The 144,179-nt window shown below is 43.2% G+C and overlaps 3 protein-coding genes across 4 annotated transcripts; all 3 read left to right on the top strand.

Annotated features, from left to right (window-relative positions):
* Window positions 1-51,652: 51,652 nt before the first annotated feature.
* LOC118964497 (disks large-associated protein 2) lies at window positions 51,653-73,688 on the top strand. Its single transcript, XM_036976477.1, has 5 exons — window positions 51,653-52,846; window positions 60,802-61,028; window positions 66,975-67,152; window positions 68,918-69,137; window positions 72,892-73,688. Exons 1-5 carry the CDS (start codon window positions 51,722-51,724, stop codon window positions 73,686-73,688), a joined length of 2,547 nt encoding a protein of 848 aa, XP_036832372.1. The 5' UTR covers window positions 51,653-51,721.
* A 10,274-nt stretch (window positions 73,689-83,962) lies between these two features.
* Window positions 83,963-107,496, top strand: LOC110521082 (disks large-associated protein 2-like). Its single transcript, XM_021598503.2, has 7 exons — window positions 83,963-84,093; window positions 99,829-100,202; window positions 101,615-101,700; window positions 101,999-102,417; window positions 102,744-102,835; window positions 104,153-104,317; window positions 104,552-107,496. The coding sequence occupies exons 2-7, from the start codon at window positions 99,840-99,842 to the stop codon at window positions 104,765-104,767; spliced, it is 1,341 nt and encodes a 446-aa protein (XP_021454178.2). The 5' UTR covers window positions 83,963-84,093; window positions 99,829-99,839; the 3' UTR covers window positions 104,768-107,496.
* Window positions 107,497-137,118: 29,622 nt separating this feature from the next.
* Window positions 137,119-143,033, top strand: LOC110522509 (kelch repeat and BTB domain-containing protein 11). 2 transcript variants are annotated; one of them, XR_002473335.2, is made up of 2 exons: window positions 137,119-138,048; window positions 142,974-143,033. XR_002473335.2 is itself a non-coding variant. In XM_021600951.2 (2 exons), exons 1-2 carry the CDS (start codon window positions 138,033-138,035, stop codon window positions 139,315-139,317), a joined length of 1,164 nt encoding a protein of 387 aa, XP_021456626.1. In that variant the 5' UTR covers window positions 137,294-138,032; the 3' UTR covers window positions 139,318-141,817. The 2 variants fall into 2 exon arrangements, 1 of the variants encoding a protein (XP_021456626.1); XM_021600951.2 differs by lacking the exon at window positions 142,974-143,033 and adding an exon at window positions 138,170-141,817 and having other exon boundaries at window positions 137,294-138,048.
* Window positions 143,034-144,179: the final 1,146 nt, after the last annotated feature.

Genomic DNA, 144,179 nt, shown 5'->3' with positions numbered 1-144,179 from the left:
AGATAAGGCGGGGTTTTACCTAGCAAAGACTTATAGATGACCTGGAGCCAGTGGGTTTGGCGACGAATATGAAGCGAGGGCCAGCCAACGACAGCATACAGGTCGCAGTGGTGGGTAGTATATAGTGCTTTGGTGACAAAACGGATGGCACTGTGATAGACTGCATCCATTTTGTTGAGTAAAGTGTTGGAGGCCTTTTTGTAAATGATATCGCCGAAATTAAGGATCGGTAGGATAGTCCGTTTTACGAGGGAATGTTTGGCAGCATGAGTGAAGGACGCTTTGTTGTGAAATAGGAGGCTGATTCTGGATTTAATTTTGGATTGGAGATGCTTAATGTGAGTCTGTGTCATGCCCTGGTCTTAGTATTTTGTGTTTTCTTTATTATTTTGGTTAGGGCAGGGTGTGACATGGGTTTATTATGTGGTGTGTTTTGTCTTGGGGTTTGTGTAGGTATTGGGATTGTGGTATAGTGGGGTTATCTAGAAAAGTCTATGGCTGTCTGGAGTGGCAGGTGTTTATCGTTGTCTCTGATTGGGAACCATATTTAGGCAGCCATATTCTTTGAGTGTTTCGTGGGTGATTGTTCCTGTCTCTTCGCTAGTTTGCACCAGTATAGGCTGTTTAGGTTTTCACGTTACGTTTATTGTTTGTATTGTTCGTGTTTATCTTTTTATTAAACATGAATCGAAAAAACCACGCTGCATTTTGGTCCTCCTCTCCTTCACCGCAAGAAAACCGTAACAGAATCACCCACCAGATTTCTGGACATGGGAGGAGATATTGGATGGTAAAGGACCCTGGGCTCAGCCTGGAGAATATCGGCGCCCCAAAGAAGAACTGGAGGCGGCGAAAGCGGAGAGGCGCTGGTATGAGGAGGCAGCACGGCGACGCGGATGGAAGCCCGAGAGTCAGCCCCAAAAATGTCTTGGGGGGGGGGGGGGGGGGGGGGGGGGGGGGGGCTCACAGGGAGTATGGCGACGCCAGGTAGGAGACCTGCGCCAACTTCCTGTGCTTACCGGGGGGCTAGAGAGACCGGGCAGGCACCGTGTTATACTGTGGTGCGCACGGTGTCTCCAGTGCGGGTGCATACCCCGGTGCGGTACATACCAGCTCCGCGTATCGGCCGGGCTAGAGTAAGCATCGAGCCAAGTGTCATGAAGCCGGCTCTACGCATCTGGTCTCCAGTGCGTCTCCTTGGGCCGGCTTACATGGCACCAGCCTTGCGCTCGGTGTCCCCGGTTCGCCTGCATAGCCCAGTGCGGGCTATTCCACCTCGCCGCACTGGCAGGGCGACCGGGAGCATTCAACCAGGTAAGGTTGGGCAGGCTCGGTGCTCAAGAGCTCCAGTGCGCCTGCACGGTCCGGTCTATCCAGTACCACCTCCACGCACCAGTCCTCCGCTGGCAGCTCCCCGCACCAGGCTTCCTGTGCGTGTCCTCGGCCCAGTACCACCAGTGCCAGCACCATGCATCAGGCCTACAGTGCGCCTCGCCTGTCCAGCGCTGCCAGAGCCTTCCTCCTCTACAGCGCTGCCGGAGTCTCCCGCCTGTTCTGCGCTGCCGGAGTCTCCCACCTGTTTAGCGCTGCCAGAGCCTTCCTCCTCTACTGCGCTGCCGGAATCTCCCGCCTGTTCAGTGCTGCCAGAGCTGCCAGTCTGCAAGGAGCAGCCAGAGCTGCCAGTCTGCAAGGAGCAGCCAGAGCTGCCAGTCTGCAAGGAGCAGCCAGAGCTGCCAGTCTGCAAGGAGCAGCCAGTCTGCAAGGAGCTACCAGTCTGCAAGGAGCTGCCAGTCTGCAAGGAGCTGCCAGTCTGCAAGGAGCTGCCAGAGCTGCCAGTCTGCAAGGAGCCACCAGAGCTGCCAGTCTGCAAGGAGCCGCCAGAGCTGCCAGTCTGCAAGGAGCCACCAGAGCTGCCAGTCTGCAAGAATCCGCCAGAGCTGCCAGTCTGCAAGAAGCCGCCAGAGCCGACAGTCATCATGGGGCCAAAGTGTCCAAAGAAGTACCAGAAGTATACAGAATGGTGTCGTCTGCGTAGAGGTGGATCAAAAAATCACCAGTAACAAGAGCGACATCATTGATGTATACAGAGAAGAGAGTCAGCCCGAGAATTGAACCCTGTGGCACTCCCATAGAAACTGCCAGAGGTCCAGACAACACGCCCACCGATTTGACCCACTGAACTATGTCTGAGAAGTAGTTGGTGAACCAGGTGAGGCAGTCATTTGAGAAACCAAGGCTGTTGAGTCTGCCGATAAGAATGTGGTGATTGAAAGAATTGAAAGCCTTGGTCAGGTCGATGAATATGGCTGCACAGTATTGTCTTTTATCGATGGTGGTTAGGTTATCGTTTAGGACCTTGAGCGTGGCTGAGGTGCACCCATGACCAGCTCGGAAACCAGATTGTATAGCAGAGAAGGTACGGTGGGATTTCAAATGGTCGGTGATCTGTTTGTTAATTTGGATTTCAAAGAACTTGGAAAGGCAGGGTAGGATAGATATAGGTCTGTAACAGTTTAGGTCTAGAGTGTCTCCCCCCACTATGTAGGCAAACATAGCTGCAGCTCATTCTGTTTGCTCGAAAATGGATGAATGGTAAAAAAAAAAGTAAGGCCCACAACCATAGCGATGCATACCAGCAGTGCTGCACCTGTCGACGACACAAGTTGTTCTGCTTCCACAAGCACATCCAATGCTAGCATCAGTATTTCTACATTTGTTGTTAGCCTAGCTAGCATGGACACTGACAGTTGTGAATCTGATGCAGCCGAAGAGCTACTGCCCCCTTACCTGGGAAAGCACTGAACTACAGACAGAGACGTTGGACCATCGAAGAGGTGCAAATATCATGAGAACTACATTGATTTGGGGTTCACTTATATTGGGAGTAGTGTCTTTCCTCAGCCACAGTGTGTTATCTGTGCAAAGTACTATCTCACAACTCAATGAAACCTTCACTCTTGCGCAGACATTTAGAAACAAAACATGCCAATTTGAAAAATAAGCAACAGGAGTTTTTTGAGCGAGAATTAAGATGAATTTCGAGTAGTAAGATGTGTAAAAGCAACAGATACCATTAATTAATAAGAAGGGGCTAGAAGAGTCTTATATGGTGAGCTACCGAGTGGCTAGGACAGGCAAGCCCCATATTATTGTAGAGGACTAAATACTTCCTGATACCGCTGATATGGCTTGGACAATGCTGGGGGGAAAGGACAAAAACACTATACAGACAATCCTTCATTAAACAACACTGTTTCACGACACATCAGATGGCAGGAGATGTTGTGAAACAATTACAGCTTTGCATACAAGCCAGTGAATTATATGCGTTACAGCTGGATGAGTCAACAGACGTGGTGGGCCTGGCACAGCGCCTGGTATATGTCCGTTACGTTTATGAGGGGTCAATTAAGGAAGACATCCTCTTCTGCAAACCACTGGAAACCAGGTCAACAATAGAGGATATTTTTTAAGTACTGGACAGCTTTGTGACATCAAATGGACTCTGGTGGTCAATATGTGTTGATATCTGTACTGATGGCGCAAAAATCAAATCAAATCAAAATCAAATTTTATTTGTCACATACACATGGTTAGCAGATGTTAATGCGAGTGTAGCGAAATGCTTGTGCTTCAGTTCCGACAATGCAGTAATAACCAACAAGTAATCTAGCTAACAATTCCAAAACTACTACCTTATAGACACAAGTGTAAGGGGATAAAGAATATGTACATAAAGATATATGAATGAGTGATGGTACAGAGCGGCATAGGCAAGATACAGTAGATGGTATTGAGTGCAGTATATACATATGAGATGAGTATGTAAACAAAGTGGCATAGTTAAAGTGGCTAGTGATACATGTATTACATAAAGATGCAGTAGATGATATAGAGTACAGTATATACGTATACATATGAGATGAATAATGTAGGGTATGTAAACATTGTATTAGGTAGCATTGTTTAAAGTGGCTAGTGATATATTTTACATAATTTCCCATCAATTCCCATTTTTAACAAGAGTCCTCCAAAAGCCATGATAGTGGAGTGGTATCTTCTTGTGCAAGCAGTTGCTCCCGACGCCACTTGGGTACACTGCAGCATCCACCGAGGCTCCTGCTGCCAAAGGAATATCTGACAGCTTGAAAGACATTTGGGACACTACAGTGAAAATGGTTAACTTTGTCTAGGAATAGGCATCCCGCTAGCGGGACAACATCCGGTGAAATTGGAGGGTGCGCAATTCAAATAAATAATCGTAATGTTAAACATTCATGAACATACAGAATCTTATACCATTTAAATGCTTATATTCTTGTTAATCTAACTGCGTTGTCCGATTTACAATAGGCTTTACGGTGAAAGCATACCATGCGATTGTCTGAGGACGGCACCCCACATCAACATATTTTTCAACCAGCACAGGCTTCATAAAATCACAAATAGCAATTAAATAAATCACTTACTTTTGAAGATCTTCCTCTGTTTGCAATCCCAAGAGTCCCACCTATAACATGAATGGTCGTTTTGTTAGATAAAGTCATTCTTTATATCCAAAAAAGTCTGTTTTAATTGGCACCATCGATTTCAGTAATCCACTCGTTCAGACAAAGGAGTCCAAAAAGCTACCGCTAAACTTCGTCCAAACAAGTCAAACAATGTTTCTATTTAATCCTCAGGTACTCTAAAATGTAAATAAACTATAATATTTCATACATAAAGTAGTATGTTCAATAGGAAAGGATAATAAGTAAGCGCGACCTCTCCTTCGCGCGCCGAAAGACTGATATTGTTCCGGTGCCCTTCCCACCAAAACTCCAAATTCTTGCTTGTTTTTCAAAAAACAAGTCTGAAACCTTGAATAAAGACTGTTGACATCTAGTGGACACCATAGGAATTGCAATCTGGGAGATGGATTTACATAGGAACAAAAGGTTTTTGTAATAATAGCCTAGGACCTCAAAGAAAAACATTTCCGGTTGGATTTTCTTCAGATTTTTGCCTGCCATATCAATTCTGTTATAGTCTCAGACATTGCTTAACAGTTTTAGAAACTTCAAAGTGTTTTCTATCCAATGCTATCAATTATATGCATATCCTGGCTTCTGGGCCTGAGTAACAGGCAGTTTACTTTGGGCATGTCAGTCAGGCGGAAATTCAGGAAACTAGACCCTATCCTTAAGAAGTTTTAAAGCAAGGCCTCTGAACTCATGTATTTTTGACACTGCAGTGATATGGGCAGCGACATGTAACGCTTTTACAACATGCAGACATGCGCTGGTTATCAAGGTGGCAAAGTGTTGACACCATTTTTTTAGTTGAGAGACGAGCTTAAAGTTTTCTTTAATGTCTGACCGTTTGCATAATGATGAGTTTCTCACACGACTGGCTTATCTGGGTGATGTTTGCTCTCGCCTGAATGATCTGAATCTAGTATTACAGGGATTCTCCGAAACTATGTTCAATGTGCGGGACAAAATTGAGGCTATGATTAACTTCTTGGTGACAGGGGAGCAATATTGAGTAGCTTGGATGAATAAGGTGCCCAGAGTAAACTGCCTGCTACTCTCTCCCAGATGCTATATATATGCATATTATTAGTAGTATTGGATAGAAAACACTCTGAAGTTTCTAAAACTGTTTGAATGATGTCTGTGAGTATAACAGAACTCATATGGCAGGCGAAAACCTGAGAAAAATCCAACCAGGAAGTGGGAAATCTGAGGTTTGTAGTTTTTCAACTCTTTGCCATTCCAATATACAGTGTAAATGGGGTTATATTGCACTTCCTAAGGCTTGCACTAGATGTCAACAGTCTTTAGAACTTTAAAAATGATAAAAACATCCTAAAGATTGATTCTATACTTAGATGACAAGTTTCTACGACCTGTAATATAACTTTTTAAACTTTTCGTCCGACGTTCGGCTGGACCTGAACGTGCATTTGGATTTGTTTACCAAACACCCTAACAAAAGAAGCTATTTGGACATAAATTATGAACTTTATCGAACAAATCAAACATTTATTGTGGAACTGGGATTCCTGGGAGTGCATTCTGATGAAGATCATCAAAGATAAGTTAATATTTATAATGCTATTTCGGACTAATGTTGACTACACATTATGGCAGATATCTTTTTGGCTGCTTTGTTGTCTGAACTATGTACTCAGATTATTGCACGGTTTGCTTTTTCCGTAATTTAAAAAAAAAATCTGACACAGCGGTTGCATTAAGGAGAGGTATATCTCTAATTCCACGTATAACACTTGTATTTTCATCAACATTTATGATGAGTATTTCTGTAAATTGATGTGGCTCTCTGCACAATCACCGCATGTTTCAGAACTACTGAACGTAACGCGCCAATGTAATTTAAAAAAATATATAAATATGCACTTTAGCGAACAAAACATACATGTATTGTGTAACATGAAGTCCTATGAGTGTCATCTGAGGAATCAAAGGTTAGTGATTAATTTTATCTCTATTTGTGCTTCTTGTGACTCCTCTCTTTGGCTGGAAAAATGGCTGGGTTTTTCTGTGACTTGGTGGTGACCTAACATAATCGTTTGTGGTGCTTTCGCTGTAAAGCCTTTTTGAAATCAGACACTGTGGCTGGATTAACGAGAATCTTATCTTTAAAATTGTGTAAAATACCTGTGTGCTTGAGGAATTCTAAGATTTTTGTTGTTTTGAATTTGACGCCCTGCACTTTCACTGGCTGTTGGCGAGGTGGGACGCTACCGTATATATCCCAGAGAGGTTAAGAAGTTGGAGCTCTTCTCTGTCTGCATTAACAAGGACAACACACAGGTCTTTCCATCATCGTATGATTTTTTTTGTGCAAATTAATTCAAGCTTACAGACAATGTCAAAGGTGATATAGCGAAGCACTTGAGTGAGTTTGCACAAATACACAGGTACTTTCCCGAAACAGATGACACAAACAACTGGATTCGTTATCCCTTTCATGCCCTGCCTCCAGTCCACTTACCAATGTCTAAACAAGAGAGCCTCATCGAAATTGCAACAAGCGGTTCGGTGAAAATTTAATTGTATCAGAAGCTACTGCCAGATTTATGGATAGGGCTGTGCTCAGAGTTTCTTGCCTTGGCAAATCGCGTTGTTAAGACACTGATGCCCTTTGCAACCACGTACCTATATGAGAGTGGATTCTTGGCCCTCACTTGCGTGAAAACTAAATACAGGCACAGACTGTGTGTGGAAAATGATTTAAGATGGAGACTCTCTCCAATACATCCCAACATTAAAGAGTTTAGATTTGTTTAATTTATTAATTTGACTATTTTAAAAAACAAGCACACACAATACTTAAAAAAGCCATACATGCACACTTTGTGAGTATGGGTGAATCGGCTCTGAAGAGCCACGTCAGGTAGAAGAAAAAACCAGCAGGCTCTGGACCTCGTATGGTAAGAGTTGAGGACACTTGGTCTAGAATGTCATTGTATGCTGTAGCATTAAGATTTCCCTTCACTGGAACTAAGGGGCCTAGTTCGAACCATGAAAAACAGACCTATGACCATGACCTAACAAACCTAACAGACTATTATTCCTCCTCCACTAAACTTTACAATTGGCAATATGCATTGGCGCAGGTAGCGGTCTCCTGGCATCCACCAAACCCAGATTTGTCCATCAGACTGCCAGATGCTGAAACGTGATTCATCAGTCCAGAGAATGCGTTTCCACTGCTCCAGAGTTCAATGGCGGCAAGCTTTACACCACTCCAGCCAATGTTTAGCATTGCGCATGGTGATTTTAGGCTTGTGTGCGGTTGCTCGGCCATGGATACCCATTTCATGAAGCTCCCTACAAACAGTTAAGGTGCTGACGTTGCTTCCAGAAGCAGTTTGGAACTCGGGAGTGAGTGTTGCAACCGAGGACAGATGATTTTTACAGGCAATCTGTGAGCTTGTGTGGAAATTAGTTACTTCCGGTTTGTTCAGCCATTCCAATGGGGAAAGAATAGGATTTTAGGATAAATGCTGAAAATAAGGTCCGAGGTTAACACAGGCTTAGGAGATCTGATACGTTTTGTTCTATGAGATAATATCAGTCCATTAACATGAATTGTGAAGTCTGTGCTTTATTACGTAAATGCTTCAAAATTCACAAAAAGTTAATTTGTAACACAAAATGTAACCATCCTATTTCAGTCAAACTTAAAGGGCCATTGCAGTCAAAAATGTGATTGCAAAGGACTGGCGGCCATCAAGGGCGGCCATCAAGGGCGCTAACACTGAGGAGAAGTGCAAGCACATCAAGAGCCTGATCGAGAAGATCCCCACGGGCAAGACGGAGTTGTTCTCTTACCCGCTGGACTGGTCTGCCGTGGACTCGGTAAAGATCAAAGAGATTGGGATGAGGGATAGGATGTAGCGATACCCCGGTTTCCAGGCTTGCTGCTCTCTTGCCAACTGATTCCATAAGGTGTTGGCAAGAGAGCCGAAATAGACAGCAAACCAGGCTAGAGTGGTGGGGCGACCAGGCTAGAGTGGTGGGGCAACCAGAGAGGAAAAATGGCACTGGTTGGTTTGATAAGTCCAAGGGAATTGCTGATATTTCCTTTTTTCTACTTTGACAAACCATGAACATTTTGTGAGAGACAAAGCTGCATCTTGCGCAGGCGCCAGCTCAGACTTTTTCTCTGCAACAACCTCCAAAGCTTTTTTTTGCCAATCGCCATATTCACAGGACGCCCGCGATATTCCGCTTTATCAAGCCGTTCTGGTGGCTTTTCACCTGTCTTTTTCTCCACACAGACCACCCGCCCACCCGACCCTAAAGCTGCGAGTCGGAAGCAAGACGCTTTTTCGTAGCCTTTAAGTAGTAGATTCCCCAAAACACAGTCATTAAGCTGGAACTGTATAGTAATGCGAATAGGAAATGTGTGTTTACCAGTAGGCATGTCCCAAAACTCTGCTCATCACTACTTAAATGTAAAGTCCCCATATTTGGGGACCCTATTTTTTTGTTTGAATTCAATTCAGTCTGGTATGAGAACGGTGGCCCCTATCTACAAAAGCAGGGTGTCTGTGGAAATCTGAGTATCTTGGCCATTGATCGGTGCCTTCAAATCTTTGGAATGACTTACTTCCATATATGGGCATACACATTTATAAGGGCAGGCCGAGCCGATTACCTAATTTCGAGATGGCTGCTACCTACATTCCGGTTAGCGTTGTAAAGCATAAACAAAATAAAATGGAATAAGTTGATACACACTGAAATCCGGGACGCCACAGATCATGAAGATATCTTATTTGTCATTGATCATCAGCCCCGAGAGTCAAAATGTTTATTTTACACAATGTTTCCACCAAACAGCAAACATCTTATAAGGTAAGATTCAATTTGGTCTATGTTTGAGCTATAGTTACATGTGGAGTGTCAAATTAATCCTTCGTTTGGTAGGAGCAAATCTAGCCTTTTGACTTAATGACAACATCGAATGTCCACCGAGTGACTATCTTTGTGCATCAAAAATATGATGTTGCCTGCTTACGTGCTGTAGACATCCATATCCCCTGTATGTCCCCTGACACCACCACAATGTTTGAGAGAGGTGGTATTATAGAAATGTTGTTTTTATATTGAACAATAACTTTTGTGCACATCCAGTGTGCAAAACCAGTGCAATTGCCACAATCGGACACTTTGGAGAGGTTGAAAAGACACCTGAATGTACCCTGGATACCCCATAATACCACCACAATGTGGGAGTGAGGTTGATATGGTAAAGTGAAGTGGATATTGTTTTTTCATACTGAACAAATAACATTTAGGGATTGCAAATACGTTATAGCACTGGAATTATCTAATTTTACAGACATATGCCACAGGTTTATGGACACTTGGAAACGTCTTGTGACCACAACTGACATCCCCTACTAAAACATCTACCCATTTCTAGTTGTTAGGTCTATCAACCCAATATTTTTTTTAAATATTGTTTGCATGTTGTGGAAACCATCTGATGTATTTCCAGCTCTAGTCATCATTAATTCACTTATATCTTATCAATGAAAGACTTTCAACATTTAATAAAATCAAAACGGTTATTTTGTGTGTGCTTGATCTTGTGTATTCTGAACTATGTAACTTCTATCTAAATATCTTCTGATCATTCCCTCATAATCTCCCAGATGTCTTATTTACAAATATACCACGTTTTTGCATGTCAAAATCATGTAATTACTCATGAATAGCAGTTACTTTTGGGTATGGCTATTTAGTTGGAAATCTACATTTTGCCATTACATTATCATCAGTACTGACTTACCACACATGTATGTTGTAAATAAGTAGTGAAACAATGTATTATTGAGTATAACTCGTAAGGTAAGAATGAATACTAGTCAAATGCAAGGACTTACAAGTACTTTTTCAAGACCTAAAATGTATTTGCAAGGACTATCAATTTGTAACAGTTCATATTATGCCATTGTTTCTAGTCGCCACCAGATGGAAGTATATCGCCACAACATCATAAAAAAAATACGAACTTATGTACCTGTCTGTACGAACCCTGATTAAAATTATGTAATTTTAGTTTCTGTAAATCATTGTCATGTAGTTAATCAGAAAAGTCTGAATTAAAACTAAAAAAGTAAAAATTCAACTTTGTTTAAAATTTATTTTACCTTTATTTAAGGTCAGGACAAATTCTTATTTTCAATAACGGCCTAGGAACGAACAGTGGGTTAACTGCCTTGTTCAGGGGCAGAACCACAGAATTTTACCTTGTCAGCTCTGGGATTTGATCTTGCAACCTTTTGGTTACTAGTCCAATGCTCTAACCACTTGGCTACCTGCTGACCCAACTAATTTGAGAGCACCAGCCTCTTCTATATGGACACATTGATACATTGTGATCCATTGGCGGCTAAATCAATAGACAATATACTGATGAAAATTCAGGTTCTTTCAATTGCATTCATCTTTCTACTCTGCCTGTCTTGACTTCAGCTATTGCTAGTGAAGTGCAACATAGTATCAAATCAATCAACTGGGTCCGAACCGAAGCTATCGCTAGCGAACTTGCAACATTGTATCAACTAGCCTATTCTGGGCCCTCAGAATTTCCCGCGCCAGTGAGCTCGGGACAGACACAAGAGACAAGTTTTACCCTGTCTGTTTTATGACGCTTCCACTAAATATATACATAGACGGGTGGGTTGTTTAGCAACTCTGGGGCAAAACAGTCAGGGTTGGCTTAGATTGTTAACATGTAAACTGTATTTTGTCTCCAATGTTTATTCAAAACATAAACAAAGTTGCACAACGAGCACTTGTCTCTCAAATGCATCGTTACAGTTGTTGGTTAGCTAGGTAGCATATTTTTGCCATATTAGCATAGATGTGACAGTCAAAACACCTCAAAACAAGACATGGTATCAAGAATAAGATCAAACGAGCTGAAACAAGCCACTTACAATTCACCACATGGCAGTTTCCTGTCATTGTTGCTAGATTTCTGGCCATCCAGAACCATAACAACACCTGGCCTTCTGCCCCTTTGAAGCGTGTGCATTGTTTTTGTGATGTTGTCAGCTAACCCATCTATGGGACCATTAGATCATGATATTTTGCTATTTCACACAGAAGCTTGGTTATTATTGAGGCCGGGAGAGTGTTGGAAAGATTTGAGGAAATATTAGCATTCACAATGTATGTTCAAAAAACAGACTTGGTGTCACGTTCTGACCTTTATTTCCTTTGTTTTGTCATTATTTAGTATGGTCAGGGCGTGAGTTGGGGTGGGCAGTCTATGTTTGTTTTTCTATGATTTGGGGATTTCTATGTTTCGTCCTAGTGTGGTTCTCAATCAGAGGCAGGTGTCATTAGTTGTCTCTGATTGAGAATCATACTTAGGTAGCCTGGGTTTCACTGTGTGTTTGTGGGTGTTTGTTTCCGTGTCTCTGTTTTTCACCACACGGTACTGTTTTGGGTTTTTGTTCATTCCACATTTATTGTTTTTTGTATTCAGTTGTTCATGTGTACTATTTCTTATTAAAAGAACCATGGACACTTACCACGCTGCATATTGGTCCGCCGATCCTTTTCGCCTCTCCTCTTCGGAAGAAGAGGAGGAAATCCCTTACACTTGGTTTACTTACTATGTGAGGTGATAACTGAGAAACTCAGCTTATTGGTGGTGGATGTTGTGAGTTAAGATAATCAGAAATCATTATGCCCAAACGGACAAATTACCTTCACACATTTTAGATGCTTTTCACTGACAGCTCCAACTCAATAATCATCTAGGCCTATTGCCACATGCGCTGCTCAACTTTAATTAGCATAGGCCTACACCCTTGTGATTTGAAACCATCCACAGAAGCTAATGATCCCCTCTGTCTAAGTCATGCTCTTTCTGGTGAAGTATTTTGAAGGATTTTATTTAGATGAGAGTAATTGTATAATTTTGGCAAAACATCAATGCACTTTAGGAGAAGCCAGCATCGGAACAGTGCACTGTACACCCGCCAACTTTCCTTTCCAATTCGCAAGTGGCTGAAACCAGAGATCTTGTATATAATGATGAGTTGCTCATGTCTCCGCCCTAACAATGGGAGTCGTTGTCCCAAAGGCGGATAGACAGGAAATAAGCTTAGGTCTTTACTATGCCTATAGAAAAGCGTTAGGCTTACTCTGGACAGTTTTTTGCAAGAGTGAGCTCCGCCTCTTCCTCTCTGCTGAAACTACACTTAGTATACAAAACAAAAAGGACATCTGCTCTTTGCATGACATGGACTGACCAGGTGAATCTGGGTGAAAGCTATGATCCCTTATTGATGTCACTTGTTAAATCCACTTCAAGCAGTATAGATGAAGAGGAGGAGACAGGTTAAAGAAGGAATTTTAAGCATTCAGGCAATTGAGACATGGACTTGTATGTGTGCCATTCAGAGGGTGCATGGGCAAGACAACACATTTAAGTGCCTTTGAACGGGGTATGGTAGTAGGTACCATGTGCACCACTTTGTGTCAAGAACTGCAACGCTTTTGGGTTTTCACACTCAACAGTTTAACATTTTATCAAATTGTATTTGTCACATGAGCAGAATACAACCTTACCGTGAAATGCTACTTACAAGCCCTTAACCAACAATGCAGTTTTAAGAAAAATAAGAGTTAAGAAAAAATATTTACTAAATAAACTAAAGCAAAAAAAAAAAAAAATAGCAACAATAAATTAACAATAACGAGGATATATACATGGGCTAACGGTACCGAGTCAATGTGCAGGGGTACAGGTTAATTGAGGTAATATGTACATGTAGGTAAGGGAACGTGACCATGCATAGATAATAGATAATAAACAGCCAGTAGCATCAGTGTAAAAAGAGGGTGTGAGGTCAATGCAAATACTCTCGGAAGCCATTTGATTAGCTGTTAAGCAATTTTATGGCTTGGGGGTAGAAGATGTTCAGAAGCCTTTTGGACCTGGACTCCGCTTGCCGTGCGGTAGCAGAGAGAACCCTCTATGACTAGGGTGGCTGGAGTCTCTGACACCGCCTGGTTTATAGGTCCTGGATGGCAGGAAGCTTGGCCCCAGTGATGTACTGGGCCGTTCGCACTACCCTCTGTAGCGCCTTGCAATCGAAGGCTGAGCAGTTGCCATACCAGGCAGTGATGCAACCAGGATGCTCTCGAAGGTGCAGCTGTAGAACTTTTTGAGAATCTGAGGACCCATGCCAAATCTTTTCAGAGACCTGAGGGGGAATAGGTATTGTCATGCCTTCTTCACAATTGTCTTGGTTTGTTTGGAGCATGATAGTTTGTTGCTGATGTGGACACCAAGGAACTTGAAGCTCTCAACCTGCTCCACTACAGTCCCGTCGATGAAAAAATAAAATAATAATAATTGTAAAAATTATAATAATAAAAAGATTGGGGACAGGCTTGGCCCTCCTTTTCCTGTAGTCCACAATCATCTAATTTGTCTTGATCACGTTGAGGAAGAGGTTGTTGTCCTGACACCACACTTCCAGGTCTCTAACCTTCTCCTTATAGGCTGTCTCATCATTGTCGGTGATCAGGCCTACCACCGTTGTGTCGTCGGCAAACTTAATGATGGTGTTGGAGTCGTGCTTGGCCATGCAGTCATGGGTGAACAGGAGGGGATTAAGCACGCAGCCCTGAGGGTCCCCCAGGATGAAGGTCAGCATGGCAGATGTATTGTTGCCTAATCTTACCACCTGGGGGCGGCCCTACAGGAAGTCCAGGATCCACGTGCAGAGGGAGCTGTTTAGTCAATGAACAGCATTCTCACATAGCTGTTCCTTTTGTCCAGGTGGGAAAGGGCAGTGTTGAGTGCAATAGAGATTGCGTCATCTGTGGATCTGTTGGGGTGGTATGAAAATTGTGGGTCTAGGGTTTCTGGGATGATGGTGTTGATGTGAGCCATGACCAGCCTTTCAAAGCATTTCATGGCTACAAAATTGCCAGAGACTCCAGCCACCCTAGTCATAGAAGTAATTTAGCTCATCTGGTAGGCTTGTGTCCCTGGGCAGCTCGCGGCTGGGCTTTGTCATCCGTAATCATTTGCAAGCCCTGCCACCTCCCGACATGCGTCGGAGCCGGTGTAGTAGGATTCAATCTTAGTCCATTATTTATGCTTTGCTGGTTGATGGTTCGTCTGAGGCCATAGCAGGACTTATAAGCGTCCAGGTTAGAGTCCCGCTCCTTGAAAGCAGAAGCTCTACCTTTTAGATCAGTGTGGATGTTGCCTGTAATCTATGGCTTCTGGTTAGGGTATGTATGTACGGTCACCGTGGGAACAATGTCATCAATGCACTTATTGATGAAGCCGGTGACTGATGTGGTGTATTCCTCAATGCCGTCAGATGAGTCCTAGAACATTTTCCAGTCTGTGTTGGCAAAATAGTCCTGTAACTTAGCATCTGCATCATCTGACCACTTCCGTATTGAGTGAGTCACTGGTACTTCCTGCTTTGTTTTTTGCTTGGATGCAGAAATCAGGAGGATAGAATTATGGTCAGATTTGCCAAATGGAGGGCGAGGGAGAGCTTTGTACGCATCTCTGTGTGTGGAGTGAAGGTGGTCTAGAGTTTTTTTTCCTCTTCTTGCACATGTAACATGCTGGTAGAAATGATGTTAAATGCATTTCCCTGCATTACCGCCACTAGGACCGCTGCCTCTGGATGAGCATTTTCTTGTTTGCTTATGGCTTTATACAGCTCGTTGAGTTTGATCTTAGAGCCAGCATCGGTTTGTTGCTGTAAATAGACAGCTACGGAGAATATAGATGAAAACTTTCTAGGTAAATAGTGTAGTCTACAGCTTATCAAGAGATACTCTACCTCAGGCGAGCAAAACCTCGAAAAACCCTTAATATGAATTTTGTTATTAACAAATAGACACTGACCACCACCCCTTGTCTTACCGGAGGCAGCTGTTCTCTCTTGCCGAAGCACGGAAAAACCAGCAAACTGCGTATTATCCATGTTGTTGTTCAGCCACGACTTGGTGAAACATGAGATATTATAGGTTTTAATATCCGTTGGTAGAATGGTCTTGAACAGAGCTCATCCAGTTTATTCTCCAATGATTGCACATTGGCCAATAAGACAGATGGTAGAGGCGGGTTACCCGCTCGCAGACAAATTCTTACAAGGCACCAGGACTTGCCTCCCGTGTATCTGTGTCTTTTCTTCATGCGAAGGATGGGGATTTGTGCCTGGTAAGGTATCTGCAGTAAATCATTTTCCCCCGACTTGTTAAAGAAAAAATCTTTGTCCAGTTCGTGGTGAGTAATCACTGTTCTGATTTCCAGAAGCTCTTTTCAGTCATAATAGACGGTGGCAGAAACATTGTGTACAAAATAAGTTACAAATAAAGTGAAAAAACACACAAAATTGCACAATCGGTTAGGAGCCTGTAAAACGGAAGCCATCTCCTCTGGCTCCATTATATCATAATGTGTATGAAGACTGGTCTACCACCCAAAGCACATCCAGCCAACCCGACACAACTATGGGAAACTTTGGAGTCAGCATGGGCCAGCATCCCTGTGGAACGCTTTCATCTCCTTGTACATGGCTTTATAAATACATTTGATTGAATTTGATTGAAAATAGTTATCCTAAGGGGACAGCCAAATAACCCTTTTGGAACCCTTTTTTTCTAAGAGTGTATGAAGTCCATGTTTCTGATGCTGGCTGACAAAAGAAGAGGATGACACTCCATAATTATTTTGCCAGACAGCGTCAGATACATGGTCTACACATACTGAGACAGAGGGGCGCTGTTTCACTCGCTCCAATGCTTTATCTGAGATTGATGTGGGGTTTTTTGTCTTTGCATCTTGTTCAAATAAATTATCAAGATTTCAATATTTTATTTGGACAGGCAAGGAGGTACGGTACGGCGGGCCAGGCTATATTTAGTGAGTATGAGATTAAATAAGGAGAACAATTCATCTCACACGTGTGTGAACTCTTTCCCTGGGAGTTTCTTTCACCAATTCTGCCTTTCAAGGTATCCTTCTCTGTCAGGGTGATATTTTTCACCATGTCAGACCTTTTTGGTCCTGAGTTAAGGTTCTAGATATAACTGCTTTATTGTGTCCCTTTCTGGAAATGTCTTATTCAACAACACAGCATCAACACATACAGTGCATAAATATCTAAATACTCTACACACAATGTAAATTAAGAAGAATTGACACAACAAAAACAACACATGTGGATACAATACATGGGATAGGCAGTTATTTGTTTAATTGAGGTAGCCACAGCAACTTCCCTCTATCCTACATTCTCTCCATTCTTTCTGTTGGACTTTGAACCTGTACTGACTGTCTATTGGACTGACAGTGTACTAGACTCTGAACCTGTCCTTCTATTAGACTGACAGTGTCCTAGACTCTGAACCTGTCCTTCTATTAGACTGATAGTGTCCTAGACTCTGAACCTGTCCTTCTATTAGACTGATAGTGTCCTAGACTCTGAACCTGTCCTTCTATTAGACTGATAGTGTCCTGGACTCTGAACCTGTCCTTCTATTAGACTGACAGTGTCCTGGACTCTGAACCTGTCCTTCTATTAGACTGATAGAAGGACAGGTTCAGAGTCCAGGACACTATCAGTCTAATAGAAGGACAGGTTCAGAGTCTAGGACACTGTCAGTCTAATAGAAGGACAGGTTCAGAGTCCAGGACACTATTAGACTGACAGTGTCCTAGACTCTGAACCTGTCCTTCTATTAGACTGATAGTGTCCTGGACTCTGAATCTGTGCAGACTCTGACTTGAGTGACAGACAGCATCTCTCCTTGTTCATAGACTCAGACAGGGGTAGGGAAGGACTCTCCCCTCACTCCACACACACAAACTACATTGGAGCTCTGTGTTTGAATGTAATATGATAAAACATGTTTATTTGATCTGCCCAAACCTCCTCAGGGAGGGCTGTTTTCAGTGGAACATTTGGAGGTTACTGTAACAGCATTAAGTCTAATTCATATTCTCCCGGTGCCTTTGGAAGCGGTGAAAACATTTATATCTCCCATCATGCATGGATTTTTTATTTGGGTAGCTCACTTTTCATTGTCATATGGCTAAACGGACATTGTAGAGAAAGACGTCCCGTTGTTTGGGTCCACTGCATGCCAAGCATCAGAGTCTTTTTATAGCCTGTTAGAAGATGGCCCTGGATTGGATTATCTCTGTTTCTGCACCTGGGCTTGACTCACTTCCTGCACTAGCTAGCAATCTGTTCTCTCTATCTGAGTTCGGTTTGGAATTTGGTTAACCGTCATCAAAGTACCGGTTCCTAACAGGTTGCTGTGATCTTCAATGCACTCTATTTGCACAGGTGTTGTTTTAAAAAGTGCTACCTCTCTCTTTCTATGTGTGCTGTGGCTGAACAGATGGAATGGTACATGACAGAACAGCCTCATTAAGTGTAGAGAAGCACCTCGGAAATCCCTGACGTGGAATTTCCATTCCAGAACCATCGCAAAACATTGAACTAGGTAACAGCCGTGATGTCTCTTAGGCTAGTCACCCCAATCTGCATCAGCCATCACCAGTGTCCTCAAAGCGCCCAGCATCCATAATTGCCTCTGGAAGCCTCCTGCTAAAGTGAATGAAACAAATAGGCCATTAAAACCCTGGGTACTTTTCACGGTACGTCACCCCCGGACATATGGGAGACAAACAAAATGAAATCATATCAGTTCTTCTCTCAAGGTCGCTGAACATATTGAAGGCAATGCAGAGAAAGAATGCAGATATGAATCAGAAGTGGCAAATTGCCCGAGCCATTGTACTGGTGTATTCAGCAAAGTTGCAACTCTCCCGTCATTGGAAATATAGCCCCCTTAGGTTCTCAGCACTGACAGAAGGTAGATTGCTTTAGACAGCTTGAGGAATGACCCTTCCCCATGCTAATGGTGCTATTACCTTAAGCACACGAGAGAATTGTGTAAATACGTCTGGAGCGCTGCTCAATATGGCCTGAACTTGGCATAATTTACCTGTCTGCTTGTGACTCCATCGTTTACCTGTCATCTTGTGACTCCATCATTTACTGGTCTGCTTGTGACACCATCATTTACCTGTCTGCTTGTGACTCCATCATTTACCTGCCTTTTGTGACTCCATCATTTACCTGTCAGCTTGTGACTCCATCATTTGCCTGTCTGCTTGTGACTCCATCATTTACCTGTCAGCTTGTGACTCCATCATTTGCCTGTCTGCTTGTGACTCCATCATTTACCTGTCTGCTTGTGACACCATCATTTACCTGTCTGCTTGTGACACCATCATTTACCTGTCTGCTTGTGACACCATCATTTACCTGTCTGCTTGTGACACCATAATTTACCTGTCTGCTTGTGACTCCATCATTTGCCTGTCTGCTTGTGACTCCATCATTTGCCTGTCTGCTTGTGACTCCATCATTTACCTGTCTGCTTGTGACTCCATCGTTTACCTGTCTGCTTGTGACTCCATCGTTTACCTGTCTGCTTGTGACTCCATCGTTTACCTGTCTGCTTGTGACTCCATCGTTTACCTGTCTGCTTGTGACTCCATCATTTACCTGTCTGCTTGTGACTCCATCATTTACCTGTCTGATTGTGACTCCATCATTTACCTGTCTGCTTGTGACTCCATCGTTTACCTGTCTGCTTGTGACTCCATCTTTTACCTGTCTGCTTGTGACTCCATCATTTACCTGTCTGTTTGTGACGCCATCATTTGCCTGTCTGCTTCTGACTCTAAGTATGACTTTGCCATAGAGTTCTACTTTGAATACTTTTGGCTCTCAACGAATCATCTGAGCGTGAATCGTCGACCAGCCATCATTATCGTAGAGCACTCAATCGATTCACTTTATATGCGTGCGTTGTATGACCTGCGCCCTTATTAATAAGTGATTAAATATTTAGTGTAAGTATAACTCTGACTTGTGTGATAAGTTTGTCTCTCCTCATTTGATAAAGAAATTAACCACAACACAAATGTCATAGTTATTTCTGACTCAGCTAATTTCCTATTTTCTTCGTTATAAACAGACATAAAAAACGTTGCCATATTAAACATGCTTTTAAAACCCAAGGTATGGTTGCTTGGCAATCAGGAGTTTCCATAGAAACATAATACAAGTGCAGCATGGCTCTCTTCTTATTGTATGATGGCCTATCTATGGGTTTGAATAATCTCTCGTGGGCAGATTCTTCGTGTAAACTGAGATAGTCTGTCAGGGCTGTAATAGAATGGCTGAGATAACAAGCAGCAGTTAGTTCCTGTGTTTGGGTTTTGACGAATCAGGATTGGGCGAAGACGGTGCTTAAATAAAAAAAAACTGGGGGCGAGGATTTCAAGCCTGTGTGCACAGTAGTTAATTGGAGGGGCTTTGTCTGAGAGTTTATTTCTAGGTGACCGAGATTCTGTTCTAAACGACTTTGCCATAACGTGGGATGAATAAAAGTTAACCAGTGATGATATGCACTTCACAATGAGGGTCTCCGTATAGCTATCTTCCATCGTCATTAGCCTATTCTTTACAATAATGTATGATCGTTGCTTAACCTTTAATGGCTTTCTTCAGCATCATTATCTTAGCACAGTCCCCCTAGCAATTCGAGTTTTACCAAGGAGCTTCAGCCCCTCACCATTTGAGTGACAGCTAGCAAGGCACGTCATACACACACAGCAGAGACAGATCTCAATGACGTGGTGCACATATCTGCACATATGTGACGTAGGATGCCATTTTTGGGGAACACTTTTGGCTCGTGCTACTTTCAGTTCTACTGGTTAAAGTACTGGAGAATCTCTTTAATCAGAGGTTATTTTCATGGGTTGCATGTTTCGTCACAATATTGTTTTGAACTTTTGTTTTGGACTGATGGCCAACTGTGCATTCTACTCGATGCATTGTCAATGAGCGCTGATGAAGATGTAATGAAAAGTGCATTACAGTGGCATGGAAAAGCAATGCCATTCGAAAGAAAGCAAATATTTATAAGGAAAACCTTTTTATGTCACCAGATTGACTTTAGATGTAGTATAACGTTGATAACGTTAACTTTGAAGATTGAGGGGATATAATTGCTAGCTATTTTTTACGAACAATGCTAGCTGATGACAATCTTGCCATCTCTCTAAAGTAAATTTGACGACATCATAACGCTGGCAAAGTTGTTCCTATTAAACATTTGACTACTTTAGCAATGTCATTGTATTTCCAAATCAAATTTTATTTGTCGCATGCACATATTTAGCAGCTGTTATACTAGTAGCGTAATACTTGTGATCCTAGCACCAACAGTGCAGTAATATCTAACGATACACAACGATACACATACATCTAAAAGTAAAAGATATATTAGGACAAGCAATGTCAGTCCGGAATATAAATATATACATGATGGGATGTTTAGACATTATTATTTAAAAAAATGTAATTTAGCAGACACTCTTATCCAGAGCGACTTACAGAACTGAGTGCTTACTTTTTTTTATTTTTATAATCGTACCGTGGGAATCAAATCCACAACCCTAGTGTTGCAAGCACTATACTCTACCAACTGAGCTACACGGGACCAGACAGTGTTATGGATAGTATGGGGATAGAATATGTAGCATGTCTGTAGAATACATAGGATAGAATAGCATACAGTATGTACAACAATAGTTGAATAGGATGGCCTTGACTAGAATACATTATTATACTGTACATGTGAAATTTGTAAAACAGTATATTAACATTATTAAAGTGACCAGTGTTCCATGCCTATGTACATAGGGCAGCAGCCTCTTAAGGTGCAGGGTTGAGTAACCGGGTGGTAGCTGACTAGTGACCGTGACTGGGTGGAGGCCAGTGATGGCTATTTAACAGTCTGATGGCCTTGAGATAGAAGCTGTTTTTCAGTCTCGGTCCCAGCTTTGATGCACCTGTACTGACCACGTCTTCTGGATGATAGCGGGGTGATCAGGCCATGGCTCACGTAGGCTGAGGTCTTTAATGATCTTTTAGGCCTTCATGTGACATTGGGGGCTATAGATGTCCTGGAGGGCAGGCAGTGTGCCCCTGCTGTTGGGCAGACCGCACCACCCTCTGGAGAGTTGCCGTGCCAGGTACTGATACAGCCCGACAGGATGCTCTCAATGGTGCGTCTGTAAAAGTTTGTGAGGGTCTTAGGGGCCAAGCCAAATTTCTTTAGCCTCCTGAGGTTGAGGAGGAGCTGTTGTGCTTTCTTCACCACACTGTCTATGTGGGTGGACCATTTCAGATTGTCAGTGGCGTGTACGCTGAGGAACTTGGCACTATAGTGCAATTTAGACTAAACAGTCGTTAGCCTTCAATGACTGGGCTTATCACGACTTTAGGGTACCAATCTTGCGCCGCCGGATTGGAGAACAGTCATAAATCAAATCAAATCACCTGTTATTTGTCACATACACATGGTTAGCATATGTTAATGTGAGTGTAGCGAAATGCTTGTGCTTCTAGTTCCGACCATGCAGTAATATCTAACAAGTAATCTAACAATTTCACAACAACTACCTTATACACACAAGTGTAAAGGAATGAATAAGAGTATGTACATAAAAATATATGGTTGAGCGGTGGCCGAACAGCATAGGCAAGATGCAGTAGAAGGTATAGAGTACAGTATATACATATGAGATGAGTAATGTAGGGTATGTAAACATTATATAAAGTGGAATTGTATAAAGTGGCTCGTGATACATTTATTACATCCATTTTTTTATTATTAAAGTGGCTAGAGATTTGAGTCCGTATGTTGGCAGCAGCCACTCAATGTTAGTGATGGCTGTTTAACAGTCTGATGGCCTTGAGAGAGAAGCTGTTTTTCAGTCTCTCGGTCGCAGCTATGATGCACCTGTACTGACCTCGCCTTCTGGATGATAGCGGGGTGAACAGACAGTGACTCGGGTGGTTGTTGTCCTTGATTATGTTTTTGGCCTTTGTTACGGATACAGGTATCCTGTGTGTGTATCCTGTGTGTGTATTTTCTTTCCTTCTGCCCTGGTCACAGGTGTCACTCATCAGTCGCTAATCAGAAGACACACCTGCTCCTTTTCCTTTACCCAATCACATCCCCTTTCCCTTGGTTTAAAAACCCAGTCAGTTGTTTTCCCAAACTCTCTCTCTGTCTCTCCCTCTCTCTTTGGGTTGAGTTCTCTCTTTTGTTTTTGCACCTACATGTCACCTTTGTCCATTATTATGTGTATGGTGTATGACTGTTTGTTTGTTGGTGGGAAAAGGGGGTAAAAAGCCAAGTCGTCCATGGGCATACATTACCCGTGGGAAAACTTTGTTTAAGTACCCCAGTTAGGACTGGGCAGACCACCCACTGTATTTTATTGGTTAGTTAGCTAGCGGTTATTGACGCAGGCTTAGGGTTTTTTGGATGTTTATTTCTTTCTGTGGCTCCAGCTCAGCCCCCCCCCCCCCACCGTGTGTTTAACAAATAAACCACAAGTGTTTGACGATAGATTTGGAGAGCCTTACGGTTGCGGTCGGAGCAGTTGCCGTACCAGGCGGTGATACAGCCCGACAGGATGCTCTCGATTGTGCATCTGTAAAAGTTTGAGTGTTTTTGGTGACAAGACAAATTTTTTCAGCCTACTGAGGTTCAAGAGGCGCTGCTGCGCCTTCTTCACCACGCTGTCTGTGTGGGTGGACCATTTCAGTTTGTCCGTGATGTGTACGCCGAGGAGCTTAAAACTTCTCCACTACTGTCTCGTCGATGTGGACAGGGGGCTGCTCCCTCTGCTGTTTCCTGAAGTCCACAATCATCTATTTTGTTTTGTTGACGTTGAGTGTGAGGTTATTTTCCTGACACCACACTCCGAGGGCCCTCACCTACTCCCTGTAGGCTGTCTCGTCGTTGTTGGTAATCAAGCCTACCACTGTAGTGTCGTCTGCAAACTTGATGATTGAGTTGGAGGCGTGCGTGGCCATGCAGTCATGGGTGAACAGGGAGTACATGAGAGGGCTGAGAACGCACCCTTGTGGGGCCCCAGTTTTGAGGATCAGTGAGGTGGAGATGTTGTTTCCTACCCTCACCACCTGGGGGCAGCCCGTCAGGATGTCCAGGACCCAGTTGCATAGGGAGGGGTCGAGACCCAGGGTCTAATGACGAGTTTGGAGGGTACTTTGGTGTTAAATGCTGAGCTGTAGTCGATGAACAGCATTCTTAAATAGGTATTCCTCTTGTCCAGATAGGTTAGGGCAGTGTGATTGCGTCGTCTGTGGACCTATTGGGGCGGTAAGCAAATAGGAGCGGGTCTAGGGAGTCAGGTAGGATGATGGTGATATGGTCCTTGACTTCATGATGACGGAAGTGAGTGCTACGGGGCGATAGTCATTTAGCTCAGTTACCTTCGCTTTCTTGGGAACAGGAACAATGGTGGCCCTCTTGAAGCATGTGGGAACAGCAGACTGGGATAAGGATTGATTGAGTATGTCCGTAAACACACCAGCCACCTGGGCTGCGCATTGAGGACGCGGCTAGGGATGCCGTCTGGGCCGGCAGCCTAGCGAGGGTTAACACATTTAAATGTTTTACTCACGTTGGCTGCAGTGAAGAGCCCGCAGGTTTTGGTAGTGGGCCGTGTTGGTGGCACTGTATTGTCCTCAAAGCGAGCAAAGAATTGTTTAGTTTGTCTGGGGGCAAGACATCGTGGTCCACAACGGGGCTGGTTTTCTTTTTGTAGTCCGTGATTGACCGTAGACCCTGCCACATACCTCTCGTGTTGAATTACAACTCTACTTTGTCTCTATACTGACGCTTAGCTTGTTTGATTCCCTTGCAGAAGGAATAGCTACACTATTTTTATTCGGTCATGTTTCCGGTCACCTTGCCCTGATTAAAAGCAGTGTTTCGCATTACAAAGGCATGATGCCCCCAGTGACGGAGGTGCAACCTATGAATAAGAATTATTTATTTGTCGTTTTTGTTTATACCAAGGCGTGGAGAGTTTTAAAAATATAGAATAGGACACAAGGTGGCAGTGATATCGCCACAACCTGTCAGCTGTGTCAAGGTGATTTGCTGTCGGAATTGCTTGTTGAATTTTTCACTTCTAGTTTGTGATATTCTTCTTGAGTCTGCTATAATTTCTGTAGATTGTGTCCCAAAGAGCCTAGTGACAAATTACATTCTGAACCTCAATCATAGTATTCTCATATCTCATATCTTTATATGTATTGTACAGTTGGATAGAGAAGAGACCGTAATGGCACCGCCATAGGCGAGGGAACTATTTGGATGAATCTCAAAAGTCTTTCCTCGTTCCTTGTGTCCCCTATCCTCCACCCTCTCCCTGCTTCCTTTTCAAAATGTCAGAGCGACGCGAGTTCTTCTCAGTCCTCTCCTCTCTTCCCTCAGACATTTTAAAACTGTGGTAGGAAAAGGATAAAGGATGTGAGAAAGCAAGGATTTGGTTATGGTGATCTGAACTCTTATCATGGCTCAATACCAAAGTACCTTTTGCATAGAAAAAAGGTTCCCCTCTTGAAATGTGATCACATGAGAGAAAGTGAAACTGATTTAAACACAAATAATGACATGGTCCAAGCCACTTTCCAAAAACATTCAAGTCTCTCTCCATCAGTTTCTGAGCAGTTTCCATGGAGATGTGTCAATGTATTCTGAGTTGTGAGGCAAGTTGGGGAGCTCTCAACTTGAGACGCCTACGCTTTTTTTTATTTCTGTCTCTACATGAAAGTTCTGATATCCATTGATATAATCAGTATTTTTTTATTTAAAAAAATATGGATACTGGTTAAGATGAAAACCCCATAGTAGTCTTTTCCCATGCACTGTGTGATAGCTTTAAGTGTCTCTGTAGCTTAGGTGGTTGGCTTGATGTGTCATATCTCGTCAGCACTTGAAGTGCTTCTCAGAGACAGACGGAAGAAGATGGCCAGATCATTTAATCTTGCCTCATGAGAATATTTCACACAAATGCACAAACACACAGCCAGCATATGTTTAGGGTATCCACCCACTCTGGGCAGATGCACTTTGGTGATGACATTTCATTTCCTTATGTTATAAAATACATTTTACCATGACAAATTATTTTTCATGTGCTGAATCATTCAGTGGGATCTTTCTCTATCATATCATTAACATTATATATAAAAAAAATTGTATTTAGTGACCTAATACCTTCGATAATAAGCATTGAGCTCAGAGCGGTGCAGCTTTATCATCAAAACTTGAGGATTTTATATTGTGTGGTCGTCGTTTTCAAAGTTGTTTCAGCTGGTCGCAAATAGTAACATTTGCGTAACGCAAGCTGAATTAAATTAACATATTACTTTCCCCAGAACTGTGCCTTGACTAAATCTTGTCTCAGAGCTCTACAGACAACTCCTGCGACCACATGGCTTGGTTTTTTCTCTGACCTGCACTGTCAAGTGTGGGAACTTATATAGACAGGTGTGTGCCTTTCAAAATCATGTCCAATCAATTGAATTTACCACAGGTGGACTCCAATCAAGTTGAAGAAACATCTCAAGGATGATCAATGGAAACAGGATGCACCTGAGCTCAATTTTGAGTCTCATTGCAAAGGGTCTGAATACTTATGTAAATAAGGTATCTGTTCTTTATTTGTAATACATTTGAAAATAATTTTTAAATCTATTTTTGCTTTGGTGTTATGTGTAGATTGCTGAGGGAAAAAATATTTAGGATGAGGCTGTAACGTAACAAAATGTGGAAAAAGTCAAGGGGTCTGAATACTTTCAGAAGGCACTGTACATAATTTCAATAGCAGGACACTAAGGTTCATTATCCCTCTGAAGAGTATGAATTTGGCTTTTTGAGAAGGTTTGAATTCTAAGCAACCTGCTTACACGTAGTTTGAAGTACAATACCAACATAGCTACTGTTGTAGACCAAATCTGTGTGCTGGATAACCTTTGTAGAGCATGGTTGGAATGGGCATTTCTGCTCATGTGAATTTCCTTTATTTTTGGGGGGGAAGAGAAAAACCAGACAACCCATTTAAGCCAATATGGAGTAAACTGGAACATTTTCCCCTCATATCTCTAAAGACAATAAAGCAAGGTCCTGGAAAATACACAAATAATCAACATGTACCCTTTTAACTATTGTGGTAGCAATTCTATAGGAAGCGAGAAACTGCAGATTCTTTTAAACAACACTTTATTGTAAGATTTGCAAAAAATGGAGAAACAACCATCCATTCAACAGTGCATAGTTGAAAAGCTCAACAAACTGTCGGTTCTCAGCTTTTATAGAGAAGCACATCCTTTTTGTATATGTGGCAGTCTGCAGATAGTGTGTAAAAGGCAGTCGTCGGTGCAGATTTAAGATAGCATGAGGTTGATAGCCCGAGGGCTCAACCGTCTAACTGCATTCACAACAGCAAATACTATAATGTGCACCTTTCTGCAAGTTTCCATCGCAGCCAAGCGGATCTTCGCTATACGCCCAGTCTTATGACTAAGTCCCACAAAGACAAGTTTGTATCAGGTTAGAAAAAACACTAGCATATAACGAGTCAATTCTTTAAACAGTAAAACATGGGAAAGCATGACTAATTGTCATTTTCGACAATACTATTTACATAAAAATGTACCTTAAAGTTGACTCAAACACAAGGTGAGTTATCACTAAATATAACATTTACAACCATGAGATATATTTTGTAAAAACAATTCAGGGATGAACACAATTTCTTTTGACAAGCTACAGGTTTATGCAGGCTTTTTTGTTCAAGCCCAGTTCTTCCGCACCTGATACCTCCTGATACAAACACTGTAACAAATGACAACCTGCTGAGAAGCAGCTGCAAAGTACAAAGCCATTAGACAAGTACAAAACTCTAAAGAGAAATGATAGACATATTTACAAATCTGAAATTGGATAAGTGTTTGAAACCCTTGAATACAACATTTCAGCTACAATTGTTATTATTAATGCTGTACACAGCTGTCCAACTCCAGTAAAAGAGCACACTTGTCCTCATTTTATAAATGGCAGTATAAATATGGAAACAGGTGGGAGAACTCACAGATTTGAAACAGAACATAGATTTTAAGTATTGATAGTGTGTGAAGTACCATGTTCACTGCGTGCATTTGAATTGGTATAAGTCCTTTGCTTTTCTCTATGACAGGTTCCCACAATCCGCCTCTGCCATGAAGCACTGTGTCCCTAGTAGGTCTGACCCCATTTAGTCGACTGGTTGATTCTTTGGTCGATAGGCTGTTGGTCGACCGAGATTTCTTTAGTCGAACAGTTGCAATTATTATAATGTTTTCGTAGTGCACAAGACACTGTTTCAGTGGACTGCCATGGGGATGGCACAGTCCATCACTCTAAGACGTGATACTGAAATTGTAAATGGTTATATTATGTAAAAAATAAATGGTGCAAATCAATCCCAGAACAACAGCAAATGACCTTGTGAAGATGCTGGAGGAAACAGGTACAAACGTATCTACAGTGGGGCAAAAAAGTATTTAGTCAGCCACCAACTGTGCAAGTTCTCCCACTTAAAAAGATGAGAGAGGCCTGTAATTTTCATCATAGGTACACTTCAACTATGACAGACAAAATGAGAAAAAAAATCCAGAAAATCACATTGTAGGATTTTTAATGAATTTATTTGCAAATTATGGTGGAAAATAAGTATTTGGTCAATAACAAAAGTTTATCTCAATACTTTGTTATATACCCTTTGTTGGCAATGACAGAGGTCAAACGTTTTCTGTAAGTGCCATCCCCATGGCATCTCAACCCCTGAACAAAGGGGGGGTCAAAATCAAAAGTAACAGTCAGAATCTGGTTTGGCCCCCAGCTGCATTAAGTACTGCAGTGCATCTCCTCCTCATGGACTGCACCAGATTTGCCCGTTCTTGCTGTGAGACGTTACCCCACTCTTCCACCAAGGCACCTGCAAGTTCCCGGACATTTCTAGGGGGAATGGCCCTAGCCCTCACCCTCCGATCCAACAGGTCCCAGACATGTCTGGGGGGAATGGCCCTAGCCCTCACCCTCCAATCCAACAGGTCCCAGACATTTCAGGGGGGAATGGCCCTAGTCCTCACCCTCTGATCGAACAGGTCCCAGACGTGCTCAATGGGATGGAGATTCGGGCACTTCGCTGGCCATGGCAGAACACTGACATTCCTGTTTTGCAGGAAGTCACACACAGAACGAGCAGTGTGGCTAGTTGCATTGTCATGCTGGAGGGTCATGACAGGATGAGCCTGCAGGAAAGGTACCACATGAGGGAGGAGGATGTCTTCCCTGTAACGCACAGAGTTTAGATTGCCAACAAGCTCAGTCCGAGGATGCTGTGACACAACGCGCCAGACCATGACGGACACTCCACCTCCATATCGATCCCGCTCCAGCGTACAGGCCTCGGTGTAAAGCTCATTACTTCGACGATAAACGCGAATCCGACCATCACCCCTGGTGAGACAAAACCATGACTCATCAGTGAAGAGCACTTTTTGCCAGTCCTGTCTGGTCCAGCGATGGTGGATTTGTGCCCATAGGTGACGCTGTTGCCAGTGATGTCTGGTGAGGACCTGCCTTACAACAAGCCTCTCTCAGCCTATTGCGGACAGTCTGAGCACTGATGGAGGGATTGTGTGTTCCTGGTCTAACTCGGGCTGTTGTTGCCATCCTGTACCTGTCCCGCATGTGTGATGTTCAGATGTACCAATCATGTGCATGTGTTGTTACACTTGGTCTGCCACTGCGAGGACGATCAGCTGTCCGTCCTGTCTCCCTGTAGCGCTGACTTAGGTGTCTCACAGTACGGACATTGCAATTTATTGCCCTGGCCACATCTGCAGTCCTCATGCCTCCTTGCAGCATGCCTAAGGCATGTTCATGCAGATGAGCAGGGACCCTGGGCATCTTTCTTTCAGTGTTTTTCAGAGTCAGTAGAAAATCCCTTTAATTGCCTACCGTCTGTAAGCTGTTAGTGTCTTAACGGCCGTTCCACAGGTGCATGTTCATTAATTGTTTATGGTTCATTAAACAATCATGGGAAACAGTGTTTAAACCCTTTACAATGAAGATCTGTGAAGTTATTTTGATTTTTACGAATTATCTTTGAAAGACAGGGTCCTGAAAAAGGGACATTTATTTTCTTGCTGAGTTTATATACACACATACATACTGTACAAACATATTGTAACAAGTACTACATGATTCCAAATGTGTTAATTCATAGTTTTGATGTCTTCACTATTATTCTACAATGTAGAAAATAGTAAAAAAAATAAAGAAAAACCCTTGAATGAGTAGGTGTGTCCAAACCCTGGCACTGTGTGTAGTGTATACACACACACACACATACACACACACATACATACATACATACATACATACATACATACATACATACATACATACTACGGACTCCGACATTGCTCATCCTAATATTTCCATATTTCTTAATTCCATTATTTTCCTTTTTGATTTTGATTTTATATTATCAGCAGTTTACACAACTTCAGCCTTATTTGAAAAACCTTACTGGGCAAAATATAGCTAGCTATATTTCCTTGTTTGTTGGTTAGCTACCTATCCAATGTTTGCTCTCATCTGACTGGTATAACACTGTATTAGCTAATTAGTTATCTAACTAGCTACCTAGCTCAAAACAAAAGGAAATGTATTGTCTAGCTACCTTTATTTGCCAGTTCGTTAGCTAGCTAGCTATCAGCTGACTGGTGTTAGCTAGCTACAGAGGCTACCTGCTGGACTTTGTACAAGCAATCTAATGTTAGCTTGGCAACATTGGCTAGTTAGCAACCTGGCTAATCAAAATATCTGCTTGCATTTATTGACTAACCTCAGCTTGAATCCCACCATATAGCTAGCTATACATAGCAGCCTAGGTTTGTGTTGTTGCCAAGCAACTGACCCGTGTTAGAACTCTGAGATTTGTCTGAAAAGATGTTAGCATTGTCATAAATGCTACAAAAAGTTAGCACATCGTTGGTTCTTAGCGACAAAAATGAGTACTTGAGGGTGATAAATTCTAAAATGTAATCAAAACTATTGTACCTACAACCTTATTTAGTCCAAAAGGTGGCAAGTCTAATGGTCACTTTATGGATTGTGTAGTCTCTTTCTTCTCCGACACCTAGATATTGAGCTAGTTCTTTGCAAATACTTGTCTGACAACTCTAATGCTAACAACCCTGTTAAAAATCTGGTATGTGGGCCTCCCGGGTGGCGCAGTGGTTAAGGGCGCTGTACTGCAGCGCCAGCTGTGCCACCAGAGACTCTGGATTCGCGCCCAGGCTCTGTCGTAACCGGCCGCAACCGGGAGGTCTGTGGGGCGACGCACAATTGGCCTAGCGTCGTCCGGGTTAGGGAGGGTTTGGCCGGTAGGGATATCCTTGACTCATTGTGCACAGTGCACGCTAACCAAGGTTGTCAGAGTGCAGCTGGCTTTCGTGTTGGATGCGCGCTGTGTTAATTAAGAAGCAGTGCGGCTTGGTTTGGTTGTGTATCGGAGGACGCATGACTTTCAACCTTCGTCTCTCCCGAGCCCGGAGTTGTAGCGATGAGACAAGATAGTAGCTACTAACAATTGGATACCACGAAATTGGGGAGAAAAAGGGGTAAAATTCAAAACATAAGACAAAAAAACAAAAATCTGGTATGTGGTTCTCAGTAACGGATGGACGGCTCATGACGGGAGTCGGGAGTGTGTTGTGTACCTCCAATGAAGTTCATTTGATTTGTGCCATATTAGCTTAGATATGATGGTAGGGAGATTTGAATTTAACACTGAGCCTATAATGCCAATAGTCTGACTACAGAATATACAAGGTTTGGCACTTTATGTTTTTTGTTATCTTCTTGATTTCTGAGTTTAATACATCGTTTTGGAAGATTGTTGGTTAAAAATGGCTGATATTGGCACTGAAAAGCATCTAAATTGGATACAGTGGCTGTACAATAACATGCTATAAATGACATTAGAGCTCAGGCTCTGAGCTTCACAGTGCTGTTCAGACTGACAGACATTCTGAACTTGAGCATCGCATGTGACAAGAAGTGGCCCCCATCCCTCCTGCTAATTCTGTAAAAAAAAATTGTTGTCAGAGGGAAACGCTGTAAATTAAGAGGACTCTGATATTTTGAAAGATGAGACATTGAGGATTTATCAGGTTTCAGGTAAGACCCAAATGCAGACTGTGTTGAATTAACAATGTTTATTACAGCAACAGGGACAGGCAAACGATAGGTCAAGGCAGGCAGAGGTTGATAATCCAGAGTAGAGGCAAAGGTACAGGATGGCAGGCAGGCTCAGGGTCTGGGGCAGGCAGAGTGGTCTGGCAGGCGGGCTCAGAGTCAATACCAGGTACTGTACTCGATACCATCTACTGCATCTTGCCTATGCCGTTCTGTACCATCACTCATTCATATATCTTTATGTACATATTCTTTATCCCTTTACACTTGTGTGTATAAGGTAGTAGTTTTGGAATTGTTAAGTTAGATTACTCGTTGGTTATTACTGCATTGTCGGAACTAGAAGCACAAGCATTTAGCTACACTCACATTAACATCTGCTAACCATGTGTATGTGACATTTGATTTGATTTGATTTGAGAGTCAGGACATGCAAGGGTCAAAACCAGGAGGGCGAGAAAGAGAGACTGGAGAAAACAGGCGCTGAGACAAAACGTTGGGTGACTTGACGAATTGGCACAGACAAACAGAGAACACAGGTATAAGTACCCAGGGGATAATGGGGAAGATGGGCAACACCTGAAAGGGGGTGAAGATGAGCAGAAGGACAGGTGAAACAAATCAGGGCGTGACAGGATTATAATAAATGCCACTTTGATGTCATACAGTCTAAATATGCACTTCACATACAATTCATGTCATATACAGTGTCAACGTTTATGATCACTATGTTTCATGTACAGTTACAAGATGACATGGCGTCATGTCCTGGGTCCTGTGTTTGTCTATTGTGAAGAAAATTTGCCACGGAACACGCACCTGAATGCACACGATTCCTCAAACAAAACAACTACAAATGTGCATACTCTAGTTCCTCAACAGCACAGCTAGGAAAGCTAAACAAAAAGCTCCTTATAGTTGAATATTATTCTTAGAATCAGAAAAGTGCATTGAAATGACTTAGGATCTGTGCACACTTTGGAGAGGTGTGTGGTCACTTGGAGACACTAGTTAGCACTCACACTCAAAGGCTTGTAATTTAGTTTTGTGTTATGTTGCACCTACTCCACTTTTTCCAGGAATAGTCTTATGTTACTGAATAGTCTTATGTTACTGTAAATGCGGCGAAAAGTACAGTAAATATAAAATGCACATAAAATCAACAGTGTAATATTTGGATTCAATCTTGTGTCAGGTGAACTGTTGTGTCCTCACCTTTGGTCTAATAATCTTCCCATTATCTCCAAACGGTTCATTTTCAATTGCTACCATGTTTGCAAATGCCTTTCATATTTCTTCTGTAATAAACATTTTCGATTTAGCCCTATCCATGTAGGCCACAAGTGTAAAGTTTTAATCAACTACCATTACATCATTGAGGCTAGAAATATTGTGGGAGGTTTTGGAGAATGTTCTCAGTAAGCGGTGAAAGACTATAGCCTAGCTCCCTATTGCTTTCCGATGGGGGCGTATAGATAAACTGGGGCCAGTGGAGAAGAGAAGATGACATCACAAGGACATGAACCAGTGTCTGCAGAATGCGAGCAGTAGGAGTAAGTGGGAGAGAAAATCAAAGGTGAATGCGGAATCTGACGCTAAGCTTGTCTAATTTCAATAGTTTTATGGATCAGGGTCTATATCTATCGCTCTGCTTGCATAACATTTAATGTACTTTTCAGCACAGATGTGAACACAAACTGACTGCTGTAAAAGAGGGGTCTCCTGATTTATTTGTGCTTAATGTTTGGAGACGGCTTCCAGGAAGAAAATATGTGTTTGATTGACAAAAGAGGGGGAGGTTTGTTCAGTCTCCTTTGAACATGTTTCCCTTCAAAGAAAAGCAGCAACAGTATTGAGTGACAAGGCTCTTTGTAAAGAAGTGCATGTTGCTTTTAGAATCACTAGAGAACCTTGACGTTCATACAGCACAAACATCAGCAAGCATAGAGTGGCGTCAATCACCTCTTCTATGATTGGGGTTAAAGCACGGTTCCCAGGTCGGGAGTTAGAAAATTGTTGAAGCGGCTAAAAGCATCGATTCCAGAAAGGACTCAATTGATCTCGTTGTTGGTCGATGAAAATGTTTGGGGGGTGTTATTTTTAACCTTGTGATTCTACAGTATCGTTTGACCGCCTGTTGCTCTCTTTTTCTTTCATTCTTTTAGTCGGTCTATCACATAGTCATTACGTCGGTCACCTGTACACTAGGAAGCACACTAGGCCTACATTCTGTAAGCCACTCTGTTTAGTGTGTGTCATGCATGTGTATGTGCTGTTATTGTAAGTCATTTGTATTTGATAATACTTTTGGCCAGAGGGAATGGGGCGGTTTGGAATCTCCTGAATTTCCCACAGATTCAGTCAGTGACCGATAGATCTGTCAACCTCTTGTTTCTTATACTAAGGCAGTTACTCCTGAGTGTGACTAATGGCGTTAAAAAAAAACGAATCAAGAGCAGGGATCCCCAGTAAAAATCTGTTTTTTTTCACTACATATCCAGCCCTCATATTTAGTATCCCAATAAGTATTTACCATTTTCTTCTCAGTACAACCAGGGCTACAAGTAAAACAAATAATTGTACTTAAAAAGTTGCATTCATGAGGATTATTGACTAATGTCAAGAAAGAAATGAGGTCCGCCAAACAATAACCTAATAGAAAAATATCCTACAGAAATTGTTATCTTAGTGGGATATGAATATGTAAATGAAATACCAATAACGAGGCTATATAAAGGGTGTAGCAGTAACGAGTCAATGTGCGGGGGTACAGGTTAGTCGAGGTCATTTGTACATGTAGGTAGAGGTAAAGTAACTTTGCATAGAAAATAAATAGTGAGTAGCAGCAGTGTAAAAACAAAGGAGGGGGTCAATGTAATAGTCCAGTGGCCATTTGATTAATTGTTCAGCAGTCTTATGGCTTGGGGGTAGAAGCTGTTAAGGAGCCTTTTGGACCTAGACTTGACGCTCCGGTACCGCTTGCCATGCGGTGGCAGAAAGAAAAGTAATGAATTAAAAAAAAGCTGGGCAGGGCACGCCCAGAGCTTGTGACTGAGCAGTCCCAGAGTGGCTCCACTCTGCTCACATCCTTTGGCGAATGCAGAAGAAATACACAAATTCAATGAAAAACTGCAGTCTGTAGCTCAGACAGACAATGTTCGAAAGGGGTTGGAAGCAGTGATGCCACAGGACTCATCCCTAATTAATACACAGCAATATCTATTCCTCATGTCTATATCTTCTAATTTCCCCTATTACTGCAGAAGACTAATCCAGTTCGCCTTGGAGCCAGACCTGTTTTGTGCTAACATTCAACTCCTTATGACTCTGTGTCATATGCCAAAGAAAACAGGTCTCAATTCCAGGACATAATCAAGTTGCTTCACACAATTGGTTGGAGACGTGTTGAAGAAATTAAGAAATTCAAGCATACAGTGCCTTGCGAAAGTATTCGGCCCCCTTGAACTTTGCGACCATTCCCAGTGTTTATTGCCAGTGGTTTTTAATGTTTGTCTTGAGGTTGTCGAAACAGCCAAACATTTTAGGCAATCCGGACCCTATGGAGGCTGGTGTTGGAAACTGCTAATCTGTTAGATAATGATCTTAGGATTTAAACCAGCTGGTCAACAGCTGGTCGACTGGTTGATCTTCAAGGCATTCCTAGTGTATCACCAAAAATGTCTGTAAAAAAGCCAATGATAAAGCCTTGCACTTTTTTATCAGTCTTGTGCTGTTGACATTAGGTGCACTTGATTCAGAAGCCTTGCTCTCCTGATAAGCAAAGTGTTCCCATTTTAGACCATCTCATTTGTCTGACAGGACTAACTCCACCTACCTGGCGGACCATGAGAGCTAAATCAAGTGTGCCTACTGCGCTGGCCAATCGGATAGCTCAAATCACGTTGCCTACAGCTTCCACAACCCCACAGCAAAGATTGATACTAGCCTAGCTGAGATGTCATAACTTTTAAAGCCATGACCAGAGAAAGACTGTCAAAGAATACAGCAAAGAGCTGCTCTTTTTATAAGTGAGTTCATGTTTAAGTTTTTATTCAACACTGTCAACACAATTTTTATTCAACACTTTTACAAAACATAAAATGTGCTTCTCCTTACTTCCACTCATGCTTCAGCTGCAGTGAATGAGTAGCCATGTATCAGTGGCGACTGTATCCCAGTGGCGTGTATTTATGCGTGCCAAGGGAAGCCAGGCTTCCCCCCCGAAAATTAACAATAAAAAAAAAACACAACATAAATTATATTTGTCTCTCTGTGTTTCATCATTTTCATTAAATTCCAAGAGGCTGAATGTGTCTCACCGGAAAAAAGCATCCAAGCGAGTGAAACAGCCCCCCTCTGTCTCTGTAGCCCATCCATCTGATGCTGTCTGGTCAAAAAGAGAATGACATTGTTGTCGCCCGTAGCATTGAATGCAAGGGAAGCCAGCGAGCATTTGGAATCCCTTGATTAAAAAATGATAAAATAATAGCCATTAAACTAAACTGAGTGAACACAACTGTGAATAGTGTTGGCGCACCAAAAAAAAGTGTCAACGGAAATCAGTTTGAATTGTGCTTCACTCCAATTACATCGAGAGCAATACGTCATTGACAGAAACAACTTAAATTGTTGCATCTCATTGTGGTGTTGTCCTCCACTAGCTAGCTAGCTAAAATTGTCCCTTTCTTAAAATAGTCAAATCAAATCAAAATCAAATCAAATCAAATTTTATTTGTCACATACACATGGTTAGCAGATGTTAATGCGAGTGTAGCGAAATGCTTGTGCTTCTAGTTCCGACAATGCAGTAATAACCAACAAGTAATCTAGCTAACAATTCCAAAACTACTACTACTATAGACACAAGTGTAAGGGGATAAAGAATATGTACATAAAGATATATGAATGAGTGATGGTACAGAGCGGCATAGGCAAGATACAGTAGATGGTATTGAGTGCAGTATATACATATGAAATGAGTATGTAAACAAAGTGGCATAGTTAAAGTGGCTAGTGATACATGTATTACATAAAGATACCAGGCGGTGATACAGCCCGACAGGATGCTCTCGATTGTGCATCTGTAGAAGTTTGTGAGTGCTTTTGGTGACAAGCCAAATTTCTTCAGCCTCCTGAGGTTGAAGAGGCGCTGCTGCGCCTTCTTCACAATGCTGTCTGTGTGGTTGGACCAATTCAGTTTGTCTGTGATGTGTACGCCGAGGAACTTAAAACTTACTACCCTCTCCACTACTGTTCCATCGATGTGGATAGGGGGGTGTTCCCTCTGCTGTTTCCTGAAGTCCACAATCATCTCCTTAGTTTTTTTGACGTTGAGTGTGAGGTTATTTTCCTGACACCACACTCCGAGGGCCCTCACCTCCTCCCTGTAGGCCGTCTCGTCGTTGTTGGTAATCAAGCCTACCACTGTTGTGTCGTCCGCAAACTTGATGATTGAGTTGGAGGCGTGCGTGGCCACGTAGTCGTGGGTGAACAGGGAGTACAGGAGAGGGCTCAGAACGCACCCTTGTGGGGCCCCAGTGTTGAGGATCAGCGGGGTGGAGATGTTGTTGCCTACCCTCACCACCTGGGGGCGGCCCGTCAGGAAGTCCAGTACCCAGTTGCACAGGGCGGGGTCGAGACCCAGGGTCTCGAGCTTGATGACGAGCTTGGAGGGTACTATGGTGTTAAATGCCGAGCTGTAGTCGATGAACAGCATTCTCACATAGGTATTCCTCTTGTCCAGATGGGTTAGGGCAGTGTGCAGTGTGGTTGAGATTGCATCGTCTGTGGATCTATTTGGGCGGTAAGCAAATTGGAGTGGGTCTAGGGTGTCAGGTAGGGTGGAGGTGATATGGTCCTTGACTAGTCTCTCAAAGCACTTCATGATGACGGAAGTGAGTGCTACGGGGCGGTAGTCGTTTAGCTCAGTTACCTTAGCTTTCTTGGGAACAGGAACAATGGTGGCCCTCTTGAAGCATGTGGGAACAACAGGCTGGGATAGGGATTGATTGAATATGTCCGTAAACACACAAGCCAGCTTGTCTGCGCATGCTCTGAGGGCGCGGCTGGGGATGCCGTCCGGGCCTGCAGCCTTGCGAGGGTTGACACGTTTAAATGTTTTCCTCACGTCGGCTGCAGTGAAGGAGAGTCTGCATGTTTTGGTTGCGGGCCGTGTCAGTGGCACTGTATTGTCCTCAAAGCGTGCAAAAAAGTTATTTAGTCTGCCTGGGAGCAAGACATCCTGGTCCGTGACGGGGCTGGTTTTCTTTTTGTAATCCGTGATTGACTGTAGACCCTGCCACATACCTCTTGTGTCTGAGCCGTTGAATTGAGATTCTACTTTGTCTCTATACTGACGCTTAGCTTGTTTGATTGCCTTGCGGAGGGAATAGTTACACTGTTTGTATTCTGTCATGTTTCCGGTCACCTTGTCCTGATTAAAAGCAGTGGTTCGCGCTTTCAGTTTCACGCGAATGCTGCCATCAATCCACGGTTTCTGGTTTGGGAATGTTTTAATCGTTGCTATGGGAACGACATCTTCAACGCACGTTCTAATGAACTCGCTCACCGAATCAGCGTATTCGTCAATGTTGTTGTCTGACGCAATACGAAACATATCCCAGTCCACGTGATGGAAGCAGTCTTGGAGTGTGGAATCAGATTGGTCGGACCAGCGTTGAACAGACCTCAGCGCGGGAGCTTCTTGTTTTAGTTTCTGTCTGTAGGCAGGGATCAACAAAATGGAGTCGTGGTCAGCTTTTACGAAAGGAGAGCGGGGCAGGGCCTTATATGCGTCGCGGAAGTTAGAATAGCAATGATCCAAGGTTTTTCCAGCCCTGGTTGCGAAATCGATATGCTGATACAATTTAGGGAGTCTTGTTTTCAGATTAGCCTTCTTAAAATCCCCAGCTACAATGAATGCAGCCTCCGGATATATGGATTCCAGTTTGCAAAGAGTCAAATAAAGTTTGTTCAGAGCCATCTGCTTGGGGGGGAATATATACGGCTGTGATTATAATCGAAGAGAATTCCCTTGGTAGATAATGCGGTCGACATTTGATTGTGAGGAATTCTAAATCAGGTGAACAGAAGGACTTGAGTTCCTATATGTTGTTGTGGCCACACCACGTCTCGTTAACCATGAAGCATACGCCCCCGCCCCTCTTCTTACCAGAAAGATGTTTGTTTCTGTCGGCGCGATGCGTGGAGAAACCAGTTGGCTGCACCGACTCCGATAGCGTCTCTCCAGTGAGCCATGTTTCAGTGAAGCAAAGGACGTTACAGTCTCTGATGTCCCTCTGGAATGCTACCCTTGCTCGGATTTCATCAACCTTGTTGTCAAGAGACTGGACATTGGCGAGAAGAATGCTAGGGAGTGGTGCACGATGTGCCCGTCTCCGGAGTCTGACCAGAAGACCGCTTCGTTTCCCCCTTTCCCCCGGCTGGGATCCATTCCGTTGTCCTGGGTGAAAGGCAGAACACAGGATCCGCTTTGCGAAAGTCATATTCTTGGTCGTACTGATGGTGAGTTGACGCTGCTCTTATATTCAGTAGTTCTTCTCGACTGTATGTAATGAACCCTAAGATGACCTGGGGTACCAATGTAAGAAATAACACGTAAAAAAACTAAAAACTGCATAGTTTCCTAGGAACGCGAAGTGAGGCGGCCATCTGTGTCGGCGCCGGAAGTCATGGATGGAGATAAGGATTTGGACTTGTGGTTTTACTTAATTCTCTGTAATTCTCTGGCCAATGATTATAATGGCGAATCTGTTCCAAACATACATTGTGCCCCTGGCTTGAGAGGATGGAAGTTCAATATGTAGCTAGATGTAGAAGACTAATGTTAACTAGCTAACGTTTCCCATGAAAGGAAGTTAGGCTTGCGAGCAAGCATCTTAGCCAGGTGGCCAAGGACAACAAAATCTAAGTGTGTGTACTGTATGACAGAGTCATAGACAGTTGGTCAACATGAAAAAGAGAGGAAGATATTGACGTTTCTCTACAAGTAGGGTGAGTCAAAATGTTTTTTCTACTTGTACAGACACACATACAAAGAAATCAGAACAATGGACAGTCACATCATATTTAGCTTACGTTGATTGGACTAAATTTATTTTGGTGCCTTTTAGTTGTCACTGTATTAGACTAAGCATAGGTGATTTGATGAAGTCGAAATGTTACTGGAATAGTGGAGGTTGTAATATGGCTTTTTTTTTTGCTTCCCCTGTGATTTTACCCACACACCACTACTGCTGTGTCCCCTCTCTTGTCAGTCTCACCGAAGGAAAGGAGAGAGCAGGGCACGTGAGAGGCGAACCCTCTGCTGCTCTCTCTCCCTCCGCTGGTAGGCCTATGATTAGTACAGTAAAATAAAAAAATACAATTATTTCGATATATGCTCCGCTGTATCTCGCAAGTGATACAACACCTGATCTATTTTGTTATAAAAGCTTCGAGTTTTGAAATATAAGAAGGTCTGAGTAGAACAATATTGGCAGGCCAGTCATGCTGTGATAATGTATTAGGCCTGCTGCACAAACCTCATTCCCACGTAATTGTTTTTATTTCGGTGAATGTTACATATGCTTACATTTTTTAAGTCATGTTTTTTTTAAATCTGAGCGGGTAGATCTTGGTTTGCTTTTTTTTTTTTCTTGACTCAAAAAAGGTTGGTGACCACTGATTTAAACTGACTTCAATCAATGAGTGAACGTATTTCATGGCCCTAAATATGTTAAATTAAAATCTCTGAGCCATCATATCTAAGCCAATATGACACCAATGTCGATGACAATTGGCAAAATCAACTTGATTGGAGGTACACAATCTTGTCATGTGTCGTCCAGGCCGTTACCGAGAACCACTATATTGTATTTTTGACAGGGTCTTTGCATTAGGTTGGGGCAATTTACTGACGACCTGATCTCAAATTCGAGATGTCAGATTAAGACCATTACACTTAGATCCATTTGGACTGAATACATTGGTAGGTGCAACAGTTTTTATTAAGTTCACAATATATTCACAATATTGTCCCCATTCTGCCAAAAACAACAACAACGATGTGCTACCTATTTGTAGCATTTCTGACAATACTAACATCTTTTCAGCTGAATATCAGAGTTCTTTTGACCTGTGCGCAGTCAAAAGAAAATGCCATGTTTTGCTAACTTGGTTAGCAATGTGATTAAATTAAACATTTTTCAACAGATCAGCTGTTTTTTATTTTTATTTGAACCCCCTTTTTCATGGTATCCAATTGTTAGTAGCTACTATCTTGTCTCATTGCTACAACTCCTGTACGGGCTCGGGAGACATGAAGGTCGAAAGTCATGCGTCCTCCGATACACAACCCAACCAACTGCTTCTTAACACAGCGCACATCTAACCCGGAAGCCAGCCGCACCAATTTGTCGGAGGAAACCGTGCACCTGGTGACCTTGTTTAGCGTGCACTGCGCCCGGCCCGCTACAGGAGTCACTGGTGAGCGATGAGACAAGGATATCCCTACTGGCCAAGCCCTCCCTAACCCGGACGACGCTAGGCCAATTGTGAGTTGCCCTACGGACCTCCCGGTCGCGGCCAGTTGCGACAGAGCCTGAGTTCGAACCTAGAGTCTCTGGTGGCACAGCTGGCGCTGCAGTGCCACCCAGGAGGCCTCCAGATCAGCTATTTTTGATTAAAAAAAATACCAAGCAAGAAATGCATTCCAGGTAACTACCTCGTGAAGCTGGTTAAGAGAAAGCCAAGAGTGTGCAAAGGGTGGCTATTTTAAAGAATCTCAAATATAAAATATATTCTGATTTGTTTAACACTGTTTTGATTACAACTTGATTCAATATGTGTTATGTCATAGTTTTGATGTATTCACTATTATTCTACAATGTAGAAAATAGTAAAAGTAAAGCCAAACCCCTGAATGAGTAGGTGTGTCCAAACTTTTGACTGGTAGTGTATAGATTTTTTTTCTCTCACAAAAAAGTATTGTTTTAGCTGACCGATATAGGCATCTGTAGCCCGGGAACAAATTCTCGATTCCCAATCATCTTCCCATGGCTATTGATTCTGTACACATACAGTACATTGTAGCCTACTCATATGTGTTAGTTTAATTTAGTTGATGTTATAAATATGAACCGGTATGAAAATAAAGCACATAGCATATTGAGGTGAGATCAAGGTTTGATGAAAACTATTTAAAGGTGTAGGCTCTACATAGTATTCTATTACAGTTTCAGGGCCAGACCTCGCAACTTTCTTAAAGTTCCCTGATTCCCTCATTTGAAATATACTTACTAGAGGTGGAAGTGAAACTTGCCTGTTGAGGAACTAGGCTAAATCATGATTTGAATTGAATGAAAAACCATTGTTGTCAGATCTCCCTTTATATTGGTACTGTAATATATACCGTGCCTTGCAAAAAAAAATGTATTCCTCCGCCTTGGCGTTTTTCCTATTTTGTTGCATTACAACCTGAAGGAAAAAGGAAACCGAACACTGCTCTTGATAGTATCACTGATCTTTAATAAGCTTACGTATCAGCCTCACGGCCTTCTTCAGAGCTTTTGAGGTTTTAAAAAATTAGCACCCTTATGTAGACCTAACCCCACCCATATCCGTTCCACACATGGGAGGCGAAGGAAAAACAAATAAGTGCTACCAAATATGACAATATGCATTTCATAAATATTCATACAAAGTGTGTAAATAAGACGTATTTAACACATCTGTAAAACCACAATGAGGACATAGCAAGTTTTCATTAATCATTGGGTACATCGTACAAAAAGCAGAGTAGTCTTAAATAGATTCAAAATATTTTGGTAGGCATGTTGTGTAAATCAAATGATACAAACCCCCCCAAAATCCATTTGAATTCTGTCAGAGTCTATCTAGAGGATAGCGAAGGACACAGGCGCAGGACACAGGCGCAGGACACAGGCGCAGGACACAGGTAAGAGTAAAAAAAAACACTGTATTTACTCAATCCAAGAACGTAACAAAAATCCCGTTACAAAACAGGACTCGAACTCCAACACACGAAACCACGCACAAAACAGAAAGGGAAACCAGAGGGTTAAATAAGGAACATAATCATGAGATGGGAACCAGGTGTGTAAAACAGACAAAACAAAAGGAATAACGAAACATGGATCGGTGGCAGCTAGAAAGCCGGTGACGTCGACCTCCGAACACCGGCCAAACAAGGAGGGGGAACAACTTCGGTGGAAGTCGTGACAAATTACAGGTTGTAAGGCAACTAAATAGGAAAAATGCCAAAGGGGGGGTGAATACTTTCGCAAGCCACTGTACCGTTTGTCCATCCAGTTTCACTGGGATTCCCATTCAGGTTCCAAAGAGGCCTTAGTGAAGAGAGAATGGACAGGTGCACGTTGTTGCACACACGAACACACACACACGAACACACGCACATACACACACACACACACACACACACACACACACACACACACACACACAGCCTTAGGACATACATCCAGAGAACCGCAGAGGATTTCCTGGATGGAAAACATGTGCTCTGACTAAGGTGGTTATGTCTGGGTGGTTTATCTCATTGTCATGCCAGCCGGCAGAGCAGAAAGTGTTCTGATTATTCCACTAGGTAATGAGGCCTTGGTCCCTACTCACAGACATACTGTATAGTAGACTGCTGGGGATTCATTTTCTGATGAAACTCAATGTTTGTGTAAACAGTAAGTGTGCACGTTGTACTGTGCATGTTGTGCTAATGGATGTAAGCTGTGCTCTATACATGACTACTGTATGACTACTGGACATATGCAGTGCTCTATACATGACTACTATATGACTACTGGACATATGCAGTGCTCTATAGATAACTACTGGATATATGCAGTGCTCTATACATAACTACTGTATGACTACTGGATATATGCAGTGCTCTATACATAACTACTGGATATATGCAGTGCTCTATACATAACTACTGTATGACCACTGGATATATTCAGTGCTCTATACATAACTACTGTATGACTACTGGATGTATGCAGTGCTCTATACATGACTACTGGATGTATGCAGTGCTCTATACATGACTACTGTGTGACTACTGGATGTATGCAGTGCTCTATACATGACTACTGGATGTATGCAGTGCTCTATACATGACTACTGTGTGACTACTGGATGTATGCAGTGCTCTATATATGACTAATGGATGTATGCAGTGTTCTATACATGACTACTGTATGACTACTGGATGTATGCAGTGCTCTATACATGACTACTGGATGTATGCAGTGCTCTATACATGACTACTGTGTGACTACTGGATGTATGCAGTGCTCTATACATGACTACTGGATGTATGCAGTGCTCTATACATGACTACTGTGTGACTACTGGATGTATGCAGTGCTCTATATATGACTAATGGATGTATGCAGTGTTCTATACATGACTACTGTATGACTACTGGATGTATGCAGTGCTCTATATATGGCTGTTGTCACATGACAACTGCTTGCTTGCTTCATTTTGTCAAATTGTGTTGCCTTGGCAACCACACAGTCCATCTCATCTGCTTTGCTGTGTGCTGCTGCATTATAAGGAGAGAGAGAATGAGAGAGAGTGAAGAAGATAATGCGAGAGAGAACGAAAGAGAGAGGGAGAACGAGAGAGAAAGAATGAGCGTGAGCTGGCCAAGGTTTTGGATGTTATACAGCAGGTACAGTATGAACCGTGACTGTTTTCCAAGAGTGGCAGCCAACCAGCAGTACTGCCACTGTCCTACTATCCTCACGTCAGCCAACATAGAGCTATAGATTAGCCTGTCATATCGTCTGTATGTTAGGGGTTAGCGATTTGCCAGGGCTTCACTCAGCTATTCCCTTCCTCTACTGAGCCAGTCTGCTGAGTTTCACTAGGCTATTCCCTTCCTCTACTGAGCCAGTCTGCTGAGTTTCAATAGGCTATTCCCTTCCTCTACTGACTCAGTCTGTTGAGTTTCACTAGGCTATTCCCTTCCTCTGAGCCAGTCGTTCTCTCTCTCTCTTCATTGATAGCTGTGGGGTTGTTGTTCTTTTGCATTGGCAGGGGACCTGGGCAGGACAGGACAGAAAGGGGGGAGGCAGAACCAGGGCCAGCAGGTCGCAGGTAGAGATCTCAGTTGGTTGGTCACATGTGGAGAAGTCACAGGAATGCAGGTCTCAGGTAGGGCAGGCTCAGAGACTGGACCAGGTGGGATCAAACCAGGAATGTTAGCATCAGAGACTGGACCAGGTGGGATCAAAACAGAAAGGTTAGCATCAGAGACTGGACCAGGTGGGATCAAACCAGGAAGGTTAGCATCAGAGACTGGACCAGTTGGGATCAAACCAGGAAGGTTAGCATCAGAGACTGGACCAGGTGGGATCAAACCAGAAAGGTTAGCATCAGAGACTGGACCAAGTGGGATAAAACCAGAAAGGTTAGCATCAGAGACTGGACCAGGTGGGATCAAACCAGAAAGGTTAGCATCAGAGACTGGACCAAGTGGGATAAAACCAGAAAGGTTAGCATCAGAGACTGGACCAGGTGGGATCAAAACCAGGAAGGTTAGCATCAGAGACTGGACCAGGTGGGATCAAACCAGGAAGGTTAGCATCAGAGACTGGACCAGGTGGGATCAAACCAGGAAGGTTAGCATCAGAGACTATACCAGGTGGGATCAAACCAGGAAGGTTATTATCAGAGACTGGACCAGGTGGGATCAAACCAGGAAGGTTAGCATCAGAGACTGGACCAGTTGGGATCAAACCAGGAAGGTTACCATCAGAGACTGGACCAGGTGGGATCAAACCAGAAAGGTTAGCATCAGAGACTGGACCAGGTGGGATCAAACCAGAAAGGTTAGCATCAGAGACTGGACCAGGTGGGATCAAACCAGGAAAGTTAGCATCAGAGACTGGACCAGGTGGGATCAAACCAGGAAGGTTATTATCAGAGACTGGACCAGGTGGGATCAAACCAGGAAGGTTAGCATCAGAGACTGGACCAGGTGGGATCAAACCAGGAAGGTTAGCAACAGAGACTGGACCAGGTGGGATCAAACCAGGATGGTTAGAATCAGAGACTGGACCAGGTGGGATCAAACCAGGAAGGTTAGGGTCAGACATGATTCCTACGATGGTCTGTCGGAGGACCTGTTGAGTTCAACAGGTCATGGCTGATATGGTGTCTTTCTGTGTTTGTGTGTGTCTGTGTGCCTGTGCGCTCGTGTGTGCGCTCGTGTGTGTGCATGTTTGTGAAGGTTGAAGAGGTCTTTCCTTCCATGTGAGAGACAACAACAACAGCATGTGAAAGACAACACCAACCGTGCCAATTGTGTATCAGTACATGTTTCACATTACACACTTTTTTTAAGACTGGGTCCTCTTGAAGAGCCTTGAAAATCCTATAATGTTTTTTGAAATTTTTTTCAGCAGTGGTTGCCATGACAACTGTGCATTTTATTTCAGGCTCTTTTGATACAGTGTGGATCAGAGTACCTACAAATTATGTATGATGATTGTGGATTTATTCATGATGGGGTTTCCTGACTACCAGCTCTCACAGGCGCACGTCAGATGTTTCTCCAATGTCAAATTTCTAATTTGTTCCAAACATAAAATTAAACGTAATAAAATAACAATAATAAACAGCAGCAGTGTAGAAACAAAGGGGGGGGGGGGGGGGGTGTCAATGTAAATAGTCTGGGTGGCCATTTAATTAATTGTTCAGTAGTCTTACGGAATGGGGGTAGAAGCTGTTAAGGAGCCTATTGGACCTAGACTTGGTGCTTTTCTTGCCGTGTGGTAGCAGAGAGAACAGTCTATGACTTGGGTAACTGGAGTCTTTGACAATTTTTTTAACCTTCCTCTGACACCACCTAGTACAGTGCCTTGCGAAAGTATTCGGCCCCCTTGAACTTTGCGACCTTTTGCCACATTTCAGGCTTCAAACATAAAGATATAAAACTGTATTTTTTTGTGAAGAATCAACAACAAGTGGGACACAATCATGAAGTGGAACGACATTTATTGGATATTTCAAACTTTTTTAACAAATCAAAAACTGAAAAATTGGGCGTGCAAAATTATTCAGCCCCTTGACTTTCAGTGCAGCAAACTCTCTCCAGAAGTTCAGTGAGGATCTCTGAATGATCCAATGTTGACCTAAATGACTAATGATGATAAATACAATCCACCTGTGTGTAATCAAGTCTCCGTATAAATGCACCTGCACTGTGATAGTCTCAGAGGTCCGTTAAAAGCGCAGAGAGCATCATGAAGAACAAGGAACACACCAGGCAGGTCCGAGATACTGTTGTGAAGAAGTTTAAAGCCGGATTTGGATACAAAAATATTTCCCAAGCTTTAAACATCCCAAGGAGCACTGTGCAAGCGATAATATTGAAATGGAAGGAGTATCAGACCACTGCAAATCTACCAAGACCTGGCCGTCCCTCTAAACTTTCAGCTCGTACAAGGAGAAGACTGATCAGAGATGCATCCAAGAGGACCAAGATCACTCTGGATGAACTGCAGAGATCTACAGCTGAGGTGGGAGACTCTGTCCATAGGATAACAATCAGTCGTATATTGCACAAATCTGGCCTTTATGGAAGAGTGGCAAGAAGAAAGCCATTTCTTAAAGATATCCATAAAAAGTGTTGTTTAAAGTTTGCTACAAGCCACCTGGGAGACACACCAAACATGTGGAAGAAGGTGCTCTGGTCAGATGAAACCAAAATTGAACTTTTTGGCAACAATGCAAAACGTTATGTTTGGCGTAAAAGCAACACAGCTGAACACACCATCCCCACTGTCAAACATGGTGGTGGCAGCATCATGGTTTGGGCCTGCTTTTCTTCAGCAGGGACAGGGAAGATGGTTAAAATTGATGGGAAGATGAATGGAGCCAAATACAGGACCATTCTGGAAGAAAACCTGATGGAGTCTGCAAAAGACCTGAGACTGGGACGGAGATTTGTCTTCCAACAAGACAATGATCCAAAACATAAAGGAAAATCTACAATGGAATGGTTCAGAAATAAACATATCCAGGTGTTAGAATGGCCAAGTCAAAGTCCAGACCTGAATCCAATCGAGAATCTGTGGAAAGAACTGAAAACTGCTGTTCACAAATGCTCTCCATCCAACCTCACTGAGCTCGAGCTGTTTTGCAAGGAGGAATGGGAAAAAATGTCAGTCTCTCGATATGCAAAACTGATAGAGACATACCCCAAGCGACTTACAGCTGTAATCGCAGCAAAAGGTGGCGCTACAAAGTATTAACTTAAGGGGGCTGAATAATTTTGCACGCCCAATTTTTCAGTTTTTTATTTGTTAAAAAAGTTTGAAATATCCAATAAATGTCGTTCCACTTCATGATTGTGTCCCACTTGTTGTTGATTCTTCACAAAAAAATACAGTTTTCTATCTTTATGTTTGAAGCCTGAAATGTGGCAAAAGGTCGCAAAGTTCAAGGGGGCCGAATACTTTCGCAAGGCACTGTATATAGGTCCTGGATGGCAGGAAGCTTGGCCCCAGTGATTTATTGGGCCGTACGCGCTGCCATCTGTAGCACCTTTCGGTCGGATGCCGAGCAGTTGCCATACCAGGCGGTCAGGATGCTCTCGATGGTGCAGCTGTAGAAAGTTTTGAGGATCTGGGGAGCCAAATTTTTTCAGTCTCCTGAGGGAGAAAAGGTGTTGTCGTGTGCACTCTTCACGACTGTCTTGGTATATTTGGACCATGATAGTTTGTTGGTGGACACCAAGGAACTTGACTCTCGACCCTCTCCACTATAGCCCTGTCAATATGAATTTGGGTGTGTTCAGCCCTACTTTTCCTGTAGTCCACGATCCGCTCCTTTTGTCTTGCTCACGTTGAGGGATAGGTTGTTGTTCTGGCACCACACTGCCAGGTCTCTGACCTCCCTATAAGCTGTCTCATCATTGTTGGTTATCAGACCTACCACTGTTGTGTCATCAGCAAACTTAATGATGGTGTTGGAGTCGTGCTTGGCCACGCAGTTATGGGTGAACAGGGAGTACGGGGGGAGGGGGGACTAAGCACGCACCCTTGAGGGGCCCCCGTGTTGAGGATCAGCGTGGCAGATGTATTGTTGCCTTCCCTAACCACTTGGGAGCGGCCCGTCAGGAAGTCCAGGGTCCAGTTGCAGAGGGAGGTATTTAGTCCCAGGGTCCTTAGCTTAGTGATAAGCTTTGTGGGCACTATGATGATAAACGCTGAGATGATGGTGTTGATGTGAGCCATGACCAGCCTTTCAAAGCGCTTCTTGGCTGCCGACGTGAGTGCTATGGGGCGGTAATCATTTAGGCAGGTTACCTTCGCTTTATTGAGCACAGGGACTATGCTGGTCTGCTTGAAACATGTAGGTATTACAGACTCAGTCAGAGGGAGAGGTTGAAAATATCAGTGAAGACACTTGCCTGAGTACACGTCCTGGTAATCCGTCTAGCCCTGCGGTCTTGTGAATGTTGACCTGTTTAAAGGTCATGCTCACATCGGCGTGATCACACAGTTGTCCAGAACAGTTGGTGCTCCTATGCATGCTTCGGTGTTGCTTGCCTTGAAGCGAGCATAAAAGGAATTTAGCTCGTCTGGTAGGCTCACATCACTAGGCTGCTCGCGACTGGGTTTCCCTTTGTAGTCCATAATAGTTTGCAAGCCATGCCACGTCTGACGAGCATCAGAGCCGGTGTAGTAGGATTCAATCATAGTCCTGTATTGACACTTTGCCTGTTTGATGGTTCGTCTGAGGGCATAGCAGGATTTCTTATAAGCGTCCGGATTAGTGTCTCACTCCTTGAAAGTGGCAGCTCTATCCTTTAGCTCGGTGCGGATGTTGCCTGTAATGCTCCAGAGGTGATGGAAGATACCATTAGTCCCAAGCTTCTAGGAATAGTTTCAGAGGTGATGGAAGATACCATTAGTCCTGAGCTTCTAGGTATAGTCCCAAAGGTGATGGAAGTGGAACAGGAACAGATGTAGAGTGCTATGGTTTCGTTTATGGAGGACTCATGAGGATGCTTATGGAAAAGAGGAGAGAGAGGAGATAAATAACAGAGGGAACCTTCCTGTGGGCCTCTCCAGATCCCTAAAGCCCAGAGAATGATTACCCTGAGTCTCTCAGCCGGGCTCAACCGGTTTTTATGGTACTGTGCTGCACTGGTGGCCGAGTCAGAACAGCCTCTCAGCCGGACACAACCGGTCTTTACAGCCCTGCACTGGTGGCAGAGACAGAACAGCCTATCAGCTTGGCTCAAACTGTCATTATGGAGCTGCGCTGCACTGGTGGGAGAGACAGAACAGCCGGACTCAACCGGTCTTCACGGCGCTGCACTGCACTGGTGGCAGAGACAGAACAGTCTCTCAGCCGGGCTCAACCGTTTTTTACGGTGTTGAACTGGTGACAGAGAGAAAACAGCCGGGCTCAACCGGTCTTTACGGCAATGCGCTGCACTGGTGGCAGAGACAGAACATCCTCTCAACCGGGTTCAAACGGTTTTTACGACGCTGCACTGGTGGCAGAGACAGAACATCCTCTCAACCGGGTTCAAACGGTTTTTACGACGCTGCACTGGTGGCAGAGATAGGACAGCTTCTCAGCCGGCCTCAACCGGTCTTTACAATGCTACGCTGGTGGCAGAGACTGAACAGCTGGGCTCAACCGGTTGTTACGGTGCTGCGCTGGTGGCAGAGCTTAATTTTTAAATCGGGAGGAGCCGGAACAAAAAGTGAGCGCGAGAGTGTGATGACCTGAGGAGTTCTGATGTAGCGGAACACATAAAACATAATCATAATAACCTTCATAGTAAAGCATTGCATGCATATCATCGCATTTGCGTGGTGGCATAGAGCAGTAGAGTAGAGGCACTTATAGAAGTTGCACACATGGGGAACATTTCTAGTAGCCAATGGTCCGGGAAAATGTTGGCCTTTATAAACACATTTTATGCAATTCTACTTCATTTTACATGACTGGAGACTTTGGCAGAATCTTTTTTAATACTGCACAAATTATCAAAATGGCAAGCTACTTTCACTGAAAACTGAATCTGAGATCAATAAAAACGACCTTGTCTCAAATCTATCAATAGCCTAGGTGTGGGAAATTATAGTTTTAAAAATGCTTTCTAGTTTCACTGACTCAAACCATAAACCTGGGCCAGCCCAACCCAAATCAACTTTTAGAATATTAGGCCCGGGCTGAAAATCAACTATTTTTACATTCGTTTTTTTTTGTGGGGGCAGGAGAGTTAACTAAAAGGCAACTCAAATGTACTTTGATCACTTTTATTAGAATTGTTACATTGCACAAATGATTCTTCATGCCAAGAGAGTTACCAGATCCGACCAAATAGGTTCCGGAACAAAACAGTTAAAAATGGAGAGGTGCAGCGGAAATTAAGCACCGGCACTGCAATGGTGGCAGACACGGAACAGCCTCTTATCTGTTTCAATAGACCTGGCACAGGAGGGAGGGGCACAGCAGGCTCCTACTTGATTTGCCCTAAACAAAAATGTATCAACCTCATTATATCAATCAACCCCAACATTAATTATAATCCACATAATAATTCACATTTCCTGCTGCTCAGAAACTGAACTGATCAAATTAAGATCCTACATCTGTATGTACTATATATTCAAAGTAAATAATCAAAATCTTTATTGGATTTCATGAGATTTTAAAGATACACTTCCCCAGCTCTCTTGCTGCCATTTTTGAAAGCAGCTGAAAAAACAATTGAGATTTGGAGCGATCACTTACTGCACCTGCATAAGGTGACTGAATGCATTTACACAAGTCTGAGCATTATTCTTATTACTCTCTCTCTCTCTGTATTTCTGTCAGACCAGCAGTATTCCCCTTGGTCCCCGTCTCGACACTTTGATGAAGGCAGACGCCACCCCGTCCCCCCAGCTTGGAACATGAAGGGCTTATCGGGCGGTCGCTCCCAGCACCAGATCCTCTCGCCCCACGGACTAGACCAGTTCGACTACCCCCAAGACATCCATGGCATGGGTCACCATGGTGGCGCCTCCGACTCACGCCACACCTCCTACCTGCTCAGCCCCACTGAGAGCTGCCCCATGGACTACCACCACCGCTACTCACCGCGCAGCTCCGTTCACTCAGACTGCATGATGATGTCCCCCGTCATGATGGCGCCCTCGTCAGTCGGCGTTGGCCCCATCGACCACGTTTCCAGCAGCACCTTCCCCAGAATGCACTACAGCACCCAATACTATGACTCAGCCACGCGGGACGACTGCGCCGCCATCACTGCCTCCGCCACCTCCCATGCTGCTGCCACTGCCGCTTCTGTCTTGCAGTACCAAGGCAGCGGCAAGAGCAACCGCATCCCGGCCAATCTGCTGGACCAGTTTGAGAAGCAGCTGCCGCTGCATCACGATGGCTTCCACACGCTGCAGTACCAGAGGGCGTCAACCACCACCACCACGGAGCAGCGCAGCGAGAGCCCCGGACGCATCCGCCACCTGGTCCACTCTGTCCAGAAGCTTTTCACAAAGTCCCATTCCCTGGAGGGATCGTCCAAGATGAACGGCACCAAGGGTGAAGGAGGAGGAGGGGGACATCACGGAGGCTCCCAACACGGCCACCATGGAGGCTCCAAGCACGGCAGCAAGCGGAGCAAGAGCAAAGAGCGCAAGGCGCACCGCTCGGGGGGCGCGGGTGGCTTCTGGAGCTCTGACGACAACCTGGACAGCGACAGCACCTACCGCACGCCCAGCGTCATGAGCCGTCACCATGGTGACTACGCCCATGCCGCCCACTGCTACCCGGACTCCATGCATCACAGTCACTTTGGGGACATGTCCCTCAAGACCTCGAAGAGCAACAACGACGTCAAGTGCTCAGCATGCGAGAGCATGGCCACGGCTCCGGAGGGTAAGTTTATGAAGAGAAGTTCCTGGTCTACGCTGACTGTCAGCCAGGCCAAGGAAGCTTACAGGAAGTCCTCCCTCAACCTGGAGAAACCCATGATGCACACAGACCTCAAGCCCTCACTACGGGCCTGTCACTATCTGCAGGTGAGTAGTGTTCAGAGCCATGGCTCTGCGGTGTGTGTGCGTGTGTGTGTGTGTGTGTGTGTGTGTGTGTGTGTGTGTGTGTGTGTGTGTGTGTGTGTGTGTGTGCGTGCGTGTGCGCGTGCACGTGCACACTGATACTGCTGAACAAAGATGTTGAACCTTGCCCAAAGCTTACAGTAGCTTTTATGTTGTATGTGGAATAATTCATGACAGAGGTAAAACATGACAGAGGTAATATAATAATTTCCCAATTTATCGTATCACACATCCAAATATATTACGAACAGTAGCAGCCATTGATCTCATTGATTCTTAGAAAGGACCTCCTGAGCAAAACATAATGATGGATGCATCAGTCAGCCCAGTCAGTAAAACCTCCTTGATTGAACCTGTCCTTTTCTATTCTCAGAGGAACAATTCAAGCTCCTATGTGTGAGGCCAATATACTTTATCTGTGATTCCCCATTGTGAGTTCCCTGGGGGAGCTATTGTCTATTTAGAGCGATCAATTGAGGGAATCAATGTCATGGAGGAAGAGACTGTAGATAATAGGGATGGAAGCTTCCTTGGATAACCTTCTCTATCTGGTGGGCAACTCCTGCTGTTTTTTAAACACCATGGATCTTTTTCACGCACACACGAACAGAGAGACGGAGAGAGAGAGATTTAAAGTAAAATACACTCACCTGACTTAACACACAGCAGCAATAAATTATGCTATTTCCAAGTTTGACACGTTTGGGGTTTCAGACTGTTAACCTACGGACACAAGGTACAGGCTACGGTTCTCATCTTTTAAATGTTTGATTTCTACCTCAATAACGCTGAATTGCAAAAGTGTTCAACACTGCCTTGACATATTGGATTTGTGTAAAGTACACTTCCATAGAAGTTTATATGGATGTTATTATTCATTATAGCTCTTTGTTGGACACTAACAATCTTCTGAGATAGTATTGTAAGATGATCAGGGATTGAGTCAAGGGTATACGCTATTCACAAAATAAAAGAGACGCGAAACCTGTGTTTACTGTACGTGGCTTTTTATTTTGTGAATAGCGTATATCGGCGGTATTTTTTTTTTTACCACTACATCCCTAATTATAATCATGCAGTGTCAGCAAATGTGATACATAAAGACCTTTAGGACCAGAGGTATCTACATGCATCTACATGCAGGTTTGTCTACTCTACACAGAGTCTACAAAACATTAAGAACACCTGCTCTTTCCATGACATAGACTGAATCCTGGTAAAAGGAAGGTGTTCCTAATATTTGGTCTACTCAGTGTATAGTCAGTGGCCTAATTCTGATATGTACAGGTTAGTCTATATTCAGTGACCTAATCCCGATAAGAAACAGGTTGGTCTATATTCAGTGACCTAATCCTGATAAGAAACGATAAGAAACAGGTTGGTCTATATTCAGTGACCTAATCCCGATAAGAAACAGGTTGGTCTATATTCAGCAGAGGACTCAGAGGACTTCAGAGGACTTCTTCCAAGGGAAGTCATTATGCTAACAAGATCCAATAAGGGCACCTGCTGTAGAAACGGCGAGACCACATCAAGATGATGGAGGTGAAGCCTGTTGTGTAATAAAGTGATACATTCAGGTCAAAGGTGAGGGTTTGATTGCATTACTTTCACTCCAGGCCTTACTGTTGCTTCAGTCACCCATCCTTCTGTATTATTGTGGGAGCGATATCACCCAGCTAAATATTCAATTAAAGTCTCCCCACCATCATATCTAAACCAATATGACACCAATCTAGATGAAGATTCGTAAAACAACTTGATTGGAAGCACACAATACATTCTAGCCTCTCGTCATGAGCCGTCCGACTGTTACAGAGAACCACATACCAGATTATTTAACATGGTTTCTAGCAACTGAGTTTTAAGAGTATTTTCTGCACCTACCTTGCTCAAATTCGAGACATCGGATTAAAATGAGACGACAGCATCCGTAAAGTGACTATTGGATTTAAGAAATGTCGGATTGACTAAGTTTGTAGGTGCAACAATTTTAATTGAATGTATAATCTATTGCTCTCACATGCTAATTTCTGTTCATTAAGAACCAACGATGTGCTACCTTTTTGTAGCATTTCTGACAATGCTAACATCTTTTCAGCTGAATCTGAGTTCTACAACTGGAACCAACAATTCGGTTGCTGCTTCTCACCAGTCAGATGAGAAGCACGCTAGAAGCAAAGGAATGGAATTTAGCTAGATAGGTATATTTGGTTTGCATCTTTTTTCAAAAAGGACAAACAAATCAAGAATCAAAGGTGAAACGTTAAACTACAGTTTGTTTATTATATGGCTGTTTATCAATGAATCTGACCAATACAGGCCTCTCATCTTTTTAAGTGGGAGAACTTGCACAATTGGTGGCTGACTAAATACTTTTTTGCCCCACTGTATATATATTTTTTTACATTTTCACAGGTGGAAGGCCTACACCAGTATTGCACCGATATTGATGCAGCAAATGTGATGGGATAGTCTGGAGCCTGGTAGAGAGGTAGACTGGGCTGAATCTGTCAGTCTTCTGTACCGAGCAGACGTTTGTATCCTATCCATTCATCCACATGGCTTTTGAAGTTAGATTTAGACCAAGTATTCTCAGTAACACATCTGAAGGTCAAGCTGGTGTCCCCTGGTGATTTGCACCAGTCATTGTAACAAATGATATCCCCAGGGCCTAAACACCCCAGCATCCATGTGCTTAGAGAGTGTGACACACCTACCTGCCTGCCTGCATGCCTGCCTGCCTGCCTCCCTGCCTGCCTGCCTGCCTGCCTGCTTGCCTGCCTGCCTGCTTGCCTGCCTGCCTGTGCTCACCATGCAGCGTTATTGAGACGGATTAGGGTAATGGTCTGCATCCCTGTCTGGTGGGCGTGCTTCAACATCTGGCCGCCGTACATGCACCCAGTAATTGTAATGAATAAGCTGTCAAGCCTTACATATATATTTCTCCCTGAGTACTCGCTGGCTGGGGCGATCTGCTCGCCACACTCAATAAAGTTTGATGGAATGGCTTCTTCTGTCCGGCTGTCATCTTGTGTGTCTAGCACAGCTCAGGCACAGGTGGCAGGACTTTGATTCTTTCACATTATACACTGGGTGGTTCGAGCCCTGAATGCTAATTGACTGACAGCCGTGGTATATCAGACCGTATATCACGGGTATTTGTACTGCTCTAATTATGTTGGTAACCAGTTTACAATAGCAATAAAGCACCTCTGGGGTTTGTGGTATATTACCAATATACCCCGGCTAAGGGCTGTGTCCAGGCACTCCACGTTGCGTCGTGCGTATGAACAGTCCTTAGCCGTAGTATATTGGCCATATACCACACCCACTCAGGCCTTATTGCTTAATTAGAGACCCGGGGTGCCTGTGGCATTGGCTTTTTTGTTGTTTATCTCATTAATGCAATGTTATGGTTTCCATTTTTACTATGAGAATTATTACATACCCACACAGCCGGAAACTCCCTCCCTTCCTCTACTGTTAAACAGTCTGTTTAAGGGAGCGAACCAAATGTATTAGATGGTGTGTACTAACAAAAAGAAAAGCTGTTATCCAATGTGTGTCAAACTATTCTGAGCATTTTAGTGTTCATCATTCAAGATAGTCCATCTTAGTCTCCTAGAAACGTTTATCTCACCAGTCTATGGGTGTTGATAAAATGTATACCAACTAATGGCACCAGACCTTTTCTAGCCTAATCGAACCCAGTGGTGCAGCCAAGTGCCTCTTCATTCAGGTGTGACAACATCCACTCAGAGAAGAGACAGGGGAAAGCTAACAAGCTAGCGCTGGGCTCTCATGAGCGATGCCTGCCTTGTTAACCACTGCCCCAGCTGATCAAAGACAACGCATTAGGAGAAAAAATAATTCCTTTGCTTTATTGCTGTCTTTAAGCATGATTAATTTAGTTTCCACACAATCACTGTATTTTTATTCTCTTGTGGGAATGGAGAAACGCAGAAACAGCAGATTAGTGTGAATGATAGTTTTGCTGATAGAGCTTTGAAGTGAAGATATAAGCAAGCCAGCTAATTATCCTGTTGGCTTGCGAAGTCAGGCATTGCTGAGGATTTGCGTTAAAAAAAAGTATATATTTTTATTTTTAAAGCTTAGCCTCTTTGCTCTCTTGCCAACATGTCCACTTAGGTCACAAGAGCAGTCTGTCTGCAATTGCCTTTTGACCCAACCTGGCTTTGCAATGCTTTAGGAAGTGTTCATCAGTATTCACCTTGTATGTAATTAGTTACATTGAATTAGATTTTCCTGATGAATGTTTTTATTTGCTGTATCCCTCCCTCACTAATCGTCAAGGCAACACTGTACTTGAGAGGTACAGGAATGTGTAGCACATAGCATCCGTACTGCCTTTCTGAGACAGAATTATTGTTGCTCCGGATTCAGAAATGCCTTGTCTTTACTTGGTCAGTGGTATTGACAGTGATTGAACGGTGAGGAAAGTTGTGCGTTCACGCCCTGGCTGGGGTGGAATTTCCACTCTGTCACATATGCAGCTTCCTGTTGGATCCGTATCACCTCTTCTCTGAGGTCACCTGACCTAATGTTATTTTGCTCTATACAGATTATATGCTAGAAAGGAGCCGTTTATAGATCAGGTTTATGTCCACCGATGGCTGCATTTAATATACATATATGTGTGAGTGAGTGAGGTTACCTCCAGAAACAGAAAACCCAACATTCATCCTACTCTGCTCTCTCTGATAGCAGCCCAGGGACTGTTGAGGGGAAATAACCAGACAGGGCCCATGATTGGTTGGGGGGAATAACTGGCAGAGGTAGAGCGGGAGACCACTAGTGCCCCAGGCTGTTGTTCTAAGAACCACTGCTCCCCTTGTCCACTGGGGGCACAACGTGATGGAATTTTATGTTATACATCCAGTACATACGCCTGATCATTATACTGGACAGCTACAACATATGTGTGACATCATTCATTTGATTGGCCGTTGATGGCTAATTTCATGTCAATGCCAATTTTCCTTGAAATGAGTATATGTAAGATATATGGTTAAAGTATATGAATATGATCATCCGTCTTAGAGTGCTAGAAAATATTTTCAATTCGCATGTACTGTCTACTAATGTGAATTGACTAGAACATGCCTTATTAAACTATTAACCTTCTTTGATTTCACCAATTAGAGCTACTTGTACAGTAAATTATCTGCTTTGTTTTGGTGTGGAAATGTTTATGGCAAAGCAACACCATGTAATTAACAATGATCCCTTAATCACTATTAATTGTTCTGCCGTTCGTCGAACGACTGTTACAGTCGAGGCTACGCCGTTGCATATGCACGATGTGTTAATGTCGCTCGTTTATCTGCAGTTGCTATGGCTGCAACCTACACACTAGCCCACATTCGCCTTAAAATGAGTGTGGAGGATTCGGGAGGAAGACATGGTATTATCCATGACTTTTTTACTCCCCTCACTGTGCAGTGTAACGCTCTTCATCCTATAGCTGACCCTGAGGCCTCTGGATTTTCAGTAAAATGTTAATATTTCTACCAACAGAACATGCACCACTTGTCTATGCTTGGTAACTGCTGTTGGGGTTCATGGCACATTAATTACATTGTTTCCTAATAATAGTAGCAAGATTAATTAACTTGTCTGCTGCTAAAATTAATAATTTGTCACTAACTACAGTACATTGTGTCAACGTAAAAGTTACAAGCACAGCCTCAGGTGAATGAATGGCAGCCACTGTAGGTAAGGTTCAATCAAACCCACACTGTGCCTAGACCGCAATTGTGGGAGAAATCCCATTGTTCCTGCTTCTCAAGAATGTATGAACAGGTTGAATGTTGGTCTGTCTCTGCCCTAACAGTCTAACAGGGCAAAGTGGAGCTAGGTCACAGAGCCCCCCCTGTAGATTAAACAAGCTTTTCTTTCCCACTCAATTCACACCCCTCCTCTTCTCACACTAAGCCCATCTCACTGGGACTAGTCACTCCGACAGGCTTGCAGTGTCATTCACTGTGTGGATGGCTTGGCAATCTGTGATGAGATGGAACTCTACAGGCCACACATCCATTCCCTAGGAAGTTTGACTCCACTCACTGGAGTTTAGACCTCAGAGCCATGCTGTACATGAGAGGATTACAAGGGGGAAAGGAATTGCCATTTGTATTCATCCCTGCGGTACACCATCTCTACAAAAATGTACATTTGGTAAATGTATTGTGTATATCAGTACTAAGTAATCTGGATTACTGATCTACGAGCAAGATCAATGACCTACGAGCAAGATTAAACTACCAACGGGACAGTAAACACTGTAATATCTTATGTTTCACCGAGTCGTGGCTGAATGACGACATGAACAACATATAGCTGGCAGGTTTTACACTGTATCGGCAGGATAGAACAGCAGCCTCTGGTAAGACAAGGGGTGGTCTATGTATACATTTATTGGATATTTCAAACTTTTTTAACAAATCAAAAACTGAAAAATTGGGCGTGCAAAATTATTCAGCCCCCTTAAGTTAATACTTTGTAGCGCCACCTTTTGCTGCGATTACAGCTGTAAGTCGCTTGGGTATGTCTCTATCAGTTTTGCACATTGAGAGACTGACATTTTTTCCCATTCCTCCTTGCAAAACAGCTCGAGCTCAGTGAGGTTGGATGGAGAGCATTTGTGAACAGCAGTTTTCAGTTCTTTCCACAGATTCTCGATTGGATTCAGGTCTGGACTTTGACTTGGCCATTCTAACACCTGGATATGTTTATTTTTGAACCATTCCATTGTAGATTTTGCTTTATGTTTTGGATCATTGTCTTGTTGGAAGACAAATCTCCGTCCCAGTCTCAGGTCTTTTGCAGACTCCATCAGGTTTTCTTCCAGAATGGTCCTGTATTTGGCTCCATCCATCTTCCCATCAATTTTAACCATCTTCCCTGTCCCTGCTGAAGAAAAGCAGGCCCAAACCATGATGCTGCCACCACCATGTTTGACAGTGGGGATGGTGTGTTCAGGGTGATGAGCTGTGTTGCTTTTCTGCCAAACATAACGTCTTGCATTGTTGCCAAAAAAAATTCAGTTTTTGATTCGTTAAAAAAGTTTGAAATATCCAATAAATGTCGTTCCACTTCATGATTGTGTCCCACTTGTTGTTGATTCTTCACAAAAAAATACAGTTTTATATCTTTATGTTTGAAGCCTGAAATGTGGCAAAAGGTCGCAAAGTTCAAGGGGGCCGAATACTTTCGCAAGGCACTGTACATATTACCGCAATTACCTGGACTAACCTGTGCCCCTGCACATTGACTCTGTACTGGTACCCCACTTTATACAGCCTCACTATTGATTTTTTACTGCTGCTCTTTAAATATTTGTTATTTTTATTTCTTATTATTTTTTTATATTTTTTTGTATTTTCTTTTGTTGGAATATTTAAACTGCATTGTTGGTTAGGGCTTGTAACTAAGCATTTCACTGTAAGGTCTACCTACACCTGTTGTATTTGGCGCATATGACAACAACAAAAAATGATTTGATATTTGTATCATGTAATGTTTTTGGAAAAACTTTTAGCTTATTACACTGAGAATATCTTGCCACCATTGAGGATAGTTTCTCTTGAGTTGTTTCTGAGAAATATGTAATGATATTCAGCTGCTTATACACACCGAAAAGCACTTTGGCTATATAACAAAACATTAAATGTTAGAGAAAGATGAGTCCCTGTGTGTGTTATGGGAAAACTCTTCCTCAGTTGACTCTGAGTCATCTCTTACACTCTTTTGGCAGCTGGGCCCCATTTTACTAGCAGAGAACATAACTGCTTAGAGAGCAGTCGTACAAGGGGGGGGGGGGGGGGGGGGGGGTTGGATCTATGTGACTGTTGGATCTATGTGACTGACTGACGGAAGTGGGCTCTCTGCTGCAGGTGCCTCAGGATGAGTGGAGTGGATACCCGGAGGACGGAGACAAGGACGAGGAGATCCCATGTCGGCGGATGCGCAGCAGCAGCTACGTCAAAGCCATGGGAGAGGTAGACAATGACTCTGGTGGCGAATCTGACGGCAGCCCCAAGTCCTCACCCCAGAAGGCCATCCGACCCGACGCCCTCGTCCTCAAATCAGTTATGCAGAGGCCCCACATAGACCCCCAAAGGTAGGCCCATCTTAATGTCTCAACTAAAGCTCCTTGTGGTATGCATTGTCACGAGATCATTGTTGCAGTGTCTGTTTTTAGCACACCCTCAGCCTCATAAGTCACTCCTGCTTGAGTCAATCCTCACCCATGAGGTATGAGGCTGAGGATGTTCTAAAATGGACACCGTACATGTCAGCCTGGTCTCATAGACTAGACGTAATATACATTCTTAGAAAACCCTAAAACGGTTCTTCAGCTGTCTCCATTGGAGAAATATTTGAAGAGCCCTTTTTGTTTTCAGGTAAACCCCTTTTGCGTACCATGTAGAGACGTTTCTACAGAAGGTTCTACATGGAACCCAAAAGGGTACTACCTGGAACCCGAAGGTTGCTACTTAGCATGTTAGCCAACCCTTCCCCTAACCATAACCCATTGACCATAACCCATTGACTTAACCCTTTAACCTAACTCCTAACCCTTTAAGCTAGCCTAGCTAACATTAGCCACCTAGCTAACCTTAGCATTAGCCACAAAGCCACTAGCTAGCCTAAGCCACAACAAATTCGTAACATAACAAATGATTTGTAATTCATAACATATCATATGAAATGGATGACGGACACCCAAAAATTAATACATACCATACAAAACATAATATATCATAATAGTTGGAGTGTCCTGGATTTACATTTACTATTGTTGCGTGTGTAACGTGTACGCTAAAAATGAGGAAGCAAGTACAGGGAGTGAATTTAATAAATAACGGAACATGGAACAAAACAAGAAACACGAGTAGCGTACAGACGCGGGAAGGGACCCTGTAGCCGGATGAGGTGCGGGGAGGGACCCTGTAGCCGGCTGAGGTGCGGGGAGGGACCCTGTAGCCGGCTGAGGTGCGGGGAGGGACCCTGTAGCCGGCTGAGGTGCGGGGAGGGAACCTGTAGCCGGCTGAGGCGCGGGAGTCCGACGAGCCCGGCTGAGGCGTGGGAGCCTGATGAGCCAACCGAGACGCGGGAACCTGTTGAGCCAGCTGAGTCATGGAAGCCTGACAGCCAGCTGAAGCACCCCCAGTTGCTCGGCAGCGGCACTTGGTAAAAAAAATCCCTGTTGCTTCCCCTTGGGGAGGCGTTTTTCTGTAATGTGTAGGCTAAGATACAGGGAGTGAATTTAATACATAACGGAACATGGAACAAAAAAAGAACCACGAGTAGCGTACAGACATGAAACACAGAAACAGTCAATAACGCCTGGGGAACGAACCAAAGGGAGTGACAGATATAGGGGAGGTAATCAGGAAGGTGATGGAGTCCAGGTAAGTCTCATGATGCTCAGGTGGCAGGTGTGCGTAATAATGAATAAACTGTCGATGTCAAGCGGGAGTAGACGTGCTAACAACCTATCCACAGCTGCCCCACTATATGTGATAAAGTTCAAATCTAAGGCCCGCTACAGTGAGACAGCAGACTGATTTTTTGACAGGGGGTGCAGGATTACATTTTTTACCCAATTCCTTTTTATACTTTTCAACATTTTGGTAGGCAATTTGTCTATAATTAGATGCATGCAGCTTCTGTTGCTCTAGAAGACTAATTAAAGCCTTTCTCACCAGAATAATGTCATAAATAGATAGAATGAATTATTCAATCTAGTTGACATTGTTAAAGTTTTCCCTGTCATCTCTGCTTCTTTCGAGGTGAAAGATGTTTAGGGGCCAGGGAGAAAATGCAATAACAAAACAAAGACCAGAATATTTTCGGTGCAAAATTTCCAAATGACATCAGTTTGACCATTTGTCAAGAAATGACCCAACATGTTTCTGATAAGATTTCACTTTGGCTTGGATGCATATTTTATGCGGATGAAATACTATCAGCTTTTATGATGCTGTTAAAGATAGCACTTCTACAGATGGTGTCTAACTGTGTATTCTCGTTCTCTCAAGATGGTGAAAGAAAGCAATCACGTTTCTCCACAAAAAATTTGGCCGACATTTGGTGTATAATTTTACTGCAAGAAACGCTTAATTCTTTCTACAGGAGTTAAAATTAAGGCTATGTGAGAGGTTATAGACCTACAGTCAGTTTCCTGATTTCAGTTTCCATTCAACCCATCCGAACAGTAGGCTACAGTTCCCTTGACATGCCATAGGCCTATTTGAAATCCCCGTCTTGTGACTGTCGAATTTGTACAGCGCCTCACAATCATCACAAATTACACAGTCGGCACTGCTATCATCCTCTTTAACCACTTCACCAAATCTTTCCCAAACGTCATTTCAAAACCTTAACCATAGCTCCTGGCTTTTTGCAAACTGTTTTTCATCTAGTCGGCTCAGAGATTCAACCAGCAACCTTTCGGTTACTGGCCCAATGCTCTTAATTGCTAGGATACCTGCCATTATGGCTAGTCTACCTGTTATGTCTGTTTTCTGTCTTTGTGACCTCTGTATGTAGTGGGATTTTCTGGGGAACATGCATGATTTAGCCATGTCACTCAATGTTGCTGGGCAACAGAGGAAGAATAGCGCTATGTTACGATTGGCTGTGCATGTTCTTATCGTACCCCAATGCCTCTTCAGCCTGTATTAATGCGTGACTAAGAGCTCTGCTACATTTGTTTGGTCAATTGGTTTGTAGCCACTTCACTGCTTTGTGCCCTTGTCCTTGTGTTTGGATTGTTCTCTGTTTACCATTGGAGCCCAGTTCTCCTCATGAGCTCAGATATTAAAGTAGTACTTTAGCTAGTGAGTGTCAGACCAATGCAGGCATTATATCTGACCTTTATCAACTGCTATTTCAATATTTGCTTACCGAGGCAATGTACCTCATGTTATCACAGCACTGTTGACAAGGCAGTGGTAAGTCTGTCACTTCTCTCAAATGTCACAGTCAAATGACTAGGTACAGTATTAAGCATGAACAGGATATTCATTGGCTGACAATCAAATCTCATGTATTTCTTTGAATGTCTTCATATAGGTGAAATTGTCTTTCATTCTCACTTGAGCTGTCTCACTCCGCAAATAAAGAGCCTGTTTGCTCTCATTCCCCCTCTTGATAGGCAACACTCCATAGATTCAAAGATAAATGAGCTTTAGGTAAACTATAAGAAGCAGGACAGTGGTACAGAGTGATTTTGTAGTACAAAAAAATGAAGTGATTGGACAGAAAAAGAAAAGGACACCATCAAAATATTATACACCTAGATGTGTAGCATGGCATGGGATCTTGGAAGAAGTAATGATGGTTACAATAACAATTATTATACCAACCAATCAGAAGATGCATAATATTCTGAAGGACAAAGTCCAAATGATTATCTCGGTATGAATGAAAGAGCTTGGAGACGAACTAATAAACCTTCTCTACTGATTGTACCATACATTATGCACCTCTTGGTATCAGTGCAACGTTTTCTGTACCTTATTGTACTGTTGACTGCATCAGAGCAGAATATTTTCCCATCCTGATTCTGACCCAGATGATCCATCTGCCCTCTGAGATGTATTTTATAGTTATTCTTGACTAGCTTTGCAAATTTTTCTTCCAGAACAGGACGGATGCTTGTGTTCTGGAGGTCTGCACACACGCATGCACATACACACACACGCACACGCACACACACACACACACACACACACACACACACACACACACACACACACACACACACACACACACACACACACACACACACACACACACACACACACACAGGGAGATACCTGGGGAGGTGCCCTGCATGTACAGTGCCTTGCGAAAGTATTCGGCCCCCTTGAACTTTGCGACCCTTTGCCACATTTCAGGCTTCAAACATAAAGATATAAAACTGTATTTTTTTGTGAAGAATCAACAACAAGTGGGACACAATCATGAAGTGGAACGACATTTATTGGATATTTCAAACTTCTTTAACAAATCAAAAACTGAAAAATTGGGCGTGCAAAATTATTCAGCCCCTTTACTTTCAGTGCAGCAAACTCTCTCCAGAAGTTCAGTGAGGATCTCTGAATGATCCAATGTTGACCTAAATGACTAATGATGATAAATACAATCCACCTGTGTGTAATCAAGTCTCCGTATAAATGCACCTGCACTGTGATAGTCTCAGAGGTCCGTTAAAAGCGCAGAGAGCATCATGAAGAACAAGGAACACACCAGGCAGGTCCGAGATACTGTTGTGAAGAAGTTTAAAGCCGGATTTGGATACAAAAAGATTTCCCAAGCTTTAAACATCCCAAGGAGCACTGTGCAAGCGATAATATTGAAATGGAAGGAGTATCAGACCACTGCAAATCTACCAAGACCTGGCCGTCCCTCTAAACTTTCAGCTCATACAAGGAGAAGACTGATCAGAGATGCAGCCAAGAGGCCCATGATCACTCTGGATGAACTGCAGAGATCTACAGCTGAGGTGGGAGACTCTGTCCATAGGACAACAATCAGTCGTATATTGCACAAATCTGGCCTTTATGGAAGAGTGGCAAGAAAGCCATTTCTTAAAGATATCCATAAAAAGTGTCGTTTAAAGTTTGCCACAAGCCACCTGGGAGACACACCAAACATGTGGAAGAAGGTGCTCTGGTCAGATGAAACCAAAATTGAACTTTTTGGCAACAATGCAAAACGTTATGTTTGGCGTAAAAGCAACACAGCTGAACACACCATCCCCACTGTCAAACATGGTGGTGGCAGCATCATTGTTTGGGCCTGCTTTTCTTCAGCAGGGACAGGGAAGATGGTTAAAATTGATGGGAAGATGGATGGAGCCAAATACAGGACCATTCTGGAAGAAAACCTGATGGAGTCTGCAAAAGACCTGAGACTGGGACGGAGATTTGTCTTCCAACAAGACAATGATCCAAAACATAAAGCAAGATCTACAATGGAATGGTTCAAAAATAAACATATCCAGGTGTTAGAATGGCCAAGTCAAAGTCCAGACCTGAATCCAATTGAGAATCTGTGGAAAGAACTGAAAACTGCTGTTCACAAATGCTCTCCATCCAACCTCACTGAGCTCGAGCTGTTTTGCAAGGAGGAATGGGAAAACATTTCAGTCTCTCGATGTGCAAAACTGATAGAGACATACCCCAAGCGACTTACGACTGTAATCGCAGCAAAAGGTGGCGCTACAAAGTATTAACTTAAGGGGGCTGAATAATTTTGCACGCCCAATTTTTCAGTTTTTGATTTGTTAAAAAAGTTTGAAATATCCAATAAATGTCATTCCACTTCATGATTGTGTCCCACTTGTTGTTGATTCTTCACAAAAAAATACAGTTTTATATTTTTATGTTTGAAACCTGAAATGTGGCAAAAGGTCGTAAAGTTCAAGGGGGCCGAATACTTTCGCAAGGCACTGTATATAGCCAAGTTATCATTACTCATTGTGTGTTTATTCCTTGTGTTACCTTTCTATTATTAAAAAAAATATTCTCTCTGCATTGTTGGGAATGGCCTGTAATTTAGCATTTCACTGTTAGTCTACACCTGTTGTTTACACCTGTCACAAATAACATTTGATTTGCTTATATTGTTGTACAATTGGGAGCTATAGGTGAGTTGACAAACTGTAATTGTGGGGCTAGCGATTCAACAGTGTTTTGGGGTTTGCGAGTAATGCACTTGTCATCGTAGTTCGGAGTTGATCGTTAAAAGGCTGCGGTTGTAAGAGGATGAGTCACTTTTGCTGCCGGTCACACAACTACACAACACAAACCTGGATACAGCAGTAGGCCTACTACATGTCAGCTAGGTTACCTGTTTACTGTATAGTTAAGAAATAGTTTGGGGCTTAGGTCAAAAAAAAAGCCAGGGATGTCTAATCTCAGTTAATCCAGAACTAAAATCGTGCATAATTTAGTCAGATGCTCGATTATGTTTACATAGTCATTTCACAACAGATAAAGGAATGTCTGACTGACAATACCTCTCATATTTGTCTCTCTATCTCTCCATTCAGCCAGAGCTACCACTTGCAAACCACCCGAGACATGATGCGGCCCCATCCCAGTGTCACCCTGGACCCAGCCTTCAATTACCCCCAACACCATGTACCCCTGGGGCCTCAGGTCCGCTCCCGGAACCAGAGCTACATGAGGGCGGTCAGCACCCTCAGTCAGGCCAGCTGCGTCAGCCAGGTGAGTCCCACACAGGATCCTTACAAGGGGAACACCAGGAGACCCGGGGGAGGAGGAGGAAGGAGAGATACAGTAGATGCCACCAGGAGCCCAGGAGGAGGAGAAGGAGGAGGAAGGAGAGAAACAGTAGATGTCACCAGGAGCCCTGGAGGAGGAGGATGAGGAAGGAGAGATACAGTAGACGCTACCTGGAGGTGGAGTAGGAGGTGGAGGAGGTGGAGTAGGAGGTGGTGGAGGAGGAGGAAGGAGAGATACAGTAGATGCTACCAGGAGTCCTGGAGGAGGAGGAGGAGGAGGAGGAGGAGGAGGAGGAGATACAGTAGACGGCCACCATGTGGGCAGTGTGGGTGGGACCGTCTGTTGTTTGCTAAAGGGGTGGCAATAATCACAATAATCATATAGTTACTTATAGAAACACATTAGTCACCACTAGATCCCCTTTCATTGAGATGGTAGATGCTTGTTCAGGCATTATTGTTTGAGAGAGAGGCCTTTTCATTGTTTAAGTTGTCATTGGTAGTACTGTTGACATATTTCGCGGTTTTCAGAACGATCCATGTGAAATCAATAGATTTGTGTTATTGGTGACATTGCATCAACAAGCAGAACCATACATATCTGTTATTTTCTATACTTATCTCATTACAAGTTCAAGTTACCCGTTACGGAAGTTCCTACACAGTACTAGGATGTTGTTTTAAACTGCTCAGTCAGTCTAGACAATGTTGGATATTTGATCAGTAAAAAGCGTTGGTTTTATCCATATTTGCTGCGTATTAGCTACACTATACATTTAATATACCCAGTCATTTTTATTATGTTATTAAGTAGCAGGCTTTTATGCACTGCGTAATATAAACAAGATTAATTTTGATACACAGGTGACGTTGTTAGTATAGCTTCCTGCCTGCCATTACGTTGGATGCATTGCGTTGGAGATATACTGTATATATTCACAACATTGAAATTCCGCATGTTGTTTGTACTGTGTTGCGCTGTAATTTCTACTTTTGAATAGGTTCTTGTAAGGACATCTGCTTTCCCATTTCCTCAGTAGTAACGTATGTATAAGGCTCCCGAGTGGCACTGCATTTCACTACAGACCTTGGTTCGATCTCGGGCTACATCACAACCGGCCGTGATCGGGAGTCCCATAGGGCGGCGCACAATTGGCCCAGAGTTGTCCGGGTTAGGGGAGGGTTTGGCCAGGGTAGGCCGTCATTGTAAAATAAGAATTTGTTCTTCACTGACTTGCCTAGTTAAATAAAGGTTCAATAAAAATACAAAATGTCACAGGAGTTTGCCGACGGGAGGACGGCTCATAATAATGGCTGAAATGGAGCAAATGGAATGGCATCAAACACATGGAAACCATGGAAACCACATGTTTGATGTATTCGATTACATTCCACTTATTATGCTCCAGTCATTACCATGAGCCGTTGTCCCCACTTAAGGTGCCACCAACCTCCTGTGGTATGTATGTCTATGATGATGACTTACAATGGGATAGTACACACTGTAAACGGTATACCAAATGATGCATTGTTTTTGCTCTTTTCATTTGGTTGTTTATCTGCTTGATTTTTTAAGAAAACAAAGATTTTGATGCAAAGTTGTTGTTTTTTTAAGTTCGGAATTGCCAGTGCCTTTTTTCTCCTGCTAACACTCCTTCATATTTACTGTACTAAGGGGAAGAGTCAAAGTGACAAACAGAAAGGAAGAGGAAAAATTAAGGACTGCTATTCCTGTTTTTGTCTCTCAGGTGAGTGAGACTGAGGTCAATGGCCAGTTTGAGTCAGTTTGCGAGTCCGTTTTTAGCGAAGTAGAATCCCAGGCCATGGAGGCTTTGGACCTGCCTGGCTCGTTCCGCACTCGAAGCCACAGTTACCTGCGTGCAATTCAGGCTGGGTATTCCCAAGACGACGACTGCTTGCCTTCAATGACATCCTCCACTGTCACTTCAACTCTCAGATCCACAACAGGTAACAGTATGCATCACAAAATCCCCCCCAAACGAGAGAAGGCCTAGAAAACATACTCCTCATACATTCTATAACATGTGTACATCCTTAACATACCTACATATGTACAGTGGGGTACCCTTGAGCTTTGAGAGATGCTTGGTTGAAAGATTCCGGTCATTTCTTATTTGCTACTTGTCATTGTTGTGTGTCTTGTTTGTCTTGCCTCTGCATATCCTGAGTGTTCCGAGGAAATTTGCTTGCAAGTGCGCTACATTGCACGAACAATGCATCATGACCCGGGCTTCCTGATTTGTCACGTGTGGCGGTGGCAAAGCTAAACCCGTAGTAGAGGGTGGGAGGGGCCTCATTCAAATTAGCACAATGAGAAGTCATACCCACAATGCACCACACCACATCAACACACTACAGTCACACTCACAGCACTTGGCATGTGCAAGAGGAACATGCCCTGTTCTAAGCATGTGAATCTCAGTGGTATATGTGTCGTGTGTAGAGTGTGAGTTGTGTAGGGAAGGGTTAAGTGTTAAACAAACCAGTGGTTGGAGGGAGGGGCTATAGACCTCTACAGAGTGTTAGGAGGGTTCATGGCCTGCTCCAGAGAGGTTTTCAGCCTCCCCTTCCATGCTTTGTTTGACCAGTTCATTACACTAGCACAAGGGTATTCAAATATTATCCTTTGAGGTCCGGAGCCAGCTGGTTTTCTGTTCTACCTGATAATTAATGGAACCCATGTGGTGTCCCAGGTCCCTGATTAGAGGGGAAGAGTTAAACTAAGCAGTGAAACTGTCTTCAAGGTCCAGATTGGATGTTGAGGGCACTAGCGTCTCTAACTGATCTTGACTTATAAGTCTACAGAAAACAAGACAGCATCTTGTAACCGACATACGGTAAGTCAACAAACTCAGATATGGTACTGGTTGCTCAAAGGAACTAGTAAAGGCAATTTAGAGCGCGTACTAAAATAAATCGTTTTTCTGTATTGCTGTATTGTGTTGCATAAAACCCCATTTGAAGATATGATTTGAATAATATTTACTGGCAACTGATTTATCACTTCTGACGTTAGACCAATCAGAAGGCAGTTCTTGCAATCATGTGAGGCTGATCAGTTGACTTGAGGTTTGACAAGGTTTGAAGGGCGCTCTCACTAAAATGTTCAACAGTTATTTTACCCGTTCGGCCCACCATATTAGAATCTTTCTCGTTCAGCTAAATCTCACATTTAGATGACCTATTAGAAGAATGTAAAATCATCTCTTCCAAGTGAACTTGTTGCAATAATTGTTGTTTTGATATGAAATATTCAGGGATTTCAAGGTTTTGTGCAACATTTTACACACAATATCTTTGTCACAGCATCAACATATCTGGTTCGTTGTGTAAACAGAACCACTGCTCCCTCCATAAACTAATTGCCCTAGTGCATTTGGTGTATGCCTGAAAGAGTAAAGCTATGAACCCTATTGAAATACTATAATTTCATATTCCGTTTTCATTTTACAATATTATGACCTGGATTTTAATTTCTCAACACATCTCGTGAAAGCAGTTGTACTAGTCCTCTGTATTTGTTTGAGTTTTTGGGGTTTCTTTGTTTTCTTGTACAAATTTGAGTTTTATTTTGTTTATGTTGTCATGCTCAATTGGGTTGCACAGTCAGAATCCCTCAGCCTACGATGGGACCTGCGGATCAAGGAGTGTCCTCCAATCCCACCGTCTTACCTGCTGAACTCCTTTCACCCAATAAGCTCTGTCCCAATTCTGTCCGCTTCCCATTTGGCTCACTAAATTGGCTCTGAAATGGTTGTCAGTTATTCAAGCGTTTTCTGCATATATTTGTCTTTTTGATGAGTAGTTCTCAAGGACTTTTTTTTCTCTTCCATATACAGTCATATCCAATTGGGCTATGGAACAGCATGTGCTAGTGAGCCTCAGGGAAATAATTGGCTATGACTTGTTGGCTCCATCTCAAGCCATATTGCAAATATTTATTTACCTGGTATCAACCATTTGGTGTCATTTTTAAAGGAATAGCAGCTTTGAAGTTAAATTAAAATAATCCATAGTATTTGACTGGCCTTGCCACTCACTTACATAAAAAAAGAGAGATCTGAAAACTAAATCACTTCCCAACCAGATGCTAGCATGTCAAGGCTAGCAGGGCCCTTGAGTGGGGAAGGGATCCTATGATGCCCCATTGGGCAGAAGAGCAGCACCCCCTCTCTATTTGACCAGCCATGCAACTCTTGAAGGATAACCGGGGGGACAGAACAGCTGGAGACTTCAGTGATGCCTGTCACAGGTATTTTGATGTCAACACACATACATACGTCTATGTGTATGTGTGTTTTTTGCACTGCCTTCTCAGCAATACATAAAAACGCTAACTTTGATATGATACCAGGATGGACAAATCCCATTTAGATACTATGAGAAACAAACAGGGGTCTGAACAACTCACAAAACTCTGAGGCCTTGAATTCGTTGTTCGTATGCATTAATATTCCAGAATCATCTTTGTGATGATGGTGCCTCGCTGGCTTTTGCGAGTTGTTTTGAAGTGTGTCTATTTTTAAGCTAAAAGGGCATCATTGGTGTAACTGTATGATAAACCTGTACTTCCCAGTCTAATACATAATCTACTCATAGCACAGCCATACAATATCCCTGAATGTTATCATATTGCCACTGTCAACAGTCAAAATGTGAGAGCAGTTACAGTGTATTACAGTAGCTTTGTGTATTTTATTTTATGAAAGTCGACCTCTGTAAAGGCCACATGTGGCTGGGTTTGACCCTCGGCGTAGAGGTTATCAGCCGTCTTTGACTGTGGGATTGCAGCCCATTCCCTGGTGCAGCTCTATGGGGGGATTTACCCGCCACTGGGGAAACTCACATGTCTTATCAACCTCATGGTGAGGGACCTGACATGTTCAATAGGGTTCATAACTGCTTCTCGGCCCAATGACTTGAGTTGTGATTCTTTCATTGCCTTTTCATCTTTTCTGTTGCACACAAAAAAACAAAACAAAAAAAACAATAGGAAAACACTTAGGAGCGTTCTTTAACGAAACATGCTTTAATGATTTCATTCGGAGAATGGTCTTTTAATTTGAAACTGATTGGTAATGATGGTTTATATTAGGAACCAACAGGGTTCCACTTCCCAGGGTGCAGTGCGGTGAAAAGAGGGAAAGACTGTGGAAGGTAGATGTTCATTGAAATGAGTGAGAAGGCAGTGTAAAAACCGAAAAGCCTACAGTATGTGAGTTAAAATGCATCGCTCAAATGGCTCAGTGTACCTGGTTGAATAATTCCTTTATGCATTTTAGTGTACCAGAGCTGTGTTAGAGAGCATAACAATTATAGAGACCACTTCAGTGTCTGAAGGGCACCTCGTAAATTAAGTTTTACACAGTCTCTTTTCGGGTTTGAACAATCACAAATGGATCTGATAAAGGAATCTCAAATGCATCATCTGAGTCAAGGGTAATGATATTCGCAGGAGATTAGCGATCAACAAATAGTCTACACCATTTCTACTCCATGTTCTCAATGCAATGATTTCATCTGATATATCAACTGGAGTTATAGGGTAGTTGTGGTATTTTACTCACATACTGAATGCATATTGTAGGTATATGTATGCCCACTCTAGGTTTGAAAATTTGGGCATTACAATTACATAACACTCCAGCTGTTCCCTCCCTTTGAATGTCCCTCTATTTGCATATTCAAATTTGTCTTCCAGAGGGATATGATATGCTGGAAGGCACTTCTTTGCTAAACGAGGACATGATAGAAGACGACGACGGGGCCAGCTCCTCGGCCTATGAGGAGTTGGAGCGCCTAGAGAGGGAGAACGCTGTAGCTCGCAGCCAGCACAGCACCAGCTCCACTGTAACTGCCATCTCTGTCCCCCCGACCTCGCCGCCTGCCTACCGGATCCCTGATGCCCCCTCCATAGCCGCCCCAGATCCCCCTGTACCTCAGGCCATCCAGGCCTTTAAAGAGTCCGCCAACATGGTGGCCGCCTTCAACATACAGTGGAAAGACGAGATCTCGGCCATGCGCTACGAACTGGCCGAGCTGCGCAGGGACGTGTGCGGTGAACTCAAAACTTTCAACAGCAACTTTTTCAACTTCACCCAGTGCTACAACATGTGGACGATGTGCCGCGAGAGCGCCAGTGACAGCTCAACACAGACCGGGGACCGGGTGTCTGTGGGCATCCAGGCTGGCACCAGCGGGCTCGTCAGGCAGAACACAGAGGACAAGTCTGTCATGTGCCAGCCGGAACCAGCCCCCTTTAACCTCATAAACCTGATGGACCCTCCCCGTATCGAGATCACTGGGGATTCAACGCCAGAGGAGGAGGCCAGCAGCCCCACTAGCTCTCGGCTATCGGAAGATTTTTCAACATGGGACAACAGGGAGCAGAAAATACGCAAGCGCTCTTCGGGTGGCAGCCGCAGGAGTGCCAGTCTGGAACTGTGGAACAGGAAGTACACCAGTGGGCCCATGTCATACCTGTCAATGTCATTCTAATCATTCCCATGATACAACCCAGAAGAAATACCACATGAAGGGGTTTCCCCTTAACAACCCCCAGAGAACCAGAACAGGAGCCAAGGCGAAAAACCGCACACTATGTACACAGCGAGACAGGCAGGGCACTAATGTTGCTGAATGTCCCTTTGCTATGGAGACATCTAGTTGTTGGCTTGTCATTCTCAGAGCAAGTAATGACCACATTGAAATAATCAATAATAAGGGACCTGTAATGCCATTATCAAGGGATGCCATTAATACCTTGGAATGTGAAAGGCGATGATTCGAATGTTACTTCTACCGTCTTGATCCCTAAGCACCACTGAGTGGCTTTCAGCACCTCTCTAACTAGGCTTCTGTGTATCAGATATTTAAAAGTGTCTTGTGTGACACTGAGTCAACAGTTTGACTGTTTGAGATCAGCAGATGAGGAGGATGGTGCTCAATCCACCTTAAATAGAAGTGACAGGGAATGTGCTCTCTCATCTGCGCTTATGTAAGGTAGCTTATAGAATGTAGCCATTCCATGAGGTGAGGTATAAAAGCCTTGACACCACTAAGACTAATTGAATGCACAACATGACTTTATATATGTTTGTAACTTAAATATATGAATTGAATATAACAGCCTACTAACGTTTCAGTTCCCTAATCATAGGTCCTATCCCACCCCGTTGGTTACACCAATCGGATCCTTTTAAATCTGAGAACAACAAAGAAGTAGGAGCTAGGGAACGGGACTAGGAAACATTATGAAATCGGCGACAGATAACAGACTCTGCAAATCTACATACATCTGAATTAAAGAGAAAAAATTGTCACAAAACTTCAACCCTAGACTTGTTTGGTATTAACTGAGCCATGAAATTCCAGTAATGTGGTGGCGTGTTTCTTAACCTTATTCATTCCAGTTTCTTCTCATGTAGAAACCTAAGCACCTGATTATACTGAAATGATACTGTGAATAACTTTTTAAATCCCAATTTGTAATGATTAAATCAAAAAGAAAGATCATATTTGTGAATAGGTAGATGAAATGTAAAGTAAATCAAATCTATAACCATTCCCTAACCATTCCCTGTGTCAACGTACAAATGTATATTTTTCAGTACAATTTTGTGTAGTTAGTTCATGAAAATGGGCATTTTGAAAGCCCTGAATCTTATTTTGATTGGAGAAAAAGGGAACAGTAGAATGTACAAAAGCTGTATACACTAGAAATTATTCTCAGTTTTTGCAACAAAATAGGAGATAATTCTAATTTCATTCAATGATGTTACCGTATTATATCTAACATTCATTAAGCAATTTAAAAGTGTAGTGTTTCAATTTGAAAATATTTCCTGATTTTACATAACTTACCATTTTAAGGCAGTAAGGTAACTCCTACATTTTAGTTAGCCAGCTGCCTTAATTTAAAAAAGGTCTATGTTTAACTCAGTGTTCATTGCATTGTAAAATACATAAGTCATACAACTTAAAATTTAAAGTTAGACATTTCATATTTTTAAGTTGAAGCAGCTAACATGTTTAATTGTAGTTAACCCAACATTTTTCTCAAATTTAAAATCTAAAGAAATTAACAAAAATCTTGCAATTTTATTCCAGTGTCCAACAAAGAGGAACTAAGTCTGCATTTACACAGTCAGCCCAATCTTCATATTTTGCCTAATTATTGTCAGTAGATCTGTTCTGATTGGCCAAAAGATCAGAATTGGGCTGTCTGTGTAAACGCAGCCTAAGAGACCACACAAATGACCATGACTAGCCAGGGTTTAGCATTATCTGAGTACGAACGTATCAGCTTAAGTTCATTCCAGCACAAGCTATGTTACATGTTTCAACCCTATGTGTGTATATACACGTATACTGAACAAATATATGAACGCAACATGTAACGTGTTGATCCCATGTTTCATGAGCTGAAATAAAAGATCCCCGAAATGTTACATTTTGCTCAAATTTCACGCAATTTTTTTTTAACATCCCTGTTAGTGAGCATTTCTCCTTTGCCAAGATAATCCATCCACCTGACAAGTGTGGCATATCAAGAAGATGATTAAACAGCATGAGCATTACACAGGTGCACCTTGTGCTGGGGACAATAAAAGGCCACTCTACATTGTGCAGTTTTGTCACACAACACAATGCCACAAATGAGTGTGCAATTGGCATGCTGACTGCAGGAATGTCCACCAGAGCTGTTGCCAGAGAATTTAATGTTACTTTCTCTACTATAAGCCGCCTCCAACGTCGTTTTAGAGAATTTGGCAGTACGTCCAACCGGCTTAACAAACCGGCATACCACGTGTAACCACGCCAGCCCATGACCTCCACATCCGGCTTCATCACCTGTGGGATCGTCTGAAACCAGCCACCTGGACATCTGATGAAACTGAGGGGTATTTCTGTCTGTAATAAAGCCCTTTTGTGGGGAAAATGAATTCTGATTGGCTGGGTCTGGCTCCCCAGTGGGTAGGCCTGGCTCCCAAGTCGGTGGGCCTATGCATTCCCTGGCACACCCATGGCTGTGCCCCTGCCCAGTCTTGTGAAATCCACAGATTAGAGCCTAATCAATTTATTTCAATTGACTGATTTCCTTATATGAACTGGAACTCAGTAAAATCGCTGAAATTGTAGCATGTTGCATTTAGATTTTTGTTCAGTATACTATTTTTGTAAAGACAGAAAATGATTGCATACATTCCAAGTTTAGGTCATTCATTGTGGTCAAGATTGTGACCATACTGTGTTCTTACATTACACTTCTAAGAGGGCTTAACACAAGCTAAGCTCGTAACTCTCTTACATGGTCCTAAATCAACCCCTGCACCTTTGACCCAGTGGAGTTTCATTCATTACTCAAATGCATCACCGTCTAGTGTGTTATATGTCTTAAACATCTCCTATTCAGTCCTCGTCAATGAGACAATCAGAGGGCATAGTTCCCCTATACCTCTTCCTCAATGTTTCCAGAGGTATGTGATGCTATTGTACTCCTGAATGTACTAACACCGCCTTCACTAGTGATGGCCAAGCCAGGCTCTATGGAAACCTTAAAAGGTGGAGTCCTCAATTATCTTCTTTTAAGTGTTTCTAAAAAAATATATATATATATATTTGATTGGTCATGAACCAGTCACGTGACACCCATAACCACTCATCTCCTCCATTGTCACATCATACCAACATGGCTTATCAATGTAATGGTTGGGGCTAATGGAAACTTCGTCCACCTGAAACCGCTCCAAGTTCCACAGCGCATCTATCCATGGATGTACCCTCCAGAGCAGCAATGTTACAGAGGCATGTGCAAATGACACCACTAACCTAAATTCCTCAAATACTTTATATGGATGAGATGGTTCACCCTAAAGATGTTTTACTTCATCTGGAAAGTGCATCTTTTTATTTTACCAGTTTTTTCATGACCAAAATACATTACCTGAGAAACACATGGCACTTTGGAATTATGACATTTACACCAAGTGTACCAGAAAAAGGATGTTGAAAAGATGATAACAGCCACAACAATATAAGATAATAGATATTATTTCCCCACCTGGCTACTGTAACTCAATGGGCCCAAGATCTTTGACCTTGCAGTGGATTGTTTTTTTGTCCTTGACTTGTTACAGTACCACACCACCTGTTGGATGTCTATAGGATTGTTGGGCTGACAGTGGTCCATCCTGTCATAGAAAACAAACGACTTCCACTGTAACTATACCAGTTTTTCTCTTTGCAATACAGGAGTAACAATATACACATTTCATAATTTTTTTCCCCGATTGTTGTAGACCCAGATTTCCAAAACAAAAAGGATCTTGAATGTTCTCTGAATGTGTTCCCCATAAGAAAATAGCCATGGGTTGGCTGACATTTCCTGTTGTTTAAGAGGATAAATAAGACTGAGAGCATCAAACAAATCAACAGTTAAAATGTTAATCTATGAATTATTTCATGAAAAAAGAAAAGGAAAAACGGAATGGTCTTATAAACACTAGCATTCATATTTTCCTCTTTTCGCTTGGAATGACAAAGAGGACAGAATGCAGTGGCTTCCTCTCCATCCTTTCCAGTCTAGGGAGGGAGACTGATATTAAGGTGCTGAATCTATGATGGGGGCAGGTTAACTCTTGATATATCTCAAAACTACATTCATTCATTCTATGCAAGTCCTATGTCCTTTTCTGTTGTTTTGTTTCAGGTTATGGTCAGTTTTGAATTTGTTATTAGGTCTTTGGGTTTGTTTTCCTCATACAAGTCTTTAACAGTGGAAAGTACATATCATGAACAAATGAAATGTGCAGAGGCATTAATGGTAGAGAATATGTTGCATGAAACTCAGGCAATGCATATTCATTTTGTTGCTTTTTTTTTAAAGATCTTGACGTACAAAATGTGTGATATTTTTTATTATTGTCAACTATTGATATAATGTCATATCAGTTAGCAAGAAAGATAGAAAGTACGTTTCACAATTATTGCATCATGTAGTCAGAAACATTCCACCCAGAATGACTTGAAATGTAGCAACGTGCTGAGAATAATATTTATATTTGGTCAGGAAAACATTGGGCGAAGAATTGTACCTCGATTACAATTAATAAAAGTTAAAAGATGTTGGCAGAGGCATGTCTTTTCAAATTGTATTTGTGTCATGAAAACTTATCATGACCTCTTTTGAGTAATGGGACCATATTAATTATGTCATATCTGATCTGTTTATTTCCAAGTTATGCTGCTACTTATTTAATGGGCCTCCGACATCTTTATTTTTATTTAGACGTCTTATTGCTGTACAGAGACCTGACACAAATACTGTGCTGCCCCTTTGATGGCCAGTCTTGGAGTCCATGGGTTTGGATTGGAATCTGATAATATTTTGTTCATATATATATATATATATATATATATATATATATATATATATGAATAAAAAATAGACTAGTCCTGTTTAAATACAAAATCATTTTCTGTCCCAAGAGTTTTCTCCTTCTGTATTTACAATTTTCGAAGAAAATTAACACATTGCTTTAAGGTTACAGTGCCTTCCGAAAGTATTCATACCCCTTGACTTATTCCGCACTTTGTTGTGTTACAGCCTGAATTCAAAATGGATGAAATAAAAAATGTTCTTGTCCATCACACAATACCCCATAATAACAAAGTGAAAACATGATTTTAGAGATTTTTGCAAATGTGTTGCAAATTAATGACATTAAAATCATACAATGTAATTTTCTGTATTTTTGTTTTAGATTCCGTCTCTCACAGTTGAAGTGTACCTATGATAAAAATTACAGACCTCTACATGCTTCGTAAGTAGGAAAACCTGCAAAATCGGCAGTGTATCAAATACTTGTTCTCCCCACTGTATATTTGGCCTTGTGTTCTAGGTTATTGTCCGGCTGAGAGGTGAATTAGTCTCCCAGTGTCTGTTGGAAAGCAGACTGAACTAGGAATTCCTCTAGAATTTTTCCTGTGCTTGGTTATGTTATTTTTTTATACAAAAAAACTCCCTAGTTCTTGTCGACGACAAGCATGCCCATGACATGATGCAGCCACCACCAGCTTGAAAATATGAAGAGTGATACTCAGTGATGTGTTGTGTTAGATTTGCCCCAAACATAACGCTTTGTATTCAAGACAAAGTTCATTTCTTTGCCACATTTTTTGCAGTTTTACTTTAGTGCCTTATGGCAAACAAGATTAATGTTTTGAAATATTTTTATTCTGCACAGGCTTCCTTCTTTTAGGTCAGTATTGTGGAGTAACTACAATGTTGTTGATCCATCCTCAGTTTTCTCCGAACACAGCCATTAAACTATGTAACTGTTTTAGTCACCATTGGCCTCATGGGGAAATCACTGAGCGGTTTCCTTCCTCTCCGGCAACTGAGTTAGGAAGGATGTCTGTATCTTTGTAGTGATTGGGTGTACATCCAAAGTAATTAATAACTTCACCATTCTCAAAGCAATAATCAATGTCTGCTTTAAAAAAAAAAGATCTACCAATAGGTGCTCTTCTTTACGAGGCATTGGAAAACCTCCCTGGTTTTTGTGGTTGAATATATGTTGGAAATTCACTGATCGACTGACGGACCGTACAGATAATTGTATGTGTGGGGTACAGAGATCAGGTAGTCATTCGTAAATCATGTTAAACACTATTATTGCTCACAGAGTGAGTTCATGCAAGTTATTATGTGACTTCTTAAGCAAATTTCTACTGCTGAACATAATTAGGGGTTGAATACTTGTTGACTCGAGACATTTCAGCTTTTCATTTTGTATTAATTTTAAAAAATATATATTGACATTATGGGCTATTGTGTTTAGGCCAGTGACTCAAAATTAAGTGAATCCATTTTAAATTCAGGCTGTGACACAACAAAATGTGGAAAAAGTGGAGTGGTGTGAATACTTTCTGAAGACACTGTATAACAAGCAAATGTTCTAATGGCACTTTCAAGGCTCTTCTTTGTTTGGTTCTTTATTAAAGCCGAGGACATTTGGCAGGCAACAGGTCCATCATGTTTTGTTTTTTGAAAGCATTTTAATGTTCAAGTCAACCTCCAGGGTTAGAGGTATGATCACCATACCTGTTCAGGTTTCATTCTTATTTGCTATGGGTTGACCACTGCTTAATTCAAAATATCTGTTTTATTTCATTTAGGCTGTATTGGTTGACTTACTATGTTTTATTATTTTTATTTTTGCAAATTCTTATGTTTAATTGTGAAATATCAGTTGTTACAACTTATATTTGCCTTATGTATTTTTTCATAAATCAATATATAAAATAATGAAAGAAGGTAAAAGATGTTTGATCTTGAAGGTGTTTTGTATGGTTGTGTAGTTTTTCCGCAATTTCTGTGGGGATCATAGCTTTACAATGGCAATCAAAAATAATTGCTAAATTGCTACAAAAGTTGTTGCAAACTGATGAAAAAAAATCATAGTGGGCCAACTAGGTATAAGAATAATTAATAAAGCATCTCATTAAATATAAATGATCCGGAAAACGGCACACAAAAGTTACTCTGATTCACACACAGCATGGGCCAGGCACAGTATCTATGGCTTTGATCATTTCAATGCGTTTTATTTTTGTACTAAGCTATCACCTTTTTTATTTTTTATTCTAGGCGCCCGCAGTTTAGCTGGGGGGCGTAGAGCATACGGCAGGTCTGGTAGGGGACCATTTTCTTATACTTTTTTATATGTTGTTAATATATTTGTTCACATCAGTTTTGTCCCACCTCCCGGTATTTTAATGAAGTACGACTCATTACTTTCCAGTTATTTGTCAGTAATATCATCATATTGCGTTACACAAATTTGATTAAAGACCAATTCAAAGTTTACAATTATGATATCATTTCGATGCTACCTTTATAAGATTGGTACCTTTATAAGATTCAAACATAAAATATAATTCCATTGGAGACATCTTAAGCACGACATCTTAAGCACGTCTTAAGCATGTAACCCAGATTAAGTCCCCACAATTTTTTTTGTAGTTTTCATTCAATAATCACACATTTGACTTTCATTTGTTTGTTATTTATTTTTGTCCTGACCTGTTTATTATACCTTTTAACGTTATTATGATGATTATGATGATTATTGGTATCATTAACATGAGGCATAGCATTAGCATCAGAATTAGCATTGGTAGAGTTATTATTAACATTATAGTATTTGTATTTTACATGAATCCCCTTCTTGATTTACTCAATATTTGTTTCAGTAATTAGAGCTGGAACGTCTCAATTGAGCAGGAGCCTGTCTCCTGTTTCTGTAGCGTGAGACAGCTTGATGTACAAGTACACCCCTGGACAGGATACTCGTCTATCACAGGGCCATTTTAGGAAAAGCCAGTTATCAATCTAACTCATGAGATGCTGATCCGCAGCAAGGCAAACCAGTGACAAGTCAATGTTGCCATCAGGCAGGATTAAAAACAGTACTACATTAACCTCAAAAGTAGGCCTACACCAATCTTGATCTTTTTATAGGTGCATACTCATCACAGAGTGGAATTAGAGAGGTAATTCTGCTTCAAACAGGTAGATATCTATAACGTGAACAAGCTGATGTATGAACATGAATGTGAACTTGAAGCTTTGTGGAAGATGCATAACAAATTATCACTTTTGCCAGCATCTTACAATGTTCTTAAACATTGTTTATGAACTTGCATTAACTTTACACTGCTACTGACTGCTACTAAGGACTTGAAGATATCCATCTACAAGTGACAGAGAGAAGTGGATAATCTGAAGACTATCCACAGCAGCACAGTAGTGCAAAGCAGAAGCAAATATTGTAAAACAAAGGGAGGTTTCCTCAAGTACAAATTTACATTGTTGAAACACTTATCCAGCCCATTGATTTGTAAAGATTTGTTGTGTTATTCCATACATGAAAGGTTAATCCACTTTGCATCCATGGGGGCATCACCACTGTATGTATATATGTATGTGACTATGGAAAACATGGTTGTTTTTTCTACTTTCAACTGAAAGAGAATCAACATCACCAGCTCTTTAACTCAGAAAACCAGCAGTAGTGGAGTCAGCTGGACCATAACGGACTGTCTTCATCCTCGACCTGTCCTCTATCGAGTTTGTCCTCTATCCAACCATCTATCCATCTTTCACTCCATCCATTCATTATTCCACTCCATTCCCTTTGGCAAAGCACCTATCATATGCAGTACCTTTAGCATACAGTCTAACATACCATGGGAAGTTCGTTGAATTTCTCTAATATTAATTGATCACTTTTTGTGAGGAAACTATTACTTTCCTGCATTTTAATTGCTTTTTTTTTTGTCAAGATTAGGAACAAAGGACCTGTATTTAAATGCAGGTCTGTTCACCATTTTTCTAATCTGAATTGGTCCCAGTTATTCAGCATGATGAATACCCATACCTCACTGCTCGTGATCAATCTGCTGCCCCCATGCTCATGTTGCTTGTCAGTCATCCCATGACACCATTACACTAGTACCATCCTGACCTGAGAAAGATCACCTTCCCTCCAGTCTTACTGCCAGGCTATGGCAGGGGGCCGCCAATGGCTCAGATGGATGGAGGTAAATGGAGAAGAGGGACTGGCTGTTAAAATGCCCACAACGATGTGGCTGATGTTTTTGACCACCAGGAAACAATGGAAAAGGTCTGAGAGTTCCTCTGGACAGAGAAGGAGTCAAAGGCAGACTGATCAGTCAGCATATGCTAGACAGAACAAATACAAGATACTGCAGTAGAAATACTTTTAATTAGGTGGTCCTTAAATAGCTACTCTCGAACTCTTTACTAGAGTGTAATTTTACTCTGCACCGGTGCATTATTACTACAGACACGCCTGCAGACAGTGATTGAATTGAATCTCTCTAATTGATTGCAACTGTCTGTACTTACAGGTACTGTCCTAGCAGACCCGCTTTGTCTAATTTGCTCTGTCACTTTGCTGTCTGAACCTCATGGCCCTCTGCAAATCTGCTAAACACTACTGCAACTTCTTGACAGATCTTGTTCCAATTCAATCTCATGTTTATGTGGTGTTTGTCTGGCAGACTCGTTAATTGAATGTTTGATTGATGTGTTTCTCCTTTATTTGTCCTTCCTCTTTTAACATATTTCTCAGCTGATTAGTCCAACCCATTTTTTTCATCTTCATTATAAATAGTTGTTTTTTATATCCATTTAGTCTCTCTCTTCTTTTATCTTTTATGTGCTCATGCCTCATTACCTACAATCTACCTCTGCATGTATTTTGTTATTTGTACATTTACTCATGTATTTACCTTTAACTGGTTATGTTGATGATCCTGTCTCATCTCTTGTTTACTTTCTCATGTGTGACTATTTGTTCCCGTGGTGTGCATCAGGGCACAGTTCTATGTTCTGTGAGATTAGTAGATATTTCTGCATGTTTTTTCTCTGTGTAATCATGCAGAATAGACTTTTCAGCACAGCCTAATATCTGTGGTTCCACCAGTCACAACTGAAAACAGTCTCGATGACACTGTTGTGTGAATGTTCTTGTTGTGGACAGGAACACGGGAAATGTTGAAAACTGTGGACCATCCCAGCACTGTGATGTCCACGTTTTTCTTTGTTATTGATTGATCAAATACCATGATCAATGGGAAGAAATGTATGTGTATATCACGTGAAATATGTCTGTGACTCTCGCTTGACTGTGATCCTGATACGAGTATTGGCCTGAGGCATGGTAGGTACTGTCATAGTCAGATAAACTACGTGGATGTGTCTCTCCTGGCCCTTCTTTCCCCCTTACTAACTGGTGTTGCCTATTCTTTCCAGGGATCCAGTTTCGTCTCCCTTCTTCCTGCAGTGTGGACCGAGCCGATCCACCTCCAGGTAAAAAAAAGCCTTCATCACCTTCACCAATCCATACATTGCAAAATTGCCAGTGTTAATGAAGTGTGAAGTCTAACACCAAAAAAAGTGTCTATATTGTCCCACTCTACATAGAGTAAAATGTTTTAAATTGTTCACTTTTTAACACTTTAGGGTTTAAAATGATGCTTTACAAAATACACTTTTTCAGTGTGAATAGTCAACTCTAATATCAATCAATCAATCAAATGTATTTATAAAACCCTTTTAACATCAGCCGATGTCATAAAGTGCTGTACAGAAACCAAGCCTTAAACCCCAAACAACAAGAAATGCAGATGTAGATGCACGGTGTAGAATACAGTTGGTGGGCTGATCATTATCTAATCTCAGCTACATTTCATTTTGTCCATCCATCACAACTGATGATGGAAATCCTGAGTTGCCTGCCTGTCATTAGTTAGCTTGTGGTGGTGTGGTACTAAGCATAGAATTAGAATACTAGGATGGAAATTAACCTTATGACGGAATAAACGTCAGCCATTTTGGTCAAGGAGTTGGTCAACCGTGGTTTGCAAGTGCTTTGATAAGATATTGTGTAAAATAATGTTTGTTAGCTAGCTAGCCAGTCAGTATTAGAGGGATGATTCCATGCATTTTTCAAATTAACTACCAATATGCCAACATTCCATTCAAACAATGCAGTCAATCCACAGCCATGCACTGGCTGAAATGATACTGAACAAAAAAATAAGCGCAACATGTAAAGTGTTGGTCCCATGTTTCATGAGCTGAAATAAAAGATCCCAATTTTTTTTTATCTGTCCAATTTTGTGCACACATTTATTTACATCCCTATTAGTGAGCATTTCTCCTTTCGCCAAGATAACCCATTAACATGACAGGTGTGGCATATCAAGAAGCTGATTAAACAGCATGATCATTACACAGGTGCACCTTGTGCTGGGGACAATAAAAGGCCACTCTAAAATGTGCAGTTTTGTCACACAACACAATGCCACAAATGTCTCAGGTTTTGAGAGAGCGTGCATTTGGCATGCTGACTGGAGGAATGTCCACCAGAGCTGTTGCCAGAGAATTGAATGTACATTTTTCTACCATAAGCCGCCTCCAACGTTGTTTTAGAGAATTTGGCAGCACGTCCAACCGGCCTCACAAGCGCAGACCTCATGTAACCACGCCAGCCCAGGACCTCCACATCCGTCTTCTTCACCTGCAAGATTGTCTGAGACCAGCCACCCGGACAGCTGATGAAATTGAGGAGTATTTCTGTCTGTAATGAAGACCTTTTGTTGGGAAATACTCAATCTGATTGGCTGGGCCTGGCTCCCCAGTGGGTAGGTCTGGCTCCTAAGTGGGTGGGCCTCTGCCCAACCATGGCTGCTCCCCTGCCCAGTCGTGAAATCCATTGATTAGGGCCTAATTTATTTATTTTAATTGACAGATTTCCTTATATTAACTGTGACTCAGTAAAATCGTTGAAATTGTTGCATGTTACATTTATATTTTTGTTCAGTATGTTTGATAAGAAGACTTAGGGTGTTTCTCAATATGTAGACTATCATGCTCCGAGCACACAATCTGGAGCATGGGAGGGTCGGAGTATGAGTCCAAATCAAATCATTCAAAACGGAGCACGGAGGGCACTTCTCTGTTGCGTACTCCGCTTGTACACATTTCGAAGCATGCATCAATGCAAGCTTAAATGAAAAGTATGGACAGAAATATGAAGCAACCACATAAAAACCAATGCAACATTTCTTGAAATCAATAGCAGGTATTATTTGAGCTGAAGCAAGATAAAATAAGCTCCGACTTTGGAATGAAATGTTGCCCATTCACTTGTCATATGTTGCTGGACTACAATATGTTATCTTAAAAACGTGAAATACTTTCTGTGTTAATTCTGGCATGTTTAAAAGCCTACAATACCCACTGTATTATGTGTAGATTGCAAGCCCATAGTAATGTCACGTTCTGACCTCTATTTCCTTTGTTTTGCTTTTATTTAGTATGGTCAGGGCGTGAGTTGGGTGGGCAGTCTATGTTTGTTTTTCTATGTTTTGGGGCAGTTCTATGTTTTCGGCCTAGTATGGTTCTCAATCAGAGGCAGGTGTCATTAGTTGTCTCTGATTGAGAATCATACTTAGGTAGCCTGGGTTTCACTGTTTGTTTGTGGGTGATTGTTCCTGTTTTTGTGTTTGCACCAGACAGGGCTGTTTTGAGTTCTCACGTTTCTTGTTTTTTCGTTAGTTTGTTCATGTATAGTGTCGTCAATAAATTACAATGAACAACCACCACGCTGCGCTTTGGTCCGCCTCTACTTCACAAGAGGAGAATCGTTACAGAATCACCCACCACAACAGGACCAAGCGGTGTGGTAATGGGCAACGGAGAAAGCAGCAGCAGGAGCAGCGCGAGGAGGTATGGACATGGGAGGACGTTATGGACAGCAATGGCATGGGTTATATTACTTGGGAGGAGATCGACAGGTGGGCGGCCGACCCAGGGAGAGTGCCGGAGCCCGCCTGGGATTCGATGGAGCAGTGCGCGGAAGGCTATCAGAGAATGGAGTTGGCGAAGCAGGCACGGCGGCGCGGAAGGAAGCCCGAGAGGCAGCCCCAAAAATGTCTTGGGGGGGGGCTAACAGGGAGTATGGCTACGCCAGGTAGGAGACCTGGGCAGACTCCCTGTGCTTACCGGGGGGCTAGAGAGACCGGGCAGGCACCGTGTTATGCAGTGGTGCGCACGGTGTCTCCAGTGCGGGTGCATAGCCCGGTGCGGTATATTCCAGCTCCGCGTGTCGGCCGGGCTAGATTGAGCGTCGAGCCTAATGCCATGAAGCCGGCTCTACGCAGCTGGTCCCCAGTGCGTCTCCTTGGGCCGGCTTACATGGCACCAGCCTTGCGCTCGGTGTCTCCGGTTCGCCTGCATAGCCCAGTGCGGGCTATTCCACCACGCCGCACTGGCAGGGCGACCGTGAGCATTCAACCAGGTAAGGTTGGGCAGGCTCGGTGCTCAAGAGCTCCAGTGCGCCTGCACGGTCCGGTCTTTCCAGTACCACCTCCACACCCCAGCCCTCCGGTAGCAGCTCCCCGCACAAGGCTTCCTGTGCGTGTCCTCGGCCCAGTACCACCAGTGCCAGCACCACGCATCAGGCCTACAGTGCGCCTCGCCTGTCCAGCACTACCAGAGCCTTCCTCCTCTCCAGCACTGCCGGAGTCTCCCGCCTCTCCGGCGCTACCAGAGCCTTCCTCCTCTCCAGCGCTGCCGGAGCCTCCCGCCTGTCATGCGCCTCTGCCGGAGCCTCCCGTCTGTCCGGCGCCTCTGCCGGAGCCTCCCGCCTGTCCGGCGCCTCTGCCGGAGCCTCCCGCCTGTCCGGCGCCTCTGCCGGAGCCTCCCGCCTGTCCGGCGCCTCTGCCGGAGCCGCCCGTCTGCCCGGCGCCGCCAGTGCCGCCCGTCTGCCAGGGGCCGCCAGTGCCGCCAGTCAGCCAGGGGCCGCCAGTGCCGCCCGTCTGCCCAGCGCCGCCAGTGCCGCCCGTCTGCCCAGCGCCGCCAGTGCCGCCCGTCTGCCCAGCGCCGCCAGTGCCGCCCGTCTGCCCAGCGCCGCCAGTGCCGCCCGTCTGCCCAGCGCCGCCAGTGCCGCCCGTCTGCCCAGCGCCGCCAGTGCCGCCCGTCTGCCAGGAGCCGCCAATGCCGCCCGTCAGCCAGGAGCCGCCAGTGCCGCCCGTCAGCCAGGGGCCGCCAGTGCCGCCCGTCAGCCAGGGGCCGCCAGTGCCGCCAGTCAGCCAGGGGCCGCCAGTGCCGCCCGTCAGCCAGGGGCCGCCAGTGCCGCCCGTCAGCCAGGGGCCGCCAGTGCCGCCCGTCAGCCAGGGGCCGCCAGTGCCGCCAGTCAGCCAGGGGCCGCCAGTGCCGCCAGTCAGCCAGGGGCCGCCAGTGCCGCCAGTCAGCCAGGGGCCGCCAGTGCCGCCAGTCAGCCAGGGGCCGCTAGAGCCCCTCCGCCCGGAGCAGCTGCCCCTCTGTCCCGAGCAGCTGTCCCTCTGTCCCGAGCAGCTGTCCCTCTGTCCCGAGCAGCTGCTTCACCTCTGTCCCGAGCTGCCCCTCTGTCCCAAGCAGCCCCTCTGTCCCGAGCAGCTGCCGCCCCTCTGTCCCGAGCTGCTGCCGCCCCTCTGTCCCGAGCAGCTGCCGCCCCTCTGTCCCGAGCAGCTGCTTCACCTCTGTCCCGAGCTGCCCCTCTGTCCCAAGCAGCCCCTCTGTCCAGTGGGGTCATTGAGAGGGGTGGGCATGGTGAGTAAGCCACGGAGGCGGACAATAAGGCGGACTAAGACAATGGCGAAGTGGGGTCCGCGTCCCGTGCCAGAGCCGCCACCGCGGACAGACGCCCACCCAGACCCTCCCCTATAGGTCAAGGTTTTGCGGCCGGAGTCCGCACCTTTGGGGGGGGGGTACTGTCACGTTCTGACCTCTATTTCCTTTGTTTTGCTTTTATTTAGTATGGTCAGGGCGTGAGTTGGGTGGGCAGTCTATGTTTGTTTTTCTATGTTTTGGGGCAGTTCTATGTTTTCGGCCTAGTATGGTTCTCAATCAGAGGCAGGTGTCATTAGTTGTCTCTGATTGAGAATCATACTTAGGTAGCCTGGGTTTCACTGTTTGTTTGTGGGTGATTGTTCCTGTTTTTGTGTTTGCACCAGACAGGGCTGTTTTGAGTTCTCACGTTTCTTGTTTTTTCGTTAGTTTGTTCATGTATAGTGTCGTCAATAAATTACAATGAACAACCACCACGCTGCGCTTTGGTCCGCCTCTACTTCACAAGAGGAGAATCGTTACAAGTAAGTCAATAGGGCGAACTGGCTAGTAACTGCTGTTAGCTAGCTAGCTAACCACGAATAATTGACAATTGACATTACACATGGAGTAAAACAAACATAGAGTCAATAAAACAGTAGAAAAATAAGTCTATATACAATGTGAGCAAGTGAGGTGAGATAAGTGAGGTAAAGGCAAAAAAAGGCCATGGTGGCGAAGTAAATACAATATAGCAAGTAAAACGCTGAAATGGTTGATTTGCAGTGGAAGAATATGCAAAGTAGAGATATAAATAATGGGGTGCAAAGGAGCAAAATAAATAAATAAATACAGTAGGGAAAGAGGTAGTTGTTTTGGCTAAATTATAGATGGGCTATGTACAGGTGCAGTAATCTGTGAGGTGCTCTGACAGCTGGTGCTTAAAGCTAGTGAGGGAGACAAGTGTTTCCAGTTTCAGAGATTTTTGTAGTTCGTTCCAGTCAATGGCAGCAGAGAACTGGAAGGAAAGGCGGCCAAAGGAAGAATTGTTTTTTTAGGGTGACCAGAGAGATATACCTGCTGGAGCACGTGCTACAGGTGGGTGCTGCTATGGTGACCAGCGAGCTGAGATAAGGGGGGACTTTACCTAGCAGGGTCTTGTAGATGACCTGGAGCCAGTGGGTTTGACAACGAGTATGAAGCGAGTGCCAGCCAACGAGAGTGTACAGGTCGCAGTGGTGGGTAGTATATGGGCTTTGGTGACAAAATGGATGGCACTTGAGTAGGGTATTGGAGGCTATTTTGTAAATGAGATCGCCGAAGTCGAGGATTGGTAGGATGGTCAGTTTTACAAGGGTATGTTTGGCAGCATGAGTGAAGGATGCTTTGTTGCGAAATAGGAAGCCAATTCTAGATTTAACTTTGGATTGGAGATGTTTGATGTGAGTCTGGAAGGAGAATTTACAGTCTAACCAGACACCTAGGTATTTGTAGTTGTCCACATATTCAGAGTCCACATATAAGTCAGAGTTGTCCAGAGTAGTGATGTTGGACAGGTGGGCAGGTGCAGGCAGCGATCTGTTGAAGAGCATGCATTTAGTTTTACTTGTATTCAAGAGCAATTGGAGGCCACAGAAGGGGAGTTGTATGGCATTGAAGCTTGCCTGGAGGGTTGTTAACACAGAGTCCAAAGAAGGGCCAGATGTATACAGAATGGTGTCATCTGTGTAGAGGTGGAACAGAGAATCACCAGCAGCAAGAGCGACATCATTGATGTATACAGAGAAGAGAGTCTGTCTAAGTTATAACATTAGTTTTAGGTCATTTTTGTCTGTTTAAGTAGCTGGCTAGCTAGATTACTGCGATTCACATGGAGCTAGCTGATATTTATGAAGTGAAATGTTTGCTTTCTGTATATTTTGTTTTGTCTTTGTCCCAGCTGGAAGCAGGTTCAGTGAATGGGGAGGTGCAGCATGTGTGAGTTAATACAGTAGGGGAGTGTGAATGCTTCTCAAATGTAATGTTTTATGAGTTCTCCATGTTCTCGTCCTCACAAGAATGGACTCAAGAGAACGTCCTTGGAGAATGCACTCGAAGCATGAGAGTAGGGAGAATGGTAGTATGCATATTGAGATCATATAATGGCACTCGCAGGTTTCCAAGGATACGTAAATGTTGACATGTAATGTCTATTTGCATATATTTTAGTGCCTATTTATACAGGGAATTGGAATTAAACCTTTATAAACAGTATTTATACCAATTCCCTGTATAAATAGCCTCTAAAATATATGCAAACAGACATTACATGTCAACATGTATGTATCCTTGGAAAGTAAGGCATGTGATATCAGAAATTGTAGAATTATTGTCTACCTAACATATTGTCATATATTTATACAGAGAATTGGTATAAAACCTTTATAGACTGTATTTGTAAAGGTGTTATACCAATTTGCTGTATACATCTGTATAAATATTTGACAACAATTCTACAATTTCTGCATATGTCAAATCAGGAGTATGCTTCTACTACCATTCATTGCAATTAGACTGGTTTGGATTTCTCCCTGATCAATATGGCTGCCATCTTGACCCAATTCTGTAACTTGAAGGGTTTATGTCATAGCCCCTCTAGTAACTTAATAGGATCTCTATGGTACTGAGGATATGTACTAAGCCTGAGCTGCCTGCTAGTCATTAGTTAGGTGGTGGTGGTGTGATAATGAGGATCTGTCCAATGCGTGAGGTTAAACATGGTTCTGGTTACTTGGAGGGTAGGAGTTAAACATGGTTCTGGTTACTTGGAGGGTAGGAGTTAAACATGGTTCTGGTGACTGAGAGTAGGAGTTAAACATGGTTCTGGTTACTTGGAGGGTAGGAGTTAAACATGGTTCTGGTTACTTGGAGGGTAGGAGTTAAACATGGTTCTGGTTACTTGGAGGGTAGGAGTTAAAAATGGTTCTGGTTACTTGGAGGGTAGGAGGTAAACATGGTTTTCTGGTGACTTTTAGGGTAGAAGGCAAAGATGGTTCTCTGGTGATTGAGAGTAGGAGTTAAACATGGTTTTCTGGTGACTGAGGGTAGGAGTCAAAGATGGTTCACTGGTGACTGAGGGTAGGAGTTAAACATGGTTCTCTAGTGACTTGGAGGGTAGGAGTTAAACATGGTTTTCTGGTGACTTTTAGGATAGAAGGCAAAGATGGTTCTCTGGTGATTGAGAGTAGGAGTTAAATATATTTTTCTGGTGAATTGGAGGGTAGGAGTTAAACATGGTTCTGGCTACTTGGAGGGTAGCAGTTAAACATGGTTCTGGTTACTTGGAGAGTAGGAGTTAAACATGGTTCTGGTTACTTGGAGGGTAGGAGTTAACCATGGTTCTGGTTACTTGGAGAGTAGGAGTTAAACATGGTTCTGGTGACTTGGAGGGTAGGAGTTAAACATGGTTCTGGTGACTTGTAGGGTAGGAGGTAAACATGGTTCTGGTTACTTGGAGGGTAGGAGTTAAACATGGTTCTGGTTACTTGGAGGATAGCAGTTAAACATGGTTCTGGTTACTTGGAGGGTAGGAGTTAAACATGGTTCTGGTTACTTGGAGGGTAGGAGTTAAACATGGTTCTCTGGTGACTTGGAGGGTAGGAGTTAAACATGGTTCTGGTTACTTGGAGGGTAGGAGTTAAACATGGTTCTCTGGTGACTTGGAGGGTAGGAGTTAAACATGGTTCTCTGGTGACTTGGAGGGTAGGAGTTAAACATGGTTCTCTGGTGACTTGGAGGGTAGTAGTTAAACATGGTTCTGGTGACTTGGAGGGTAGGAGTTAAACATGGTTCTGGTTACTTGGAGGGTAGGAGTTAAACATGGTTCTGGTTACTTGGAGGGTAGGAGTTAAACACTGTTCTGGTTACTTGGAGGGTAGCAGTTAAACATGGTTCTGGTGACTTGGAGGGTAGGAGTTAAACATGGTTCTGGTTACTTGGAGGGTAGGAGTTAAACATGGTTCTGGTGACTTGGAGGGTAGGAGTTAAACATGATTCTGGTTACTTGGAGGGTAGCAGTTAAACATGGTTCTGGTTACTTGGAGAGTAGGAGTTAAACATGGTTCTGGTTACTTGGAGGGTAGGAGTTAACCATGGTTCTGGTTACTTGGAGAGTAGGAGTTAAACATGGTTCTGGTGACTTGGAGGGTAGGAGTTAAACATGGTTCTGGTGACTTGTAGGGTAGGAGGTAAACATGGTTCTGGTTACTTGGAGGGTAGGAGTTAAACATGGTTCTGGTTACTTGGAGGGTAGGAGTTAAACATGGTTCTGGTTACTTGGAGGATAGCAGTTAAACATGGTTCTGGTTACTTGGAGGGTAGGAGTTAAACATGGTTCTGGTTACTTGGAGGGTAGGAGTTAAACATGGTTCTCTGGTGACTTGGAGGGTAGGAGTTAAACATGGTTCTGGTTACTTGGAGGGTAGGAGTTAAACATGGTTCTCTGGTGACTTGGAGGGTAGGAGTTAAACATGGTTCTCTGGTGACTTGGAGGGTAGGAGTTAAACATGGTTCTCTGGTGACTTGGAGGGTAGTAGTTAAACATGGTTCTGGTGACTTGGAGGGTAGGAGTTAAACATGGTTCTGGTTACTTGGAGGGTAGGAGTTAAACATGGTTCTGGTTACTTGGAGGGTAGGAGTTAAACACTGTTCTGGTTACTTGGAGGGTAGCAGTTAAACATGGTTCTGGTGACTTGGAGGGTAGGAGTTAAACATGGTTCTGGTTACTTGGAGGGTAGGAGTTAAACATGGTTCTGGTGACTTGGAGGGTAGGAGTTAAACATGGTTCTGGTTACTTGGAGGGTAGCAGTTAAACATGGTTCTGGTTACTTGGAGAGTAGGAGTTAAACATGGTTCTGGTTACTTGGAGGGTAGTAGTTAACCATGGTTCTGGTTACTTGGAGAGTAGGAGTTAAACATGGTTCTGGTGACTTGGAGGGTAGGAGTTAAACATGGTTCTGGTTACTTGGAGGGTAGGAGTTAAACATGGTTCTGGTTACTTGGAGGGTAGGAGTTAAACAGGGTTCTGTTGACATGGAGGGTAGGAGTTAAACATGGTTCTGGTGACTTGTAGGGTAGGAGGTAAACATGGTTCTGGTTACTTGGAGGGTAGGAGTTAAACATGGTTCTGGTTACTTGGAGGGTAGCAGTTAAACATGGTTCTGGTTACTTGGAGAGTAGGAGTTAAACATGGTTCTGGTTACTTGGAGGGTAGGAGTTAACCATGGTTCTGGTTACTTGGAGAGTAGGAGTTAAACATGGTTCTGGTGACTTGGAGGGTAGGATTTAAACATGGTTCTGGTTACTTGGAGGGTAGGAGTTAAACATGGTTCTGTTTACTTGGAGGGTAGCAGTTAAACATGGTTCTGGTTACTTGGAGAGTAGGAGTTAAACATGGTTCTGGTTACTTGGAGGGTAGGAGTTAAACATGGTTCTGGTTACTTGGAGGGTAGGAGTTAAACATGGTTCTCTGGTGACTTGGAGGTAGGAGTTAAACATGGTTCTGGTTACTTGGAGGGTAGGAGTTAAACATGGTTCTCTGGTGACTTGGAGGGTAGGAGTTAAACATGGTTCTCTGGTTACTTGGAGGGTAGGAGTTAAACATGGTTCTGGTTACTTGGAGAGTAGGAGTTAAACATGTTTTTCTGGTGACAGGGTAGGAGTTAAACATGGTTCTGGTTACTTGGAGGGTAGGAGTTAAACATGGTTCTCTGGTGACTTGGAGGGTAGGAGTTAAACATGGTTCTCTGGTGACTTGGAGGGTAGGAGTTAAACATGGTTCTCTGGTGACTTGGAGGGTAGTAGTTAAACATGGTTCTGGTGACTTGGAGGGTTGGAGTTAAACATGGTTCTGGTTACTTGGAGGGTAGGAGTTAAACATGGTTCTGGTTACTTGGAGGGTAGGAGTTAAACACTGTTCTGGTTACTTGGAGGGTAGCAGTTAAACATGGTTCTGGTGACTTGGAGGGTAGGAGTTAAACATGGTTCTGGTTACTTGGAGGGTAGGAGTTAAACATGGTTCTGGTGACTTGGAGGGTAGGAGTTAAACATGGTTCTGGAGACTTGGAGGGTAGGAGTTAAACATGGTTCCTGTTACTTGGAGGGTAGGAGTTAAACATGGTTCTGGTTACTTGGAGGGTAGGAGTTAAACATGGTTCTGGTGACTTGGAGGGTAGGAGTTAAACATGGTTCTGGTGACTTGTAGGGTAGGAGGTAAACATGGTTCTGGTTACTTGGAGGGTAGGAGTTAAACATGGTTCTGGTTACTTGGAGGGTAGCAGTTAAACATGGTTCTGGTTACTTGGAGAGTAGGAGTTAAACATGGTTCTGGTTACTTGGAGGGTAGGAGTTAACCATGGTTCTGGTTACTTGGAGAGTAGGAGTTAAACATGGTTCTGGTGACTTGGAGGGTAGGAGTTAAACATGGTTCTGGTTACTTGGAGGGTAGGAGTTAAACATGGTTCTGTTTACTTGGAGGGTAGCAGTTAAACATGGTTCTGGTTACTTGGAGAGTAGGAGTTAAACATGGTTCTGGTTACTTGGAGGGTAGGAGTTAAACATGGTTCTGGTTACTTGGAGGGTAGGAGTTAAACATGGTTCTCTGGTCACTTGGAGGTAGGAGTTAAACATGGTTCTGGTTACTTGGAGGGTAGGAGTTAAACATGGTTCTCTGGTGACTTGGAGGGTAGGAGTTAAACATGGTTCTGGTTACTTGGAGGGTAGGAGTTAAACATGGTTCTCTGGTGACTTGGAGGGTAGGAGTTAAACATGGTTCTCTGGTTACTTGGAGGGTAGGAGTTAAACATGGTTCTGGTTACTTGGAGAGTAGGAGTTAAACATGTTTTTCTGGTGACAGGGTAGGATTTAACATTGTTCTCTGTTGACTTGGAGGGTAGGAGTCAAAGATGGTTCTCTGTTGACTTGGAGGGTAGGAGTTAAACATGGTTTTCTGGTGACAGGGTAGGATTTAACATTGTTCTCTGTTGACTTGGAGGAGTTTAACATGGGAAATTCCCAATGCAAAGAGAGGCCAACGACAGATAGACATATCATCTTCTTTCAGGGAGTTTTACAGCCCAACCTCTCCTGCCTTTCCCATCGGCTGTTGGCTACAACACACCTCCTGAATACAGAGAGACTCACACTGCTCCTGCTTGTCAAGTTGCAGTGCAATGTCGGCAGGCACACAGGGTTTGTGTCTGTCTCACTGTTTGCTTTCTGTAGGGAGGCAAGGATGCAATATGGCTTCTCTTGTTGGGTACAGGTGTTGTACATTTTCTACAGAGTATTCAAGTCCACTCTGAATGGGAGGCTGCTTAAGATGTCAGTTTCACACTACCTGTCTGACTTTGAAGCGGCACACCATTAAAGCTCAGGGATAGAATATAAAAAAGGAATCATGTACGACTGTGTCACCCATCCTACTCCATTTCCTATCCACCCACAAAGTCTTGCGGAAAAACGACAACCTTTTCAAGTGGGAAGATATCCATCTGAAGTGAGAGTAAATGCAGAGTTCTATTTGTTTCATGTGGAGTCTTATCACATCTAATGACTAATTAGATCTATCACACAATCTGCTCGTTAACATTGTGAATGGATTTAGTTCATGTTGTCCCTGATTTTTTTTACCAGTAGTGTAATTATGTTAAAGATGTGTCAGCCGTTCACCGGCAATGTGTGCAGCCGTGTGTGACCTTGAAAGGATTAGGGAGATTATTCAACAGTAAGCAATATTGAATATTAATTAATTAATGAATGGTTCAGTTGATGCATGAACACATTAATAAATGAATGCCTGAATACATGTGTGTGACTATTGAGTTCCCGAGTTACACGACTTATTGGTGATGAAGTCTATTTTTGTCACTGCAATGAATCACAGCCTTTCTCCTTCAGTGACTCATCCAACAGTTTCGTAAAATAGCGGTTTAGAAATGTTGTATGACAATGTCACCATCCTCAGGGCCATCAGCATGCTGCAGTCTCTCTGCAAACGGTGAGCTCAATAATGAACACCGTATCTGGGACTCCCGTACAAATAATCCCATGAGCTGTTCCTTTCATCACGTAAAGCAGTGTTAACTGTCATAATTCATCGTACTGTATTCTGGGTGGCAGAATTCCACAAAATAAGCAACTGGTGTTTGGTGTCTTTGATACTAGATCATGTACAGTGTCAGTAAATGTATGATGAATCACTTCTTCTTGGAGTGTGTGACAGGGTGTCAACAAAGTAAGATGATAATGCATTTCCTCACTGCCTGCAGGACTACACAGACCTGATGATAATTCACAAGGAATCTGGTAGTAACATCTGCTCACCTTTGTCTCACATGGCCTGTTTGATATAACTATATTTTTGAGACAATAACAGGAGGCTATCAGAATTAAAAGTTAATTTCAAGCAACTGCATTTAATATAATTGAAGCAATGGTACCTGTCTGAGCCCAGCCTGTGATGTAGGCATATTGTACCTCCTTGCTACTAGCTCTGTTCTGCTGTTTATTGTTTTATTTAACCATTATTTTACCAGGTAAGTTGACTGAGAACACATTCTCATTTACAGCAATGACCTTGGAAACAGTTAAACAGGAGAGGACAGGGGATAAATGAGCCAATTGGAAGCTAGGAATGATCAGGTGGCAATGACGATATGAGGGCCAGATTGCATTTCCACTTGAAAGAAGGGTTCCTCTCATTATCCTTCACTGCCCAGAAGGAGCCTTAGCCTGTTAAAACTGGGCTTATTAACCAAGAAGAAGGGTTCCTCTCATTATCCTTCACTGCCCAGAAGGAGCCTTAGCCTGTTAAAACTGGGCTTATTAACCAGGAAGAAGGGTTCCTCTCAAAAGCATCCACTGCCCAGAAAGAGCAATAGTCTGTAAACACTGGGGTTATTAATTTAACCAGGAAGAAGTGTCCGTGTTGAGTGTTCATCTCTGTGGCAGTAAAAAAAAAAGGTGTGTCCTAAAGTCTCCTTATGATGCACTTTACATAATCCTCTCACAGTTGTGTAAAGTACTTAAGTAAAAATACTTTAAAATACTACTTCAGTCATTTTTGGGGTATCTGTGCTTTACTGTACTATTATACTTTTGAGAACTTTTACTTTTACTTCACTACATTCCTAAAGAAAATAATATACTTTTTACTCCATACATTATCCCTGACAACCAAAAGTACTCGTTACATTTGACAGGAAAATGGGCCAATTCACACACTTATCAGGAGAACATCCCTGTTCATCCCTACTGCCTCTGTTCTGAAGGACTCAATAAACAGAAATGCTTGTTTTGTAAATTATGTCTGAGGGTTGGAGTGGGCCCCTGGCTATCGGTCAGTAAAAAAAAGAAAGAAAATTGTGCCGTCTGGTTTGATTAATATAAGGAATTTGAAATGGTTTATATTTTTAAATTTACTTTTGATACTTAAGTCCATTTTAGCAATTTCATTTACTTTTGATACTTATATATATATACAGGGCCTTGCGAAAGTATTCGGCCCCCTTGAACTTTGCGACCTTTTGCCACATTTCAGGCTTCAAACAGAAAGATATAAAACTGTATTTTTTTGTGAAGAATCAACAGTAAGTGGGACACAATCATGAAGTGGAACAACATTTATTGGATATTTCAAACTTTTTTAACAAATCAAAAACTGAAAAATTGGGCGTGCAAAATTATTCAGCCCCCTTAAGTTAATACTTTGTAGCGCCACCTTTTGCTGCGATTACAGCTGTAAGTCGCTTGGGGTATGTCTCTATCAGTTTTGCACATCGAGAGACTGACATTTTTTCCCATTCCTCCTTGCAAAACAGCTCGAGCTCAGTGAGGTTGGATGGAGAGCATTTGTGAACAGCAGTTTTCAGTACTTTCCACAGATTCTCTATTGGATTCAGGTCTGGACTTTGACTTGGCCATTCTAACACCTGGATATGTTTATTTTTTAACCATTCCATTGTAGATTTTGCTTTATGTTTTGGATCATTGTCTTGTTGGAAGACAAATCTCCGTCCCAGTCTCAGGTCTTTTGCAGACTCCATCAGGTTTTCTTCCAGAATGGTCCTGTATTTGGCTCCATCCATCTTCCCATCAATTTTAACCATCTTCCCTGTCCCTGCTGAAGAAAAGCAGGCCCAAACCATGATGCTGCCACCACCATGTTTGACAGTGGGGATGGTGTGTTCAGGGTGATGAGCTGTGTTGCTTTTACGCCAAACATAACGCTTTGCATTGTTGCCAAAAAGTTCAATTTTGGTTTCATCTGACCAGAGCACCTTCTTCCACATGTTTGGTGTGTCTCCCAGGTGGCTTGTGGCAAACTTTAAACAACACTTTTTATGGATATCTTTAAGAAATGGCTTTCTTCTTGCCACTCTTCCATAAAGGCCAGATTTGTGCAATATACGACTGATTGTTGTCCTATGGACAGAGTCTCCCACCTCAGCTGTAGATCTCTGCAGCTCATCCAGAGTGATCATGGGCCTCTTGGCTGCATCTCTGATCAGTCTTCTCCTTGTATGAGCTGAAAGTTTAGAGGGACGGCCAGGTCTTGGTAGATTTGCAGTGGTCTGATACTCCTTCCATTTCAATATTATTGCTTGCACAGTGCTCCTTGGGATGTTTAAAGCTTGGGAAATCTTTTTGTATCCAAATCCGGCTTTAAACTTCTTCACAACAGTATCTCGGACCTGCCTGGTGTGTTCCTTGTTCTTCATGATGCTCTCTGCGCTTTTAACGGACCTCTGAGACTATCACAGTGCAGGTGCATTTATACGGAGACTTGATTACACACAGGTGGATTGTATTTATCATCATTAATCATTTAGGTCAACATTGGATCATTCAGAGATCCTCACTGAACTTCTGTAGAGAGTTTGCTGCACTGAAAGTAAAGGGGCTGAATAATTTTGCACGCCCAATTTTTCAGTTTTTGATTTGTTAAAAAAGTTTGAAATATCCAATAAATGTCGTTCCACTTCATGATTGTGTCCCACTTGTTGTTGATTCTTCACAAAAAAATACAGTTTTATATCTTTATGTTTGAAGCCTGAAATGTGGCAAAAGGTCGCAAAGTTCAAGGGGGCCGAATACTTTCGCAAGGCACTGTATATATATATTTAAAACCAAATACTTTTAGACTTTTACTCAAGTAGGATTTTACTGGGTGACTTTCACTTTTACTTGAGTCATTTTTTATTAAGGTATCTTTCTTTTTACTCAAGGTATCTTTACTTGGACTTTTTACTACTTTTTCCACCACTGTCCCCTCATCACTCCGCCCTTCGGTTTCATCACTCACTCTCACCCCATCTTCCTTTATTAAATGATCATCCTCCATTCTCTCCCTTTCAGAACCTCTGTTTTAGAGTAACTCCTCTTCATCTATCTCCCTCCCTACTTGCTCTCCAGTGGTGACGCACATGCCTAGCTATATGTCGAAGACGCCCCCGCCGGCACCACCTCGCGCCACCTCCAAGCCCCTCATCTCCGTGACGGCCCAGAGCAGCACAGACTCCACTCAGGACGCCTACCACGAGGGGAGGGACCCGCGGGGGAGTGTACTGTGGGCGCCGGACTGTCTGGGCGGCTCGGGTCAAACCCTCTACAACTCCACCGACAGCCTGGACAGCACCAATGTGGTGACGCTGGCCATGGAGACGGCAGGGAGCAAGCGGCACGCCTCCTCGGGCAGCCACAGCTCGGTGCAGACGTGTGACAAGGCGGTGTTGGTGTCCAAGGCTGAGGAATACCTGAAAACGCCACGTTCCTCCATAGGGATACAGGTAAAACCAGTTCACACACACAGTTACACAGATACACACACACACACACACAACCACACACACACAACCACACACACACACACACACACACACACACACACACAACCACAAACACAAACACAAACCACCTATGATGACGAATAGAGTAGAATAACATCAGAGGAAACTGTTGTAGATTTCTATTTATCAGTGGAATTCAACTTGATCATATTATCTATTTTACATTGGCAACAAATGTCATTTCTGGATGCCTGCTGCTGTGACGTTTTCATCTCCTCTTAAATGTCATTAAGCGCGTCATATAGCATTACTGTAGTCATTTAGACCCTTAATTTCACTCAAGCCAACATTCTGTTTCTTTTGCAATGCAGTCTCTCAGGGGATAGATAAAAAACAATGCATCATCGCCATCATCATCATCACCAACATCATCAACATCCCCATCATAACCTTCAGTGCCAGCAACATATTTATCATATCTGTTACCATATCTGGTACAATTCGTTATTTACTCTGAAGTACTCGTTGACATTTTATTCCACACTCAACTTTTTTGATGTCATTATTTTGAAGTACCTGGTCTATGCTGTTGACATGACAATATAGATGAGTGTGTGAGCTCGTAAACTGAGCCATAGAAAGAGACGGACAGGCCTATAAAAGCCATCCCTCTCAGGGAGACACAGTCATCTGATCAGGATCAAAGGCTCTCAGGACAAACACTCTGGCATCACTTGATGCAGATCCTCGCTCGCTCTCTCTCGCTTTCTCACTCTCTCTCAGTTTCTGACTCTTTCTCTCTCTGTTTCTGACTCTCTCTGACTCTTTTTTCCATTCTATTCTCCCCTCTCTCCTTCTCTCCCTCTCTATCTCTCTGTGTCCTTTCTCTCTCTCTCTCTGACTCTCCCTCCCTCTCTCTCTCTCTCTCTCTCTCTCTCTCTTTCTCTCTCTCTGTGTGTGTCCTTTCTCACTCTCTCTCAGTTTCTGACTCGCTCTCTGTTTCTAACTCTCTCTCTCTGTTTCTGACTCTCTCTCTCTCTCTCTCTCTCTCTCTCTCGCTCTCTCTCTCTCGCTCTCTCAGTTTCTGACTCTCTCTGTTTCTGACTCTCTCTGACTCTTTTTGCCACTCTATTCTCCCCTCTCTCCTTCTCTCCCTCTCTATCTCTCTGTGTGTCCTTTCTCTCTCTCTCTCTCGCTCCCCTCTGTCGCTATCCCTCTCCCTGTATACAGTTTCTAGTATAGATCACTACAGATTACTACCCTCTTTATGATTTATGCCACTAAGAAGCCTCATTGATTTTCTAGTAAAGTCCATTGGTAAAATAGTTCCCCCATGATACATACTGTTGTCAAGAAGTTAATTATGACATGTGACCAGTGTTATTGTTTATGTTCACGTTGTTGTTTACCAGGTGGAGACGGCGACGGACTCGGAGTCGGAGGGTAAATGTCTTCCTCAGTACCATTCTGTTGGCACCCAGGTGGAGGATAACAAACGGTATGTGGCACACAGGAAGTGGAAACTGGAAATACAACCGTTGCATAATTTGGCCTCTGACCCTTTACAGCAGCAGTCAATAATGTCCCTCTGGATCCTGATTGCACTAACTAAATATGTATTGATTTTGTGAAAGTTATTATGCAATATGCTTTTTTTGTACATACTATATCTGTGAATGGGTTATATTGATGTTTTCTCTCTCTTTGGATCCATATATTGTTCATCTAATCTCTTTATTATTGTCTGTATACATATACGAGTGTGTGTGTGTCTGCATGTGTCTGCGCTCCCTCAGGCATGGCAGGTTCAAGCGCTCCAACAGTGTGACGACAGCCGTACAAGCTGACATGGAACTAGAGGGCTTCCCCACCATGGAGGACAAGGGACTGCAGTTTGGAGGGGGCTTGGGTTTCCGAGGGGGCCACTCGGAGCCCAGTACACCCACCCAGTACGGGGCCGTCCGCACCGTCCGCACCCAGGGCCTCTTCAGCTACCGGGAGGACTACCAGCGTTCCTCCAGCGGTCCACCCAGTCCGCAGCCCGAGTCGTGGCTGACAGAGCCCTCTCTGGAGGGGGCTGAGACGGGCCGAGTGTCCCCCCTCCGCAGGGACGGCAGCTGGTTCATGCAGCTACTCCATAATGAAACTAAGAGGATGGAGGGATGGTGTAAAGACATGGAGAGAGAGGCGGAGGAGCATGACCTGTTGGAGGAGAGTGAGTGTCTGACGCTGCACCTTAGATGCATATGCTGGCACTATAGCTCCTAAGGCAGGGGCTGTTCACATTCTAATGCATTAGATTTGAAATACATTCACTGATCACCATTTTAGAATGGAATGGGCAAAGTCCTGTTTGTAGATGGAAATGTAATATACAACCGACAAGCATTGTTATTACCACCGCTAATGAATACCGGTCTATTTTTTGACGGTTGAGGCAGTGGACAGATTTGAGTGAGATAACACTCTGTGAGCTGTCAATGAGGATAACGCTGTGCGTGATCTCTCCCTCTGTGTGTGGTGTGTGTGTGTGTCCTCCAGTCCTAGGGAAAATCCGGAGTGCGGTGGGCAGTGCACAACTCCTCATGTCTCAAAAATTCCAGCAGTTCTACTGGCTGTGTCAACAGAACCTGGTGAGTATCTATAATACCATAATGGAACAAGTGTGTGTCTTCAAAATACCCCTTATGTCTTACATTCTCACTGTTGATGACTTACCAACAGTGCAGGGCTTGAGAAGTGATGACTAACCAACAGTACAGGGCTTGAGAAGTGATGACTAACCAACAGTACAGGGCTTGAGAAGTGATGACTAACCAACAGTACAGGGCTTGAGAAGTGATGACTAACCAACAGTACAGGGCTTGAGAAGTGATGACTAACCAACAGTACAGGGCTTGAGAAGTGATGACTAACCAACAGTGCAGGGCTTGAGAAGTGATGACTAACCAACAGTACAGGGCTTGAGAAGTGATGACTTTACCAACATTACAGGGCTTGAGAAGTGATGACTAACCAACAGTACAGGGCTTGAGAAGTGATGACTAACCAACAGTACAGGGCTTGAGAAGTGATGACTAACCAACAGTACAGGGCTTGAGAAGTGATGACTAACCAACAGTACAGGGCTTGAGAAGTGATGACTAACCAGCAGTACAGGGCTTGAGAAGTGATGACTTACCAACAGTACAGGGCTTGAGAAGTGATGACTTACCAACAGTACAGGGCTTGAGAAGTGATGACTTACCGACAGTACAGGGCTTGAGAAGTGATGACTAACCAACAGTACAGGGCTTGAGAAGTGATGACTAACCAACAGTACAGGGCTTGAGAAGTGATGACTTACCAACAGTACAGGGCTTGAGAATTGATGACTAACCAACAGTACAGGGCTTGAGAAGTGATGACTAACCAACAGTACAGGGCTTGAGAAGTGATGACTAACCAACAGTACAGGGCTTGAGAAGTGATGACTAACCAACAGTACAGGGCTTGAGAAGTGATGACTAACCAACAGTACAGGGCTTGAGAAGTGATGACTTACCAACAGTACAGGGCTTGAGAAGTTATAACTTGCAGGACACCTACTGGTTGAACAATGTTCAAGTAAGGTTTGCAGGAAACCTAGTGGTTGGACCGTGTACAGTAAGATTTGCAGGACACCTGGTGGTTGGACCGTGTACAGTAAGATTTGCAGGACACCTAGTGGTTGGACCGTGTACAGTAAGATTTGCAGGTGTTGGATGATTCAACACCTGTTTATGTAACAGAAGCATTTAAAAGTTGCCACGATAGTCTGTAACAGTTAAGACTATACCAGATAACAACTATATTGTGTATATGTTTCATGAAATCAAACAAACACATTCTCATGGTCACTGAGGTGTTGATAACTATATCTAATGTGTTCGCTCCCGCTGACCTCCTCCCCGCCACCCTCCACTCCCCAGGACCCCAGCGCCATGCCCCGCCCCACCTCTCAGGACCTGGCCGGATTCTGGGACTTGCTGCAGCTCTCAATTGACGACGTCACTGCCAAATTTAATGAATTACAGCAGATCAAGAGCAATGAGTGGAGGCTCGTGGAGAGCCCAGAGAAGAAGACGCCATTACAGGTATATCAACAGAGTTGTTACAGTTTTTCACAGCTAGCAAAGTAGTCTGTGTTGGTGTGTTGTCTAATGGTACTGGTCAACGCATATATTGTTTCTTTGTTTTATCCTGTCCCTCTGAGAAAATCACATGGCTCAAATCTCTTTGTCTCCTCTCTCTCTCTTTGTCTCTTCTCTTTATTTCTCTCTCTTTGTCTCTTCTCTCTCTCTCTCTCATGATCTCTCTCTCATGTGAAGGAGAGGAAGTGGCCTCCCCCGCTGCCAAAGAGACCTCCGAAGGGGCGTGGTGGCGTGGTGCGGGAGCGCTCTCTGGACCTGCAGGACCGCCAGCGTCAGGAGGCCCGGCGCCGTCTTCTGGCTGCCAAGCGGGCGGCTTCCTTCAGACAGAACTCAGCCACGGAGCGGGCGGACAGCATCGAGATCTACATCCCCGAGGCCCAGACACGTCTTTGAGGTTCGAGGATTTACCCCCCCTACCCCTGTTTTGCCCATATCCGCCCCCATACCTCAGCCCCAGCCAGTGGGTGTAACCCAGACCCCTTCCTCTCTCCTTCTTATCTGTGCAAATGTCTCTCACTCCACACGTTTTTTTCTCCACCTGTTGCCATTCTTCTGGTGTCCTCTCCCCTTTAAGATGGAGGGAATATTCCCCACTCCACTACAATGAGCTGCTAGTACACCCTCCCCTTTAACCGAACTGATCCACCATCACAATTATATTTGGGTAAATACAAGCAAATAAATTATTTTCTATACTGTAACCAATGTTGTTGTTGGAAATGTACTTCCCCCTAAGAGCTTTTGCATTGCCATCATGTATTATTATAAGCCTCTGGGTAAAGTTAAGGGGGATGTCAGTATTTTTCCACAGTGTTCAAAGGGAATCACAAAGTGCAACTTTTTTATGGAGAATCTCACCAGCAACAGTGGTCTTGGGCTAAAACACCCTGTGTGGAGACTACTGCATCCCAGTGGTAGCACAGAGGTGGTGATGACTCACTGTCAAGACAGATGTCTGAAAATCTCTCCCCATGTTGGTGGGTTGACAGCATAAGTGGGGGGGGGGTATATCATGTGATTGATCAACACCTGCTATTGAAATACCTCAGTCTTGCAGGTAAACACCATAGACATATAATTCTAATCTAAGTCTATTCTATTTCTATGGTAAAGACAGAGAAGTCATCATATCTGAAATGGTTGCACTCGCACAGCATGCTGGGTGGGTATAGTAATTATTTTGTTATTCTAGGGACGTACTCACACAACTTTTTACCATGCTAGCTACTGCAGCCCCTGACTAACGTCACCCCACTACCAGACTATCTGCAGCCACTGACTAACATCACACCACTTTATACCAGGCTAGCTACTGCAGCCCCTGACTAACGTCACCCCACTACCAGACTATCTGCAGCCACTGACTAACATCACACCACTTTATACCAGGCTAGCTACTGCAGCCACTGACAAATGTTACCAGGCTAGCTACTGCAGCCACTGACAAATGTTACCAGGCTAGCTACTGCAGCCACTGACTAACGTCAGACCACTTTTTACCAGGCTAGCTGCCTCAGCCACCGACTAATGTTACCAGGCTAGCTACTGCAGCTACTGACTAATGTTACCAGGCTAGCTGCCTCAGCCACTGACTAATGTTACCAGGCTAACTGCCTCAGCCACTGACTAATGTTACCAGGCTAGCTGCCTCAGCCACTGACTAATGTTACCAGGCTAGCTGCCTCAGCCACTGACTAATGTTACCAGGCTAGCTACTGCAGCCACTGACTAATGTTACCAGGCTAGCTACTGCAGCTACTGACTAATGTTACCAGGCTAGCTGCCTCAGCCACTGACTAATGTTACCAGGCTAGCTGCCTCAGCCACTGACTAATGTTACCAGGCTAGCCGCCTCAGCAACTGACTAATGTTACCAGGCTAGCTGCCTCAGCCACTGACTAATGTTACCAGGCTAGCTGCCTCAGCCACTGACTAATGTTACCAGGCTAGCTGCCTCAGCAACTGACTAATGTTACCAGGCTAGCTGCCTCAGCCACTGACTAATGTTACCAGGCTAGCTGCCTCAGCCACTGACTAATGTTACCAGGCTAGCTGCCTCAGCCACTGACTAATGTTGCTGAGAAATGGGATGTGAAAAATACATGCAGTATTACATTAGGGCTGCATTGATGCATTTTCACTTCTGATAATGGCATTGATGTAAGGCTGAAACATGCTTATGATATGGGTGGTACAGTACATTTATTCCTCTGATACATGTTTCCATTGCAACACTATTGTAAATCATTTAAAGGAAACAAATGTTTCTAATTCTGGAAGAAAAAAAATGTACTATATGATACAATGCATTTTTGCACCTTATATGTACTATTCATGTTTGTATTTCCAAGGGAAATGTAGTTCATGATGCTCACTTGCTATTGTTGCAGTTTATTTGCAAGGACAGATGTGGGATATTTTCTACTGAATAGGACTATTAGGTTATTCTATAGTCCACTTTGAGTTGTGTGTTTAGCCCCATAATGACATTCTGGCATTCAAGCCTCTGGTGTCAAGTACGATTGATTGTAATGATAAATCATGTAATCTATCACACCCACATATATATTAGATTGAACTCGATATTCTCATAGTAGATGGTGTGAAAAAGTGAGTATCTATCGGGTGTAGAGAACAGTGGCCTAACAGTCCTACCTATTAGGGACCACATCACAGCCATATCATCCCATCTGGCACACAACAATCAAGTACAGATGTAGTGTGGGACAGACAGGTGCAAATGACACTTTAACACTATCTAGTTACTAGTAAATGGTGCTGTTTTTTACTCTGAAACGGTTGTTATTTACCCTGTCCTACACACACAGCTACTTTTTAACATATTTACTAAATGGTGCCCATAGCATCTGGAATTAAAGATGGTTGCTATTGACTTGCGAAAACACCATCTTTGCAAATAGTCTATTTGCAGTGTTAATTTTTGCTTAGCAGTTGTTTATTGAAGAGGCAGAGAAAATACATATTAATGAGGAATTTCCAGTCCATCTCTGGACAGCAGAAAATAGGGTTTCTGTCATGGCAGGGAGTGTGTTTGTGTGTGTGTGTGTGTGTGTGTGTGTGTGTGTGTGTGTGTGTGTGTGTGTGTGTGTGTGTGTGTGTGTGTGTGTGTGTGTGTGTGTGTGTGTGTGTGTGTGTGTGTGTGTGTGTGTGTGTGTGTGTGTGTGTGTGTGTGTTTGTGTGTGTGTGTTTGAGAGAGGTCTTTATTGACATGGCTTTAACATTGCTTAGACGTTGCTCCACTGAACACTACAGTGGAGAATTTGCCCCTCGCCCTGCCAATGAACTTATTAGTTCAATCTTCTTTTACATTTCCTTCAAAAACATAGAACCTGTCCTTTTACTAGATGACATGATATACTGGCATTTGTGTTGCACTGTATATCATTGGCATAGCATATCAATTTACCCACACGAACAGCACATTTGGATTTGAACTATAATACCTGTATCCCCATATAATTGTGACGTTAGGGTTGTAAGCTTCCGGCACCAGTAGTTGACTGCGAATGTTCAATAGAATGTGATGCGATTGTTTGCTTGTTTCGGGTTAGTTAGTGTGGTGTACTTGGTGGTGAAGGATTAGCTGTTATCTGTTATATGTCCACATTGTATCGATGAAGAAAAGCTTTTAATGGAGGGCTTTGGAATGAGAGCACACAGTAAGCCACAGTTCAGTTGGTCAGATATGTTGCCAGATATTTTGCTCAAAAGGGTGGAAAGTAGTTTAATGAACTGGAACTTTCCTCATTCCTATATAGCTTCTAGTAAACCTCTCAGCATCTCCCATTTCATTTCCTGACGTCAGTCTCTCTCTGCTGTGAAACTCAATGAAACACTTACTTACCAGGCGGCCTTAAACACATGGAAAGCAAAAATGTTCATGAATGTAGAGCCCCTAACAATGCAAAAAAAGGAGATAGGTGCTGTGTAGGAGCTGTGTAGGTGCTGTGTAAAAGCAAACAGTACAGTGATATCATCCCTGGTGATTTCAAGTCCATGTCTGGTCTTAGTGAGGTACACAGGAGAAAGTGAGAGACATTGATAGCTTGATGAAGAGATGCTAAAACTCTAATAATACTCATTAGAGTATGCTGATTGGTCAGTAGAAATGATGTCACTTCAGCTCCTTCACACCTGTTGTGATGGTCTCATCAGAAAGATCCCAAATCACAGGGTCACCAACTGCTGCTATGGTGACGTGCTAGTAACTATTCACTACAGTTAACAAGTTTCACACTGATACTGTATGTCAACAGATACAGATTATATTTAACCTGATATTAGACCAAAGCAAATTGTTTATGGTTTTCTTTCAAGTTTTCTTTCACTCTATCAATTCCTAGTCTTTAGTTACTCATATTGTGTAGTACTGTAATGTGTATATATAGCCTTTTAAAGTAGGTGCATAGGTATGACGGCAATTGTTGGTTTTCATAGCAAATTCATTTCCCTTTCTCAATCTCAAACATTCTCTATTAGCACGTTTGTCCCCTGCTGTTTTTCCATGACCTTAGGAGGGGTATAGTTAGGCAACTAGGAATGGTGGGAAAAATCCTTAGGTGCCTTAAAATCAGACGTATAAGAATCTGTGAATGAATGTCTTAGGTTGACATCTTTGGTTGGACTACAATGCCTGGCAGAGTGCTTGGCCATCACTGCTTGTGTTGCTTGGGTAGTTTCACCACAAAACGGCTGTTAGGGAGAAAACTAGCTTGGCTTTGTTCATCCAAGTGCATTGATATTGCTAGTGTCAATTTAGAGTTGGATCAAATTGACTGTTGTATGACTGCTGCGCGTGTTGATATGAGGTCTAGGATATGAGGATGTGATTCTAGTCACATTGTGTGAATAGAATGCAGGTATCTTCATGATTGGTACACACTGTTTATACTTTATCATCAGGCAGTCTTGTACGTTGATGGTCTTTGATTTAGGAACAGAGAAAGCGGCGTAGAAAATGTTATCAAAATCTAATTGAATCAGTGGAACAGGAGCAAACGTGGGGTTCGGCAGAGAAAACTAACATCCCAGAGAGTATTCTCATCAGATAGGAGATGGTGAAGATGACCCCGTTTCTCCTCCGCCTCCTTGCTAAGAGATCGTAACCTCGTTCCAGTTGTCAATGCCTTATGGTTTATTATCGTCGCCACAAACCAGGGATTGACTAAACTTCACCTGCCAAAAGTGTAATAGTGCTTCATACAACAGGCAGGCACACATACAGCTGGTTTACCTCATGGTTGAGAGTCAGTTACAGTGGGATAGATAGGTGTATTTGTATATGACGCCCATCAAAGCACTTTGCCATGCCTGTGTTCTATGCAGCAGTCCTGCATCTTATCCCCATGTCTTCAGGCATGCCCTCTAAAGCATTACGACACGTTATTTAATGATTGCTATGAAAGTGGAAATTGTGATAAGAGGGTGGAAGATTTGAATTGTTGGGCACATGGATGAGGTCAATGCAGTACGTTTTCAACAATCTATCTTCTGTAACTTTGGTGTTTACGCACTCTTACTGGCCGTCTTGACTGGTTGTTCTGAAAGAAGCTCCATTAGGTACATACATAACCCTCATCTAGTATGCATTCCACACTGGTAGCACTGGGTGGCTCAGGTCCATATAGATACAGTACTGCATATCCATGATGAATTGCTTTCCAGATACATTATAGTGATTGAAAATATTAGCATTTTAGGAAAATAATGCTCTTTAAGACGTAATCGCTAAACACACATACACAAAGACATTTAGAGTAACAAATTGTATCATATATCACAGTACTCAATCAATCAACAATGGTTGCGATATATTGCTCTGCGGCCCTGTACGTATGGAACTCTTTTAGGAGCTGAAAATTACTCATGTTCTATCATCATGGACTAGTGTGTTTGGTGAGCTGCTGTGCTAAAAACCTTAAGGAAGAGTCACTAAAGGTGATGATATTATTTTGTTACTTCTTTATTTTTTGTAAAAAATTTACAGAGATCGGTTTATTCTGATAATCCGCACAAACAAACAGATGCACACACACACACACACACACACACACACACACACACACACACACACACACAAACACACACAGACACGCTACATATTTCACAGCAGTACCACAAGATGTCATCAAGATGGCACCCTAAATTCTTTCTTTTCAACAACTTATCTTGAAGTATTTTGACACCACCACAGGCCCTGTAAACTTTGCTTTTTTTTTTTCTTTCAATCTTATATTTCTTCATTTTTTACAGTGCAGTTACACTGTAAGAATGTCTCTCTCTTCTCATAAAACATTTGATTCAATTTGGAGCACAGAGTTAATTGTTATCATTATCACTGATCTTTATTTCCACAAAATACAATGGGCTCTTTCTTCATTTCCTCGAGGCAATGCTATTGACTCATGGCTTATTTAAAAAGGTTTGATCGAATCAGGGCTGCTTTACATTCTAAACCTCATGGACTGCGAGTGCCTGCTGCCCGATTAGCAATAAGCTTCATTCAAACAATGGACTCACAATGCACTGTAGCCTCTATATCAAATGACCTTCCAATTTGACCTGTCATCCAATCTGCTCACACTCTGTTTCTTAGTTAATGCCAATATTGTAGAATGGAGGATTCTGCCCACAAGGTCTCCCATTCCCCTGCTATTAACTAGGCCTACATGTATCTCAACTGTATGGACATTCGGGGCATATGTGCGTTCATTGTTCACATTGACAGTCATTGCATTGTTTGCCTTTAAAAGCGAATGAAACCCCCCCAGGGAAGAGAAAGGGCACCCTTGACCTGTGCTATTTTCTCTTTTTTCTAAATGTTTTGCGAGGTGAGACAGCTTTCATTCTATGTTTACCTATGGTGGAGAAATGTCTGATGTCTTGTGGGTAGAATTAATCAATTGGAATGTGACATGGAAGAAAAAAATCATATGAAGGTAGATGTTTAGCTTAAACTATTTTTAATTATTAGATATATCAATAATGAGGATGAATATAATGCCAAATATGCATTATTTGTACAGAAATATACATATATAAATATATAAATATATGCCTAATTTAAACGGAACTATTTTCTGCTCTTGACCATGTTTTTGTTGTTTAAACTTTTATTTGTCTACGTTATTTTATAAGGTCTTAAGATAGCATGCAGGGTAGTGAAAATGAAGGTATTCTCTGATGTTTCATTGCTGTTCAGTATTGCAGTTTGTTTTGTATGATTCATTTGCTGATTCAGTTACTATTCACATTTAATTTATATATTTGGTTGTCTGAAATGAATTGTAAACCTTTCTTTTCTAAATGAGAGTTTTTTGGAACGTTCTTTATCATGGTATTTATTTAGTATTTTATCAATGTGCTTCAGTATTTTTGCCATAGTTTATCAATCTGCCTCTTTGAATTAAGTATTGTTAATGACCATCTGTTGTAAATACAAATTAAACTTTTTGGAAAAAAAACTGCTTCTAACTTGTTTTTTTTGCTGTGTATATACAGTCATATGAAAAAGTAAGTACACTCCCTGGAAAGTTGTCTTTTTTTGCACAAATTTGGACAGGTGGATATGTAATCTTCACTTCAACACTATCGACAGATAAAGGTGACCTAATTTAACAAATGACACTAAAAGATTATACTTTGCAATCATTTATTTATAAAAAATCTACAGAAATCCAATTCCATAGTGTGGAAAAAAAACATTCCCCCCCCTAGCTTCAATAGCTGGTGTTGCCCCCTGCTGAAATAGCTCTTGCAACTGTCTATCCGTCTTATACATCGACTCAGAGGAATTTGCCCATTCTTTACAGTACTGCTTCAACTGTGTCATGTTCCAGGGCTTTCTTGCATGCACGGTCCGCTTCAAGTCCCCCATAGCATTTAGACAGGATTGATATCTAGGCCAGGTAGAGGCCAGGTATTTTGATCTTGGCATGATATGTGTTACCACACAGTTAAGACCAAACCAGACCAAGTTTCTAATCTTTATGGAAGGCTGGACCCTCCCAAGTTACTCTCTAATCATTTGCATCTGCTCTGGTGCACCTGATTCTAATTTGAGCCATTTTTTGTGATGTAAAGGTAGGGGTCTACTATCTTTTTCCGCATAAGGAAATTGCATTTTTGTTTTAGTTTTTAGTTTGTATTTTAATTGCATAACATTTTCAAATTCAACTTTTTTTGTGTGATTTGTTAAATTAGGTTACCTTTACCAATGAATGTGGTTGGAATTTAGCTCAAATATCCATGTGTTCAAATATGTTTAAAAAAATCAAAAGACCACTTTCCAGGATGTGAACTTACTTTTTCACGACTGTATATATACTGAACAATATATACAATATACTGAACAAATATAAATGCAACATGCAACAATTTCAATTGTTTTACTGAGTTACAAATCATATAAGGAAATCAGTTAATTGAAATAAATTCATTAGGCCCTAATCTATGGATTTCACATGGCTGGGAATACAGATATGCATCTGTTGGTTACAGATACCTTAAAATAAAAAGTGGGGTGTTGATCAGAAAACCAGACAGTGTCTGGTGTGACTCCCATGTGCCTCATGCAGCGCGACACATCTCCTTCGCATAGAGTTGATCAGGCTGTTGATTTTGACTTATGCAATGTTGTCCCACTCCTCTTCAATGGCTGTGCGAAGTTGAGGGACATTGGCAGGAACTGGAAAGTCAATCCAGAGGATCCCAAACATGCTCATTAGGTGACATGTCTGGTGAGTATGCAGCCCATTTGTAGCTTCCAGGAATTGTGTACAGATCCTTGTGACATGGGGCCGTGCATTATCATGCTGAAACATGAGGTGATGGCGGCAGATGAATGGCGCGACAATGGGCCTCTGGATGTCGTAATGGTATCTATGTGCATTTCATTTCGATAAAATGCCATTGTGTTTAGTGTCCATTGCTTATGCCTGCCCCTACCATAACCCCTTCACCACCCTGGGGCACTCTGTTCACAACGTTGTCATCATCAAACCGCTCGCCCACGCGAGGCATGAGGCCAGTTGGACGTACTGCCAAATTCTCTAAAATACATTGGACGCGGCTTATGCTAGAGACATTAACATTCAGTTCTCTGGCAACAGCTCTGGTGGACATTCCTACAGTCAGCATGGCAATTGCATGCTCCCTCAAAACTTGAGACATCTGTGGCATTGTGTTTCATTACAAAACTGCACATTTTAGAGTGGCCTTTTATTGTCCCCAGCACAAGGTGCATCTGTGTAGTGATCATACTGTTTAATCAGCTTCTTAATATGCCAGACCCATCAGGTGGAAGGATTATCTTGGCAAAGGAGAAATCCTCACTAACGGGGATGTAAACATTTATGCACAAAATGTGAGAGAAATAAGCTTTTTGTGTGTATGGAACATTTCTGGGATTTCTTATTTCAGCTCATGAAACATGGGACCAACACTTTACATGTTGCGTATATATTTTTGTTCAGTGTAGTTTTTGAGAGATTGCAACATGTCTGTGTTATGATGAGAAAATACATATCATCTTGGATAGTCCCTTTACTTACTTTAAATTATTACAATTATTTAAAATGAAGCCACCATCAACTGTTCTTTCAGCCAATGTTGAATGAAACTGTGTTGACCAGAAGGAGGAGCTCTTAGAGAGAAAAACTATCTCAACTTGCGTTTGGATTCAGTCAATATCCCCAACCTATCTTGGAAGATCTGCTTTATAGCTCGATTGAAATTTAAAAGCAATGTTCCTGTGTTTTCGGACTGCAAACTCTGCATATGTTGCCTCAATCGGCAGTTACCTTTACATTTGAATCAGTTAGGCAATACGGATAAAGTCCCTTTATCAGGTTTGATAGGGTTCATTTACAACCGTACATACTTCATCAAAACAACAAACATTCCATTGACCTATATTTTAGACAGTGTGCCTTTCAGGATAACACTTTACTTTACTGGGGTACACATTCATAACAGCATTTATTACACCTTCATGAAATGTGTATTAACACCTTTATGAGTGTAGCCTCTACATTTGTTGTGTGTTGGTCGTCTGTAGCTCATTTGGTAAAGCATTGCCCTTGCAACACCAGAATTGTGGGTTTGATTCCTAGGACCACCCGTATGTAAAATGAACGTATGAATACGTAGCTGTAAATTGCTTTAGATAAAAGCATCTGGTAAATAGCATATATTACCTACCAATTTACTTTCATGTTTTTGAAATGTAACATAAATGTGACCATATTGTTAATCAGTCCAGTACCAGTATTTAATCTTTGTGTCTGGTGTAGCCTAGTTGTCGGTGATTCCTTACCCTTCTAACATTCCCTTTGGCAACATGAGCAAATCACTGCAGAGCATTTAACCAGGAAACATTGGGAAGGAAAGAGGAGACCTATGTCAGTTGCACAACACAATGCATTCAACTGAAATGTGTCTTCCACATTCAACCCAACCTGTGAATCAGAAAGGTGCAGTGGGCTGCCTTAATCGGCGTCCAGGGAGCAGTTGTTGTTGGGGGCCAACTGCCTTGCTCAAGTGTAGAACCTCACATTTTTCCACTTTGCCGGGTTGGGGAATTGAATCGTCCAACGCTCTTAATCGCTGGGCTACCTGCTGCCCCCTCATTGTAGCAGCAGACACAGGAAAGTAATCCTACCTCTACTTATGTAAGATAATGACTGCACTCTCCTCAGATGAGTAAAGGGAAACAGATGTTGACTGTTAAACTGATCAGAGGTTGTATTTTTACAAGGATCCCTGTATTTAGCTCCACCTGTCATTGGTCCAGACAGCTGGATGTTGATGAAATCGTGGAACACAGAGCCTTTTGTGATGAGTACGTGACTAGACACACTCTCCTCCCTCCCTATATGTTCCTGAAACTAGCATGGATTTAAAAGCATGGTTGTGTTACAGTAACAACCGTGAAATTTGGACTACATGTTTGTTATACTATATATATGTATGTTGATTGATTCATTGCCTTATGAATTTCTTTCTTCTGGGGTTAGGGTAAGATCCTTGGGATGTCCCTACCCTAAATCCCAATCCTAAACATAATGTTAGGGTTGGGGTTTAGGGTAGGGACATCCCAAGGATCTCGGATAGCACTGACCATGCTGAAAGCCCCCAGTGTTCTCTACAGCAGTAGCTGTGTGTGGGTAAAATCACCTGGGAAGCCAAGCCAGGAAAAAAAGTAAAATTACAACCTGTGTTGTGATAACTGCATTGTTTGCTCTATAACCTGTAAGTTCATATTCCTTGCCACTGTGGTATATTTTATTTAACTAGGCAAGTCAGTTAAGAACAAATTCTTATTTTCAATGACTGCCTAGGAACAGTGGGTTAACTGCCTTGTTCAGAACAACAGATTTTTACCTTGTCAGCTTGGGGATTTGATCTTGCAACCTTTCAGTTACTGATCCAATGCTCTAACCACTAGGCTACCTGTAGCCCCAAATAAGTCTGAGGCCGAGACAATTGTCTCTGAGGCTGAGTGGCACAGTGGCAGAATAAATCAACCACACCTTTGTTTCATTACAAAACCGGAGAGCAACCTCTGAAGTCCACAAAACAAAAGGTTACATGGTCAATCAAGTTAATGTTTCTGTAATTTTCTGAGAACTAAACAACTTTTAATTTAGAACTGCAGAGAGTTACCGCAAGTCTCAAAGAAAACATGAGCTGGCACTGATTTATGTGTGTGGTATGTTTGGTGTCTGTGCGTTTGTGCAAGTAGAAGAAACATGTTGACTCACACTACTTGTAGAGAAACGCCAATGGCATCCATGTTGCCTAAACGGTCTATGACTCTGTCATACAGTACACACTTTTAGCTTTTGTTGTCCTGGGCTACCTGGCTAAAATGCTTGCTCGCTAGTCTCACTTCCTTTCAAATCAAATAAACTTTTATTGGTCACATACACATGGTTAGCAGATGTTAATGCGAGTGTAGCAAAATGCTTGTGCTTCTAGTTCCGACAGTGCAGTAATATCTAACAAGTCATCAAACAATTCCACAACAACTACCTAATACACACAAATCTAAAGGGATGGGGTAAGAATATGTACATATATATATATATATGGATGAGCGATGGCCAAGCGGCATAGGCAAGGTGCAATAGATGGTATAAAATACAGTATATAAATATGAGTAATGTAAGATATGTAAACATTATTAGTGTGGCATTATTTAAAGTGACTAGTGATACATTTATTAAAATAGCCAATGATTTGAGTCTATATGTAGGCAGCAGCCTCTGTGTTAGTGATGGCTGTTTAACAGTCTGATGGCCTTGAGATAGAAGCTGCTTTTCAGTCTCTCGGTCCCAGCTTTGATACACCTGTACTGACCTCGCCTTCTGGATGGTAACGGGGTGAACAACGGGGTAACGGTGGTTGATGTCCTTGATGATCTTTTTGGCCTTCCTGTGACATTGGGTGCTGTAGGTGTCCTGGAGGGAAGGTAGTTTGCCCCCAGTGATGCGTTGTGCAGACCACACCACCCTCTGGAGAGCCTTGCTGTTTAGGGTGGTGCAGTTGCCGTACCAGGCAGTGATACAGCCCGACCGGATGCTCTCAATTGTGCATCTGTAAAAGTTTGTGAGGGTTTTAGGTGACAAGCCAAATTTCTTCAGCCTCTTGAGTATGAAGAGGCGCTATTGCGCCTTATTCACCCCACTGCCTGTGTGGGTGGACCATTTCAGTTTGTCCCTGATGTGGAAGCCTAGGAACTTAAAACTTTCCACCTTCTCCACTACTGTCCCATTGATGTGGATATGGGGTGCTCCATCTGCTGTTTCCTGAAGTCCACGATTATCTCCTTTGTTTTGTTGACTTATAGTGAGAGGTTGTTTTCCTGACACCATGCTCCGAGTGCACTCACCTCCTCCCTGTAGGCTGTCTCGTCATTGTTGGTAATCAAGCCCACTACTGTTGTGTCATCTTCAAACGTGATGATTGAGTTGGAGGCATGCATGGCCACGCAGTCATGGACTAACAGGGAGTACAGGAGGGGGCTGAGTACGCACCGTTGTGGGGCCCCAGTGCTGAGGATCAGTGAAATGGTGATGTTGTTTCCTACCGGCGGGCAGCCCGTCAGAAAGTCCAGGACCCAGTTGCACAGGGCGGGGTTGAGACCCAGGGCCTCAAGCTTAATGATGAGCTTGGAGGGTACTATGGTGTTGAATGCTGAGCTGTAGTCAATGAACAGCATTCTTACATAGGAATTCCTCTGGTCCAGATGGGATAGTGCAGTGTGATGGCTTGCATGGTCAACGATATGCCAGGCCTGCTAATTAACATTAGCATACTACATCTAGTTAACCATTGAATTTCCATCCTCCCAGGCCAGGGGCACAGTGTATGAATTCAGGCTTGGATCAGAATTGCCATTATAGTTATTGGCCAGTATGGAAAATTAAGTAAAACCACAAGTCCAAATCCCTATCTCCATCCCTGGCTAATTTAGGAAAGGGACGATTTTAGCTAGCTAGCCAGCCAACGGAGGACAACGACACAACTAGATGCAGCAATTCAAGTTTTTTTCAGTCAATGACATTTGGCTTCTAATGTGATTGGTCTGAAGCCAAATCCAAACTAGCTTCCCTTGACATTTTTTTGTGGTGAGCCAGGACCTTTCACAGCTGAGCTCACTCAGTTTAGCTAAACGCTGATTGGCTATTATTATTATTTTAGTTTTTTTTCAATGGAGGCCAAATGCTCGCTGGCTTCCCTTGCATTCAATGCTATGGGCGGAAACAATGTCATACTATTTTTGACCAGACAGCATCAGATAGATCAGACAAAAAAGTGGAGTGCTGTTTTGTTCGCTCCGATGCTTTCTCCAGTGAGATACGTTCAGCCTCTTGCGAACTGAAATTAATTTATGAAACACAGAGAGACCAAAGATTCATTATTTTGTATCACGGTGTCCTTGTCCTCCCATAACCTGGACGACGCTGGGCCAATTATGCACCGCCTCATGGGTCTCCCTATCGTGGCCGGCTGCGACACAACCTGGGATTGAACCTGGGTCTATAGTGATGCTATAGCTCCCCTGGCGGGCCGGGCGCATGCACATTGACACGGTTGCCAGTTGTACGGTGTTTTCTCTGACACATTGGTGGTTAAGTGAATATTGTGTCAAGAAGCAGTGCGGCATGGCGGGTTGTGTTTCGGAGGACGCATGGCTCTTGACCTTCGCCTCTCCCGAGTCCGTACAGGAGTTGCAGCGATGGGACAAGACTGTAACTACCAATTCTATATCACAAAATTGTGGAGAAAAAGAGGGTACAAATGTAAAAATAACAAGGAAGGATTTTTAAGACTTGAGTCAATTGAGGCATGTATTGTGTATGTGTGCCATTCAGAGGGTGAATGGGCAAGACAAAATATTTAAGTGCCTTTGAATGGGGTATTGTAGTAGTTGTGTCAATAATTGCAACACTTTTGGGTTTTTCACAGTCAACAGTTTCCTGTGTGTATCAAGAATGGTCCTCCACCCAAAGGACTTCCAGCCAACTTGACACAACTGTGGGAAGCATTGGAGTCAACATGGGCCAACATCCCTATGGAACGCTTTTGACACATTGTAGATTCCATGCCCCAAAGAATTGAGGCTATTCTGGGGGCAAGATGGTGTGGGGTGCAACTCAATATTAGGATGGTGTTCCTAATGTTTTGTACACTCAGTGTATATCTGGAGCCACACATGGACATTATTTAGCTATTTCACCACTTACATGTACCTGTCAAAAGTTTGGACAAACCTACTCATTCAAGGGTATTTCTTTATTTTTACTATTTTCTACATTGTACAAAAATAGTGAAGACATCAAAACTATGAAATAACACATATGGAATCATGTGGTAACCAATTTATTTATTTTTACAAATGTAAATATATTTGAGATTCTTAAAAGTAGCCACCCTTTGCCTTGATGACAGCTTTGCGGGGGGGAGACATGCTGGAGATGCCATGGAACCTGAGAACAGGCCTGGTCTGAGAAAACAACTGTGCTTTGTGAACGCTCGCCAAAGGTGCAACTGGCATTGAACCAGAGGTGTGATGTCATGTCAGCCTGATTCAGTGGTCTGTTTGAATGGGATACTAGAGACTACTAGCAGGGGAGCCCCCAGACCCCAGTGCATTCTGTCTCCCTTGTCAGGTGGTTTCTGCTGTGGAGACTTTCCGTTGGATATTTGGTTTTGGTGTATATTATGAAAATCCACCACCTTGTCCTACCAGCCAGCTGTCTAAATTGGAATAATCATACTTTTTCAAAAAATTATCCATGGTTTTTCCATAGCCTTTCTCCTGAGACTGGTCAATGACATGGACGGTTTCGCTAAAAATGTATTTCCTAATTTCCTTGTAGGCCACGGCACAATCCCAATGCTTCTACTGCAACAACTGTGTTAACTGTGTTAACTCTTTTATTGGTTTGAGTCATTCAGTTACCTCACTGCCCAGAAAATCAAACAATGTGGTCATTCTTGGCAGAGTGCCCTCGTTTGTTCTAAATATACTGTATTCTTGTGTGGAGCTACTGTAGCCATTTCATTGTTGGCTGTGGTTGCAGCTTTTGTCAAGAAGATAATCTTGACAAAGATATTATAACGTTTTATTCCAAATGATTTAAAGCTGGAATCCTTAATTGAAGCACTGATACTATCAAGAAAGCGGTCACAGTGCCTGTGTTTTGGTAAAAAGCTGAGGGATAGTTTTCATAGCAGTCAAATAGTTTCTAATTTCTCACACTCCTGAGAGTGATGATATAACAGACTGTAGGAAAAGAAAAGTATATGATTGGAAAGTGGGAGAAGGGGAGAGAGAGAAAGAGAGAGGCTTAGTTTCTGACTAGATCTGGTCCCAGAACAGCAGCAGGTCTCAGTGTGCTGTTTATTTCTAATGAGGAGTGCAGGCAAAATCTTGTGATGAGTGAAATAGCTTCCTGCTAATCCAAATGTAGAATTATCTCAATTATAATGACCTCATTTGACCTGTTTCTCTAACCTGATGTCTGCAATTGTGACTCCTCCAAATAAAAGGTGCCCTCTGGCAGTTAATGAAAATAGGTTAACCTCAGTTTGTTCTCAGAGCAAGTCTGCCTTCCAAAACTCCAATGAGACACTATATCACTCGATCAGTCCAAACCCACCTCTATTTCCTCTCTCAGGCAGTATGTGGAGAATGTTCTGGCCTTGATTCACAGACCAGCCGAGTAACCTTAACAAGAGCAAATCTCCTCATGCTGATGGAAAGTAAATGTTCCAGTCCTGTCTGAATGCTCCCCAAAACATAAGGAGAGGTATTAAATCCAAATGGTTAAGGTAAGGGTTACGGATTGGGATAGGCTTAAAACAAAATTCTCAAAAACAACTGTCTATCACTGGATTCAAACATATAACTTGCTGCACAAAAAGTAGATGCTTACGCCCATTCTCCATCTCTGTCCACAAAGCTGAAACCTACTTCAAGGTAACAGAGCTCACGGTTGCCCCTAATGTCCGGTTTCCATGTCCTCTCTCGACGTCCCCAGACACGGATGGACATCGAATACTGACTTATCATAGGTGACCTGGCTGGTCCACATACAGTGCAGTGACATCGGGAACTCTAGTGACAGGGTGACAGAGGAATTTTAGTGTATAAATAACGCGAATCCTAACTATGGTCCCTTCTGAGCAAAACAATCACACATCTTTACAAGCAAAACAAACTCAGATCTTCACTCCTTTGAGTCTTTGTGACAGATTCATAATATGAGTCATTCAGGGTTGACAGTGGGGTATGTGGTTTTACTAATTAGGGGTATTTTGACTCATGCTGAATACAAATGTGCCAACAGCCAAACTAAACAAAAAAGGCTAAAAAAATGTTTTTTGAACGATATAATGAGATGAGATCTTCTGGAGAGACAAGTCAGAGTGCATACACACATTTTTTTGTTTTATATCGGGACGTGAGAAAAAAATAGGAAACCATTACACTGCTCTTGCTAGTATCACTGTTCTTTATTATGCTTTACTCATGAAGCGAAATAAAGAGCAGTGATAGTAGCAAGAGTACGGATAGTAGCAAGAGCACTGATAGTAACACGAGCACTGATAGCAGCAAGAGCAGTGATAGTTGCAAGAGCACTGATAGTAACAAGAGCACTGATAGCAGCAAGAGCAGTGATAGTAGCAAGAGCAGTGATAGTAGCAAGAGCAGTGATAGTAGCAAGAGCACTGATAGTAGCAAGAGCACTGAAAGTAGCAAAAGCACTGATAGTAGCAAGAGCAGTGATAGTAGCAAGAGCGGTGACACAAGCAAGAGCAGTGATAGTAGCAAGAGCAGTGATAGTAGCAAGAGCACTGATAGTAGCAAGAGCACTGATAGTAGCAAGAGCGGTGATAGTAGCAAGAGCACTGATAGTAGCAAGAGCACTGATAGTAGCAAGAGCGGTGATAGTAGCAAGAGCACTGATAGTAGCAAGAGTGGTGATACTAGCAAGAGCACTGATGATACTAGCAAGAGCACTGATAGTAGCAAGAGCGGTGACACAAGCAAGAGCAGTGATAGTAGCAAGAGCACTGATAGTAGCAAGAGCACTGATAGTAGCAAGAGCACTGATAGTAGCAAGAGCGGTGATAGTAGCAAGAGCACTGATAGTAGCAAGAGCGGTGATACTAGCAAGAGCACTGATAGTAGCAAGAGCACTGATAGTAGCAAGAGCAGTGATAGTAGCAAGAGCGGTGATACTAGCAAGAGCACTGATAGTAGCAAGAGCGGTGATAGTAGCAAGAGCGATGATAGTAGCAAGAGCACTGATAGTAGCAAGAGCAGTGATAGTAGCAAGAGCGGTGATACTAGCAAGAGCACTGATAGTAGCAAGAGCGGTGATAGTAGCAAGAGCGATGATAGTAGCAAGAGCACTGATAGTGGCAAGAGCACTGATAGTAGCAAGAGCACTGATACTAGTAAGAGCACTGATAGTAGCAAGAGCGGTGATAGTAGCAAGAGCAGTGATAGTAGCAAGAGCACTGATAGTAGCAAGAGCACTGATAGTAGCAAGAGTGGTGATAGTAGCAAGAGCACTGATAGTAGCAAGAGCACTGATAGTAGCAAGAGTGGTGATAGTAGCAAGAGCACTGATAGTAGCAAGAGCAGTGATAGTAGCAAGAGCACTGAAAGAAGCAAGAGCACTGATAGTAGCAAGAGCAGTGATAGTATCAAGAGCAGTGATACCAGCAATAGCAGTGATAGTAGCAAGAGCGGTGATACTAGTTAGAGCGGTGATAGTAGCAAGAGCACTGAAAGTAGCAAGAACACTGAAAGTAGCAAGAGCACTGATAGTAGCAAGAGCGGTGTGAGGCTTTCTTATTTTTCTCATCTTATTCAACTTTTGCCAATCACCTGCAACAAAGATAGCTCAGATGTGCGATTGCCTTCATAATTTTAAATATCAGGACATACAAGCATTTCCTAGGCTGGTTCCAAAATACACCAATTGATTATCTTTACTCAAAACAAGAGTTTAAGCTTGCAAGATCTTATTCACAAATGCTCTGTTCTGCTGACATGCCATGCCATTCTGCCAAGTAGCCTATGAATTATAATGAATCTCCTCTCTTTACTAAATGCCGAACTAGCATTTAATTGCTTCTCAAGATATTGACATCAAGAGTGAGAGTGGATCCTCTAACCTTGACATTTGATTGGTCTTGTGTATAAACATTCTTCCCTCAACCAGTCTGCAAATTCAATTCCCATTCATCATCTGCAGTACTGCTGACTCAATGTCCATCAATTAGCCAATTAGGCATAGGCACAGTCATTTTTGTCTGTCTGCTGTCTGCGTACATTGATCAGAAAATACTTTGAAATTATGAATTGTGACAATATAGGCTTTTTTCTGAGTGTTCTCATATTTTCTAAGTGTAGGTACAGCTACTGTTGTCTTACTGATCTGGCAGAAGATTCCAGTGGTGGAAAAAGTAGTCAATTGTCATACTTAGGTAAAAGTAAAGATAACTAAATAGAAAAGTTCTCGCAACACAGAAACAAAAAGTCGGACAATTGAATTTAAGTCAAAAAGCGTTACTTCCTATAAACAGAATTACAAGTTACTTCATATAAACAGGATTACAAGTTACTTCATATAAACAGGATTACAAGTTACTTCCTATAAACAGGATTACAAGTTACTTCCTATAAACAGGATTACAAGTTACTTCCTATAAACAGGATTACAAGTTACTTCCTATAAACAGGATTACAAGTTACTTCCTATAAACAGGATTACAAGTTACCCTATAAACAGGATTACAAGTTACTTCCTACATACCGGATTACAAGTTACTTCCTATAAACAGGATTACAAGTTACTTCCTACAAACAGGATTACAAGTTACTTCCTATAAACAGGATTACAAGTTACTTCCTATAAACAGGATTACAAGTTACTTCCTATAAACAGGATTACAAGTTACTTCCTATAAACAGGATTACAAGTTACTTCATATAAACAGCATTACAAGTTACTTCATATAAACAGCATTACGATATGGTGTAACAGAGTGTATAAACAGTATTTGGTGTGTGAATGAAAACACAAAGGTGTCCGACAGGACATCTGTGCTTTCCTATACGTAACTTAACTAACTTAACGTAACTAATTTGACCAAGACGACTTTTAGGTCCTTTGAGGTTACACTATATCCTGTCTTCTTTGGTGATCTTCAATTCTGAAGGTCATCATAATTTTATTTGGTGCCAAGAAAACATGGGACTTTAGCTTCTTCAGTCCTCGCAGGACACAGGGCACAGAAATACAGGACACAGAAATAATTATATTTACATCTATCCGTGTAGTAAAATCTATCAGTGACTCTTTTTTTGGCCATCTGAATCTACCGTAAGGCTTCAAGTCATTAACAAATTCTAGCAAAGTGCCTGGACACCCATTCTCAACCAAGATAACTTTTTTTGCGTTTTAATGTTGGAAAAATCCTTGCACACAGCACTATATATTTGACCTTTATTTAACCAGGCAAGTCAGTTAAAGAACAAATTCTTAATTTCAATGACAGTCTTGGAACAGTGGGTTAACTGCCTGTTCAGGGGCAGAACGTCAGATTTGTACCTTTTCAGCTCGGGGATTCAAACTTGCAACCTTTCGGTTACTAGTTCAATGCTCTAACCACTAGGCTACCCTGCCGCCTGCTGATATAGTATATCCTTACTATATCCTAATCAAGGTTTGTTTAGAATGTTTCTCTTACTGTAGATCATTATAGTCAAGGTCAGAGCTCTCAGAAGCTGTAGTGAGGCGGTTTGGGTTTTGCCCAGCAATGACATCTTTCTTCCGTGACCTTGAGCACCCCTTAACTTCCCATACTGCTTCTGAGAAAACATCTAATGTAGTCTTGAGCAATCCTTTTAAGTATTCCTCTGTCCATTTGGACTGTCATTTTTATGACCATAGAGTAAATATGCAGGGTTTATAAACCCCTCTGAGTGTGTGTGTGTGTGTGCGTGTGCGTGTGTGCGTGTGCGCATGCGTGTGCGTGTGTACAACGACGACCCACAGATAGCATTGTGAGTTATAACAGTCTGTAAATATGGAGAGATGGACATTAGTTTCACACAGGTCAGATCATTATTCTGGTGCAATGTCAGGGGCACTGCATTAGACAAACATGAAGTGATCTTCTCTTACTGCTTGACAAGTCACCATAAAGATTTGACCTGTAGAGTAGATAAGAAGAAAAAAGACATATTCCACTTACTGTTTTGTTTAATCAATACTCTATAATTGTGTTCCATTATGTGAACTGTGGCATATCTGCTGTCTTATCTGGTTTCCAGTGGATTCATTCCTATTTTGATGAAACCTTGTGACAATGCATAATCAGCACTGCAAGCTGTTTCACCGAACTGTGTGGCTCAACCATGTGGTTCAGTCAGGAGAAAAGGAAGTGAGCAGGGAGATAGGGTTGGCAACATGCAGCACGGTCTCTGTTTGTTTTGAGTAGTTTCCCGGGCGACAGGAGAGGAGTGGATGGCCTATTGGAATGAGGAGGCCTGTGAACACAAAGATGCTGTCCGTTGTTGGTGACTGAGTGACATCAGTGGGTACTAGCACAACAACATGCCATGTTGCAACATGACAAAGCTTTTTCTGACCCTCTGTCAAGAATGTCTCATTGACCGTTACAAACTAATCAAAATTTTAGTGCTGCAAAATGCTCAAAGGTTTCTTGATTATTTTAACTGTTGAATGGGTAATTTCCTACCTACAGTGTGATTCCATTCGTGAGTGATTGAGATTAGCTTTCCTCCCACATGTGGCCCTGGAACTGAGGATTCAGGTGACATGAGACACCTCAGGGGTACAGAGTAAGGACGCGTCAGCTACACAGGGATGCAGCTGGTCTAAAAGACAGCTGCACAGGAAATGAGGGGGCTTTAAAAGTCTTCCCCTTCCCATGACTTCTTACTGTATTACCTGTGTAGCAACAGCAGAGGACAACAAACACTGATGATGTCACTGAGGATAACAAACATTGAGTCACAATCTGTCTCTATCAATCCTGCTATCTTATCATCAGAGTGGTCCTCTTCTATGATGTGTAGAAAGCTTTTGGAACCAAATTGCATTGAAGCATTACCCAAGAGGATATTAGTGGGTGATAGTAGTTCATTTCCTGTAACATTTCAGATTGGCTCAGTATGACTCAAAGTCAGCTCAGATTAATATGTTTTTTAGATGAACATTCTCAAAAGATATTGTGACACCAATGACAGGAAAGCAGCATAAACACAGCTTGCTGCCCTAATGTGGGTTCTCTCGTTCTGTGTGGTTGGTCAGTCAGCCAATACTAAGGGACAGGTGTTATATTAGGCCCAGCAAGTCCTGGTAGTTGGCAAGTGTTTCCTGCAATCACCCACCAAGACCAGTTAGCAAGAGTTTCCGACAATCACCCAGAAAGTGTTTCCTGTAATTACAGAGCCGCTGATCCAGCCCTGAGACATATGTTATCATCCCGACAAGAGAGACACACAGAAAGACTGAAAGTCTAGCTAGCACAGCTTGGAATAGGGATTTGAAAGTGCAAGAGAGTACAAACACAGCCATGCATGGGCAGATGTATTGATTAGGAGGAGTGAGTGAGTCACTACTACTTCCCGTTCCTTTTTATAGGAAACACAGAGTGACCGATTCCTTCTTGGTTCCACAAGCTCTGAGTGAGAGGCGTGGGCATCTAATAAGGCCTATAGACCTGTGCTAGCTGTGATTCTTCTACCAAGGTGTTTCTAGATCTGGGGTGATTCAGGTCTAAGGAGTGCGGCGGTAGCAAACAATAGTGATGCTAACTTAGCCTTAGCCTCGCTGTGATTCTACTGGGACTCAGCTGGGAACACAGGTTCCCCTGCAGGTGGCTGTGGCTGAGGCAGGGTAACGGTGATCTCGTTGGGGTGGAAATACCAGGGCGAGAGGAACAACAGAAACAAACCCCCGCCAAACGGGCTTCCTTTCTTTCACTCCTCCACTCTATTCTCCTCTCTTGTCCCCCTCCTCTATAATCTGCTGGGGGGGGGGGGGGGGGGGTACCCAGTCCTTTCAGATGAGGTGGAATCGTTCCTCTCATATTTACCCATGTGGAATGAGAAGCGGCAGCTGATTTCTTCACCGCACAATGTCTTTGGAACACTTGAGATTCCTGGAAGGGACTGATTTAGAAAGCCTTTGAGAAAGTCTCTGCCTTGATTGAATGTCTTGGTTGTTTCAACTTCTGGTTGAAAAGTAGCATGAATTTAGGAAAAAAGCACCATCACATTCAATAGATCTCATGCTTTTACCAGAGAGTGGCTGCTGTACGGTGACCCTCAACAATCCATTTCAGTATTGAAAGAAATGTGAGAAATATCCGACCTGGTCAGTGTTGTCTCATTTATCCTCCTCCTCTTCTCTGTAACTATTCCCCAGGTTGTTGCTGCAAAGGACAATGTGTTCTCAGGTCAACTTACCTGGTAAAATAAGGGTAAAATAAATACTTTTTTTTTTATAAACAAATCTGCTGGCAAGGAGAGAGAGACCCCCCACACACTAGAGACACGGAGACACAGAGACAAACACACACACATACCCACAGACCCTTGCATAGTCAATACACATTAGTATTAGTCTTGTTATGGCATAAGTGGGGTAAAGTTTGCTTATTAAAGCGGCAAATGTTAGCAGCCTGATTGTAATGCATAGAAGTGGCAGATGTTATAAGCGTGTGTGTGTGTGTGTGTGTGTGTGTGTGTGTGTGTGTGTGTGTGTGTGTGTGTGTGTGTGTGTGTGTGTGTGTGTGTGTCTATGTTCAGTGTCCTTCCTTGAATTGGGTAAGAGGGTGGCTGAAGAGGCCCCAGGCTTCACTGAGAGTTCTGTGCAGGAGAAACCTGCCTTCAATTCAACAATTGATGATAAGTTTGCTAGACTTCAGCTTCCAGTTTTCTGTCAGACTCACTGTTTTAAGGCTCTGCGTGCATGATATTTTACCTGTGAATATGAAACGTTGTGCTAAACAGTTTTACTTTGAACATTTCTAATCTTCCATTTCTAGGTAGTCACGTGACTTCCCTTAAGAACCCGTCTTCTGCTTCTGCTAGATAGACTACAAATTCTACCTGCATTAGCAAAACAAGGACATTTACTTGCAAATTCTTCAAATGGAAAACATTATGGAGATAAGGAGTGGGATTCATATTCATATTTCCAGCACAGTGTTTCTCTATCAGAAGAGCTCTCTAAATCAAAGCTCTGCTGCTGCTAGAACTATTTTAGAATATTCATGAGCATGCATGTCATTAAAGTTCCTGCAACCATTTTGGTTTGAAGCAGAGACTTGTGGAACTCCTTGCAGATAATGAGTACATTTTGAGTCTTTGAATTTCCTCTCCATTGGCATCGGCACAACTCTTGCCCTATATAGTTGGCAACTATACAGTACTTACTACACATGTGCTATCATCTACAATAAAGTATCACTGTTGTTTTGCATGGTGTATAAACTGCTGTTATGTCTGACTTCATGTACCACTCAGTGAACCTTTTTGCTTAAATATACCACACCACCTTGGGCCTTATTGCTGGAATATCCCTCATTCATCAGCTCATCTCTGCTGTCAGGGTGAGGTCAGGCATCAGTGATTTATCTAGGAGTTGTGTGTAGTCCTCTATTGGAGGCCACCCACTAAGCTCCTTTATCCTTCCTATAAGAGCCTGTGGACTGGCTCTTTCTCACCACTGTTCCTGAGCTGTTTAGAATGATCTTCTGCTTCACTGTGCCAACAGCCATTTCTAATGCACTGTGCAGAGGGGAGGCTTTTCCCATGTGGTTATCTACATGTCTTGAGCCAGTCTCACCTCACAATACCACAGGTACTATTAAAATAGTATGTCAGAGTGCTTGGGCTCTGGTTAGCTGTTGCTGGTTGTTTTATTTTCTATTAGCATTGGGATTATTCAATGCACCTTCTCAGTTAGAGATAAGAAATTAGGCGTTTGGCAGAAGGGGATTTTGAAAATGCCAAAGCATGTTTATCCCTTTATATTGTAGACCTACTTCCTCTGAAATGTCAATGCCACGGTTCCATTTTAGGTGCCTTCAATATTGAGTTGGATTAACTGGATATATGCACTGTGTGAATCTGATGTATACGTTTTTGTTTAGCTATCCAACCCCACACGGCTCTTTTCTTATTACAGCTCTCATTTAATAACACAAGGCTGCAGTAGTTTGTCAACTAACCTGTACCCCCGCACATTGACTCGGTACTGGTACCCCCTGTATTTAGCCTCATTATTGTTATTTTATTGTGTTACTTTTTTATTTTTTACTTTAGATTTACTTTAGTATAGTAAATATTTTCTTAACTCTAATTTCTTAACTGCGTTGTTGGTTAACCACTTCTGTGAAGGGTTAATAAACCAACACCTTATTTGGCCGCCTTTCCTTACAGTTCTCTGCTGCCTGTGACTGGAACGAATTGCAAAAATCGTTGAAGTTGGAGACTTTTATCTCCCTCACCAACTTTAAACATCTGCTATCTGAGCAGCTAACCGATCGCTGCAGCTGTACATAGTCCATTGATAAATAGCCCATTCAATTTACCTACCTCATCCCCATACTGTTTTTATTTATTTACTTTTCAGCTCTTTTGCACACCAGTATCTCTACCTGCACATGACCATCTGATCATTTATCACTCCAGTGTTAATCTGCTAAATTGTAATTATTCGTCCTACCTCCTCATGCCTTTTGCACACCATGTATATAGACTCTTTTTTTTATTTTTCTACTGTGTTATTGACTTGTTTATTGTTTACTCCATGAGTAACTGTGTTGTTGTCTGTTCACACTGCTATGCTTTATCTTGGCCAGGTCGCAGTTATAAATGAGAACTTGTTCTCAACTAGTTTACCTGGTTAAATAAAGGTTAAATAAAAAAATAAAATAAAAGGAGGAGGCTTTACTGAATATCATTTTTGTTCTTTTTTCTTCATTAAAAAAAGTAATTATGCAAAATTATCAACATCTTACATCCCTACCTCAAACATGTCTAACAAAACAAAACACAGGTATAAACAAGAAAATACTAAATACATACAATACATACAATATATAACATTAAAATCAAAAATGATATTAAAAAAAATATAACAATTCTAGTGCAATTCTATTCACTCAGAAAAAATATAATTATGATTCAGGAAGATGTTGTTCTTATTGTTATTCACTAGGGACAATGTCTTAACAAGATTACTAAATTCAATCAAAAATATTGGTAATTTTGGTATAGAAATCTGGAATTATGTTTTGTGTATAAAGTATTCGACAATTATTTTTTTTTTAAATCACAAAAATTTCAATGGTCTTGTTATCATGGCAATAGTAGCAATAGCATCACATTTTGCAGCTGGGGAGTGTAGTAGCCTAACACGGAACCCAAACCGGCTGCGCGCGTGCGCCATCATCCCCTATCGTGCCCCACACACCAAACGCGATCAAGATACGCAGGTTAAAATATCAAAACAAACTCTGAACCAATGACATTAATTTGGGGACAGGTCGAAAGCATTAAACATGTATGGCAATTTAGCTAGCTAGCTTGCACTTGCTAGCTAACGTTAATTTGTCCTATTTAGCTAGCTTGCTGTTGCTAGCTAATTTGTCCTGGGATATAAACATTGAGTTGTTATTTTACATGAAATGCACAAGGACCTCTACTCCGACAATTAATCCACACATAAAACGGCCAACCGAATCGTTTCTAATCATCTGTCTTCCTTCCAGTCTTTTTCATCTTTGAACTTATATGGTGATCGCATCTGAACTTTCATTGTATTTCCAAGACAACCAGCAACAAAGTTTGCCTTTCAATCACCCACGTGGGTATAACCAATGAGGAGATGGCATGTGGGTACCTGATTCTATAAACCAACGAGGAGATGTGAAAGGCAGGACTTTCAGCGTGATCTGCGTCAGAAATAGAAATTAGTTATATTTAAGCCCTTGGCGTCCAGATGCTCATTGGCAATAACGTGGATTTCTACATTTATTTTGCGACGCTGGCGCACGCAATGCGTCCGGTCTGGTCAGCATGTAAGTATGACATTGACTTTGCATTTTAGTTACTGTGATATTGTAGTTAATGCATTTGTTATTTAGTTAGTTACAATTAGTATGGTGGTTCGTTCTGAAAAAGTGATTAGTTATTTATTGAGGTGCTTCCATGTTTCAAATTAGGCTTCACTCAGAACAGATTGGCGCACAAAAGCGTTACACCAAATAAGTCATTACACAATCAACACAAATCCTCTGATATGGGCCATATTACATTTTATATCTCAAAAAGATCATTTATCAATATAGATATATACATAATTAAAAAAAAGTCAGAATACAGTGTTGAATGCAGCCACATCCACACATGGGATTTATATCACTGGAGCGCCCCTGTGAGCTTCCTGGATTCCTATCAACCTTGCCTTTGGCAAGCCCTGCACAGTCTCAAATATTTTTCATTGTGTCACTCTGAGCTGCATAGCCATAAGAAACAATTAACTAGAATTGTGTTTAGAAGAGTGAAATTAGTCTATATCGATGCTGTTGCTTCTAATTCCCACACCTCTCCACAGATGACGGCACCAGCACCTGTTGAACCCTGAAATTGTCATGTACTGTCATGTTGTCTTGTCTCTGTCCTTTCCCTTCACCCTGTCTCCCTCTGCTGGTCGTGTTAGGTTACCTTTTCTCCCCCGCTTTCCCCCAGCTGTCCCTTGTCTCCTCTAACTACCCATTCACCCCGTTCCCCACCTGTTCCCTTTTTTCCCTCTGATTAGGTCCCTATATCTCTCTCTGTTTCTGCTCCTGTCCTTGTCGGATTCTTGTTTGTTTGTGTCATTCATGCCTGAACCAGACTGTCGTCATGTTTGCTGTAACCTTGTCCTGTCCTGTCGGAATCTGCCGGTCCATCTGAGCCTACCTATGTTTGGTAATTAAAGAAGCTCTGTTTAAGTTGATTCGCTTTTGGGTCCTCATTCACGCACCGTAACAGAAGAATCCGACCAAGAATGGACCCAGCGACTTCGGATCCTCTCCACTCAGCCGTCGAGATCCAGGGAGCGATGCTAGGCAGACACAAGCAGGAATTGTCTGCTGCTCGACATGCCGTTGAGACCCTGGCCACCCAAGTCTCCAACCTCACAGAACAGGTTCACCATCTCCGCCTCGATCCACCGGCCACTTCCAGGGCTTTCGAATCTCCGGAGCCCAGAATCAATAACCCGCCGTGTTACTCTGGGGAGCCCACTGAATGCCGCTCGTTCCTCACCCAGTGTGATATTGTGTTTTCTCTCCAGCCCAACACTTACTCCAGGAGCACTGCTCGTGTCGCCTACGTCATATCTCTCCTTATTGGACGGGCTCGTGAGTGGGGCACGGCAATCTGGGAGGCAAGGGCTGAGTGTACTAACCAGTATCAAGACTTTAAGGAGGAGATGATACGGGTTTTTGATCGATCTGTTTTTGGGGAGGAGGCTTCCAGGGCCCTGTCTTCCCTATGTCAAGGCAATCGATCCATAACAGACTACTCTATTGAGTTTCGCACTCTTGCTGTCTCCAGTGGCTGGAACGAGCCGGCCTTGCTCGCTCGTCTTCTGGAGGGTTTCCGCGCAGAGGTAAAGGATGAGATTCTCTCCCGGGAGGTTCCTTCCAGCGTGGATTCCTTGATTGAACTCGCTATTCGCATTGAGAGACGGGTTGATCTTCGTCACCGAGCTCGTGGAAAGGAGCTCGCGCTCTCCGTCGCCTCCCTCTCCGCATCACTACCATCTTCCTCTGCCGGCTCGGGTGCTGAGCCCATGCAGCTGGGAGGTATCCGCATCTCGACTGAGGAGAGGGAACGGAGAATCACCAACCGCCTCTGTCTCTATTGCGGTTCCGCTGGTCATTTTGTCACTTCATGTCCAGTAAAAGGCCAGAGCTCGTCAGTAAGCGGAGGGCTACTGGTGAGCGCTACTACTCCTGTCTCTCCTTCAAGATCCTGCACTACCTTGTCGGTCCATCTACGCTGGACCGGTTCGTCAGCTTCCTGCAGTGCCTTAATAGACTCTGGGGCGGAGGGCTGTTTTATGGACGAGACCTGGGCTCGGGAACATGACATTCCTCTCAGACAGTTAAAGGAGCCCACGGCCTTGTTCGCCCTGGATGGTAGTCCTCTCCCCAGGATTCAGCGTGAGACGCTACCTTTAACCCTCACTGTTTCTGGTAATCATAGTGAAACCATTTCTTTTTTAATTTTTCGTTCACCTTTTACACCTGTTGTTTTGGGCCATCCCTGGCTAGTTTGTCATAATCCTTCCATTAATTGGTCTAGTAATTCTATCCTCTCCTGGAACGTCTCTTGTCATGTGAAATGTTTAATGTCTGCTATCCCTCCTGTTTCCTCTGTCTCTTCTTCACAGGAGGAGCCTGGTGATTTGACAGGGGTGCCGGAGGAATATCACGATCTGCGCACGGTGTTCAGTCGGTCCAGGGCCACCTCTCTTCCTCCACACCGGTCGTATGATTGTAGTATTGATCTCCTTCCGGGAACCACCCCCCCCCGGGGTAGACTATACTCTCTGTCGGCTCCCGAACGTAAGGCTCTCGAAGATTATTTGTCTGTAGCTCTTGACGCCGGTACCATAGTCCCCTCCTCCTCTCCCGCCGGAGCGGGGTTTTTTTTTGTCAAGAAGAAGGACGGGTCTCTGCGCCCCTGCATAGATTATCGAGGGCTGAATGACATAACAGTGAAGAATCGTTATCCGCTTCCTCTTATGTCTTCAGCCTTCGAGATCCTGCAGGGAGCCAGGTTTTTCACTAAGTTGGACCTTCGTAACGCTTACCATCTCGTGCGCATCAGGGAGGGGGACGAGTGGAAGACGGCGTTTAACACTCCGTTAGGGCACTTTGAATACCGGGTTCTTCCTTTCGGCCTCGCTAACGCTCCAGCTGTCTTTCAGGCATTAGTCAATGATGTCCTGAGAGACATGCTGAACATCTTTGTTTTCGTTTAGCTTGACGATATCCTGATTTTTTCACCGTCACTCCAGATTCATGTTCAGCACGTTCGACGTGTCCTCCAGCGCCTTTTAGAGAATTGTCTTTTTGTGAAGGCTGAGAAGTGCACTTTTCATGCCTCCTCCGTCACATTTCTCGGTTCTGTTATTTCCGCTGAAGGCATTAAGATGGATCCCGCTAAGGTCCAAGCTGTCATTGATTGGCCCGTCCCTAAGTCACGCGTCGAGCTGCAGCGCTTTCTCGGCTTCGCGAACTTCTATCGTCGTTTCATCCGTAATTTCGGTCAGGTGGCAGCTCCTCTCACAGCCCTTACTTCTGTCAAGACGTGCTTTAAGTGGTCCGTTTCCGCCCAGGGAGCTTTTGATCTCCTCAAGAATCGTTTTACATCCGCTCCTATCCTTGTTACACCTGACGTCTCTAGACAGTTCGTTGTCGAGGTTGACGCGTCAGAGGTGGGAGTGGGAGCCATCCTTTCTCAGCGCTCCCTCTCTGACGACAAGGTCCACCCATGCGCGTATTTTTCTCATCGCCTGTCGCCGTCGGAACGTAACTATGATGTGGGTAACCGCGAACTGCTCGCCATCCGGTTAGCCCTAGGCGAATGGCGACAGTGGTTGGAGGGGGCGACCGTTCCTTTTGTCGTTTGGACTGACCATAGGAACCTTGAGTACATCCGTTCTGCCAAACGACTTAATGCGCGTCAGGCGCGTTGGGCGCTGTTTTTCGCTCGTTTCGAGTTCGTGATTTCTTATCGTCCGGGCTCTAAGAACACCAAGCCTGATGCTTTGTCTCGTCTCTTCAGTTCTTCAGTAGCCTCCACTGACCCCGAGGGGATTCTCCCTGAGGGGCGTGTTGTCGGGTTGACTGTCTGGGGAATTGAGAGGCAGGTAAAGCAAGCACTCACTCAAACTCCGTCGCCGCGCGCTTGTCCTAGGAACCTTCTTTTCGTTCCCGTTCCTACTCGTCTGGCCGTTCTTCAGTGGGCTCACTCTGCCAAGTTAGCCGGCCACCCTGGCGTTCGGGGTACGCTTGCTTCCATTCGCCAGCGTTTCTGGTGGCCCACCCGGGAGCATGACACGCGTCGTTTCGTGGCTGCTTGTTCGGTCTGCGCGCAGACTAAGTCCGGTAACTCTCCTCCTGCCGGCCGTCTCAGGCCGCTTCCTATTCCCTCTCGACCGTGGTCTCACATCGCCTTAGATTTTGTCACCGGACTGCCTTCGTCAGCGGGGAAGACTGTTATTCTTACGGTTGTCGATAGGTTCTCTAAGGCGGCTCATTTCATTCCCCTTGCTAAGCTTCCTTCTGCTAAAGAGACGGCACAAATCATCATCGAGAATGTTTTCAGAATTCATGGCCTTCCGTCAGACGTCGTTTCGGACAGAGGTCCGCAATTCACGTCTCAATTTTGGAGGGAGTTTTGCCGTTTGATTGGGGCTTCCGTCAGTCTCTCTTCCGGCTTTCACCCCCAGTCTAACGGTCAAGCAGAACGGGCCAATCAGACTATTGGTCGCATCTTACGCAGTCTTTCTTTTCGCAACCCTGCGTCTTGGTCAGAACAGCTCCCCTGGGCAGAATACGCCCACAACTCGCTTCCTTCGTCTGCGACCGGGCTATCTCCTTTTCAGAGTAGCCTCGGGTACCAGCCTCCGTTGTTCTCATCTCAGTTCGCCGAGTCCAGCGTCCCCTCCGCTCAGGCTTTTGTCCAACGTTGCGAGCGCACCTGGAAGAGGGTCAGGTCTGCACTTTGCCGTTATAGGGCGCAGACTGTGAGAGCTGCTAATAAGCGTAGAACTAAGAGCCCTAGGTATTGTCGCGGTCAGAGAGTTTGGCTCTCCACTCAGAACCTTCCCCTTAAGACGGCTTCTCGCAAGTTGACCCCGCGGTTCATTGGTCCATTCCGTATCTCTCAGGTCATTAATCCTGTCGCAGTGCGGCTTCTTCTTCCGCGATATCTTCGTCGCGTCCACCCGGTCTTCCATGTCTCCTGTGTTAAGCCCGTTCTTCGCGCCCCCGCTCGTCCCCCCCCCCCCCCCCCCATCCTTGTCGAGGGCGCACCTATCTACAGGGTCCGTAAGATCTTGGACATGCGTCCTCGGGGCCGTGGTCATCAGTACCTAGTTGACTGGGAGGGGTACGGTCCTGAGGAGAGGAGTTGGGTTCCCTCTCGGGACGTGCTGGACCGTGCGCTGATTGATGATTTCCTCCGTTGCCGCCAGGTTTCCTCCTCGAGTGCGCCAGGAGGCGCTCGGTGAGTGGGGGGGTACTGTCATGTACTGTCATGTTGTCTTGTCTCTGTCCTTTCCCTTCACCCTGTCTCCCTCTGCTGGTCGTGTTAGGTTACCTTTTCTCCCCCGCTTTCCCCCAGCTGTCCCTTGTCTCCTCTAACTACCCATTCACCCCGTTCCCCACCTGTTCCCTTTTTTCCCTCTGATTAGGTCCCTATATCTCTCTCTGTTTCTGCTCCTGTCCTTGTCGGATTCTTGTTTGTTTGTGTCATTCATGCCTGAACCAGACTGTCGTCATGTTTGCTGTAACCTTGTCCTGTCCTGTCGGAATCTGCCGGTCCATCTGAGCCTACCTATGTTTGGTAATTAAAGAAGCTCTGTTTAAGTTGATTCGCTTTTGGGTCCTCATTCACGCACCGTAACAGAAATGAAGATGGACAAAGGAAACAATAGGATTTTGTCGTCGTTGATCCCCAGTTCCTGGCATGTCGTAATTCTCTGGCTCTGTCCCTGCATGGGAAATTAATTTCATTTCTATTTCCCTCTGATCAAATGAAAAGGGGGAATAACAGACCCGAGGAGAGAGCAGATACAACAATACAATGAAATCTTATTATTGCTTGCTGTAGCCCAAGGGATTGAAGGATTAAATAGGGATATTTCAGGGGCGATTACAATAAAATCTCTTAATTTATATTACATCAATATATTGCAGCAATATTGGAATATTGGACATGTCTGATTTATCTAAAACAAAAATGAATATATCCCAAACCCGTACGTTGCGATAATGGATGAGAGTGCGCAGTGCGTACTGTTATTCCCAGAGGTGGAAGATTAGCGCCAAATCAGTGCTGATGCTGACACCTCCCCTGTCTGTCACGAGAAAGTAGACAAAATGGCTTTGCTGACCCAGGACTTCATTGGAAATATGATGAAAGATCCAGAGAGAATAACAATTTTGGGCACAATGTATTACGTAGACTAATGGACCACTTTTTATTTCACTAGGCAAGTCAGTTAAGAACACATTCTTATTTACAATCACGGCCTATCCGGCCAAACCCGGACGACGTTGGGCCAATTGTGCGCTGCCCTATGAGACTCCCAATCACGGCCGGATTCAGCCTGGATTCGAACCAGGGACTGTAAAACCGCTGCGCCACTCGGGAGCCCACTTGTTGAAATGGATAATGCTGTCATGGGTCTTAGATGTTATAATGGTAGCCCACCAAGGAATGGCTCAGTAAATGCAAATGAAGATCGAATGCATGGGTCAGCCATGAATGAGAACCCCCCAACCCCACATATCAACAAAGAGCAGCACTGTTCAATAGAGCCCGATGCGGTGGAGGAGAACTGCCGCGCGCAGGTGAACGTGGCGCACAGCTTGGGCTTTTCATCTTCTAACTGGATGACGAAACGAAAACACGGAGCGCATCTCTCGTGTGTTAAATCAGCGGTGAAGCTGTGAACGTTCAGTGTTAGATTCATAAAGCGAGTTCCCGGGCGGGGCAGAGGGAGGGGAGGTCTGCGCCTATCACCTTTTGTATCAGCGCGGAAGCACAGCCAGCACATGAGCGCGGACAGACGGCTGTGCGGGGAGAGAGCGACCCAGAGGCTACACAGGGAAACCAAGCACCGCAGTCCAGGCAGGAAGGATGGGGATGTGGGAACGGCGTCTGTGCTTCTGGAGATAAGTCTGATTTAGTGATTGAAGTGTCTGGAAAGAAACTTGAAGCGCATAAAGCCGTTTTGGCTGAGAAAAGTGACTATTTCAAGGCGCGGCAGTTCCGAGACGTATGCCGATTAAAGGGGGTGAGTTTTAAGACTTTGACAATATTGGTGGATTACATTTACTCGTACCGAATGCAGGTTAGTAAGGTTAATATTGCAGAGGTCGGCACCCGGGCTAAAGTGTTATAAATTATTTTCGCAGTTCAAGCTGCTGTCGATAAAATGTCGGAGCAGATTACCGATGAGAACTGCTATGAGATTTTGACAATAGCCAAAAGGCAATGTATCGGTGAATTGAAGCAGAAAGCCTACAAGCACATGAGTGACAATTTATTGGAAATACTGCGTGATCCTGCTGTCTATGGGCGTTTGACGGGAGGGGAGAGAGAGCTGATTCTCACTATGAGAATGGAGGGAAAGAGGGCGTTGGTGGTGGCTGAAATCAACGAGGTGTATGACCGCGCCGGGAGCAGACCTCCAAGCCGTGAGAACAGTCGCCCCCAGAGCCCTCTATCGATGGTGTCCCTGGAGGAGAACCATGTGATTTACTATTACAACGAGGAGACAAAGGACTGGAAAGTGCTGACGAAGATGCCGGATGAAATCAACACAAAGGGCTCTGGGATATGCACCATGTACAATTATCTATTCGTAGCAGGTGGAATCAAAGTGCAGGGCGACAAAGGCAAAGTCTCAGACAAGGTGTTCTGCTACAACCCTCTCACTGACAGCTGGAGCGAAATACGACCGCTCACCCAGGGTCGGTCTCAGCTCAAACTGGTGTCCATGGACGGGTACCTGTTTGCAATCGGAGGGGAGTGTCTCTTCACCGTGGAGAAATACGATCCTCGCACTGACAGATGGAGCCCTGTGGCGCCGCTACCAAAAGGGGCGTTCGCTGTTGCGCACGAGGCAACGACCTGTAATGGAGAGCTGTTCGTATCCGGAGGCTCTCTCTTTTATCGTCTGCTAAGATATGACAATAGAAGAGCTGACTGGGAGGAATGCCCGTTCAACAACAGCAGGAAGAAATCCACCGACATGGTGGCGTTCAAAAACTTCATCTACAGGTTTGACGTCAACCGTGACTATGGCGTCAACGTGTTCAAATACAACACTGTGGTGAAAATATGGCATGACAGTGCGTCCCTGGAGCAGACCAACCCCTTGCCCTTTCGCTGTGCTGTCATTGGCAACACTATTTACTGTGTGAACAAGTCCCAAACATTGCAGTTTGTTGTGGAAGAGGAGAATGAACAGTTTTTGCCTGAGGCAGAAGCACTCAAAGCACCTGTAGAGGCTAAAGGCGCCCTTGTTCCATTTGTCCTGTCTCTGCCCAAGACAGCCTGAGACAGAATAATGAACAATATTTACCTATTTTTGGAGACTCACTAAAGCGGCCTCAGAAATGTCATTTGAGGACAAAATATGTTGTGTTTGATAAAAGACTGTGATAAGAATGATAAATTAAATAATTTGTCCATTTTCATGAACAGTATTTGTAATTCCTACCAGAGGACACTAATATTGTGATAGGCTTCTCTTATCTTGCCTCTATGGCTATACACTTCAACAGCTCTACAGAAACAATGTAGCCTACTGTATAGACCTAGGTGATGTCAATAGGCAGAACTTTTTCATCAACAGCACTGCCAAAGCAATATTTATTCCCAAGTGTTTCTAATTCAATGTCAATATAACTATTGCATGATTCAAATAGTTTTCCTCTCTGAGAGTATTACCTGTTATTACTAAGTGGAAACATTGCCGTGTTCTTTCTTAGAGTAGGAATAAAACGTGTTGCAAAGCAGCTTTTGCCAAAGGCAGGGGAGATATACACAATGGGAGATAACAGGGATCCCTGTTGATTTAATATAACCTAGCTACTATGACTTTATTACAGGGAATGATAGAACATCCCATCATATGGTAAAGGATTAGCAGCATCAAGAAACCGATTTGAATGTCTAAGGAAAGTCTGGTTTGAGTGGCTATATTGTCTATTAGTCTGTGGCCTGGATAATGACATGAATTTCTCACATTACTGTAAGTATGGCATCTTTAGATGGACTTGTCTTCCAAACCCTCTCAGCCCTGATGCCCTGACCACAGGCGGACAGTCTCATTTTGGAGCTGGACATATAGACACATAATGCCAACTCTCCAAAATGTGCTGAGTTAGGCACTAAACATATTTGTGAGATTCATGTTTTTTGATTGTGCAATAGTTTATTTATCAATACATCAATGGACAGCAGTTTGTGAAACGAATGTACTCGACAGCATGTTGTGAAATTCACAGTTGGGATAGTTGCTGTTGCTGCACAGCTTCCTTTTATTTATTTAAACTTAATTAACCTTCCTTATAGAGCGCCTGGAGAGGGCTAAGGCTGTTTACAGCAGGACCAGGGCTAAGGCTGTTTACAGCAGGACCAGGGCTAAGGCTGTTTACAACAGGACCAGGGCTAAGGCTGTTTACAACAGGACCAGGGCTAAGGCTGTTTACAACAGGACCAGGGCTAAGGCTGTTTACAGCAGGACCAGGGATAAGGCTGTTTACAACAGGACCAGGGCTAAGGCTGTTTACAACAGGACCAGGGCTAAGGCTCTTTACAACAGGACCAGGGCTAAGGCTGTTTACAACAGGACCAGGGCTAAGGCTGTTTACAACAGGACCAGGGCTAAGGCTGTTTACAACAGGACCAGGGCTAAGGCTGTTTACAACAGGACCAGGGCTAAGGCTGTTTACAACAGGACCAGGGCTAAGGCTGTTTACAGCAGGACCAGGGCTAAGGCTCTTTACAACAGGACCAGGGCTAAGGCTGTTTACAACAGGACCAGGGCTAAGGCTGTTTACAACAGGACCAGGGCTAAGGCTGTTTACAACAGGACCAGGGCTAAGGCTGTTTACAACAGGACCAGGGCTAAGGCTGTTTACAACAGGACCAGGGCTAAGGCTGTTTACAGCAGGACCAGGGCTTTGCTCCAATGTGTGCTTTGCCTGGTCACCCAGTCCAGCCAGCAGGGACAAAGAGAGGGTAATTCACTCAAGACTCAAGGGAAAAGACTCGCTGTGAAATGAGAATATGACCTTGTCTGTCTGTCTGCCAGTGAATGAAAACGCACGCACGCACGCACGCACACACACACACACACACACGGTGTGAGGCCTGTGACTTGCTGCCAAGTCTCGGTGGGCCCATATGCTGATGGTCTCTGCCCTAAGGTGTGCCATGTCTACTTACTGTGGGAGCCTATAGGCTCTAACAATAGAATCAATAATCCCCTCACCTCTCTGTTATAGTAATAGATCCTGTTTCAAAGGAATGACATTCAAAGACATGAAGTCACCCTTACAGTATGTCGTTATTTTATCCTGTTCAGTGAAGAGTGCACCTTTGAAAATGTAGCTGCCTTTCCGTGCCGCACCCATTGCTGAGGGCAAGGCCAGGTTTTAATGTACTGTAACTTCAAGCCCTATCTTCCTCTGTCTTTTAGGGTGTTTCTTACTGCAATAAAACCCTTTTTTGATTATATAAAAAAAAGTTTATTGATTATTATTTTTGTTTTTATATGACAAAGATCCCGCCGCTAAGGTCTATATTCATCTTGCTGCTGGGTCTAATCAAAAGTCTTCATGAATGAGCATGCTGTGTGAGTTATTAAGTTTATGCTGTGTGAGTTAAGTTTATGCTGTGTGAAGTTTATGTGGACCAAGGCAATCGTACTGCCGAACGAATGGCCATAGGCTAATAATACTAATTCAAGGCTTGTGAGCTTGTGAGTGATGGTGTTGGGTGTTTCAGTATGTTTGAATTGCTGTAATAAAAATAGTTATTTGGATCTCCCACCTGTTCGCTGGCTGGCTGTTTATTTCATGTTTATGGTTTGACAGCTTCAACGGTTTTCAATCATACCTTATTTATCTGCTGTATGACAGCCTTTCAACTCCAAACCAACCACATTCACTACTGTAGTGGTGCATAGGACATGATCAATTATATTGATGTTTGGTGTGTTAACGTACTGACTCATTTACGGATGTAGGGTTCCTGCACACAAACATACTGTTTCTTTGTCAAATTGTCAAAGATTTCAGCCGCCAAAGTCATAGACTTTTCTCTCTGCTACTGGATGGCAAGCGCTACCGTCGGACCAAGTCTGGAACCAACAAAACCCAGAACAGCTTCTACCACCAAGCCATATTACTGCTAAATAGTTAAATAGTTAACCAAATAGCTACCCGGACTATCTGCATTGACCCTTTTAGCACAATGTTTTTTGTTTCATCACATACGCTGCTGCTACTGTTTATTATCTATCCCTTCATTCCTAGGTACAGTTTCGGAAGTTTACGTCGGAAGTTTACATACACCGTAGCCAAATACATTTAAACTCAGTTTTTCACAATTCCTGGCATTTAATCCTAGTAAATATTCCCTGTTTTAGGTCAGTTAGGATCACCACTTTATTTTAAGAATGTGAAATGTCATAATAATAGTATAGAGATGTCACGCCCTGGTCTTAGTATTTTGTGTTTTCTTTATTATTTTGGTCAGGCCAGGGTGTGACATGGGTTATTTATGTGGTGTGTTTTGTCTTGGGGTTTTTGTAGGTATTGGGATTGTGGTTAGTGGGGTTGTTTAGAATAGTCATGGCTGCCTGGAGTGGTTCTCAATCAGAGGCAGGTGTTTATCATTGTCGCTGATTGGGAACCATATTTAGGCAGCCATATTCTTTGAGTGTTTCGTGGGTGATTGTTCCTGTCTCCTGTGTCAGTACCACACGGGACGAGTTTCGGGTTTTCACATTTATTGTTTTGTAGTTTGTTCATGTATAGTTTTCCTTATTAAAAAACCATGAACTTCAACCACGCTGCGTATTGGTCCGCCTCTCCTTCGACGGAGGCTTCTGCCATCGTGGAGGCCATTTTGCATCTCTGCAAGCCCCTGGTCAGACCGGATCAGATGTGTAATTCTAATTCTTATCATAATTTATATATTTAGCCAGGATCTGCCGGAACCACCAGTCAGCCAGGATCTGCCAGAACCACCAGCCAGCCAGGATCTGCCAGAGCCATCAACCTGCCTGAGCTTCCTCTCAGTCCTGAGCTTCCCCTCAGTCCTGAGCTTCCCCTCAGTCCTGAGCTTCCCCTCAGTCTTGAGCTATCCCTCAGTCCCGAGCGGTCCCTCAGTCCGGAGCTGCCCCTCAGTCCAGTGGGGCCCTTGGTTAGGTTTACTAGGCCAAGGTTGGCGGCGAGGGTTGCCAATTTAAGGACGCGATGCATGCGGACTAAGACTTTGTTGAAGTGGGGTCCACGTCCCGCGCCGGAGCCGCCACCGTGGACAGACGCCCACCCGGACCCTCCCCTATAGGTTTAGGTGTGCGGCCGGGAGTCCGCACCTTGGGGGGGAGGATGACATTTCTCCAAAAAGTACCATCGTTCTGTCACGCCCTGGTCTTAGTATTTTGTGTTTTCTTTATTTTGGTCAGGCCAGGGTGTGACATGGGTTATTTATGTGGTGTGTTTTGTCTTGGGGTTTTTGTAGGTCATGGGATTGTGGTTAGTGGGGTTGTTTAGAATAGTCTATGGCTGCCTGGAGTGGTTCTCAATCAGAGGCAGGTGTTTATCATTGTCTCTGATTGGGAACCATATTTAGGCAGCCATATTCTTTGAGTGTTTCGTGGGTGATTGTTCCTGTCTCCTGTGTCAGTACCACACGACGAGTTTCGGGTTTTCACATTTATTGTTTTGTAGTTTATTCATGTATAGTTTTCCTTATTAAAAAACCATGAACTTCAACCATGCTGCGTATTGGTCCGCCTCTCCTTCGACGGAAGAATCCTGTTACAAGAATTATTTTTTTCAGCTTTTATTTATTTCATCACATTCCTAGTGGGTCAGAAGTTTACATGCACTCAATTAGTATTTGGTAGCATTGCCTTTAAATTGTTTAACTTGGGTCAAACGTTTCGGGTAGCCTTCCACAAGCTTCCCACAATAAGTTGGATGAATTTTGACCCATGCCTCCTGACAGAGCTGGTGTAACTGAGTCAGGTTTTTAGGCCTCTTTGCTCACACACACGCTTTTTCCGTTCTGCCCACATTTTCTATAGGATTGACGTCAGGGCTTTGTGATGGCCACTCCAATACGTTGACTTTGTTGTCCTTAAGCCATTTTTGCCTCAACATTGGAAGTATGCTTGGGGTC

The sequence above is a fragment of the Oncorhynchus mykiss genome, chromosome 4, assembly GCF_013265735.2.
Source record: "Oncorhynchus mykiss isolate Arlee chromosome 4, USDA_OmykA_1.1, whole genome shotgun sequence".
Classification (NCBI taxonomy): domain Eukaryota; kingdom Metazoa; phylum Chordata; class Actinopteri; order Salmoniformes; family Salmonidae; genus Oncorhynchus; species Oncorhynchus mykiss.
This window is presented reverse-complemented; position numbering and strand designations above follow the sequence as displayed.

What these genes read in the sequence shown, in the direction of transcription:
- LOC118964497 (XM_036976477.1), top strand. Translation starts at nt 51,722, where the DNA reads ATGAAGGGCTTATCGGGCGGTCGCTCCCAGCACCAGATCCTCTCGCCC. An exon ending in GGGCCTGTCACTATCTGCAG is followed by an intron (nt 52,847 to 60,801) that starts GTGAGTAGTGTT and finishes TCTCTGCTGCAG; the next exon opens with GTGCCTCAGGATGAGTGGAG. An exon ending in CCCCACATAGACCCCCAAAG is followed by an intron (nt 61,029 to 66,974) that starts GTAGGCCCATCT and finishes CTCTCCATTCAG; the next exon opens with CCAGAGCTACCACTTGCAAA.
- LOC110521082 (XM_021598503.2), top strand. Translation starts at nt 99,840, where the DNA reads ATGCCTAGCTATATGTCGAAGACGCCCCCGCCGGCACCACCTCGCGCC. An exon ending in GTTCCTCCATAGGGATACAG is followed by an intron (nt 100,203 to 101,614) that starts GTAAAACCAGTT and finishes GTTGTTTACCAG; the next exon opens with GTGGAGACGGCGACGGACTC. An exon ending in GCATGACCTGTTGGAGGAGA is followed by an intron (nt 102,418 to 102,743) that starts GTGAGTGTCTGA and finishes TGTGTCCTCCAG; the next exon opens with TCCTAGGGAAAATCCGGAGT.